Source organism: Pleurodeles waltl, chromosome 10 (assembly GCF_031143425.1).
Source record: "Pleurodeles waltl isolate 20211129_DDA chromosome 10, aPleWal1.hap1.20221129, whole genome shotgun sequence".
In the NCBI taxonomy this organism is placed as follows: Eukaryota; Metazoa; Chordata; class Amphibia; order Caudata; family Salamandridae; genus Pleurodeles; species Pleurodeles waltl.
Window position 1 is genome coordinate 684844930 of NC_090449.1, and position 144179 is coordinate 684989108.

Consider the following 144179-nt stretch of genomic DNA (forward strand, 5'->3'; position numbering starts at 1 on the left):
TGAATTGCACCATTCCATAAATATGGTGCCTGGCTGGTGCTCAGAAATGGTGCAAGGCGGTGCTAAAATGTTTGGTGCAAAACTGCCAGTTTTGCACCAAAAAGTATAAATAAGGGCCTTAATGTTCTTGAAAATGTACATTCTGTTTACTACCTTCCATGGACGCACACAGACTACAATACATTAATTACAAGGTTTGCTTAAATGTTAAAATAGTGAAGAGAATTGTTACTACATCGCATCAATTTCATTGTTTTTTGCGCTCAGCATTTAGCTTTTTTTTTTTCAAAACACGGCACGGTACAGTTATATCTTTATTTTCACATGCTTTGCCTTGAAGTTTATATATTTATTTAACTCCTTTCCATTAATGTCAAGAATTGCTTAGCAGGACGCTGCTGTGCCACTGGAGGAAAGTAATATTTATGACATTGGTGAATGAAAATAGCACTTCATTACGGAGCACCTCGCGGACTTCAGGTGATGTAAATGCTTAAATCCATTAATACATGGAATTTCTGGGCACGCAAACAGGGCCCAAACTAATAATGATTTCACGCTTTCCTTAGTCGGTCAACTAATTCCTTGTTGTATATTCACATACATGGTTATATGCTGGGTACATTGCAGTCAGATAAAAGGAATAATTAAGCGTGCAACAATTCATTACCACCTCACAGTATTTCTCATCACATATTTCAACCAATGAGGTTGAGTATTCCACCTGTTGACCATTTACTCCTGTAATTTATTTTCAGTTGTCCAGCTGAGTCCTAGTAGTGTCTGGGGCACCGCTTTAGGATCTCGGGTTTTGACTCTTAGATACAACTGATCAGGTTCAGTTCAGCTACGCCGGCTCTTGATCTGGAATAACCTGCCTGGAGCAGGCATATATTCTGCTCTTCTGCAGTATGGCTTTGTCTGATAGCAGTGGGTTTTGACACCACTGCTCTCAAACAGATCTGTAGCTCCCAATATACACACAGTGGGCTCTGCAACTATTATAATTTTTTGAATTAGCCTCTCTCAGCAACTAGCTTGACACTTTCTCCATCACCTCTTAGTTGACACCAGAGAAATATTTGTCACCACATTATTGGTTGACTGAGGATATCCTTACACCTCCAATAGAGTGCTTGCATTGAAAAGTACAGAGGACTGTTTTACATTGAAACGCCCACAGTACGTCACACGTTTGGTTCACATTTAATTATATGGCAAATGTGCATACTGTAGACAAAGCAATCCATTTTTGGGTCTGGTTTGACAGCACAGCGTTTGCAAGATGTATTGTTACCAATTATTTTAAAAATAATTAGAGTGGACTTCAACTCCAGTAAGGGCGTGTTTCCCCTCTCACTACATGCTACTAGCATTTTTGTCTATCATTCCACCTTCAATGGACCATGTGCTTTGAAATGCATGAGGGACTGTTTTACATCTGAAACGTCAGTCATCACCATTCAATTATTTATCTAATTTTTACATTGTACACATACAATTCCTTGTAAATATATTACCATTGTCTTTTATGCATTGTTTGCATCTTTTAATTTGGTGCTAACATCCAATGCGAAGCCAGGTCACACTATGACTCGGGTTTATATGATCTGCGTGAAATCCAAGGGCGTGTACTTTTTCACTCTAACTCTGACCTTCCTTGAATTATCAGGGGTTTCGTGATACATGGCACAATGCAGTTAAGAGCTGTGATGTGTTTCTGTGTCATGCAAGCATGTGCGACAATAGTAATCTTGGGCCAGAGATTCTGGGTGCAACTTAATGCTGATATTTTCGTCTGGATGTCAGCTGCTGAGGAAGATGGTGGCGCATGATGTGTCTGTTCCCTTCATTGTCAGTAAAGGATGTGGGTGGAGAATGTGATGATTAGCGCAGTAAATGCATTTGTGAAATGTATTACAAAATTCTTTGATAACTCAAAAACGTTTTATTCTCTGGCGCAAAACACATTTTGAAAATATTTACATATGACGTAGTGCCTGAGGAGTCTGGAACTGACTGATGGGATATCATGTGGGGAAATATCCCATGACATAAACAACAGAACCCACGATTCAAGTGGGCAAGGGAAGGTGACCTTAGAGTGGGAATAGATAAGACAGAGAGAGACATAAAATTGACTTATTGCTGGACAGAAGTACTAAGCCAAGATCAAGGCAAATTCTGTACAGTTTATATCAGAGGCAAAGTTGCATGTCAGTGACCTAGATGGAACAGTCACGAACAGATAACATAGGCAGTATGTGAGTAGAGTGTTTCATTAAATTTTGTCTGGATTAGTAAGAAGGTATGACTGGCAAAGTAGTACATACTTTTCTTAAGAGAGGAAGCTGTAAAACATAAAATGAAGAATAAACCAAAATATGCACAACTTAGTTGTCAGGATTTAATGTACTACCGTGTAAAAGGTGGGTATTTGTCATGGTGGCAACTAGGGGGATGATGCTGAGGCCCTAGAACCCATGCGTCAGAGACTAAACAGAGAAAACCTGAACACCCGCAACACAATAGTATATTTTGCGAGGAAGATATCCGTGCAGAAATTTATTGAGGAATTATTAAAGAATGTTGAAGTCACTGTAATACGGGTGAACTTAGGTCCTCGACAAAGAACAGTGAAAGCGAAGGATGGAATTTAGCAAAGAATGAGGTGAAGGTAAAGGATCATAAAACAACAGAGAGACACACCTAGCTACATACTACACTCAATACTAAATTAGAGAAAGAACAGAAGGGAGGATGAATGGAATTGGTGGGTGAAGGGACAATTTTTCGAATATGTGTTTAACACGTTTTCAAACTGAGGCTTTCAAGCAGCAGCAGAATTTATTTGGTAACTGGGGCACATCAAAGAAAACATACTCGCTATTATTGTAGAAAGAGCTTTATATGGGTAACCTGGTATGAAATGAAAAACAGAACCGCTATCAGGGCTATGTGCCAGGTATACTAGTCAGGTTCACCGTGCAGGCATCAGTGTAATCAGTACAAATGCACACAGTGTACCAATGCATGCAATATAAACATAAACTTTAATTGTATAAGTTCCTAACTTAACATTATACACATTGAGAGTTACCACCTGTTACAGTACATTTTCCACATGGAAAGTGCAGTGTACGTCTTTTTACCAGACTCACCAAAACTATTGAATTAGGATGGCAAGTACTAATCAAATATATCAATGGAGAAGGGTCAAATACTGAATTGATCCCAAAGTATGATTTCTATCAGACTTGAACCTTATTTTCTGAAGTGAAATAACCAGGATTGGCAGGCCCTGGTCAGTCAGACAAAATGAGATTTCTCAGATGTCTTCATTGCTGTTGATCCCCATCACCTTTATTCTGTCCCAATTACGTTTATAGAGATTCTCTTTCACCCACTTTAGTAGCCTGAGGGAAATTTCACTGAATTTTTAAGCACTCTCTTTTCTTTGGTTATGTTTTAGTTTAGGGACAGTTATTCAAAGGTGCATTTTGGGCCAAAGAATGAACATTAGAGCGTTAACTTTAATTTTGCAAGTATCTTGTTGGGACCCACTGAATGTAGAATACTCTTGGATGTTGAGAGTTTTCTTCTGATTCCATGAATTAAAATACATTTGCCTTCCCATGATACAGCCCATGTAGGACCAAACCTGGCTTTCAGTGTTGCAACACCCAGCTTTACAACTTCCACCTGGGCATGGGTAAAAAACCTGACAGCCTTAGTATGGTCCTCCTATCAAATTCTTGCCTTCCTCCTCTATTTTCCGACCTTGTTTTTGCTGTTTTAGGACTCTGTCCACTTTGCCACTGCTAACCAGTGCTAAAGTGCTTATGCTCTCACTCCTAAACATGGTAATAGTGGCCTATATCCAATTGGCACATTTAATGTACTTAAAGTCCCTAGTAAAGTGCACTACATGTGCCCATGACCTGTAAATAAATGCTACAAGTGTGCTTCCAGCACCAATTGTGCCACCCACTTAAGTGGCCCCTTAACCATGTCTCAGGCCTGCCATTGAAGAGCCTGTCTGTGCAGTTTACACTGCCACTTGAACCTGACAGGATAACCTTCTTGCCAGGCCTGAAACTTCAGTTTGTTATACACATATATGTAACCCCTATGGGTGGTTTCCAATGTGATCCACAGGGTAGGATACAACATATTTAAAAGGTAGGACTTGTACTTTTAGATTTTACATGCCCTGATAGTGAAAAAATACAAGATTATTTTTTCACTACTGCAAGGCTTCCCTGTCCCATAGGATAAAATTGTGATTACCTTATCATATTTTATAATTGTAATTCCCAATCTGGAAGATATATTTTGTCAAGTTTGGTGTCTCTGAAGTCACAATTTAAAATCACATCTCAGGGTGAAGTTGGATTTTAATTTGCAGTTCTAAAAATGCCACTTTTAGAATGTTGAAATTTTCTTACTTAAGCCATTTAGGGCCAGATGTATCAAACTTAAAAATTGCGACTCGCATTTTGCGTTCGTGCGACTCGCAAAATGCGAGTCGCAAAACGAGATGCAGGCAAAAAAACAGTGCCGAAATTGCGACTCGCACCCGGACTCGCAACGCAGTGTGCGAGTCCGCCGATTGCGAGGTCGCTTTTTGTGACTGTGCAAAAAACGAACTCGCAATTAGCGAGTGCTAGTCGCAAATTGCGATTAGCTTGTTAATTGATTACAGGTGCTGCAGAACACTCCAGAAACCACTCCAGAACACTCTGGAAACACTTCCTGGCACATGATGATGACATCACAGCCAGGAAGTTTACTAATACACCTGGGAGGAGGGAGGACCACACCCTTTTATAACTGCTGAACTGCACACGGGAGAAACAGCAGCTGCCATGGAAGGAACTCCAAGGAAGAGAAAGCTGAAGTTCTCTGAGAGGGAGCTGGAGGTGCTGACAGACGAATGCTGTCAGCACTATGACGATTTGTTTGGGAAATCAGCCCTAAATGTGCCTGAAGCCACCAAGAAACAGCTGTGGCAGGACATCCAGGACAAAATTAATTCCCTGGGGGTGAGCCACAGGAGCATTGATGACATAAAAAAAGGTGGTATGACCTCCGCTCCCGGACCAAGGAGAGGGTGGCAGAAAGGCTCCGGGAGATGAGAGGCACAGGAGGGGGACCATCGTCTGTGCCACCACCCACACCCCTGGAAGAAAGGGTGGAGGAAACCCTGGAGCAGGAGGCAGTCTCTGGATTTGCGGACCTGGACACCTCACAGCCCAGCACATCAACCGGTGAGTACCATGTGACATGCCTGTACCCCTATCAATGCCATACCCCCACCCACCATGTACACAGGGGCATGCTCAACCAAGATAGCTCCATTTCAGGGTAGCAAACGCCAGAATGATGCATTATGGGAAATGTAGTCAAGTAGGCAGTTCATAGTCAAATGTTTATTAGGAAGTGTGCAACAGATAGTAGACACTGACAGTCTGTTCCCCATGTCCCACAGGTCTCCAACAAGACACCACCACTACTCCAATCAGCCAGCCCCATGAGGACACCTCAGGACCCGCCAGCACTCCCACCTGCACGGCCAACAGCATCCCTGCAGTATCCACACCTGCTGCAACTGTATCCCAAGAGGCTGCGCCAGCAACAGGCAGGAGTGAGACAGTGGAACTCACAGGGCAGCCACCGCTGCGCAGGCGACGTAGGTCCAGGACATCAGGGCTGCAGTCCGGCCAACAACCTCCCAGCACCAGTGAGTCACAGATGCTGCATGGTCAGCGCCTACAAAATAGAATTTTAGGGAGGATTAGTGGTGTGCTGTACCGCTTCGTGCGCAATAACCAGGCCAGCATGCAGCAAATGAACTCCAGGATGGACATGATATGCAGGAACACTGGGGACCTTGCCCTAGCCATGAGGAAACTGGCGGGAGGACTACTGGCCCAGGCCGAGGGTGGGCGGCGCAGGGACCGTCAGCTCCTGCACAGACTAGACAGGATGGCCACATCCATCGGCAGGCTCGCCATGAACACCACAGGCCTGTCGAGGAGGACAGTTGGGCTGCAGGTGGAAATGGGCCATTTCGCTGGGGATGTGGTCAGGGGCCTGGGACGTCTCACCCACATCATTGACTTGATGGAGGCACGGCATCTGTCTAGGGGCACAGGGGAAACACCCCAGGACAGTGAGGAGGGCTCGACAGTGAGCAGTGTCTCTGCCACTGACAGTAGGGTGCTCAGGAGTACCAGGCAGAGCACAGCAGAAGCACCAGGGACCAGCCAGGCTGGCAGGAGGGGCAGAAGGTCATAGACATTTCCCTGGTCCTGTAGAAGTGGCACATGACGTCAATGTGCCACATGCCTGGTTTGCATTTTCATGCCCATGGACATTCTTTACTTGTATATAGTTCAATTTCTGCACTAATAAAATAGTTATTTTTGTTCCACTTAACGAATGGTGTTTTTGGTCAATAGGTGAGTATGGTTGGAGTTGACACGTACCTTCCAAAGTATTGGTTTGCGATGTGTTCCCGTCTCAGTCTGCTTTGATTAGCTATACTCCGATCTCCATGATGGCGATGTGGTTGTTCTTGCTCTTCATCATCAGGATCTGGGTCTGCAGGGGTGAGACGTAGCCCACGTCGGGTGGCTATGTTGTGGAGGATGGCGCATGCGACCACAATTTTGAATGCTGTAATGGGGGTATACTGGAGGGCACCTCCACGGCGGTGGAGGCATCTGAATCTTGCTTTCAGGAGTCCGAAGGTGCGCTCTATCATGTTCCTGGTCCTCTTATGTGCATTGTTGTATCGCCTCTCACATTCATTGCTGGGTGTTAAAAACGGAGTCAGAATCCATGGCCTTAGGGCATATGCACTGTCACCTGTTGGGCACAAAACGTACACTGTTAGGAAGTCCTGATTGTTGTGCACAGTTACCTGTGTGTATGTCTGCAAGGTGTATGTAGCTCTACCTAGGAGGTATCCGTCTCCAAACTCCCCACGTTCCAGGCGTTGAAGTATCCCACTATGCCTAAAAATGTATGAGTCATGGGTACTGCCTGGAAACTTAGCTACAATTTCAGTGATGACATAATGGGCGTCACAAACTACCTGAATATTCAGTGAGTGGGTACACTTTCTGTTGCGGAAAATATGTTCCAGGTTTCCAGGGGGGCATATTTGAATGTGTGTCCCATCTACACATCCTATACATGGGGAAAGTTGGCAATGCGGTAAAAGTCCAGCTTGGTGCTGTTAATTTCTGCCTCATTCCTTGGTAGGTATATGAAGTGAGACATGTGTGTGACTAAGGCATCTAGGAAGGCCCTGAGGAACCTTGACACTGCACTTTGGGATACCCCACCTGCCACAGCAATGACCCCCTGATAGCTCCCTGAGGCCAAGAGGTGCAGTGAGCAAAGCACTTGCACGTGCGTAGGGATGGCGCAGCCACGCAGAGTCTGGTGTTCTAGCTGTGGTTTCAGTAAATCAATTAATTCTAGTATGGCTGCGCTGCTAAGGCGGTATTTATCGTATATCTCCTCCTCAGTTTGCTGGAAAAGAGTCTGCCTTGTTCTATATATCTTCTCCTGTCTGTGGCCCCTCCTCCTCCTCTGCTGTGCGGCGTGGACTCTCCTCCTCACTGCTATCAGGTATATCTCCGCCATCTTGAGTAACCCAGATGCTTTCTGGGTCTCCTTTTATGCTTTGGTTATGGTTACCACCTGCTCTGAGTTAGTGGTAAATGGGACATGCAAACTGGGCTTTTTGCGACTAGTCGCAATTTGCGAGTTGCAATTGCATAAGCTTTGCGACTCGCAAATTGCGACTTGCTATTTGCGGGTCGCAAAATGGGGTCGCAACTGTTGCGACTCGCAAATGGCTCCCATCGCTTTTTGCAAGTCGGAAATGGGGTTTTTGAATCCCATTTCCGATTTTGCATTGTCGCAAATAGCGAATCGGCCCATTTGCGACTCGCAATTATTTGCTACATCTGGCCTTGTGCATTCCTTCTAGCCACACACAAAGGGAGCTTAGGTGTGACTGATGGGTCATCCTGTTCTTTGTACAACAGAACAACCAAATCTTTACTCAGGGAGCTGGGAAATACAATTAGAAAATAAATGTGTTCCTTGAGGAATTATTGATATTCTAAGCAAAGCAGTTTATTGGTAATTTCAATGATCCAACAGCAAACCATTAGAGAATATTTAAATAATTATGAAGTTATGGCACCCAATGATTTGTTTGGCATGTTGTTTTCACATTGGCTGTGGGCTACATTGTGGTGTTTCTGTGCTTATATACACTGATATATTGTGGTCAAGCGATGCACACATTAGTCTGGAGTATTGTTAGTACTCCCCAATTCTTATTAGTATTTTCTTGGTTTGTGCTAGTGTTTTCAGGTTTTGTTCCTTTCCATTCACTAAACTTTCAGGCCAATTGAGACCAAACATCGCAAATTTGTCTTTTATAACAGCATTGATTATGACATATGGCACTTCGGTCCTCTCTGAACATTTGAAAGCCAACTATGAAAATCATATAGGACTGTGGATTTGTAAACCTGTATAGTTAAGCAGATTTTTTGTTTCCTCAGATCCCCAGAGTTAATTTACACTACGAAATGTACATAGACTGTGGGGTGGCAGCAGTGTTGATATATCGATGTAGTGTTTTATATACTGCTGTGTCTATTCTTGTAATATATCATTGATTTACTTATATATAGAAAAATATTATATATTTTTTCTAATAAGAATACGCTGCTGAATGATTATTTGAATATTCTCTGATGGTTTGGAGCTGGATCATTATATTGACCAATATATTGTTTTGCTGATTAAAATATAAATAATTCATCCAGGAACACAATAATTTTCTGGGCCATCCTTGGCAGGATGGGAGGAAGGGGCTGATACTTACACCTGAAAGGGCAGTGTCTGGCCACACACAAAGAGCTGCATACACCCCTGTAGTGAGTTTGCAGCCAGGACAGGACGGGGGGCTCGGTGTGCTTCACTCCCCCACTTCAAAGGCACAATTGGGTACAAGTACTGGACCTCTGACACCACTAACTCAGTATACTTCTGAACCTAAGGATACTACGCAAGGAAGAATGACTGCTGTGCTGCTACTAGGACTGTCACTTTGCAGAGCTACTACTCTGTTGGACTCCTGCTTTGCTGAGCTCACGTGCTGCCCTCTTACCTGGGAGTGAGAAGGACTAGACCTGCATCTCCACATTCCTGAACCAAAGTGACTCCAAAGGCTTGCTGGCTTGGCTCCTGTTTTCTGAAGTCTCAGGGACACCAAAGACTTCCAACTCACCTCCTAAAGCTCCTAGGCCCACCTTCAACCTGATCCAGATCTCCAAGAGGTGCCATGCCGGTCCTGGACCCTTAAAAGTGATTCTGTGGCTCCTGAAATCCAGCTTTTGAACTCTGCGTGACAAATTAGTGCAAGCTGCCACAAGTTCTTCTCTTCACACAGCAAGCTCATGACCGTGAGGCTCCAGTCTGCCCACCTGAGATGCACAGTAATTTAATAAAACAGGCAAACCCAGTAACCCCACGACCTGGGTAACGTAGATATATAGCTTAAAATTGGTCCTCAAGAGGGATGTGTAATCCTTGACTCCCACGGAAATACTAAGTTAATTCAAGATGTTTCCCATTTTGATTATTATAAATTTATACATTTTATTCAACAAATTTGTAATAAAAAAAAAATCAATTTAAAATTTAAAACATTTAGGTGCTCCTCATGAAGTGATTGCACTTTGAAAGTGATTAGGGTGAAGATAAAGTGTACCAGTGTTATATACAATGTATACACAATGTGGGTAAAAGAACAAGTGGGCCTCAAAATGACCCTTTTTATTCAGGTGTCCAGAAGCCTCTAATCATTTATACAGTCAATTCCCATTTAATTAATGTCCACATTTCGACCCATCATATAGAAACCAATCAACAAAGGGTCATCGTTAGGACAAGATATTATTGTAGGTAGCACCTGAAAAAAGAGAGACAAATATCAGTCTCCTCAATAACCAGAATCAATTCTCATATTAGCTTAACAAACTGAAACTACCTAAACCATTTGTTAATATTTTACCTAATCACTCATATGGCGAGATTCACACTATCCATCAATATTCATGTGATCAAATCAAAATATTAAGCCTATCACCCCACCCAACTTCCTTGTACATACAAATGAGGTATAACTTATGGAAAACCCTTTTTAATAACATCTCATCATCAGTGGAAAGGCTCAGCATATTACATTAATCACCTCATTTGAAAGCCTTTTTAAATCCTCTGTAGAATAAGAATAGCCAACTCTACATGTAATTTGATCTCCCAAAAATAATTATTATAGTAATTGGAGGCACATTAGTAATTACTTACCAAAAAGCACAACTACCTCTGTTAAGTATCAATTTCCTGCTCGGGTTTGCTTAACAGATATTCCCCTTGCAAAAGTTTAATACACAGGGAAAACGCTGGAGTTTCCTCCTAATAAGAAAACAGAGGTATATATTATATTATATATCTATATATATCTCTCAGGAGAACATATTCCTCAATATCCGACATCCCTTAGTGAAGCCATATTTACAACCTTATGTGTCAGCTACAACTAGTCATCTCACAGTGAAAAAACACATTATATAATGCCTAATGCCTCCCCTAGGGATGCAACACATATTAATCCATATTGACCCTCATGCAGTGATAAAGTCTGCCCTCGCCAAAACCCCTTTACATGTTGTGGATAACACCCATATAAAAATCTCCATTGCACATCAACAGCACCATTTAAATGTATCAAATAACCTGGTCACTCACCAAAGGTTTAAGTTTTCTTAGCATCAAAATAAAATGTAAGGTACCACTTAGTCATGTAGTAAATTTCCGAACACTTCATCTATTGTGAAGGGTCATTCACTTAAATTTCAAAGAAAGAATTCCTATTTTGAAAAACATATGATTAAGTCACTGAGAAAATCTGTGTATATGCCAAGTGTTACTCTATCCATTACAACAGGCAAGCAACCAACTAGCTTAATCCAGCCACCCGAAGGATGCCAACTTGCTTCTCTCTGACCATGTTGAATCCACTCAACTAAATAGATTAAGGCTCACGTAACTTGCACGTGGTATGCATGCCACGCCCGCTAAGGTTTTAAATGAGTGAAAGTATTGTTTGAAAAGGTAATCTCAGCTGTATTTATCTTTTTCAAGGCGACTCCCCTGACCTTCTGGCCAGCGTCTGTTGCCCTGCCCAGCTCCTCCTGCTGCTGCTGCAGCTACCTCTGCCACAGGGAACGAACTGAGAGACTGCCTGACTCTCAGTTCGAGGCCCTCCTCCACCCGCAGGCTCCTGCCTGCACCTCATCCCTGGTGGCCTAGTGGCCATCTACAAGTATGTATCTTCCATCTCTCTCAGTGTCTTCTTACTCCTGCTTCTTACTTCTGCCTTTTACCTCTGTTTTTACTTTGTTTTTTTCTTTTTTCTGTCTCTTCTCATATTCTCCCCCACTTCCCTCCCCTTCCTAATGGCGTCCGCAGCGCAAGCACGCAGCGGGTGCGACGCTGGCGCACCAAAGTCGTGCCAAAGGCAAGCCCGTCTGCGCCCGTCCACGCCTGGACCACGCCCAGTGCCAGAAACCCTGTATCTCCAATGAACCATTCCCTGGCCACCCTCCATTATGACACCAAGACCCTCCACCACCTTAAAACTGGATGTCTTAGCGCTTGCTGCACCACATCTCCTAAGGACACCCATGGACCTTTGTCCTTTCAGAACTGCAACCTCAGTTTCAGCCACAACAAACATCCGGAACACCCCAAACCTGAAACCACTGATGCCCACCACAACCTCATCATCTGCCTCCTTCTGAATATACACTCCCTCCATGAGCACACCACCGAACTCTGGGACCTGATCGATTCCAACCATCCAGACACCGCCTTCTTAACCGAGACCAACCCTACCTCCAGACCGGACATCTCCATCGCAATCCCGGACAGCTACAACTTCCTAAGGAAGGACCGCCCCTCCCGTCCGGGTGGAGGACTGGCCATCGTACACAAGTCCTCGCTCTGTCTCACAGTCAGCATGGAGGAACACTGCAACACAATGGAACACCTACACTTCCTGATCCACGCCACTCACAACTCCTCCCTCCACAGCACCCTGGTCTACAGACCACCTGGCCCCCACCCAGCCTTCATTCATGCCATTGTAGACATGACCAGTCCCAATGCCCTGGTGTCCACTGAATACCCCCTCCTGGGGGACTTGAATTTCAACCTTGAGGACCGCAATGACCGAAACACCATGGCCCTATTCGACAATCTTGCCACCCTAGGCCTCACTCAACTGATCACAGCACCCACACACACTGCAGTGCACACACTAGACCCCATTATATCTCAAGCAACCGGATCACCTTCAAGAACACCTCCACTCCAGACTGGACTGACCATCACTGCATACATTTCACCATCACCGCTCCCAACAGCTGCCTCCACGTCCCCAGGGCCCCCCACAGGAAATGGAATGGAATGACAATCAAGCAACTCACCATGACCCTCACCAAATCACCCCGCTGCCCCACCAATGACACACGTGCCACAGCAAGCAACCTCATCTCCTGGATCACTGAATGCGCCAACTCTTTAGCCCCCCTCCAATCAACTTCAGTCAAGCGTGTCCCAAAAAAAGCCAGCTGGTTCACCACCAAACTCCAAGAATACAAACACACCTGCAGGAGCGTAGAGAAGAAATGGAGAAACAGCAAAACCAGCAAAGACCTCACCTCTTTCAGAGCCACCATTGCCACCCATCACCAACGCATCAAGAATGCAAAAAAAGCTGCACTCCGTGAAAGCATCAACACCTCCCCACACAACACAAGAGAACTCTTAACGGTAATCAACAAATTCACCAATCCTCCTTCCGAAGCCACCAAGATCCCCCCATCGCAAGACCGCTGCGACAAACTGGCCAATTTCTTCCACTGCAAGATTAAGGACATCTATGACAACTTCCTCCTACAGAATTCACCCAGCTTCAGAAGCTATGACTGATCCAGTCCCCCAGGACCCACCCAAACCCACCCAAACCAACCACAGCTGGTCACACTCACCACAATCATCATGAACAGCATTCACTCTGGAGGTCCAACAGACCCCTGTTCTCACCACATCCACAACAGAGCGAGTGCATCCATTGCCCCTGAACCCCGCAAGACACTGAACAGCTCCATCACAACAGCCACCTTCCCCAAAGAAACATGACAAAGTCCTTCTCCTCCTGAAGAAACCCACAGCCGACACATCAGAGCTCAAGAACTTCTGACCTATCTCGCTGCTACCCTAGCCAGCCAAAGCCATGGAAAAAGCCATAAATTCACAGCTGCGACAATTCCTTGAGGACAAAAACTCTCTGGAGATGCCTCAGTCTGGATTCTGCAGCAACCACAGCACAGAGACAGCTCTTCTTGCTGCCATGGTTGACCACAGAATCCTTGACTGCGGACACACTACAGCACTCATTCTCCTTGACCTCTCAGCAGCCTTCGACACGGTCTCCCACAGCACCTTATGCACCAGACTCCATGACACAGGAATCCACGGAAAAGCCTTCCAGTGGATCCACCTCTTCCTCACCGGAAGAACACAGAGAGTCAGGCTCCCACCCTTCATATCCAAATCAACAGAAGTCAGTTGTGGAGTTCCTCAGGGATCCTTCGTGAGCCCAACGCTCTTCAACATATATATGGCCCCGCTGGCAGCCATCGTCAGAGGCCATGAAATGAACATCGTGTCATACGCCAATGATACACAACTCACCATATCCCTCACTAAAGACCCAGACAAAGCTAAGAGGAACTTCCACACCGTGATGAACGCCGTCACTGCCCGGATGAGGGTGAGCTGCCTTAAGCTTAGCTCGGACGAGACTGAGCTCATCATCTTTGGAAACTCCACCTCAGCCTGGGACAACTCCTGGTGGCCCACATCGCTCAACGCACCAGCTACTCTGACTGACCATGCCCACAACCTAGAAATCATCCTCCTCTCCTCCCTATCAATGACCCAACAGGTAAACACAGTCACCTCTTCCTGCTGGCACACCCTCCGCCAACTTTGCAAAATCTTCAAATGGATCCCGGTCGACTGTTACAAAATATTCACCCACGCTCTAGTCACTAGCAAGCCCGACTACAGCAACGCACTCTATTCTGGCACTACAACAAAGAACATCAGGAAACTACAACTCATCCAAAACACCACCACAAGGCTCGTCCTGATCCTCCCCCACAAGAACACATCTCCCAAAACCTGAGGGCCCTCTATTGGCTCCCAGTAGAGAAGTGAATCAATTTCAAACTACTCACTGACAACTACAAGGCCCTGCACAGCATCGGACTGGCCTACCTGAACCATCATATCTCCTTCCATAACCCTGCATGACCCCTCCGCTCTACCCAGCAGGCGCTAGCTACCGTTCGACACATCTGGAAAACCACTGCTGGAGGAAGATCTTTCACATACTTCGCAGCTAAGAGCTGAAACAACCTGCCCATGCACCTCAGACAAAGCCCATCTCTCACCATCTGCAGGAAGAACCTCAAAACCTGGCTCTCCGAATGAGGCCCAGACCCACCACCAGAGCCTTGTAACCCTTACGGGTGAGTAGTTGTGCTTTACAAAATTTATTGATTGAGTCTAATGACACGGTAAGGCCAGTGCTTGTTTTATATTTAGTACCAGCTCACACACAATAGTTATTTCCAAAACGTATTTTTTATCACAAATCATCGTAAACGGCGGTTCCCTCTCAATTCACTATGGCTGGGTCCCCGAAAAAAGGGCATCTTGCAAATGACCATAGGATATATAAGATGCCACCTATCCAAACAACCCATTTACAGGTTTTTACGATGTCAACATGATTGAATATATATGTTTGCAATACCTCTAATCTACCTAGCATACAAAGAAAATCTGTATTATCAAACAAATATACATCTCATTATTCCTTTCAATATCATCAATGTCCTGTTCATCAGAAACAGTGCCATGCCACGTCACAACCATTGGATTCCTCTACGTGTTCAGCGGAATCAATGTAGTTGTCCTTTTTCATTTTTACAAAATGTGTCCAATTATTGCCATTCTTCCTCACATTATTGACATCCCATTATTACCATCACGCTATTTGTTCAAAACTGCAATACACAGTCAAGACCTTAAACTTCTTCTGGGAGTACATAGAAAAATTATGCAATTATCCTAGGTTTCTGCAACTTTTCATATTCACAAAATGTCCAGTTGTTGCCATTCTCCTTCATGTTGGTGACGCTGATCTCCAATCTTCTAGTGTATTAAGGCCTTTTGTGATTGTCTCACACTTCTCCTTCAAGTAGAGTTCTCTCTTTGACAGGAGACCATACTTATCTCTTCCCCTGGACCACAGCATAACTTGCTCTATGACTTGCCATCTCAAAATCTCTTTCTTATATTGCAGTTTCTAATAATGATCAACAAGTGGTCCCCTCACTGTCCTGCATTTGATTCTGCTCCTGTGTTGCAGAATCCTGCATTTCACTTTCTGTGTCTTGCCTATATAAATCAAATTGCAAGGGCACCAAATTACATAGATGACATCCTGTGTGTTGTAATTACTGAAAGAAATCAGGTTAAAAACATAATTGTTATAAATAAAGTTGCTTGTGTTAAAACTAAGGTCTGAATTCATCATTTTTTATACAAAACTGCATTTCTGCAGTTTTGTGTCAAAAAGTATAGCGCCTGCTTGCATCATTCCAAAGCACCAGCTGGGCACCAAATTTATTGAATCGAGCAAGCCGGCGCAAAGGGTGGGCCAACGTCTAGGAAAATTACATTAGCCGGGTGGGGGTGGTGGTATAGGGGAAGGGGGTTTTGCACCAAAAAATGACGTTAGGCTAGTTAGAGGCAAAGCAATGCCTCCAACCAGCCTAGTGTAATTTCTTGATGCAAAACCAAACATGCCACATGATTCCTGTCTCATGAAAGACAGGAGTCATGCCCACCACCCCAATGGCCAGCACAGGGGGCATGGCCATTGCACCCGGTGCCATGTAGAGGGACTCATTTCAGGGCCCCCAATGGCACAAAAAAATGATTAAAATACTTACCTCTACTCACCATACTTACATGGGATGGGGTCCTCCCATCCTCTGGTGTCCCTCTGGTGTGGGTGGGGGTGTACCTGGGGCTTGACGTGGGCACCTGTGGGCTCTTTTCATGGTGTTTCTTAGACTTGACAGCCTTAGGGTGGTCACCCCTAACTTTTTGCCTGCCTCCCTCCACTTTTTGGACACTGTTTTTGCTGGTTTTAGGAATCTGTGCATTTTATCACTGCTAACCACTGCTAAAGTGCATATGTTCTCTCCCTTAAAACTTGGTGACATTGGTTAATATCCAATTGGCTTATTTAATCTACTTGTAAGACCCCAGTAAAGTGCACTACTTGTGCCCAGGGCCTGTAGATTGAATGCTACTAGTGGGCCAGCAGCATTGATTGTGCCACCCACACAAGTAGCCTCTTAACCATGCCTCAGGCCTGCCATAGCAAGGCCTGTGTGTGCAGTTTCACTGCCACTTCGACTTGGCATTTAAAAGTACTTGCCAAGCCTTAAACTCCCCTTTTTCTACACGTAGGTCACCCCCAAGGTAGGCCCTAGGTAACATATAGGGCAGGGTGCCATGTAGATAAAAGGCAGGACAGGTACCCGTGCAGTTTATATGTCCTGGTAGTGTAAAACTCCTAAATTCATTTTTACACTACTGGAAGGCCTGCTCCTTTGATAGGCTAACATTAGGGCAACCCTCATATACTGTTTGAGTGGTAGATTCTGATCTGAAAGGAGTAACAAGGTCATATTTAGTATGGCTAAAATGGTAATACAAAATCCTGCTAACTGGTGAGGTTGGATTTAATATTACTATTTTAGAAAGTGAGAATTTCTCTGCACTTAAATTCTTCTGTGTCTTACAATCCACGTCTGGCTAGGTTTAGTTGACATCTTCCTTGTGCATTCACTCAGGCAACCCCAAACACAGGATGCTCAGTCAAACTTGCAAATGTCTGCATATGGAATCGGTCTTCCTGGGCTGAGAGGGAGGAGGGCCTGCCACTTACATGTCAAAGGACAGTAGCATGCCCTCATGCAAAGGACTTCCACACCCCTTACTGGGACGCTGGCAGACAGGATGGAACTGAAAGGGTACCTTGTGCACTTCTAATCCACTCTTTGAAGTCTCTCCCACTTCAAAGGTACATTTGGGTATCTAAGCAGGGTTTCTGACCCTACCAACTTAGACACTTCTGAGGTAGACACTTCTACTTCACAGCCACTTTTGGACAGGATACCACTGGTGAAGAATCCCTGATCCAGAACTTGCCCAGAAGATCTGCCTGGCTGCCCAAAGGACTCACCTGACTGCTTTTCTGCAAAGGACTGTTGCCCTGCTGTTGCCCTGCTAACTTGCTGTCTTCTGGCTCTGCTGAGAAGTGCTCTCCAAGGGCTTAGATAGAGCTTGTCTCCTGCTCCCTGAAGTCTCAGGACCAAAAAGACTTCCTCTCTGCAAAAGAATACCTTGTGTGACGAAAATGAATGCAGAGCCTATAAGAAACGATGCACAGCCTGCCTCGCGGTAGGAAAATCACCACACGCCGAACCGGAATGACGCAGCCCGACTTCCTGACGAGGAGATCGATGCAGCGCCAGCATTGCAACTTGAAATTCAACGCACGCCCACTGGATTGATGCAAAGCCAAGCCTGAATGATGCAGCCCTACTTCCTGAGAGGAATCGATGCAGCGCCTGCAGTGCAGCAGAAATTGCCATGCATCGCCCACCGGATCGACGCAGCCCCTGTGACTTTGTCCTGCACACCCAGGATTTCAACACATCGTCCCTGGGGTGTACGAAAATCCCGCAACCCGAAGTGGGTCCCAGTCTCTGCGCCGGAAATCGACGCAAAGCCTCCCCTGGGTGAAAACTCAACGACACATCGTCTGTGTGTACCAGAAAAATCGACGCACACCTCTCTGTTTTCCACACATCTCCTCCTCTGTGGTTCCTTGCAAGGAATTTGAATGCAGACCAGGTACTTTGTGCTTGAAAGAGACACTTGTTGCTTTTTAAAAGACTAAAGACACTTTCTTTCATTTTTACAGGGATATCTCAACGTATACTTATTGAATCTTGATCGGTTTGACCTGCATCTTACCAGATAAATATTATATATTTTTCTAAACACTGTGTGGTGTGTTTTTGTGGTGCTCTACTGTGGTATTTCATGATTTATTGCACACATACTTTACACATTGCCTTCTAAGTTAAGCCTGACTACTCAGTGCCAAGCTACCAGAGGGTGGGCATAGGATAATTTGGATTGTGTGTGACTTACCTTGACTAGAGTGAGGGTCCATGCTTGGACAGGGGGTGACCTGACTGCCAACCAAAGACTCAATTTCTAACAGTGCTTGACCATGAAAATGGGTCCACAGGTCCCCTAATGCCTGCCCTGACCCAGGCATTAAATAAAGGCGCTAAGCATGCTTAGTGGCATCGTTTAGGCCTACCTCTCTCCCGTGCACCATTTTTGCACAGGAGGATAAATAAGGCGCTAGGACCTTAGAGTCATTTTTTGGACGGGAATGTCAACTTTGCATCTCATTGATGCAAGGTGGTTTCACACATCCCAAAAATTACTTTAACTCCAATATTTTGGCACTAGATGGGTCTGGCGTCAAAGTATAAATATGGAGTTAAGTTTGTGCTGAATTAGTGTAAAAGATGACGCTATTTCAAAGCAAGTATAAATATGGGCCTAAATTTGCATGCTAGGTATTATCAACATTTGTAGTGGCCCATCACTGCTGGGAGTCCAGATAGTGTATTTATGGAAGTCTTAAGGGGTTGTGGTAGAACTACCTTCACTAATGCATCTTTTAAATTCCTCCCTTTTTTAAAGGAGAACAGTAGTGGCTCTTTGTTCATAAAATGCTCATGAATAAGTCTCCTTTTATCTCATTACTGGCTGGGCAAAAGATAGTAACACAAGCAAGTCAATTTATACTATCCTTATTTAGATTTGGTTAAAGAGGAATTATCTGTGGTTATACCATGCCATCTTCCTGGCTCACTTAACCAGTCTCTTCAGGTACCCTCTCTATATTAGTCTATTGATGAGTGTATCTGACTCCTTGAAATAATCAATTTTCTTAGTGCAATTCCTGTGTATCCTCAGAAATTGCCCAAAAGGCAAATTGTATCTCAGACTTCTTGGATGATTGCTACTATAGTGTAACAAAGAATTAATTTCTGTGGATTTTCTATATAGTGACATAAACAATGTATCTTCATCATTTCCTATTTTCAAGTCTAAAAACATGAGAGAAAACAGGGCTGATGGCAGAGGCCCCCTAAGTTTTTGCCCCCATTTTTCACTTTTTGCTGGAGCTTTTCTGACTCTGATGGTGCTCTGGGTAGTGCTAACCAGTCCCAGGGCCTGTGCTCTATGTAAAATGAGTCTGAAAAATAGGCTAATTATAATTGGCTATGTCAACCTACCTATAAGCCCCTGGTGTATGGTAGAGCATGTAGGTTAAGGGACCCCAACATAGGTGGTAAACCCACTGGTGCACTGCTGAGGTGCACAGGGTCATTTTAAAGGCAGGCCTGTCTTCCTGGCTGCTTTTAAATGAAAGTTATATACATATTCGACTTTGAAATTAAAAATACTTTCAAAGACTTACACTGCCTTATTTGTACATGTATGTCACCCCTAATGTGTGCCCAGAGTGCCCCTAGGATTGGGTGTCATGTAACTATAAGCAGGGACCTTATAGGAATTGTTGTATAAGCTTGGTGAGGTAAAATAACCACATTCATTTTCCCTCACTTTATTGAATGGCCTCCATAGGCTAAATGGGGAGACTTTATTTTAATGAACAAAGCCCCCATAAGAGCCAGGTATCTCGAGTTTGATATCAAATTAATTGTTCTAATAAATCCCACAACTTGCCATTATTGGATTTAATATAATTAGTTCATGGAAAGAATTTTAAAACTTCAACTCTACAGTGCCCTTCTCGGATTGGTTAGCGTCTGGCAGCCTGGCCAGGATGCCTTAATGAGGTCTGAAGTGGCCAGGGCTGAACACAAAGGAGGTCCCTTGGGGAGGAGATCTGCCTCAGCAAATGGTGAAATGGGATGGGTTGAGAGCAGCCAAACTAGTCTTCAGAGGAGGGAAGGACATTTTGAACAGCTCAGGACCTCCCCCATGTCCTGCAACCCCAGACAACCAGGTGCCCTCTTGATTAGATTAGGAGAGGGCAGGAGAGGAGTGTGTTTAGGGCTTATAGCCACACCAGTGGGTGGGCTCAGCCAGATCTAACCTCCAAAAAACAGTTTTAGCCATATTGGATTTTTGAAGAATGTTTCTCCCTGGGATTTGATTTTTTCCACACCTACCAGGAAGTGGTCATCCAAGGAGGAAGTGGCTTACTGTAATGGGACAGTTGAGCCCCCTGCTTTTCATGCCAGGAGCAAGGATAAATATGGCACAGCTGCACCCACATTTCAGAACCCTGCTGGAAGAAGATACTGTAGAAGAAGGAATGCCCTGGTGGACCCCTGGTCTGTACCTGGACACTGCACTCACAAGGACTGCACTAGCTGCACACTTTGGGCTTCAACAAGAAAATTACTTTGCCTTTGTTCTGCAACTCCAGGGGTGGACTCTCTGTAGGCTACAGGTACAAAGGAGCTGTCCAGAGTCCCCTGCATCAAGTCATTGAAAAAAAGCCCAGCAGACCAGCGTCCAGTGGCCATTTGAGGATTCTGATCAGGTGCCTTCTGGGAATTGTAGTCCCACCTCACAAGTAGCGACTCTGAGCTTCTGGGACCTTGGATCAAGTTTTGGACACTTCAAGGACCCAAAAGGGAGCCCTGGAAGAAGATCCAGAAGTTTGGAGACATTTGGAGCAACTGTTGTAAACTGCTCCAAAAGTTAAAGAGGTCTATTGTGGGAGTTGTAGTCCCTGACCCTAAGAGGCAAACCAGAGCCTCTGAACCCTTTTCTGATGCTGTGGACCACTTTCCTTATCAAGAAACACTTCCGAATTTAAGTGTAACAGGGTGGCCTGAACTGTGGACTTTGTCCCTGTGCAGTGTGACCCTTTGAGCGCTATTTGCTTCTAAGCTCCGGACTTACTTCTAATCTTTAAAAATTCATATCTCCGGTTCCCCTTATTCGATTTTAATCGTTTTGGTGTCATTTTAAAGATAAAATATAATCTATTTTTATAAATTCATGTTAGATTTTTATTTTGTTTTGTGTTTTACTTATTTACTGTTTTGTGATTTTTAAAAGCTTTCCACACTTGTTTCCTAAGATAAGCCTTCTCGCTCGTTGCTAAGCTACCAAGGGTGGGTGGGGGACTCCACCCTGAATGCAGAGATTCTGCCCGACTGCGGATGTAAAGATATTACTCGTAACTTACTTTTGTGAATACTGAAAAGTCATAAACTTAGACTTTTGTTCTAAACTTAGACCAAAAGTCTAAGTTTACCTTTGTGAATCTGGCCCAGGGACTCTTGGTTCAATTCTGAGAAGGTACAACTTCAGCAGGACTTACCTGAGACTGTATCCGACCTGCCACCATTGTGTTGGCTTGAAATGTTGTATTTACAATGGTCTAGCATGACTAGATTGCCCCTGTTGGCGCTTTCTGCTTCTAAGCACTATCTTTCTTTTTAATCTTTAGAGATTCGTATCTTGACTTCTACTTATTGAATATTTGTCATTTTGGTTTTCTTTTACTCATAAAATTAGGCTCCATATTTGTCACCAGTGGTGTCTTTTGGTGTAGTTATTCCACTGTTTCAGTGTTGGAAGTATTGCACAAATACTTTACACATTGTCTCTTAAGTTAAACCTTACTGCTCTGTGCCAAGCTACCAGAGAGTGAGCACAGGTTAATGTATGGTGTGTATCTGACTTTCCCTGACTAGGATAGTTGTTCCTGCTTTGACAGGGTGCAGATCTCTGCCAACCAGAAATCCAATTTCCAACAAAATCCAAGTCTGATGGAAGGATGTGTGACTCGGTAGTTGTGGGACTCAAAGAAAAAAGAGAAAAGAAAAGTCAGAGAATCCTATGAACTCCAAGGCCTGGTTTTGCCTTACACTGTACTTGGTCCTGTAGAGAAAAAGTGGCAAATACTTGTAGGCCACCTTTCAAATCTGTAGTGACTTGATCTCTTTGCACATAGGCTAACACCCTCCGCACTTTGCTGACTGCAGAAGCCTCATCTGGGCACAAAAGCCACAGTGATACACATGTAAAACTTTCTCTTCATGTAATGTCCAGAAAAATAAGCCCTGTTCACAAAATGCAGTTCTCTTGTTTTCTGCATAAAAATTGTGTGTGAAGGCATACCTCAAGTACAAAACGCGATGCAGGTGGAAACTGCTTTGAATAGGGAATATCTTAGGGCTGCTGCACACATCAGTTTCACAGTTCAATTTAAACCAGTCTCCTATGGGGGAAAAGTATTGAAAACCACATAACCAGAAGAACAAAAAATTATTCAAAATACATACAACTCAACAAATGAGAATTAGAAAAGATTTGACTGAAATAAAAGAAAGACACCAGTCTACATTAAGAGATTTTTTAAGGTATGGGCAAAGTGAGCAATTGCTTTTGGCCAACCTTTCAAGTGGCCCCTGGGACACCCTGCATCTAAACCTTACTCCTCATCTCTGCCTAACTCTACATCCAAATTTGTCTCTCTTTGCTCAGGACCATCTGAAGAATTTTTGGGTCCCATCCAAGGCATATTTCTTTTTTCTAGACACTTTTGTTTTGGTTTAGAGGAATTGGCCATACAAACAGTGAACATTTTCTTCCTTATAAGGGCAAGGCATATTTAAATTGTTTTTAATTGACCCTATTTCCGAAATTTTGTTTGGCATAATGCAGGCTTACATTATCAGAAACTGGGCAAGAAAATTCAAAGTCTTTTCGAACAAGGCCCATAAATATATCTTGTCCAGGGCCCCACAATGTCTTACGATGACACTGCCTAGATTAAAAATGTTTCTATTGAAAGTGATTAAATGATTATTTTTGCTCTAAATACCATTTCGCTTCAGCTCTCGTTCATCATTTACATTTTTGAAGTAGGGATTATCATCTAATATATTTGCCTGTTATAGAACGTGATTTGGAAACTGTGTTAATATTTGTGTACGTGTATTGTTGTTTCTCATTATTCCCTACCATGAATATCCAGTAAGCAGATTGTATGCACATTGGAAAGGCTACAGAGCAGTTTGTCCCATTTTTCCTACACCTTGTATTCTCAGGTCCTACAGAATCTCTTCTTTGCATCTCAGTCTGTAACGTTGCAATCTATGATATCACATCACTTAGAATTGCCTACCATTTTCATGTACCTCACTACAAAATCTAGGATTGATGGCTCTTAAGCATTTGAACATTCTTGGCTGCCATAACCACCTGCTTTGATGTACACTGTAATCAACAATAACATTAATTCCCTCAATCTTTTCCCCATCCATAACATTATTAAAATACATTTATATATTACCAGAATAAATGCAAAAAGAATAATACATCTGAAAGTCCTAATTTCTACTGCTTCAACAAGTACATTGTAGCGTCCTCACCAACCTGGGTACTAGTCAATGAATACGGCACACACTGAGCTACGTATTACACACCTTTATTCTTCAGTGTGTAACCGCACACTCAACATTGTAAACCTGCACTCACTTCTCTAAATTCTAACACCTACGTCATCATGCTATGGAGTCCTTCAGGATCCAAAAACGCTCCATCATACATACTCACAAGACACGACAGACAGCTACTCTTGTTTCTCTCCATGGGTGACAACATGTGTATCTTTCTAGTGTCTATCAATGTCCAGTCGTTAGGTTTTCTTGTCCTGTTCTGCACAGTAACCAGCATTTTCAGGGTTTCAATGGAAACATTTCTGGTGTACGTTCATGTAGGGCTGATCTATTACTTGCACTGAAAAGAGATCAAATGTATATTTTTTATATAGCAGCAAGAAATATTTAAAAGGAGATGTTATACATAGCAGTTATCCTGTACATTAGCATTTATCGATTTGCATGAGAACATATAGCAGAGGTTATGGACGGTGATGAATTTTTAACACAGATATACCGTTACATACAAATCTCATATATACATATTTACATTGTTAGATTTAGTGATGAAGTAATGTTAGGGTGAGGTTAATAGTTAGGAATCTTGAAACGGAGGTGTTCTTTTAGAGTAGTCTTGAAGGAGGTGAGCAAACAGATAGGGGGACAATTCAGCTGGGACTATGTTCCAGTGTGCGGCACACTGTAAGAAAAAGGACTGAAATCTGGTTTCCACAGAAGGGCCCAGATTTGCTCGTATCTCAAAACACAGTGCAGCAAGTGAAGCTGCTGCATTGCTTTGCTGCATGATGAAAGGGTACCTGCATGTGGTCAATATAGTTCTTGTGCCGGAAGGCATAACCCTTGTGGGGAGTAGGTACTGGTCCTAGGGACCACTGTATTCTCCCTCTGCTGTTTTTCTAAATGTAAAATGTTTTCTTAAAGCAATACTTATTCCTTTAAGGAATATGGGCTGCTGTAAAAAAGTCAATTTGTGAATGCAAACAAAGGGATCATGGCCTGATGTTCCTTGCAGGCCATCATCCCTATTTTTAATGTCACCATGCCTGTATTTGTAGCTAATCACATGGGCGTACACATTCTGATCTATCCAAATAATAGTCAATAAGAGGATGGTTCTGTGATGCCAGGCAAATATTGATTTTGCATTGTGACCTATTAGTAAATAGGTCAGTTCACAAAATCAGACTCCATTCACAAAAAGTTCATGTGCAGTTTGCTGTCACCTTTTCCAACACAGAGTCCTAGGGCCAGATTTAAGAAAAGTGGCACTGCACCCACCCACGCCACTTTTCTTGCTCCCTTAGTGCCCCCCTAACGCCACCATGTGTGCGGCGTATCCAAAATACGGCACACCATGGCGGTAGTTAGCAAACTACTGTAAAAGTTTTTGACAGAAGTTCGGAGCTTTGCAGGATTGGCGTCAAAAATTGATACTAACCCTGCAAAGCCTATTGTAAACTCTGAGTAGGCGTTAAATGTGCCGAACAAAATTATGCAAAGAAATCTTGTAGAATTATTTGTGCCATTTTTTCGGCCCCCCTAAAGAGGGAACGCCCCTTTGCATACATTATACCCGGCGCAGGCATAATGTAGCGAAAGTGTTACAAAGTGGTGCAATCCATTCATTGCGCCACTTTGGAAATTTGCCACCGCAATTTTGGCCTTGTTGGGTTACATTATCATAAAATATTACGCTAATGCGGTGCAAGCAGAGGTTAGGAGCTCATAAATCTGCTCCTTAGTACTTCTGATCCAAGGTCCAGGACAGTGTTCTCTGGATTTTTAAGACAGTTTATTTTTTATCTCTGACCAGCCCTAAAACTAGATGTCTTTTTTATGCTTAAGTACAGAGAATATAGGCTTTGGAGTACCATGATAATATGCAAGTGTGACCATAGCCTTTGGCATTTATATGAACTTTAACTACTTAGTGGTATTGGTGTGCTATTGATCCATCACAAATTGGTAATCTCAATAAAATATGGAATGCAATTAAGTGTTTGTTGTTACTTTTTCAATATCTTAGGTATTAGTTCTCTCTGTCCCTTTCCCATTGTTCAGTCTTGGCATAAGGTAATTGTGAGACTTGGCATCCTTGGTGCAGTCTCCCCTAACGTTTTGCCTCTATTTCCCAGGTTGTTGTTGTGTGGTGGACTCTGTTCTTGCTGTTTTTGATATTCTGGGCACTTTACCACTGCTAATCAGTGCTAAAGTGCAAGTGCTGATATGTAAAATATATATGTAATTGGCTTTCCATGATTGGCATATCTGATTTCATAGGAAGTCCCTGGTACAGTGCACTAGAGGTGCCCAGGGCCTGTAAGTCAAATGCTACCACATAAGTAGCTCTGTAAACATGGCTCAGACGTGCCACTGCAGTGTCTGTGTGTGCAGTTTTAAACGGCCAATTCGACTTGGCAAGTGTACCCACTTGCCAGGCCTAAACCTTTCCTTTTTCTACATGTAAGGCACACCTCAGGTAGGCCCTAGGTAGCCCCATGGGCACGGTGCAGTGTATGTTTAAGGTATGACATATATTGATGTGTTTTATATGTCCTAATAGTGAAATACTACCAAATTCAGGCCCCGGCCTGTGACTGTGCTTTGTTGGGTTATCCTGCAGTTGCTGCTTCTGCCTGTGGAAGAGGACAAAGACTGGACCTTGAGGTATATTCCTGCTTGAGAAGAATCTCCAAGGGTTTGGACTGAGCTTCCCCTTGTTATGAAGTCTCAGTGCCATCAAAGACTTCCTCTGCCAGCACCTGAACTCTGTTGAGACTCCTGCCCTGCCAAGTGGTGCCCTATCCAGTCCCTGGGACCCTGAAAGGAAAAGCTGGTGAAAAATGAGGGAAACTGACTTTGGTCAATTCTGGACCAACGCCGCTGCCAAATCCTGTGATGCTGCTTGCAACCGAAACCGTGGTCCTTGCTGGAGTGCGATGACCCAACAGGCCAGACACCACTGCAGCCCCGCCGAAGTCCGCAACTCCATAGAAGTCTCTGCACCATGTTGTAATCGTCGGATATCAACTCCGCCCGAGGTACGCGCTTCACACTGATGCCGCCTCATCTCCACTGCTCCGCAGCAATGACCAGGCGCCACTCTGAGATGCCTCCGCTCTGCAGTACCGGAACCAGCAATGCCGCAATCCCGAACTCCGTGCCCTGGCTTGTTTTCATATTTCACTAAGATACTGTACCTGGGGGTCTGTGTGACTCCGTGACCAGCGCCATTGGCATCGGATTGATGGGAACGACTCTATTACAATGCCGTGATATCACGTCATCGAAGCATTTGTGTTTCTAAGCGCTATTTTTTAGTTTAATCTTTAGAAATTCATAACTTGACCTGTGTATGTTGGATTTTTGTCATTTTGTTTTTGTTTTGTTTAGATAAATATTGGCTATTTTTCAAAACCTGTGTTGGGTCATTTTGTAGTGTTTTTCTTGTGTTACTGTGTGTGTTGGCACAAATACTTTACTCATTGACTCTGAAGTTAAGACTACCTGCGAGTGCCAAGCTACCAAGGGGGTGATGAGGGGTTAACTGAGTGTGATTCTCCTTTACCCTGACTAGAGTGAGGGTCCTTGCTGGCACAGGGGGTAACCTGCCTGCCAACTAAAGACCCCATATCTAACACTCATTTATAAAGTACATTTTATGGTCTGTTCTTTTTTCTCACTATGCATATTGCCTCTGAATAATTTGAGATAAAAAATGTCATAAAATGTTCTAGCTGCTCAATAGTATAGGCATCAAAATCCTTCCACTGCTCTTTTTATGGTCTCTTACAGTCTGACCCCAGCTCTCACATAATTGTACTTCTCTTAGGACTATCTTGCTGGAATAGCACTCTAGTGCCTGGTCTTACTGCCCCTCCAATGTTGTAATTGTGTCAGTGCTTGGTTTTAATATGTCAACCTCTGTTTTGATGAACTGCATTTGTTTTCCTTAATTTCACATACCTACCTCATTGAACTACTGTGTGACAATTAGGGCTTTTCACAAAAGTAACGTATACCTGTGAGTAAATTAAATGTGTAACTTACTCTTACAGTTTGAGTAATTTTACTACATTTGGCTATTCACAAAATCTAAGTGTAAAGTTATTCAAAAGCATGGACTTGCATGTCTCGACCTGCTGAAAAATGAGTTGGAACCAAATTTACAAGTCTAAGGGCCTGATTTATAGTTTGGTGGACAGGTTACTCAGTCACAAATGTGACAGGTATCCCTTCTGCCATATTATGATTTCCATAGCATATTATGGAATTGTAATACGGGGACAGGATATCCGTCAAGTTTGTGATAGTGTAACCCCATCTGCCAAACTTTAAATCAGGCCCTAAGCGTCTACTGCCAAAAAGAAATAGTACAGTAGGTTCAGCACCACACATGAACAACATGAACAACCATAATACGGTGGCACCTTCCCGTGGAAAATAATGGAGGCAGGGAAGTAAAGTAAAACCTACTAGAAATTATTGTTCAATTAAATTAATTTAGTTTAAGTATTTAAAAGTAAAAACAGATGTAGTTTAATATTATAAATACATGTTGAAGGACCAGTGTTTGTCCAAGTGCGATGCTGGACTTACTCCAGCTCTAAAATGGGCTGTTTTTCTAGTTCTGGGTCCCTTTTTGGCTGTTGTAACTTCAGAACTGCAGTTTGTGATGAGCAATGGGCTTCCTGTTTTGTGGTTTTGTACCTGTTCCTCACGAAACCCAAACATTACAACCGTCATGAAAACCAAAAAACGAACTATCTATCTATCTATCTATCTATCTATCTATCTATCTATCTATCTATCTATCTATCTATCTATCTATCTATCTATCTATCTCTCTCTCTCTCTCTCTCTCTCTATATATATATATTGACAGACATCACACTCAGGACTCTGTTTTACCTGTATAAGAAAATAAATTCATGAACTAAATACGAGCGCATTGGATTTAATCGATTTCGAGATTTGGGAGATACTTGATGGGATCGGTGCAGCCGTCAGATGGCTATCAGTCCATCTGTTGAAGAAATATATATATATATATATATATATATATATATATATATATACATATATATATTACCCAGTGGTGGTTTCTAGGTAGTTACAGTTAGGACCATTTGTTTCATAGATTGAGTGTTCTTTGTTTTGCCAATAACTTTGGTGCCAGTTGACAAATCTTCATGAAATTTTCAAAACCTATACTTTGGTTGGTTCAGCTGCTGTCTTGAAAGTTTCGGGATGATCTGTCAAGCGGGGGGCTAAGAAAAAAGGGGGGTCCTAATACACTTTTTCATATTCTATGTCAATTAGATTTTTCACATTTTTTTAACACGAATACAGCCCGAACTACTCAATGGAACTACACCAAATTTGGCAGAAAGCTAGCCCTTGGTCCAGAAAGCACAGTTGTTTCATGTGATGTAAATCCCTTCACTATTTTTGGAGATATTAGAGTTGAAAAAATATAGATATCTGGGCACACAAATACTTAATGGCAGAATGCTGATATTAATTGGCTGCGTACACTTCAACAAGGAATCTGCTGAAAATGTAAAACAAACAAGCATGGACTCCTGTGCTTGTTTATATGCAGCCCCGGGTGGGCCAGGTCCCAGGAGCATTGACATTTTGAATGTGGGGGGCCTCCTGCCCCCCAAGAGCCCTGGGGACCACAACCTCCTAGGGACTAAACTCTTTATGTGTGCTGGGGGCCACCCAGCTCCTCCTGTAGCCCTGCGGACTGCCACCTCCCTGGCCCAAAGACATTCTGTGTATGTGGTGGCTGCCTGGCCAAACTCAGGTGCACTGGGGGGCATCCCCTGCAGCCCCTGGAACAGACTGCCTCCCTAGGGCTAGACAATCCATGTGTGGGGGCCACCCAGCCCCCCTGCATCTCTGGGTACCACCCATTCTCCAGGGCTTTAATGAAATAGAGTGCAGGGGCCCCTTGCCCCCTCCATACCCCAGGGACCACCTCATCCCTGGGGCTATATAGGTTGGAGATGGGCCAAATTACCCCCTTTGTGGAGCCATACATGGTGCTGGGGACGACTACCCCCCCGGGCCAGCTTCTGCTATTTTCCGGGGTGTCCAACCTGGGAACATAGTTGTTTGTACTGGCTTGGCAGGAGTATTGACAGCTCCCGCCAAGTCAGAGAAAACACTCCGCTCGCATGCAGGCAGGGAAATAGAGGAAACTATTGCTCTCACAGAGAGGGAGCTGCATCTTTAACAGCTCCCTCTTTGTGACAGCAATTCCAGCTCCTGCAGGGGCTCGGAGCCAAATGGGACTGTGGCAGCCTTTAGACTCACCCTGCAGCCCCCAGCCATTTTGACTGGGTGCCTCACCCAGATGACATGGCTGGGCCCCAGGGGATGGGTCCCCCGGGCTGAGATTGGCCTGGGGATGGGGCAGCCTGGCCCTCCTGTCCCAAAAAACCCATTAGACTGGGCCCTGGGAGATGGGGTCGTTGGGGCCGTGATTGGCCCCTGGAGGGGGACCGTGAGGCACCCCTACCCAAAAAAATAAAATATATGAAGGCCGGAGCCTGAGAGATGGGGTCCCCGGGGCTTTAATAAGCTGGGGGAGGAGGGCCTCTTACCCCGCCAACCAAAAAAAATTAGAAGGGCAGACCCTAGGAGATGGGGTCCCCAGGGCTGAGATTGGCCTGGGATGGGGGCCAAGGGCTTTCCCAGGCTGAAATTGGCCAGCACAGACTGTGTATGGCCAAAGGCTGTGAGCAGTGTGGGGTTTGGTAGTTAAGGGTGTTGGCTGCAGGGGCTGGCCAGGCCCTACGGCTAATACCAGCATGCACGACCGAAGGCTGTGTGCAGCACAAAGTTAGGTGGTTATAGGGAGTTTGCCACTGGCCAGACTTTGCGACCAACTGCCACTACGAGCAGCTAAAGGTTGTTTGCGGAGATGGTTAGATAAACGCATAGCAATGAAAATTACTTGACCTTAAAAAAATAGAAATTCATTGCAGGGACATTATAGTTAGGAAGTAGAATTAAAGAAGATACAGAAATTCACTTTAAAAAGCAAAGGTTACCGGAACGCTAAAGTTAGGCTCACATTTTAAATGTACAAAACCATAGAAATTCATCTGCTATGTTAGCGTTATATCAAGTAACTATGATTTGTGCCCTAAGGTAACTATGACTCGCACCCTCGCTATTCACTGCTAATTACCCTACAAATTAGAACATCCATGCCATCTTTGACAACATCATTGATAATATCAATGCAATATTTGCAGTATAATTCTTGACGAAAAAACTCAGCATGATGGCGGGGGTGAGAGTTATAGTTACTTTAGCACACACGTGTATATATACATATATATATGTATATATATATATATATGTATATATACATATATATATATATATACATATACATCACTGAAAAAAACAAAGGTTACAGGGACATTATAGTTAGGTTCAGATTTTACTTGCACAAACCATAGGAATTCATCAGTTATAGTTATAGTGCCCCCGCCATGCACGGTTTTCTCCTCAATAATTATACTGCAAATGTTACATTGATATTATCAATAATGCTATCAAAGATGTTCTGAGTGATGCAATAAATGGGGTAGTTTGCAGTGCATGGCAAGGGCACAAGTTATAATTAACTTAGGACACAAGTTATACAACTATAACTGCTTAATTTCTATGGTTTTCAGCAAGTAAATTCTGAAGCTAGTAGGTAATATATATATATGATCCAGTTGAAGGCATATCACCACAACATGTCAACCATAATCTGCACTATGCATATTTTGCACAAATGGTGGATGACAATAAGAAATAAAACAGATTATTTGACTCACATTCTGTTGTTGTGCCCCCTGTTTCTAGAGCTTGAGGACTTTTGTCCTTCAGAGTGTTTTTTGATACAGGTGGTTGTTTATGCTCAGATTTTTAAAAGGATTACCCTTTTTTAGTGTTACTAGTTTGTTACCACTTCTGTTTTTAAGATGGTGGTTTGGTCACAACCAGTTCTAAGTGCAGTAAATTGCAGGCTGACTGCATATCAACATGTCACATTTCATGACCTCACTGAAGCCGGAGGTGATTTTATTTTCCTGGTTGAGGCACAAGTTGGTTACAGAATGGATTTTTTTTATCCATGGGTACGTTTTTTGGCTGTGGATGCTAATACTAATCATTTTCATGAATACAATAATATTGCACCACCTAATGCATACACAGAATATGCATTCTTAGAGATACCACTTACACATTGGGAACATACTAATTGGTTCTGAGGCACCCTAGAACATGTTCTTGCACCAGCATGCATGGGACCTCTTAGTAATGAAGGGGCCACTTGCTCAGCCTTTGCTGGTTTTACTCCTTATCCTGATTTACGTAACTTGGATGTTGTCAATCTTTAACAGTTATACACTAACCTTGTTCAACTCTACTGATGCCTAGCTCAGTTTGTTGCGCGCACTTTGATGACTGCTTCTGTGCTAGTAGCAGCGGCAGGTGTACCATAGTTGCCTGCTGCTCCGATAATTAGTCCTGTGATTATCAGTGCAATTATGGGTTCAGTACCCACATTACGCGAGGAAATTCCCTTTTGGAGTGCTTAAAAGTAGACCAGATTGAGGCTGTATTTCCCCTTACAGGACAAGCATAGAATATTAACTATGTGTTTACCACATGAGATGGCACTCCAGATCACAGACTGTTTCACATGGGGAACAGTCTTTGCAGCTGTTTATACCTTAACTCATGGCTTGCTGTCTTTGGTGGTGATACATCCTGAAGCAAGTGCAAGATGAATATGGGGCCAGCCCAGGCCTTGAATTGGGTATGAAATTGATGAGAAATGTTCCTGTTGTTTCTGAGATGATTCCATTGAACATCAAAGGTGAATCTGCAGCTCTGGCTATACGTTAGAGGCTCACTGTGGTTGCTGTTGCTCACCAGGAATGTGAGCTGCCGACCATTATAGCTGAAGTTTATACGTCACTTGTTCACAATAATTTGGGGACCAGACTACCTAAACCACAACTTGGCAAACCTAGTGCAAGCAAGGACACTGCCAAACAGAACCCCTGGTTTGTTAAAAAACAGTAGGACAAAAACAAAACTAAACGAAAGGCTAAAGCTCGAGGAGGTTCTCCTCCATTGGAGACCTGTGCGAAAAAATATAATTTGCATGATTGCACACAGATTAAAAACCCAGATAGATATCAGGATACTGATGTGAACAAAAAGGCCAGGGCACACCCAAAGTAAAACTCTGTGTGGTGGATCCAAGTGGTAATTCAAGAATTGAGTCGAAGTCCAACGAGCAGATGACACTGGACGTTTCTTACAGGTGAGAATAAGTGGTCAGTGTTCCAGTCAATGACCACATCAAACATAAGTCCAAACAGCAAACAGACGACACGTGTTTCGTATCCTAGACTTTGTCAAGGCTTCAGCTATGCAGATACATGCAAGTTGAAATAAGTGAAAGGAGTTCCAATATAGTGATTGATGTCGATCTCCAGGTGGATCAATAATATGGAAAACAAGTAGCAAAGAGGGCCATGATGAGCCTTGTCAAGCGCTGAGTAGCACCGTGCTGGTCGCGTCGGTAACAGGCAAGTATGATACTGATATCCATCCTTCTTGTTCCTTTCAGGACTCGTCTGACAGAAAGTACAAGTGAGGAGGAAGGTCTGATCGCAGACAGAAGGAGCACCTGAAACAAAGAAAGGTCTCACAATGCTCGTCTGAAGATAAAACAGGAGGGTAAACTTCATGACAAACCAACATTTAAAAGAAAAAGGTGGTGACTAAAACCACAAAACATACCCCAAATCCTCAGAACTTTTCTCCTGAACAGGACCTGGATGGTGACTCTCCTCAACAGCACAGCAGAGATCACCATAGACCGTCGGACACTTCAAGAGTGTCTAGCAGTGAAAGCAACTGATCAATATGTGACAGTTGAAACCACGGATAGGTGTGTTACCCCTCCCGATTAACAATATAACTTAGACAGTCAAACTGAGGATAACATTCTATACACTATTTTGAAAAAAAATTGGGGACAATTTAACAGTATACTATGACATTCTCTTAGCGGAGGTCACAGAGTTTGTCTGCTCTTTCCCACTGGGTGAAGTAATAATCCTTCCTTCTTTCTCTGCCCTTGTCTCTGAGGAAATCAAACTAGCCTGTGCCGCAAAATGGGCTCTTACACAAGACTAAGCATTATACCACAATGATTTAGGCTGCGATGAGGACCTTCCTTATCTTAAAGTACCCTTAAGGTCCAGCTTGCAAGCACAATCACAATATCTTATTAAACGGGATGGCAAAGCACCCGTTAGGGATATACTATATCAGTTAGAGTACCAGGGAGTGATTGAACCCTCTATCTATCAAATGAAAATTCCACTTTTTCCTTTTTGAAACTGGATCATTTATATAGAATTGTCAAAGACTATAGACACTTGGATACTCATACACGCATGTTTGCAATACAAAACAAAGACAGCACTGCTGTTATTAATAATATTGTCTGTTGAAAATACAAAACAAACTTGGATATTTCGGATAAGTTTTTTCAGTCAAAATCAAGTGCTAGATAGTGAGGGATAAACTGCCTTCTCCATGCTTGGCTTCCAGCGTCGCTTTGCACACCTGGCCATGGGGAACAAGAAAAGCTCAGAACCGTTTCTTGCCCGTAAAGTGTCAATTCTTCATGATATTGACCCAGACGCAATGTCTTCAGCATAGGATATCTAACTAACGGACGAGTGTGGAAACACACTTAGCCAGATTGTACCACATTTTTATTCTCTTTGCTGCCATTGGCTACAAACTTAGGGGCATATTTATACTCTGTTTGCGCCGATTGTGCGTCAAACATTTTGACGCACAATCAGCGCAAACAATGCCCCGTATTTAAACTTTGACGCCCGAGCCCGCGGACGACAGAATTCCGCTGTGTGCGTCATTTTTTGGATGCGGCAACCCGCCCTGCGTTAATTATATGCAAGGTAGGCGTTCCCGTCCATAAAATGGCTTAAACGCCCGTGCTTCATATTTATGCTTTCGGGCAAAAATGACGCACGGCCGGGAGGCGGAGCCAGAAAATGACGCACAACCTGATTTGCATCAAAAAATAACGCCTGGGTCAGGGCAGGCGTTAAAAATGGGCAAACACACCTGTATTTAATCAGAACACACAGAACAAACAGCAGAGCAGCAGAGCAGCAACAGGGAGCCATGGAGGTCATTCTAATCCAGCGTGCACGCAGACGCAGAGCCCAGCAGCAACAACAGCAACTACAACAACACCAGCAGGGACCCCAAAGGCAGTGCAGAAGGCAGGAGAGGATATTCCGCCCAAGAACCACCCTTCAGGGCCTCAGGGAACACAACATCATACAGAGGTACCGGTTGAACTGGCAGGCCATTCAGCAGCTGCTGCGAAATATCGAACAGCAGTTGGCCCCCACTTTGGTGACACCCCACACCATACCAACAGAAACAAAGCTGCTTGCCGTACTTCACATGCTGGCAAGTGGCTCATTTCAAACAACTGGTGCCCTGGTAGGCGGAATATCACAACCATCATTCTCCGCATTTCTGCCCAAAGTACTGGATGCCATCATTGGACTGACACCCCGCCACATCTGCTTCCCTAAAACACTGCAGAAGCAGCAGGAAACAAAACAGGGGTTCTACGCAATCAGTGGCTTCCCACACGTCCTTGGTGCAATCGACTGCACACATGTACGCCTTGTGCCACCTGCTGCAACTGAACACCTCTACCGCAACAGGAAGCACACACATTCCATCAACGTGCAGGCCATTGTCGATCACCAAGGAATGTTCACCAACATCGTGGCTAAATATCCTGGGAGTGTACATGACTCCTACATCTTCCGTCACTGCACCATCAACCAATACTTCCAGGATGGACGGTATGGCAATGGACTACTTGTTGGTAAGTACAAAAACCTACATATAAACACACTGCACAGCAACCCTCTAGGACACACAACACATACACCACAACAGCAACATGTCAACAGGAAAACACTGAGGTCCTGACATCACTAGCCATGTTTCTTAAGTCACCATTGAAGCTGTCACACATTGGAAATTACTGTACAGCCTAATGTTAAGACATTAATGAGTGTGGTTGCCGAAATGTCACCTTGCAAATTGTAAGTGTCCCAATGACCTTTACATTAATACATTGCAGAAGTCTAAAGGTATGGGATGTCCAGGGTACTTTGATATGAACGTGTTAACAACACTTTCAATTTTAACTGACACCTGTATCACAAGTCACAATGCTAGGGAGGGCACACTGTACTGGAAATCCCAAAACATACTGATGACAAACGGTTAGCAGACAAACACTTGCTCAGGCAAGGAAACAACACAATGCAGATGGTATAGCCTACAAGCATAGGATGTCACATCAGTACACAAAAGAGTCCCAGACAACACAAGACAACTACTGCCATGAAAGGTCTTTTCAATAGTGTCAGCTACATCAACATGATCCCATTCTTTTTCTCTTTCAGCTGATCAGGGGTGTGGCATCCAGCCATGGATAATGACACCATTTGGCAACCCGAGTACAGCTGCAGAGCGTGCATACAACAACGCCCATAAGAGGACACACAGCATTGTCGAGCAGACCTTTGGCATCCTCAAGTCAAGGTTCCGCTGCCTCGACATCACTGGTGGTAGCCTACTATATTCCCCCGAGATGGTCTGTAAGATCATACTAACATGTTCCATCCTGCACAACATTTGCATCAAAAGGAACATTCCCCTCCTGGAACCAGACCCATACATGCCTGAAGAGGAGGATGCTGCCCTGCAACATGAGGGGGAACAACCAAACACGGCTGCTGGAGTGCGTAGGCGCCAACACATTGTGAACATTTTTTAAAAAATATTATCACCATCACCACTTAATGAACTATTGTAAATAAACATTGATAAGAAACACCACATCATGGTCTGGCTAATCATTTCTGCACACCTTTAGCTCTAAATATCAGAAGAAGAGTGTCGCCTCATGGAGCATTGATGATATAACAATCAGGACACAGAAAATACCACTACAAATGTGATGCCTATCATACAACGGTCACATACACACACAATGTAAATGACTGACATCCTGGACAGTTCACCTTTGAAGGGCAATAGCTGAGGACCACACCTATTACACACATACATGTTGGAAACATGGTTCATCGCGGCAAATGGCACACAACTAAAACACCATCACTCAACTAGGGGAAAACAGGCCTCATACATCAGGCAGTTGACATGCTTTAGCATCAGGAACAGGAATGTATGACCAGAGCCTTGGCAGCAGTAATTCCAACTACATACAATCTTTGCAAAGACTATCTGTCACTAGAGTTACACATAAGCAGAACATACACAGCACAAGTGCCACACATATGACAAGCATCCAGCACATCACATCCCATCTACATGTCAGCCCTTTTCTAAAAACATGACACACCCATGCGCCTGGTCACACCCCACCTATTTGAAGAGGTCTATGGAATACAAATATGTGTACCCTGATATTCCCTCATGTACACACACACACTAACAAGAATCATCCAGTGTGCCACACCCTTTCCTATGGTATACCATTGTCATAGTACTATCTGACTGCATGGACGTCAGATCAAATAATACACTGGCTTGGAGTTTTTAAGGCCTGGTATCACCTGTAGATTGCTTCCCGTGTGAAAGGTACTGTAGGCCATTTGAAAGCAATTCTCATCCTACAGGACTTGTGAGACACTGATGGAGGCCACACCAGTGATCACCTCCATGCACACCACCCAAATTTACATGCACTGTCCCTGCTGATGCCTCCTACAGCATAGATGTAGTCATTTTGACAATTACACTGTTAAGCATTGCTACTAATGTTGCAGAGTAACACTGTATCTGGGTTCATGTGTCACCTTCAGAACAACACAGGACATACAAAGTTTGACATGTCAACTGTCTACTGCTCCCTCTGACCAGTCTTAGTCAGACCACTGATCATGTCAATTGTGAAAGAGCTGGAGCCTGATTGACCCTGCATCCTGTCAGCCTGACTGGCACCTGTCTGTGGGTCACCCTAAAGATACCCGTTGGCCACATATGGACCACACTTGCTGTTCAAAACCTCTCTTTCCTCAGAGGCTAATTTGTCATTTGCCTCATCAATGTATACTCAATTACATTGTGTTGCATCATCTGACTTTTATTTGTATCATATTTGTTACAGTGCCCTTGAATAGGTAAATCATGGCCCATCCGTTGTCTGGGCCTCATTAATGCCTAAACTACAAAGTGTGACAGTGTACCTGGGCCATAGCCTTTGATGGTGTACGTGGCCTCCAGCAGAGCCAGCAACCTCAGATAATGTCCATGAAAAGTCGAAACATTTGAGGACTCGTGTGTGGTGAATACTAGCCATATTGTTCTGCACAGAGGCTATGATGTTCCCAGATGCATTTCCATCCACAGAGGCCAACTTGAGTACAAATGATGCAATGACACATGCCGGATCCTGACACCTGAGACATTCTCTCACTCAGCACACCAAGGTTGCCCAGTTGAAAGTCTCATTACACGTCTTCAGTGACAGGGTGGGACCATCCACGTATAGGTTACCATGTCCTCAATAACTTTACTCACATTTATCTCCAAAGGATACTCATTAGATACATGATTAGCTGCCACTAACTCATGATGAGACCTGGACGTAACAGTGACAACATAAACCTTAACAGTTGATACAGGATCAACACTGGACCACACACATGTCCATGTACCATCTAATCAACAAAGTGGTTGCAAGCAGCTTATCACAGTAATGTCCCAATTGTAACCTAGCATGAAAATTGAAACATGCCACTAAACCAGGTAATGCATAAAGGGCCACATACATCAAAAACCTATAAGCAATTATGACATAAGGAACTTTGAGAATCAATGCTAAATGGAATGTCAGAATTCTATAAAGAAGTTGTAGGGCAAACTTCAAATGGGCAAATGGTATTACAGATTTGCAAAAAGAGAATCATACTCAATTTGCATCTGTGGGCCTGCTGCCAATGGTTTAGCATTACTGAAATTGGGAAAACCGTTGATTAATTTGCAAGTCAGGAACAGCAAATCCCAGGGTGCTGGGGGCCTAAGTCCCCCTCTGCCGCTCCCCAATTAAACACTTTTTACGGACACGTGAAGCAAACACATGCTTAAGGGGCATGTGTGCGCTACATGTCTATAGTGAAACATATTTTAGCTACATTAACTCGTAATTAGCACATGGTTAGCCCCAAAAATTGTTTAGGCGTCAATTGATTACCTAAATGGCCATTTTGCAATTTGGAATAGCTTGATACATGTGCTCACAAATTAGCTAATAAAGACATCCTGTTAGCTCTTTCATATTTGGAAAGTCGCAATCAGCAATTACCTACATGTGTGCGCATTTATGAGTAATCTCCATTTTGGCCAATCATTACTATTGCACTGTGAATACCTTCCATACATCCTGTAAGGCACATTTGCTTTCGCTAACCCCAGTATTTATCATTTAGCACCGTTTGGTAAAGGAAAATTTCATGACTCATTTGGACATATAAAATACATATTTGTCATTATGTGTCATATTTTTTGACGCACAGGAGTGCAAATAATGCTGAATCTAATATTTTAAATAATTGGAAAATAATATTTGGATGCAACTTAATTTTCACCTCGGGAAGTGTAAATTATGCCGCAAACAAATATTATTTACCAATTATAAAAAATATTTGGATTCAGCATTATTTGCACTCCTGTGCGTCAAAAAATATGACGCACAAGCTGTATGCGTGAAAATATGACGCATAATGGAAAAAAACGGCGGCCATGTTATGCAGGATGTGATGTTATAGGATATCCTGTTTACAGATTCTGTACAGTGGGTGTACTTTCACTTTCACTTTGCAGTCTCTGATTATTCTAGACTGTGTGGCTGTGTGCAAAGTGTTGTCCTTTGAATTTGTGCTTTTGTGTCCAGAGTGCCATCTTACTTGTTGTTTTGTCATTAATATATTGTTGTAGAATACTGTCTGAGTGTGTGTTGTTTACATTTGTCCAGTCCAGTGTTGTATTTATTGTCTGTGGGAGTCTGTTGTGGATATTGTTATATAGGGGATAGTTGGGCTCTTCTATTTGTTAATTTTACTTTGTATTTCCTTACTCCAACTTTCCCCATTTTCCCCTTTCTTCTTTTTTTACCACTACATTTTCCCCTTTTCTGTGCATAAATGTCTGGTAGGCCACGTCTTTCCAGGATGGGTGAGGAGGAATTGGGGGGGTTCATATGGCTGGTGTGCCATTTCCTCCCACTGATGCTGGAGGCTGGGGGTAGGGTGATACAGGGGTATCACACTGAGGCCCGAAAAGTCCGGTGGGGGAAGGTGCGCCATCACTTGGTGCGTCTGTATGGGAGCCAACGCAATGAGCATCAACTGAAGCACTGCTGGGCTGACCTGATCTCCAGGGAGCAAGATCTGCTGGACCACCTGGGAATCATGATTTGTGGCCATGTTGGTGAGTACAGATCATGTAAATGTGCACAATTAAAAGCTGTGTTGTGACATGAGATGATTGGTACCCAATCTGCCAGATAAGTAGCTGACTGTGTGTAATGCTGAGGAAACATACAGGGTAATTGATGCACTATGTGAAGGATGACAAATGCTAGCAGTCAGGCAGCTCATGTTTTGCACACTTACAGGTTGCTTGTTGCTAAATGTAATTTAGTGCCGCCTTTGTGTCAGACAAGCGAAACATTAATGAGGCAATCAGGACTCTACAGGTCACAATTGCCAGTGAAGTATGGATGTACTAACATCATACCTACATATGTTGACGCTATAGCTAGACTGACATTGGAAACCCTACATGATGCAGAAAATGAGTGCTGCCTTCACGTCAATTGATGATATCAATGTGGCCCAGACATATGTCTAATGTGTGTCTGGTGAGTGTGTAAGGAAAGTGTTCACGGAAGTGCTATGCCTCTTCGGGATTAATGTGCTCCTTCATATTTTATTGATACATGCCAGATCTGAACATGAACCATATTTGGAAAGGAATCAGGTGCCCTCAGCTAACATCTTAGACAGGTATTTTTTGTTTCTTGTGCCAAAATCCGATTAGGGATGGCAGTCCAAAGGTATGGACTAGGGTACAAACATCTATGTTTGGTGCCAATCACCATTGTTGGGACACATCAATTTATGAAACTTTTACAACATGAGGTATTGCCAAAGTCCCTGCCCCTCTGTACCATGTACCTATCTGTCATAAATGTGTCATGACCACATAGGCTGTTTGACAGGTCATGCAGTCCTCAAGTAACCAGCCTTTGGATGTCTCTCTTGGATGCACATGATGAGACGAATACACACCAATATTGTTGCTGCTCACTAATGGAGGTGCATGTTTGCCACCACATGACAGTCAGGGCCACTGCATGTGTGTAGAAGTGTGTGTAACTGTAGCAGGAGACCCATCCTATGTAAATGTTGGCCATGAAATATTCCATGCAGTATGAGCATGTCTGAAAGTGTTTCATTACCCATGTCAGCTTACACATTGTATTTTTATTTGAAATTGTTTGTCACTGCACTGATTCTGAGCATATTCTTCCTTCCATGCTTTACAGGTGGACCTGTACCGTACACAGTGGGAGAGGTGGCTCGTTTTGAGGACCCCGACACCTACAGTGAGTGTTGACATGTGTGTTATGTTTTGTGTTTGCTGGTGATGTGTGATGGACTCCTGTGTGTTTAACACATTGCAAGGTGTGATGCGCTGCCCAATCATTAGTCTTGTTCCATTAGTGGGATTTCAGTTATTAGAATATTTTGAGTTGACCAATGCTTATCATTTGTCTGATCTTGGGTTTGTAGGCCATTCCGTAGGGCCCGCTATGAGAACTGGGGTGAGTCATGTGGAATACACTAGTTACAATAAGAGTTGCACTGGGACTCGTCTCAGACTGAGTCTGCATGTCAGACTGACATTCTCCCAGATAGCTCCTGCAAATGGCTTTTCTGAAGACTGCTGCTTCCCTATTAACCGATGTACTGAGTACACTGTAGGTTGGACCTTCTGGGAGCATGTACTTCCACAAGTTGTACTACAAGTGTGTGGAACTAGAGTGCAAAGGCCTACGTGTGCATGCTATTCATGATCATGGGTGTTCTTGCTCCTCTGTGTCTGTTGAAAATTATGCCTCACTGGAAGTATGTGATGTTGACCTAGGTCAGTACATTCTGACATGTGTGGGCCTTGGATAGGACAAGGTTTAGCTGACTCCAATTTGTTGATAGCCCTTACTGGTGGTGTGTGTGTAGAGCCAAAAACATGTTGAGCTTTCTATACACTCCTAGGTGTGCATGTATTTTGGAATTGTTTGTTGTTCTTCCCCCCCCCCCCAAACACAGGCATGGGTTTGTGAATAGGGTACCTAGGACTGAAGCAACCAGTATGTTACATATACTTGTGACTATTTGAAAAATTGTTTTGAACCTAGTGTACACACTCAGGTATGGCACATGAGTACTATACTAGCAAATCCCATTACAAATCGCAGACCTTGAAGTTTGTGATTATCATCACATACACTGACATATGTAGTCCAGGCAATAGGCGGAGGAGGTGCAGCATGATTGTTAGCTGCAACTATCAGTACTTTGATGACAAGTTATTGCCAGTTGTTACCCATCATGTAGATTTTGTATGTGCTATGTGTGAGATGACCTTTGTAGGCAGGCTTTCCATGTACTTCCTCTGAGACTTTCAATGATCTGTATGGTGATATATGCTGTTACAAGTACAGTAGATGTATTGTCAGATTGACCACTTGTGCTATTCCACACAATGCAGTTCCTATGGTAAATAGTTGCCCTTTGTCTTCACAGCTGCAAACATGACACCCGCCCAGAAGCATGAATTTGAGAGGCGGGCCATGAGGTACAGACACAGCCTGCAGGTGCAGTCGGGCTTCCGAAGGATGGCCCGTACATACCAGTCTGATCGGGCCTCCGGAGCATGGTGGGCTTCACCACAGGGTGGCCCAAGGTTGCCCACTACAGCCACCACCACCACAACCACTGGTTCTCCCCAGGTGGCCCCAGCCACAGCGGGGACAGTTGTCCCTACATCTGCAGCACACCCAGGCCCCAGCACTGTGACAGCTGCAGGACAGTCCAGTGGGCTTGGCTCCACACGGCCACAGAGCACCTTGGCCGGGACACAAACGGCACCAGCACCAACAATCGACCCTGCGGCATTCCTGGCTTTGGAACGTAAGATGGACAGAGTTCTAAGGAAGGTGAACAATTTTAGCCAGGATGTCAGCTACATCAAGAAGCGGATCAAATCGATCAGGCGGACCCTCCGGAGGGCCAACCTCTAGGAATAACTTTTTTCTATGGACATAATTCCCTCCCCTCCCTCCTCTTTCCTTGTTATCATGATTAGTGGGCTTGGGGGATTAGTGTTAGGTTAGTATAGGTTGTTAGTTTAGTTAGTGTTAGGGAGGTGGGTGGGGGGTCCTGATTCTTTCTACTTTTCCTTATTAAGTGTGTGGGTGGGTGGGTGGGGTGTAATGTTGGGGTTCCTGTGTGTTTGAAAAAAAAATATAAAAAATATAAATAAAAATAACAAACAAATATATGATTGTTTAGGATAGTATAGGGTAGGTTAGTATGTGTTGTCCTCCATGTGTCCTGTCTCATAATGGTGGGTGGGGGGTTGATGTTTAGAACGATTTGTTATATGTGAAGAGTAAGTTTAGCTTAGGTTAGTTAGGGACAGTTGTGGGTAATGAGTGGTCAGGTTAGATTAGGGTAGGTATGACTTTTCCCTTAGTTGCCTCTGGTGTGATTAGTTTTGAATAGATATATAGATAACCCTTTACATTATGTGTTAACTGCTACTTGATCATGGCCTTGGCATCAGTGTAGATGATTGTTGTTCTATGACATTTGTGTCATATGCTACAAACAAATACAAACTGAGGTGTAAAATGGCAGCTACCCCAGTGCTACTTTGGTAAGAATCCACCATTTGTTAGAACCACCAATCGGAGTTGACATGGATCACAAAGGATTTTTGTCGATGAGTATGTTTTCTACGTCACAAAGTGTGCTTCCAGACTTGGTATTGTGGGGACAGTTTTAGGTCGGAGTGCAGTGTGATGTTCAGGGACACCTTTGAAGATGAGTTCTTGTTAACACTCTTGTCTTCTTGTATTCATAACTGACATGGATCATTTGTGTCAATATTCAGCATGATTACCTATTTGGATGTTAACTCAGAAAGATTGATTCATGCTGTGTTTTGTAGTGTTTGCTTAGATTAGACTGCACAGTTCAATGTGTTAGTATTGCATGGTGACAACATTTATCAGCCACTATTAGTTGACTTTGATATCTCTTGAGGAAGCATTATTCCGTCCAACACAGCATGATGGTGTGTGGTTTCTCACTTCATCAGTTATTCTCCTCAGGATGGGCAGGCTATGATGCAGTCCTGGCCACTGTGCAGATGGTTCTGACTACATGATGTCAGGACAGTTGTATTGACAACCTACATGATTGTCACACAGGCACATTTGTGTTATCTACTGCACAGTTGATGTGTCAAATTACACAGAGACATATTTGTTGTGCAAGTGCTATTTATTGATAGGTGCTGTAGTGCAATATGTACATTGTCCATGTTTGCTGAGTCCGTTCTAGTGAAATCTTACATGGTGATCCTACAGAAGGGTTGTAGGTAATGCTACTGACATGCTGGGGTGATGTTACAGACAGTGCAGTGGGACAGGATTTGCCGATTAGTAGGAGAGAGACATTAACTGGGCATGCTGACAAGTTATATAGTGGTTAGCAGAACAGTCATTGAGTATAGTTGTTATAAGACTGGCATTTGACAAAACGTTGGACCTTGGTCAAAGTAGGCCATGGTGCAGGAACTAGTGCTTCCGGGTACTCTTCCGTGTGAATGTGATCTGTTCCATGTCTTCTTCTTCTGATGTGTGTGTTGCCTGCTTCGTCCTTGTTGTTGTTGGTTGTGAAGGGGCAACAGTCACCTCAGTGTTAGAAGAAGTGGAGTCAGACATCCCGGTCGCTGCTCCCTATGAAGGTCTTAAGGGCAGTACTGCAGCAAGGAGGGTCTGCTGGTTTTTGAGAATAGCAGCCACATCACGATGGTAGGCAGCTAGGTCGGCCCCGAGGGAGTCATGATTGCATTTGTGCATGCAGTGGAATGTTTGGGGTGCGGGGTGTTGTGGCAACTCCCTTACTGCAGTGGTGAATTCCTTGACAGTTTCTTGTAGTCCTTGCAGTATGGATGTTAGGGCTTGCATAGCTGCTGCCTGATCTGCAGATGACATCATGCACGAACGCACCCCCTCAAGGCTGGCTGCCATAGTTTGCATCCCCACCCGCACCTCCTTGGCCAGCTCCCGCTGTACTCCAACTACAGTTCTCTCAAAGCTGGTGCCAGTGTCGTCTGAGTCCTCAGCTGTATTGGAGCTGGCAGGTCTTGCAATTGGGGTGGTGGGTGGATCCTCTGCGATGGCTGCTTGTTCTGTGCTCCTCCTTGTGACTGAAGGGGGGGTCTGGAGGCTTTCAAGGACCTTTTGGATGGTCTCCTGGGGAATGTTGATGGGCTTGTCATCCATGTCATCAGGGAAATCTGGGACAGGCATATCGGCAGGAGATCCATCTTCCTCTGCAATGAAACAGGGTACAATTAGTGTGTCTGTGTTGTGACATTTTTGACGTGACGTGCCTGCCTTTTGATGAATTCACTTTGTGATCTTGTTTTGTATTAATATCTGCAGTCCTTCAGATGGGCATTGTTTCAGGCCTATGGCCCACCTGTGTGTCACATGTATGTTCTTGAGTTATCCAACTTGTCAGCCTCATCGCCTCTAGGTGTTGATTTATGCCAAATAGTGAATTGCCACCTTCTTGCCCTACTCGACCCTCCGTGTATATCCATTCTCATGGTGAGACTTTTCACTGGCTGTAGGTGTTCTGATGGCCCTGGCAGCACACTTAACTATCAGGACCTGCCCCAATCCCTGATTGTTCACATCGACTTAATTTTACTTGACATGTAGCATATCCTATGCATGGCAATGTTATGATGTGATATGGATGTTGACATTGTTAATGTGTCCTGCTGATGTTGGGTAATGTGTGTTATATTGGATTGCCCTGATAGTCGTATCAGTGTCCTATTTCGTCCTCTGACTGTGCAGGTGTATTTCAGTGACCAGTTCCATGTGTCCCCTCCTCAATGCTGTTGTCTGAGCAGTATGACATTTGTGATGTTGCCTTGTTTGCCAGGCACGGGGTGGACCCTGACATATGCAGCATAGGTGTGTCCTTAGTGCTGTGTCCTATTGTTGTTTACATTGGCTGATGTTTGTGACACCTATGGGCATTGACATATGAGTGTACTGGGGCCTTTGTCCTGTTTCAGGAGATTGTTGCAGATGTCATCCTCACCCCCTAATTTAGGTATGTATGTTCCATGGGGAGGTTACTGCCATTGGCTACTTGAGCTGCACACAGATCAGAGGTGGTAGTGGCAACTGTTGTTACAGTTACATTGCAGTTGTCGGTTTGGCTAGAGGATTGCTAATAGGGCCCTAGTTAATGTAGGAGATATCTTGGCTGACGAGTGCCAGGGAGTAAGTTTGACGTAGTGGCCTTTCCTCCTGTCGAGGCTTTCCCTTTGCTCCATCGTTGGCATGACAGCATGCCCCCATGGGACTGTTGTTGGTGTAGTGTAATGTTGTGCCCCAGCTTATGTTTGTGCAGGCCATGCCCCCCTGCGGTGCCCATTTACCCATGCCACTCCATGTATATGATGACTTACATGCAATGTGTAGTAGGTATTTCCCCCCCTGCTTACAGTCAACATTATTGCATTATAATTCCCCATGCGACTTACCCTGCATGTGCGTTGTCTCGTGGTAGTCTGCGCTGTCCTGTCCTTGAATCCCTGTGACGATCTCCTCAGGGATGACGGCTGCGACCATCTCCTCCATGTGGTCCAGGGCCTCCTGGTGTGCTGGACTCCCCCCTCCAGTCTGCAGTGCTGCCTTCCTGTTCCTGGCCATCTTTTCCTTGGTCCTGCGTTTGCAGTCATGCCAGCGTTTCTTACACTCGGGGACTGTTCTGCGTACTTCAGCCACACTGTTAATCTTGTCAACAATTTGTTGCCATATGGCCTCTCTCCTACTGATTGGCAACTTTGAGGTGATAAACAGTTGGTGCTGGTGTTCTGTCACCTCTTTAACCAGGATTTCCTGCTCCTCTGCACTGAAGCAACACTTTCTTTTCTTTCTATAAGTGTCCTGGCTCTTGTATGGATCGTCCTGGCTGGTTCCTGGTCTGCTGTCATCTTCCTGGGGTCTGTAGTGGCATCTGGGATCCATTTTGGCTCTCCTCTGGTGCACTTGTAGTGTTCGCTGGTTTTTTTGACGCTGTTGCGTCAAAAAACTGCGCATATCCGGGTTGCGGTGTCGTAAATCGACCCACAGTCATTTCTGCCGCGTTAACGTCGTTTTCCTTTACGACTTGACGCCGCGGTGTGCGTCAAAAATAATGCCTCCCACCTGTTGATTGCGCCGCCGTGCGTCAAAGTATAAATATGACGCCCGCACGGCGCAACAAAATGGCGTTAGCCGGCGGTAAATTTTTTGACGCAAAACTGCACCGGCGCAGTTTTGCGTTAAAAAGTATAAATATGGGCCTTAATTTTAAGAAATCTCATATAATGCATTTTTCAGTGTCATATTCCTAGGATATGAGCTCACAAAGGCAACCGCCCTGCACCTCAGTTCTTAGAGAATTAGGTTCTCCTACAACCACATTAAATTACATTCAGTCGAGGGTTTCCTTAATTTTGGCAGGATATATGTTTCTTACTATGTTCAACGTATAAAACCTTTGTATGAATTAATACATCCATATTTTTCCAGTTCACATTGGACATCTGACCACACTGACATACTCAGATCACTACAATCTGACTTACATGCTACATGACATTTAAATACATGTGTTATCACTACAAACCTTGTCATCCATATAATTGCGGGTGCCATTGGGTTTACTTGTATTGTCTTCAACAAGGGTGAAACAGTGCTGACTGCATAGAAATCACTTTTCTATTCCAATGTGGAAATGTGTTTTGCTTCCAGTGAGAAAATTCTGACTGCCATGCAGATGGGCATTTTAAAAGAACAGCCTCTTGCACAGGGAAAACTCAGAATTGTTGTTACATCAATTCCAGCCATAGAGGCTGTCACAAAAGCTAGCTTTCCAAATGCTAAAGTCCTGCATGCTAGATGGATTCAGTGGGCAACATCCTTAACAGCCATGGATATAGATGTTGCCTTTGATCCCTCTTTGCAGAGAAAAGTATTTTTGCAATATGAGCATGTTTACCCCATGCCCACTGATATTTTGCCTCTTGAGCAATATAAATTTATAGTTTACACTCATGGTTCAGCTCAACCTGCTATGGGGACTAGGCACCAGTATTCGGCTGCATGCACCTGTGGTCATGGTGTTATGATGGACGGTAAATTCTAACCCCAGAAAACTCACACACAATCCCTAGGGGACTGTACTGGGCAGTTAGTTGACTTGAAAGCTCTGATTCTGGCACTAGAAAAAATTGATCCTGAATTCCCCACACTCCTAATGTGTGATTTGTATTATTGTGTTCAGTCCTTTAATGACAATTTGCATTACTGGCAGCAGAATTGATTCAAAGACGTCAAAGGTAACGCTATCAAGCACAAGATGCTTTGGGTGAAGGTGGTGGACCTCAAAGACAGGTTGCCATGTGAGAACACAAGAAGTAGGGAACTAGTTAGCAGATGAAGTGGCCAAATCTGCAGTTTTTGACTGCCACTGTAGCTGTGATTACATGCTCACAAACACGCATAGAAAGAGATATACTGACAGCTGTGAATGCAACAAGCAATGGCACTCCCTTACCTATGGCCTTTCCAGCTAAATATACATACCATTTAAGGGACCATAATATAGCTTATTCTACACTCCCTGGAGTTAGTGATCAGCTGATTCCCAACTTATACCTCAGGCTAGCTTTAGTAAAAGATGTGCATGGAGATGTTGCTTCTGCTCAAGCTGGTGTGGCAGCTACAATTTTGCTGCTACAGAAGAGTTATTGGTGGCATGGCTTACACACACAGGCCAGGAAATATGTCCTTTGTTGTGACATTTGTCAACAGATTAAGCGCTCCACAGTACCACACCCACCGCAGACACACCTGTTAATTTCAAACAACCATTTCGGTGCATTTATTTAGACCATGCTGGTCCTCCTAATTCTGATGGTGCGTTTAAATGTATCCTTCTTGCAGTCAATTATTGCTCTAGATTACTATGGGTGTGGCCACAATGTTCGGCTGAAGCTCGACCTGTCATCAACTATCTGCAAGTCTTTATCGGGACATATGCATGCAGTATTTTCCAATCAGACAATACGCTTTCACCCATTGGGACTCCATGGATTCGTTAGGGGTACAGGTGCATTATTCTTCGCCATACAGGTCTGAAGGTAACTCTGTTGTGGAAAGAATAAACTGTGACTTAAAGCAGTCTTTGACAGTTAGAGTCTTAAGCTCAGCATGTAGTTGGATCCACCACCTCTATGGGGTCCAATGCACGCTTAATAATCTCTCAAAACTATCTCTGGGAGGTGGACTCCATACCAAGTCCTCTTTGGCATAGACATGTATGTTCCAGACCTTGATCGTTATAGACAATGTGACGGCTGCCACCCCCTTTCATATAAATGATTGTTGGGCTGTCTTACAGAATTTGCAACACTTCCATGACTCGCATGCATGCAACCAGTTGAAGACATCTATCTCTGCTGGAATCAGAGAGAAACCAGAGCCTTCTGGGTGGATCCTACACATCAGGGACCTCATAAGAGAGAAGGTCGGGGTGAAGAAGGAGTTCAGCCCAGCATAACGTTCGCCTGTGCCAGTCCTTGGTATACAAGGTACAAGAATTACATTTTTGCCATTGCTTGCTGGTTCCAAAGACAATCACTTTGTCTCCATTGAACATATCAAATTGCATAATGTGGTCGATACTGAATAGTAGGCCACGAGGTGTCCCTGGTAGTTCCCTAACTCCTCTCACTACAAAACATGAAATTTCTCTACAAGATATGAGCACCACTGAAGGTGTTTCTCCCTAGATGAGTGGGAGGTCCCGGAATCTCATTTGTTACTTCCAATTTCCTCTGCAAATACCAGTCACAATACAGTCATGAGTTCTGTATTTCCCGCAACATCTTATGTTGATAATTTGATTACTACAGATCCACCTCTTCGTGACTCTACCAGTTCTCTAACACCGTTAATGGCTCCTAATTTTTGACAGACTAGTTCTGGTTATTTTGTGGGTGTGGATGACTTTTCACCACACTCTTTTGACTCCACCATCTCAGAGACTCCACCTACAAAAGTTTGCGTTTTCTTTTCATGGCTAAAATGTATTTATTTGGTTCCACAATGGATACACGTTTGAATTATCCTAGCCTTGATTTCTTTTTCTTTAGATTGGATTTGTGACTGTCTTCTTTTTGTTAATCAAGGGCCACTATCTTCCAGAACATTCAGCCACAGAACTGGTAGCGGAGGTGCTGAAGCCTCATTCTTCTTCCCATTGACTGACAAAAGACTTGTCCTGTGTGAACGTTTTCTACTGTGCCAGTAAAGGATGGAATTGTTTGGGATAAAGTCGCCTTCGATTTCTTCGGTCCCACCAAGATTCTGCAGATTCCATATGCACTGAAAATAGCCATGGTGGACATCATTGTACCTGGGTTACATTCTGATTATTGGGATGCTAATACTGAATGCAATGTTGCCTAAGTTGGCCACTCAATTGTGTGCAAATATGTTACCATTCATGGTTCCTGTAACTCATCTGTTCCAAGCTTCTGTTTTATAACAGGAATTTCAGTTCCAGCAATTTTACCCACTCTTATTGTTCTTTCCAATGGCAGTTATTTGATTTTAAATGATCTGGACTGTTGTGGAATGAAAGCTGGGATCCCCTATATCCTTTCGGTTTCCCAACTGGTTAAATGTTGTCATAGCGTCCTTTTCCCTCCCACTCGTGGGTTCCTTAATAGTTCAGTATGGCCTTCCATTGCAACTTTGAAGGCAGATTTCAATAAGCTAAGCATACTCAAAAGCCTTATTGTTTCAAAAAGAGGTAATATTATCTTCTGTTAAAGAAACCTTTGAACTTGAGCTGAAATATAGTCACTCTTATCTACAAACCTCCCATTACTTTTCAGTGAGTTAGTAAGACACATCTATGATGTGTCCAACATTGCCAGCATTGCACGTTTCTTTAAATCCATAGACACTGGCTTGGTCAGTACCTTCCAACATATTTTTGGAATTATATCAGCTTCATTTGTTTTATTTTCCAAGATTTTTGGAGGCAATACCTAGGTGTTGTACCTCATCTGCAGCATGTTGGTACTATTTTTGTTACTCCACAGTGGATGTGCCTGCCCAAAGCCCACTAATGTTGTACCTGCCAACAATTCAGCAGTGCCGTAGGAACATGATCCAGCAGGTTGGAGCCCTATTACTCCAGGAACTACACTTTGACTGGTCACTGTCTTTCTGAAAGGCCTGGTTTACCTGCATTCAACTCTTGTTCTGCTGCCTATGGTGTCCATTAGAATGGGCACCGTATATCTCCCTTGCTCTGAAACCTTCTGTTCCTATGCACATAAATTGGTTGATGAGTCCAGCAAAGACTCATTTCTAAAGTTGTCCAATGAATGTGTGCTTGCTTCAAGATGCTTGATATGGGTTTCTTTCCATTGGGAAATTAGGTGCATTGGCACCATGATTCCTCACCTCTGACTTAGATAACACAGAGGCACCACAACTGACCATTTCCTCAATATCAGTTGATGACGAGGATCATTTCTATTCTCTTAAGCTATTGAATAGGGGTGTTCATCAAATGCCGGGGGAGATGGAAGCTGTCCTGGATTCACTAACCATTAACTTGGTGCAAGAGATCTTGGGTGCCTCCAACCTCAACTGATATGACCCCTTTTTCAAAATTTTCAACCGGTCCTTTTGTAAAATGTTTGTATATGTTTTGTATATTAAGCCTTCTAGATTTGCATTGAGTATGCTTGGCTTATGTGGGAGGCTGGCCTGGTGTGTATTGGGTACCTATGGTACTTACACCTTATACCAGGTCCAGTTATCCCTTATTAGTAAAATGTAGGCAGTGTCTAGAAACCAGGCACTCTAGAGGTAGCTATGGATGAGCAGCCAGGGATCATCTAGGAGACATGAAAGCTCATGCAATACCACTGTAGACACATAGTACTCACACAAATGAAAGATAATACTCAGTACTACAAAAAATAAAGGTACTTTATTTTGGTGACACGAATGCCAAAAATACTACAGAGACTATACTTCCTTAGGAGGTAAGTAATACACAAATTATATACACTAGTATGAAGAAATAGGCATGGAAACAGTTAGAAAACAGTGCAATTAGTGAAAATCACAATAGTTAGAGATGGGCCTCGGGGAGCACAAACCATATACTAAGAAAGTGGAATGTGAGAGTCAGTCTCCCACCTAGGCAAGTGAGGTGTGTAGAGGGGAGCTGGGAGCAATAGAAAACCCCAAGTAAGTACTAGAACCCATCCCAGTGACCAGGAAAGCGGGAGTAAATCACAGTAACGTTCACAGAACACACTCAGAAACAAGAAGAATTATGCCAAACCCAGAAGAGACTGCAAGTCACCAACAGCGGATTCCTGGATAAGAAGACCTGTGGAAAAAGGGGACCAAGTCCAAGAAGCACAGAAGAGTCCAGGGAGAGCATGAGCCCCAGCTGACCTGGATGAAGGTGCAAAAGGAGAATCACCGGTGAAGAAGAAAAGTCAGCACTGCACCCAAGAAGACGAAGTCGGGTTCCTAGAAGGTGCAAGTGATGTCCCATGCTGGGTGAAGGATTGCAGTCGGGTTTGCGTTGTTGGAGTCCGCCAACAAACCTTGGCACACGCAAAGCTCCAGGTTAGCGGAAAATGGGTCTGCTAGGGACCAGGAAGGACAAAGTGGACTCTACCCAGGAGGGAGAGTCATAGGGGACCCTCAGCAACTCAGAGAACCCTCAGAAGACCAGGCAGTGCACACAAGAGTCCCACAGCACAGGGACAAGAAAGTTGCAGAAGAGGCCCACGCAGAACTATGACAAAGGCTCCCACGCCGCTGGAGAACCACTCAGGAGTGCTGGGGGCTGGATCAACAAGATGCAAGAAGGATTTGGAGGAAGGATGCCAACAAGCCTTGGCAGCTGCAAATCAAGAGTTGCACTGTGTACTGTCTTGCGTGGGAGGCAAGGTCTTACTTCCACCATGGTGGGACAGCTGGTAGAAAGGACTGTCGGGACCACTTCAGTCCACCACCCGTGATGCAGGATCCACACAGTTCTGCAGGAGAGGGATCCATGCAGTCGGTCGTCGTTGCAGTTGGTGCCTGCTGAAGCAGGGGAGTAACTCCTTCACCCCAAGGGAGATTCCTTCGCTCTTCTGGTACAGGCTGAGAATGGGCTGTCCTCAGAGGATACATGACCGGGAAACAGTTGCAGTCTCTGTCAGGAGCTGGAGATACAATGTTGCAGAAGGTGTCTTGCTTCTTTGTTGCCGCTTGTAGAGTTCCTGGAGGGTCCAGATGCAGTTTCTTCAGTGAGAGGTCGAAGTGGAGAATGCAGAGGATTGCTCATGGAGTCTTGCAATCTGAATCTGAGGAACCACCCAAAGGAGAGACCATAAATAGACCTGAAAGGGGGATTGGCCACCTAACCAGGTAAGCACCTATCAGGGTAGGCCTGTGATGTCACCTGCTGGCACTGGCCACTGAGATGATCCCAGAGTTCCGTCCAACCTTGAATCCAAGAGGGTAAAACCCAGGGGCCCTCTGGAGGAGCTCTGAGCACCACCCCTGGGGTGGTGATAGATGGGGAGTGGTCACTCCCCTTTCCTTTGTCCAGTTTCACGCCACAGCTGGGACAGGGCATCCATGAACTGGTGTAGGCTGGTTTATGCAAAGAGGGGACCAAATGTGCTTTTCAAAGCATTTCCAGTGGCTTGGGGAGGCTATCCCTTACAAGCATGTAACACCTATTTCCAAAGGGAGAGGTGTAACACCCCTCTCCCAAATGAAATCCTTTGTTCTGCCTTCCTGGGCTCGAGCTTTTCAAGCAACAGGAGGGCAGAAACATGTCTGTGAGGTGGCAGCAGCTTGGGCTGCCTGGAAAACCTCAGAAGGCTGAAATGGAAATACTGGGGGTCCTCTAAGGAGCCCCCAGAGTGCATGGAATCATACAACCAATGCTTTCAAAACCCTTGGAGTAGGATTCCAACATGTTTGATACCAAACATGCCTATGTTCAGAGTTACCATTATGTAGCTGGAGATAGGTAGTGACCTATGTCCAGTGCACGCATAAAATGGCATCCCCGCACTCTCGAAGTATGGGAAATTGGTCCTGGAGGTCATGGGGCACCTCTGTTAGTACAGGGGTGCCCTCACACACAGGTACTTTGCACCCTGCCCTCAGGGCTGGAGGGCCTGCTATAGGGGTGACTTTTAAGTGACCTGGAGAAGTGAAAATGGCAGTGAAAGGGTGCTTTCACCTTTTCACGCAGGCTGCAATGGCAGTCCTGCAGAAGCCTTTGCATGGGCTTCCTATGGGTGGCAAAATATATGCTGCAGCCCATAGGGATCTCCTCAAACCGCTTTTCCCTGGGTACCTAGGTACCATACACTAGGGACTTATAAGGGGGCACCAGTATGCCAATTGTGGGTGAAATACTGTGTTAACAGTAACTAGCAACTACATTTAAGGGAGAGAGAGCATAATCACTGGGGTCTTGGCTAGCAGGATCCCAATGAGCACAGTCAAGCACACTGACATCAGGCACAAAATGGGGGTAACCATGCCAAGAAAGAGGGTACTTCCCTACAGCTTCAATTTTTTTTTATATTTGTTTGCTATTTTGCTTTCCTATCCATCGGGGGATGTAATAAGGCCCATTCTTGGACTCACTATAGTTATGCCTCATTTCTTAGCACTCTAGAAATGATGATGTATTTGCTCCAAACTGTTGCACATTGCACATTTTTCTTTCGGGGCATTGTTTTGAAACACACTGTAATGTCACTTGTTGTGTGGCCACTGTCCTGGGATTCTGCTGTACATTCTCTGACTGCTCAGCAGGCACAAAAAGCGGCAGGTGTTTTTTTCTTTCCATCCAGCAGTCGTTCATAACACAGTAGCTTTTAACTTTATCAAGCTAATGTAAATTAGATCCTGTAAGATTTAGCTCTAGAAAGGAGTATTCTAGCAGAGCGGACCCATCTGTGGAACAGATGCCCTCCGGGGCTTGCAGCCTGTGTAAACCTGGGTTTACTCTTCCCTATGAGGACCACTTGACAATGCAAACAGATGTATAGGGGTTCCTGCGCATACCATAACAGGATAGGCTTAGGCCACCAGATTAGTATTATGGTGGACCTATCTGTGTTTTACAGTTTTACCGTTTTATAACTGCTATTCTGATTTATTTATTATTGCCAGTATTGTAATAGCATCTAATTTACTTCATAAAAGACTACATTAGTTGCAATAAATATATTGAGTACTTTCATCGTGTCTTTTTAGGGTCGAGCCTGCGTCGCATGCGCTTGCGCATGCGTTTCACTTGCAAGATGCTTTAGGAGTTAGAAAAGGGCTCGGAGTCCCGACCATGTCACAGCAGTTTCTTTCATTGGTTTGTGGGCTTGCCTGTTAAAATCGGCTTGCTTTCATTAGTGGAAGGCACGCATAGGTCATGCCTTTTTTCGGTGGTTAGCCCTCCTCGAGCGCAGTGACCAAGTACTGAAAACATGCGAGGCTCGCTGTTTCCCGTCAGGTTTATGGACCACTTTTTACTTTTGTTCGCAGCGTGATCTCGCTTGTTTTCTACAGTGAGAGCTCTCACTTTAGAGCGAGGCTCAGTCCTCTTCGTGATCAAACTTGCCATCTATATAGACTTGTTGCACTTCACTTTTGTGCCAAACCAAGCCCAAAACAACTCACTGTATCATGGGATCCTCCCACCCCCAAAGAGAGGCTGTGCGGCGACGGGGGCTCACAGCGCTGCCTCTTGTTCTGCACATGTGGTGGGCACTGACAGCCCATTGTCCAGGCACTATAGAGACAACGCACAAAACTATGCCTAGTCGCTGAAAAGCGAATGCCGACCACTGACCTCCCCACCGACAGCCCCAGCGTGACAGGTGGGTCTCTGTCTTTGATGTCCGTCACAGACACCCCCAACTCTGGTTCTTGACGAGTGGGGGGCGCTTTGTTTTCTGTGTTCCCACAGGAGGAGACGACCACCGCGTAGTACATGGCGAGAAGGCCCACCCTCGTTGTCACCCACCCAGTGCCTGTCTTATCCTCACAAACTCTCGCTTTATTCAGAATCCTGGGACATCCCACACACCCAGGGCACTGGGGCACTTGGAGAGTTCTTCCTACTCTCCAACTTCCAAGGAGAGTCCCCTTTCAGCATCACTTCCCGGGGTTCCCTCATCCGTATCCTGGGGTGCAGTGGGATCCAAGTACGCCTATGTGGCTCCTTGCCAGCTCCCTCCCTTCTTTTGCTCAGTGAGTTACATGAGTTGTTCTACTTTTGCTGCACCCACCACACCAATGCATCACCCCGCTGCTTGCGACCTGCTCTTCCCATCACCCCCTGCAGCACAGGTGGGGCCTAGCCACTAGCTTCAATTCTGGGGCTTTTCAGAGCTTTTTGTTCATTCTCATAGATTGCACTGGGTTGTACCGATCCTGAATGCTAAGAGTGGTTCTATCTAGTGGGACAAAACCAATGTCTCGGCTAACTTTTGACTGGACCTCCCCCAGTCTTCTCTTTGAAATGTCTTTCAGACTAGGGGAGGGCCAGTCACAGGTTAGCCTTGAGATAGGTTTTGAAAGGAAGGAAGGGCTGGGGCAGCCAGTAATAGTCCAAGACACCCCGTCCCAGCATCTCAGAGGACGCAGTCTACTGCTTGCGGTTCTCCGGCTGCCCCCTAGGCCAGCCGGCTGTGACTCAAGACCTGGAGCTCACACCACCAATACTTCTATTCATTAAACCCCTTGAATATTGAGCTAACTTGGAGGTTCTGCCATTTTCCTTCTTTCCTCTGAAGGCAGCAGCCCCTCTGTTTTGGACGTTGTGTTGTATAATTTTTATAGCGCTTCTTATCGCTGAAAGGGCCACACAAAGGCTCTGATTCATACCAGGTGCCTGGGCAGCCTTTTAGAAGTGAACGGTTGATAGGTCGTCGGTTGGAGTTAAAGCTTGTATGAGACATGTTGGTGAGGTGCATGAGGTGTGGAAAATACTCTAAAGTTGGTCTGGGAAAACCACTGCAGCCTTTTCTTAAGTAAAAGTTGTTGCAGAAAAGTTTGAAAATAGATGTGTCTGCTTATGTAGATAATGGCTCTCATTTCAACTTTGGTGGGCGGCAAGTGCCGCCCGCCAAGTTGAAAGCACTGGGTGGCCGCACTCCCGCGGGGTCTATTTTGAGATACCCGGTGGGCAGTAACCTGGTTTCCCGCCTGCCGGCCCAGCAGGGATCTCGGCCACAACACGGGAGCCAGCTCCAAATGGAGCCGGCGGTGTTGCGGCGGTGCGACGGGTGCAGTTGCACCCGTTGCGCTTTTCACTGTCTGCTATGCAGACGCTGCATGGGGCCGTGGCAGGGGGCCCCTGTACTGCCCATGTCAGTGGAATGGCAGTGCAGCGGCCCCCAAGGGCATTGCGACTCCCCTTTCCGCCAGCCTTTTCATGGCGGTTCACACCGCCATGAAAAGGCTGGCGGGAGTGGGGCTCGTAATCCCCTGAGCAGCACTGCCCTGGGGGATTACAACCACCGGGACAAAAGTGACGGGAAAATGCCGGTCCTGGCGGTGCGACTGCGGCACTTCTGCCATGGTCGTAATGCCCAAGTTTGTACCGCCAGCCTGTTGATGGTACAAACTCCAAAACACCCCTGGTGGTCTTTGACCGCCAGGGTTGTTATTAGGGCCATAATTTTTTGGGTCTGGTGGTTAAAGATGGCTTTAGCTGTTTTGTCGGTTTTCCGAGTTTAAAAAAAACATCACAGCATAATGTTTTGGTCAGCAGTCTTCTTCCATTGGTCTGTTACATTGTCTGTTACTCTTTGCTTCCGTCTACTACTTGATACACCATGGTGCAAAGAGTCAGTCCACTTTAGTTAGCATTCTCTCTGCGTGCAGTGTGGACCTTCATACAGAAGGTAGTCCAAAGGGCTCATGAAACACTGTTGTATTTTGCTTTTTTGGGTCGAGCATGCAAGCACCCTTGACCTGTTGTAAGTATTGTGGGCTTTTAACCACATCCATCTTGTGTCCATCACTTTCAAGCATTCATGAGCTTGCCTTTCAAAAATACTTTGATGTCATTGGTAATTGCTTTACGTTTGTCCCGCCTTGGGGCTGTTTTGTTACTGCCGTTCATACTGACCCTGTTACCTGGATAATTGCACGATTGATTATATACTTCAGCGTGGGAGAACTATATTTTTATTTTGTCTCTCCCTTTCGTGCTACGTGGAAGCCATGGCCCTCAACGCCAACAGCGCAAACTCCATTGGTGGCATTGGAGCGCTGGTCACATTGGTCACACTGTTTGCTGAGAGTAATTTCTTTTGGCTCTCCCCTTCACGCTGCATAGCTCACCCAAAAACACTTATAATTTGCAAATGCTTCATGTAAAGATCACAGATGACAATTTGAATAATCTCATATGTTTGGGTGACCCTTCTAGTTTATTTCTTCTCTGTGGCTGTCATGTGTCTTGTTTTGGGAATTGTGATAGCCAGCCAGCCAGCAACTCTGATGGTGGGGTGGTTGAAAGTGGTATTCTATTGGAATTAGCATGGCAGATTTAAATTAGGATGCTAAATGGCAACATTTTCTATTTTGCTACAGATAGAAGAAGGTAAATGGAAGTGCTTTAGTTGTTTGCAGAGCCACTGGAATTTTGCGGTAGGAAAAGACCAAATTATGCGTCAGGCTTGACCAATTTCTGTGGCAAGAAAAGCCCAGTTATGAATTTACAATGCCAATAGCTCTAACTCAAGCAAAAGCGAGACCCATTGCATCGCAAATGCTTGTTTACTGTTGCTATGGATATGTATGTCAAGCACTAACCTGTTCGTCTCACGGAGACACAATGTTGACCAAGCTGCTTGTTTCCAATTCCAGCAAACTTTGCATGCCTCCCACTTAAGTATACATGATCGGAACCGCAACATCCCAGGGGAAAGGGGATGGATGCCAGAAGGAGAGAGACACTGAGTCGCAGGGCTGGATCCAGACACCTAGTGATGGTTCTTGAAGAGCTGGTCTTCCTATGATAAATTACACATCAGTCAAATAACTAATATCTCATAAACCCATGCATACTCTATTGTTAAACTATGATGTACAGGCTAGATGCACCTGTTGGGAACCCCCTTCTCGCTTTTGATGGCTCTCCCTCTCTCTGGGAATTTTCAGAAACAAAGTGGATTACCTGCAATTAAATAAGAGCCTTGCACCTCCTATAATGTCAATAACTACTCCCAGTGTGATCCCAGACTAGTCCCTCATCACCTCAATTAAGCCTACCTAGATGTTTCTTGATGTTCAGTGGATATCTTGCATGTTTCACCTTGATGAGATTTGGCCTAGCATCCTTTTGACTGTGTGCTGGACTTCGTTTTTGCTGGTTTTGGTACTCTGGGTACTTTACCACTGCTGGCCAGTGCTAAAGTGCAAGTGTTCTCTGTGTAAACTGTATGTGTAATTGGCCTTTCCATGGTTGACATATCTGATTTACTAACACATCCCTAGTAAAGTGCACTAGAGGTGCCCAGGGCCTGTAAATAAATTGCTACTAGTGGACCTGCAGCACTGATTGCACCACACATGAAAAGCCCTGTAAACATGGCTCAGACCTGCCCCTGCAGTGTCTGTGTGTGCAATTTTAAACTGCCAATTTGACCTGGCAAGTGTACCCACTTGCCAGGCCCAAACCTTCCATTTTTGTACATGTAAGACACCCCTAGGGTAGGCCCTAGGTAGCCTCATGGGCAGGGGGCAGTGTATGTTAAAAGTTGGACATGTAATCATGTGTTTTACATGTCCTGATAGTGAAATACTGCAAAATGTGTTTTTCACTATTGCAAGATCTATCCCTCTTATAGGTTAACATGGGAAATGCCTTTAACTATCTTTTAAGTGCAGTTTCCCATTGGGAGCAGATAGAGATGTGGTGTTTGGGGTCTCTGAACTCACAATGTAAAAATACATCTTTTGGTAAAGTTGTTTTTTAGATTGCCAGTTTGAAAATGCTACTTCTAGAATGTGGGCATTTTCTTGCTTAACAATTCTGTGCCTCTGCCTCCTTGTGGAATCCACATCTGGGTCAGACTGACATTTGGACTGTTTGTCAATTCCCTCTAGACAGTGACACAAAGGGAGCTCGGGTGTAGCATGCATATCCTGATGAGTCTCCTGGGCTAGAGTGGGGAGGGAGGAGCTGACACTTCCATCTGAAAGGGCTGTGCCTGTCCTTACACAATGTTGTCTCCAACCCCCTGGTGTGTGTCTGGGGCCAGGCCTGGGCAAGGCAGGATCTTGTCAACCACAGAGACTTCCCTTTGAAGTTTGACTACTTCAAAGGCAGAGCTGGGTGTAAGTAGTGGACCCAAAACCTTAGACTTTTAGAACGCTTCTGGATCAAGAGGACCCTCTGCCAAGGAGAAGAGCTGAAGAGCTGGAGGAGGAGTACTGCCCCTTTCCTGTATGTGCTTTGCAGGGTTGGCCTGAGGTTGCTGCTTCTACCTTAGAGAGGGCAAAGACTGGACTTTGCTGTGTATTCTTCTTGTGACGTTTCTCCAAGGGCTTGGACTGAGCTTGCCTCCTGTTAAGAAGTCTCAGGGACAGCAAAGGCTTCACCTACCAGCCTCTGGCTTCACTTGCTGTGGACTCTAACTCACCAGGTGATGCCTATTCTAGTTTCTGGGCCCTTGGGAGTGAAAGCTGGTGAAAAACCAAGTGCACTGACCTCAAACAATGCCTGGACTGACACTGCTGCCTGACCCGCGACCCCTCCTGCAGCTGAAGCCGCTGGCCCCGCTGGAGTGCGGTGACCCTGACTGACATTGAGGCCTGACGCGGCAGCAGGTGCTGATGTCCCATGACTTTGTGAGTCCCAAGTGCCATTTCACCAACATCCGTGACACCCAACTCTGCTGCAACACCTGCAGCCCGAGGCGTGACCATGACCCTGTGACGTCATCCACCCCTTCTTGACCCGCCAGACATTGACCCCGCTGAAGTGTAAGGAACCGACGTTTCACATAGATGCCCCCTCATCTCCACTGCTCTGCAGCAAGGACCCAACACTTCAACCCAACGCCTCCGCTCTACTGTGCCACAACACCGTAACAGATGCCGCACTGGATCCAGCGCCGCCTTGCTTCCCCAACTTCTTGCACCGGCTTGTTTCCTCACTTTCACAAGGTACTGTACCTGGGTTTCCATGTGACTCTGTTACCGGCGCAATTGGCATCAGATTGTGGTTAACAGCTCTGTCACGACCCTATGATAACACCAAAATTGAAGCATTTGTATTTCTAACCGCTATATTGAAGTTTAATCTTCGGAAATTCATAACTTTGACTGTGTATGTTTGATTTTTGTTGTTTTGGTCTTGTTATAATCTGATAAATATTAGCTATGTTTCTAAATGGGTATGAAGTCTTTTTGTTGTGTTTTCACTGTGTTACTGTGTGTGATTATCCAAATACTTTACACATTGCCTCTATGATAAGCCTCACCACTTGTGCCAAGCTACCAAGGGGGTGAGCAGGGTTTTTCCTAGGTGTGTATCTCACTAACCTGACTAGAGGGAGGGCCCCTGCTTCAACAGAGTGCAAACTGACTGCAACCAGAGACCCAATTTCTAACACATAGGATTAGCACAGTGACATCCACGTTGAGCTGTGACTTGACAAAATCCTTTTGCAACTCTACACACAGTATTACAGCTTTGGATTGGTAAAATACCATCCCTGTCAACCTGGAATGAATGAAAGCAACCCCTGACAGATATTTCACTATCAATATAGCTCTTCAGAGAGGTTTAGCTTTGCCCAAACACAAGGAAGCACCCAGTAAAAGTCACTTATAATGGGTGTTCATACTTGTACCACCCAGTATACTAGGGGCTTATACTTATAGTGAGCTGAAAACTGTGTAACAAGGTCCACTATTTATAATAATTTGAAGGTGGTACAAACACTGCAAATGAATGTTAGAAGTATAACTTTAGAATTTGTAAAGAATGTGTAGTTTAAAAATTGGTTTGGATTAAGAAAATAACTTTTCCTAACTATAAATAAGCTTTAACCATTGCTTTTTTATCGACTTTCAATGTTTTAAAAGCTTTTTAACACACATTTATTTCAAATTCTAGCGTCTAGTGTTGCAAGAGGAAACTTGTGATGTGGAGAGTCATATAGTACAATGGAGGAGAGTGTTGTAAAGTCTATTTTGATAGACTGGAGAATTGTAGATTGGTATAAAGTGGAGTGGGGTAGAGTGAAGTGCATATCACATAATGTAGGAAAGTGTTATATAGTGTAGTGGCATGGAGTCTCATATAGTGGCGTAAAGTATCATAACCTGAAATAGCGAGTTGTACAGTGGACTGGTTTGTCAAACAATAGAGAAGGGAGTTGTAAACTGTCATAGAGTAGTGTAGAGTATTTTAGATCGGGGAATCATCAAGTGGAGGGTCCTAGAGTACGGTGGAAGAGAGTGGACTGCCATGTCATATGGTGAAGTGGCATATAATAGAGAGAAACTGAGTAGGATGTTGTTGAGAGTCATACATTGTAGTACAGTGGTGAAGAGTGGAGTACAGTGTCATATAGGGCCTCATTCTCACCCTGGCGGTAATTACCGCCAGGGCGGAGGTCGGCGGTAGCACCGCCAACAGGCTGGCGGTGCTCCGCCGGGCATTCTGACCGCGGCGGTACAGCCGCGGCCAGAAGCGGAAAGCCGGCGGGCTACCGCCGACTTTCCGCTGCCCGTCTGAATCCTCCATGGCGGCGGAGCGCGCTCCGCCGCCATGGGGATTCAGACACCCCCTACCGCCATCCTGTTCATGGCGGCTCTCCCGCCATGAACAGGATGGCGGTAGGGGGTGCCGCGGGGCCCCTGGGGGACCCTGCCGTGCCCATGCCAATGGCATGGGCACGGCAGGGGCCCCCGTAAGATGGCCCCAAAAAGTATTTCAGTGTCTGCCCAGCAGACACTGAAATACGCGACGGGTGCAACTGCACCCGTCGCACCTTCCCACTCCGCCGGCTCAATTCTGAGCCGGCATCCTAGTGGGAAGGTTGATTTGCCCTGGGCTGGCGGGCGGCCTTTTGGCGGCCGCCCGCCAGCCCAGGGCAAATGTCAGAATCACCGCTGCGGTCTTTCGACCGCGGTGCAGTGTTCTGACGGCGGTACCTTGGCGGACGGCCTCCGCCGTCCGCCAAGGTCAGAATGACCGCCATAGTGTCATAGAGTATAGTACAGTGTTGTAGACTGGAGTTGCATTCAGTGGAGTAGACTGTTGGGCAGCGGAGCAGTGTAGAGCAGAGTATAGTACAGTGACATAGCATGGGATAAAGGTGTAGTAGAGTGGAGTACATTGGAGTATTGTACCGTAGAGTGGAGTAAAGTGTCATAGAGTGGAGTGGAATATTATAGACTATAGTGGCGTGGAGTGCGGATGAGTGGAGTGGCATAGCATACAGGCAAGTAAAGTGTCATAAATTGGAGTACAGTGTTGTACAACAGTGTGGTGAGGTGTTGTACAGTACTGGAAAGTGGTGTAGACTATAGAAGAGTGGCATAAAGTCTAGTTGAATTTTTCAGAGGAGACTGTTCTATAGTACAGTGTGGTAGAGTCTGGTACAGTGATTTGGCATACACTGTTATAGAGTACAATGGCATTGAGTGGCATATATTGGAGTGGCATACAGTGGAGTAGTGGAGTAAATGGAGTATTGCGCCAGAGTGGAGTGGAGTAAAGTGGGGGTGTAGCGACACACAGAGTTGTGCAAAGTGTTGTATAGTGGACTATAGTATCACAGAGTAGAGTGGAGCAGGGAGTTGTACACTGCCACACAGTAAAAGTTCAGTGTTGTAGAGAGTACTGAAGGGGTAAAGACAGAAGTAAAGTGTCAGAGAGTGGCATACAGTGTATTAGAGTGATGTAGGGTAGAGTTGTGTAGAGTAGTAGTGTGTGAAACAGAGGAGCTGCATAGAGTGGATTGTTGTATAGTAACAAAGAGTGAGGTAAAGTCTCGCACAGTGGAGTAGAGTCACGCAGAGTGGTGTAACCTAGTGTGGAGTAAAGTACAGTAGAGTGCATTGGAATGTTGTAGAGTGTCATGGAGTGACTTGTACAGGCTGATCGTAGGTAGAAAAGTATTATAAATTGGAGCTGGGTCTCGTGCAGTAGAGTGGAGTGCTGTGTAGTGTAGAAAAGTGTTATATAGTAGAATAAAGTGTTGTACATTGGAGTGTGCTGGCATAGACTCAAGTATAGAGTAGGAGAGAGGAATGTATGGGGATGGAGAGGAGTAGAATGTCAAAGATTGCCATGAAGTATGGTAGACTTTTATAGAGTGGAGTTATATAGCGTGGAGGAGGGTGTAATACAATGGTGTAGTGTGGAGGTAAGTAGCGTACACAGTAGTGGCACAGAGTAGATTACCATAAAGTGGAGTAGCATACAGTGGAATACTGTACATTGGAGTGGAGAAGAGTAGAGTGGCTTAGAATGGAATAGCACAGAGTTGTGTGGTGCAGAGTGGAGTGGTGTAGAGTGGAGTAAGGTACAGTGGATTAGCATAGAGTGGGGTGGCATACATTGAAGTGGAATAGCGTAGAGTTGAAGAAATGTATGAATTGGAGTGGTGTCTCATACAGTAGAGTTAAGTGCTGTGTTGAACAGTGTTGGAAACTCATAAATTGGAGTATAGTGTTGTACAATACAGTGTATGGGCATAGAGTTGAGTGCAAATTTGAACAGTGGATTGTACGGGAAAGAGTGGAGTAGAGTTCAGCAGAGTGGCATAGAGTGTAATAGAATTTTGTGAAGTGGAGTTATATAGTGTGGAGTATAGTAAATTGGAGTGTTGCAGAGTAGAGTAGTACAGTGGGATGGCATAAAGTGGAAAAGTGTAGAGAGAAGTAGCATAGACTAGAGTGGCATATGTGGGAGTCACTTAGGGCCAGATGTAGGAAAGCTTTAGCGACTCGCAAACGGCGAAAAACACTGTTTGCGAGTCGCTAAAGCCCATCTGGTATGTAGAAATGCATTTTGCGAGTCGGAACCGACTCGCAAAATGCATTTCAGAGTCGCAAATAGGAAGGGGTGTTCCCTTCCTATTTGCGAGTCGCACTGGTATGCAATTCCATTTTCGACCACGAAAGCGGTCGCAAATGGACTCGCAGTTACCATCCACTTGAAGTGGATGGTAACCCAGTCGCAAACGGGAAGGGGTCCCCATGGGACCCCTTCTCCTTTGTGACTGGACCAAAAAATATTTTTTTAGAGCAGGCAGTGGTCCAATGGACCACTACCTGCCCTGAAAAATACTGAAACAAAACGTTTCGGTTTATTTTTCAAAGTGCAGCTCGTTTTCCTTTAAGGAAAACGGGTTGCACTTTGAAAAAAAAAAACTGCTTTATTTCAAAGCAGTCACGGACATGGAGGTCTGCTGACTACAGCAGGCCTCCATCCCCGTGAGTGCCCTAAATCGCTATGGGGTCGCAAATTGCGACCCACCTCATTAATATTAATGAGGTGGGTCTTTGCGACTCCATAGCGACTCGCAGAAGGTGTCTGAGACACCTTTCTGCATCCCAAATTGCGACTTGCAATTTGCGAGTCGCAGGGACTCGCAAATTGCAAGTCGCAATTTGGGAAGTTGCTACATCTGGCCCTTAGAGTGTAATACAGTATAGTGTAGCAGTATACAGTGGAGTAGCTTAAAGTGTAATAGCATATAGTGTAGTCGTGTACAGTAGAATGGCATACATTGAAGTGGTTTAGACTGGAGCGGTATATTGTGGAGTGTGACAAAGTCTAATAGCATACAGTGGAGTGGCGTACAGTTGAGTGGGGCCGAGTGGAATACCATACAGTAGAGAGGCAAGGATTGAAGTTGTGTACAGTTTAATAGCGTAGATTGGAGTGGCGTACAGACGAATAGCATACAGTGGAGTACACTGATGTGGCAAAGAGTAGAATAGCATAGAGTGGGTACAACAGGGTAGAGTAGAGTGGCATTCAGTGGAGTGAGGTAGACTGGAGTAGTGTACAGTGGAGTAGGGTACAGTTAAACAGTATATAGTGGAGTGGCATAGAATCGAGTGGTGTCCAATGGACTAGGATAGAATGGAGTGGCACAGAGTGGAATGGTGTACAATTGTGTGGCGCAGAGTGGAGTAGCATATAGTGGAGTGACATACGGTGGAATAGCATAGAATGAAGTGGTGTACAGTAGAAGGGCGTAGACTGGAATAGCGTATGGTAGAGTAGTGTACAGTGCAGTGGCATACAGTGAAGTGGTATAGACTGGAGTGGCATCCACTGGAATGGAGCAGAGTATGATAGCATACAGTGGGGTGGCCTACAGTGAGTGGAGTCCAATGGAATAGCATAGAATAGAGTGGGGTAGAAATGAGTGGCATACACTGGAATAGCATTGACTGGAATGGCATATAGTGGAATTACGTAGAGTGGAATAGCATATACTGGAATAGTATTTAGCAGAGTGGCACACAGTAAGGTGGCATATACTGAAGAGGTGTAGTGTTGAGTTGAAAACAGGGTAATAGCGTAGAGTGGAGTGGCATAGTGTGGAGTTGTGTACAGTGTAATATCTTAGAGTGGAGTGATGTATAGTGGAGTGTTGTACTGCCGAGTGGCATAGAGTGCAATAGTATACAATGGAGTATCATACAGTGTAGCTGCCTATTATGGATGGTGTAGAATGGAGTGGCACATCATGGAATGGGAAAGAGTATAATAGTATACAGTGGAGGGCCATCCATTGGTGTGGGGTCAGATCAAAGTGGCGTAGAGTGGAGTGCCATGTACTGGAGTGGTGTGGAGTGGAGTACATTACACTGGAAAGGTATACAATGGAATAGCTTACAGTGGAGTGACATATAGTAGAATGGCATTACGTTGAATAGCATATATTGAAGTGGAGTATAGGGGAGTGGTATACAGTAGAGTGGTGTACTCTGAGGAATCATTAAGTGGAGTTGCATACAGTGTAGTAGTATAGAGGGGAGTTGTTTACAGTGTAATAGCATAGCATGGAGTTAATTGAGTGGAGTGTTGTATAGTGGAGAAGCTTAGAGTATAATAGTGTATAGTGAGCAGCGTACACTGGAGTTTCATATAATGGAGTGGTGTAGACTAGAGTGATATACAGTGGGATGGGGTAGAGTTTAATAGCATAGAGTAGAGTTGTGTCATTTGGGGTGGGGTCCAATCGAATAGCATAGAATGTAGTGACATAGAGTGGGGTGCCATGCACTGGAATAGTGTGGAGTGGGGTAGCATATAATAGAAGGGCACACAGTAGAATAGCATAGAGTGGAGTGGCATACAGTGGAATGCGTAGAGTGGAGTAGCAAATACTGTAGTTGCGTAGAGAGGAGTGGAATACAAGGTAGTCTTGACAAGCTAATTCACAGTTCCTCAGCAGCAGTACCCTCAAAAGCCCACCTTCCAGCAGCACTGAATCCGTGACAGTGGAAGTATCAGTGGATTGGAGTGGTTAAATGAGGGGAAGGTACTGCAGGGAGGGAGATCTGCAAAAGATGATGTTGAAGATTAGCAGTGGTTTGAAACAGTACTCAAGACCTGTTTCTTATATACAATATACAAGATATGTTCACAGGGCTTCTCACCTGAAATAGATTTTGATGAAAACGTTTGTAGTGTGAATTGTAACTTTCATAAAAACCTCATAACTATCATTTGAAGGACTATAACATCCATAGGCCACTCAACAGGTTTCAAGTGCTTGAAACATTGTCTTTGGAGCTCAAGCACATGTCTTATAAATACCATAACAGGGAGTGCGCTAAAGACTTTTCTCAAAATTCATATGCACTCTGTGATTTCCTGTAGACGTAGTTTACTGTGATTTGTTATGCATACTTTCTTAAGTTAATTCCACCTATTGTTCCCAGTGCAACAGACTTCCTTATGTCAAACATTCTAGTCTCTGAAAAAAAATATAGTTCACTTAGACCTTTGCAGCGCTTCTCTTTAGATTATTTATCTAGCACCTGAGCAAGATTCCTGAGGACTCACAGGAACAAGTGCATGATCAATCAAATGTTATAATCTCTTCGCCCACTTTAAAATAACGAAAGAACAGAGAGCATGTGAAGCAGACACTCCTTACTAGGCTTGCAGTTTGTGACTCACGCTGCCACTGTCATTCATCCATTACTGCGCCGCTCAGCTGCTCGTGATGCCTCTCAGCTGCTTGCGGTGCTGCTCTGATCCAGAATTCTTCACTAAATTTGTCCGTGGTTGGGTGCAACGGGTTTTCATAGGAAGAGGGCATGGCGCTAGGCAACCATGATGTCAGTGGCAATGCAAGTGCTTATTATGTGATTCACACAATGAAGCCGCTAAAATAGAAACAGGACTAGGTAAACAAATCAGAAAGAAACATAAATGCAAAACTAAAGACATGTCCATGGACGGTTCCCATTTTGTGTGACATGGGTTACAGCTGCAGAGTCAATACTACTGAACAGGAGGTATAAACATGATGCATAATGCAATGAACAGCAACTTGTAAGTTAGTTTAAAGTCTGTACAACTAAACATGATCATGATAATCTTAAAGTCTGTACCCCTAAACATGATATAAGGATATAACTCAGTTAGTAAAGTCCTAGGGACAATGCAGGGCACTGCACCTATCATCAGTGTTATGTTGCACAACAAAGGTTATCAGTGTTGTACCCAGCCAGCAACTTTAGATGTGTAGATTCCGGAATGCTCAGAAGGCATGACAAGTGGTGCACACTTAAGATGCCTAGAGAGGAGTTGCATACAGTGTAACAGTGTAGAGTGGAGTTGTGTACAGTGTGATAGCATAGAATGAAGAGACGTAGAGTGGAGTGCCATACACTGGAATGGTATAGAGAGGAATAGTGTACAATGGAGTGGCAGACAGTGGAATTGTTTACAGTAACGTTTTGTAGAGTGGAGGGGAATACTGTGTGATAGAGTAGAGTTTAGTGGCATACAGTAGAATGGCAATAGAGTGGAATTGCCTATAGTGGAGTAGTTGCCTGTAGAGTGGCGTTCAGTGGAGTGATATAACTGGAGTGCCATACAGTGGTGTTGCATACAGTATAATAGAGTAGAGTGGAGTGGCGTAGAGTGGAGTCTCATACAGTGGAGAGGTGTAGAGTGGAGTGGCATACAGTGGAATAGCATATAGCGGCTACAGTAGTATAGCACATGGATGTATGTGAAATTTAGTGTAGATTATGGTGTGTAGAAAAATGCAAACCAGAGAATTGCATTGCCTTGCCTTTCTCTAGATTTACCAATCAACACAGGACCATGCATCGTTCCTTTGTATATCTGACTTAAGTACTGCATTGCCCATGCAACACCATGAGTGCTGCAATGGTACTGCAGTCCAATAATACAGCTTCGACTTAGCTATATCTTGGGCCATAGTATACCATGACAAGTTTGCAGTGTACCCTGAAACACCGTGATGAGAAGCCAGTATACAATTGGGTAAAGGCAGTATTTTGAGAATTAAAATTCAGCCATGTAGTGTTTTAGTGTAAGGGCCTTAGACATAGGTAAGTGGTAGGTCCACTTCATTAAAGTGATAATAAGTAGAACATTTATATTTTTATAGATTTTCAAATAGGGTTACAACAATGTGTACCGCAGTAGTTTTACATAATAATGTGAAATTCAGTGTACGTGCAACACTGACAGATGTTGCTAAGCTTAAATGCCTTATAACTTAAAAAATACTTACCCTACTACTTAAATGGAGTACCCACAAATCATCATCTCTGCACCATAATGTATAAACCTGCCAAGTTTCATGTACATCAATTTAGCTGTTTTCACGCTACATCAAATAAATAGTCTATGGAAAATGCGATGGTGGAAAAATTGTTTTGTTACCCCATTTTATCTTTGCACACCCTTAAGGATTTATGACAAATATTTACATCCTCTCAAAATGTAGAAAATGCTATAGTTCTGGAAAGTTTTGTGGTGATTCTTCAAATGGGTAGAAAATTATTATAGAGGTAATATCCAAGGAATTCCTGTCTTTGTGAATACTAATTATAACTACAGAGTGGCAATCAGGTTTACAGTGATCTCTTTCTTTTTATCTGTTGCTTTTGTTTATTGGTTTAAATTACCATGTGACCATAAATGTGTCTTTTAGTTGTTCATGCAGTAATTCTGAAACTCTACATATGCAGTCTACTTTACTTTTTGAGTGTATTTGCTACATTTAGTACATTGTGATACATGTGAAGACCAAAGTGAATTAAAGCCAATCACTGTTATTATAAAAATTGAGAATATTATTTTTTCCTAATGGCCAATTATTGTGTCCTCCATATAGTAGTTTCTGTAGCTCACTGCTGGGTCACTTTGTCATTTTGTTGCACAAGAGTTCATTGGGAATATGATTTTTGTTTGGCTTGCTGGGAACATTTTTATTTTGTGAGCAACAGAGAATGCAAAGAAAACCTAGGTAGATTAACTCCTGGGTCACCAAGGACGTAATGGTTACGCCCGGTGGCGCGGCGCTGAGGCGCCATAGATGTAACCATTAAGTCCTGGGACCGGCCCTCAGGGAAGAGGTAGGGTTCCCCCCGAAGGCCTCCTCCCCAACCACCCAGGGCAGGGCTGGAAGGGGAATCACTTCCCCTTCCACCCCTGACCCTCCCACCCGTGACATCTGATTACGTCAGCGTGTGATCGCACGCTGACCTCATCAAAGGTCACCTACCATCATGCATGCTCCCAGCGCGATCTGAGGAGAAACAGATTGGTTTCTCCTTGGTACGGGGGCAGGGTAAGTCAGAAAGGCATGGAAAGCAAAGGCTTTTCTTTTCCTTTTCTTGTCACTCTGAGCATTCCTGCAGCCTGATCACATAGCGATCGCGCTGCAGGAATGCCCACTAGACACCAGGGAGTTTTGTTTTGTTTTTGGCATATAAGGAGAGCGACCCCTTGGGCAAGGGTAGCTCCACCTGTGGAATTTTTTCTAAGGTTATTTCTGCCCCCCCCCCATATTAATTAGGCTGATCTGCCCTGGAGGGGGGGGGGTGATCAGAAGCCATTAGACACCAGGGATTTTTTGTTGTTGGTTATATTGATAAGGGGAGCAACCACCTAGGCAAGGGTCGCTCCCCAGGGGGCAATTGTTTTATTAGGCCTTTTCTGCCCCGAGGGCAGATCAGCCTATATCAATTAGGCCAATTTGCCCCCAAGGGGGGCAGAATCCACCAGGCACCAGGGATTTTTTTTTTTTTTACAAATGGGGAGCGACCCCTTAGGCAAGGGTTGCTCCCCTTAGGGGCAATTTTATTTTAGGGTATTTCTGCCCCCCTTGGGGACAGATCTGCCTATTTTTCTTAGGCTAATCTGCCACCAAAGGGGGCAGAAACCACTAGATCCCAGGGATTTTATTTTGTGCCAATTGCACGCAAGGGTCGCTCCCTTGGGGGGCAAATTTATTTTACCCCATTTCTTCCCCCCTTGGGGGCAGATCAGCCTTTTTTTTATAAGGTCAATCTGCCCCTAGGGGGGCAGAAAGCCCACCAGAGACTAGGGAAGATTTTTTCAAAAAAAGAGGGTGAGAGTATGGCCATACCCCAACTCCAAATAAATGGGGACAAAGTTTTTCTGCCCACTTATGGGAAAATGCCGCAATTACCCCTGATCCACTCCCTGGGGGGTAGAAAGCATATTAGATGTCAGGGAATTTAAAAAAACAAAAAATAGTGGGGTGGAGGCTACCAACCGGTATGGGCCTGTTTATGCCCCCACCCCAACTGAAGGGGGTAACAGTCTTTCAGCTCTCCTCCTGCACACTAAAACATCTTGGGGGGTCATTACAACCCTGGCGGACGGTGTTAAAACAGCGGTAAGACCGCAAACAGGCCAGCGAAAAAAAAAAGGGAATTATGACCGTGGCGGAAACCGCCAACAAAGACAGCCACTTTAACACTCCGACTGCCACGGCGGTCAGGACAAACAGCGCGGCGGTCACCACCAACAGACAGGTGGGAGAAAAAATACCGCCAACAGTATTACAACCTACCAATCCGCCACCTTTTCTGGGGCGGATTCACCGTGGATAAAAACACGGTGGAAACAGCCATTTCAATGGGAAAACGCTCACCTCTACACACTCCACGAGGAAGGAGGACACCATGGAGCCGGAACTCCAAATACTCCCTGCGATAGTCTTCCTGCTCCTGAACGAACATCATCAACGCCGGCACCGAAGACAACGGTGAGTACTGCACCTACGACATAGGGGAGGGGGGAGGCAAAAGTCAGGGACACACGCAACCCCCCCACCCCAACCCCGACCATCACCCACTACAACACACACACCAATGCATATCCAAACATTACAGCAACAACCATCAAACCCCCCGGAAGAATGCAAAGACAAAAGGAAATGAGTGCAACCATTGTAATATATAAAAATACAGTAACCAAATATATACAGATATATATACACATTCAACAAAATATACATCACGATTAGTAGTGCAGGTAATGCACCATTCAATGTCCGTGGACCACTGGACTCAAAATGCATGGGCAAGGCCCACACACGATACCTGAGCAAAATGGAGAGAACACTGCTGGGGCATCAGATAGAAATACAACATGCACCTCAGGGGGAAAGGAAGGGGGGGCACCTCAGCCGGATGACAGTACCACGCCAGATCCACAAAGGGGCTACATGCCCATTGATGTATCCTGGGGAGTGCAAAGCCACAGTCTCTCAAGTCTCTACAGTGGGTGGTTTACCCACTGTTCAATCCTGGGGAGTGCAAAGCCACAGTCTCTCAAGTCTCTACAGTGGGTGGTTTGCCCACTGTTCAATCCTGGGGAGTGCAAAGCCACAGTCTCTCAAGTCTCTACAGTGGGTGGCTTGCCCACTGTTCAATCCTGGGGAGTGCAAAGCCACAGTCTCTCAAGTCTCTACAGTGGGTGGCTTGCCCACTGTTCAATCCTGGGGAGTGCAAAGCCACAGTCTCTCAAGTCTCTAAAGTGGGTGGTTTGCCCACTGTTCAATCCTGGGGAGTGCAAAGCCACAGTCTCTCAAGTCTCTACAGTGGGTGGTTTACCCACTGTTCAATCCTGGGGAGTGCAAAGCCACAGTCTCTCAAGCCTCTACAGTGGGTGGCTTGCCCAATGTTCAATCCTGGGGAGTGCAAAGCCACAGTCTCTCAAGTCGATAACAGTCTCCACTGGTTCTGGAGGGGGACTGGTGCCCAGAGTACTTCATCCTGTTAAGGACAGACGGAGTGGATGCTGTTCTCCACTGGTTCTGGAGGGGGACTGGTGCCCAGAGTGCTTCTTCCTGTTAAGGACAGACGGAGTGGATGCTGTTCTCCACTGGTTCTGGAGGGGGACTGGTGCCCAGAGTGTTTCATCCTGCTAAGGACAGACGGAGTGGATGCATGTCTCCACTGGTTCTGGAGGGGGACTGGTGCCCAGAGTGCATCACTCTCCCCGTGACGGTCCCAGTTCCGTCACTGCCCCTGCCGCTCATGGGCTAGTGGTGCTTGAGTTGGCGGCGCTTGCCCTGTTCAGCGGTGCTTGCCCTGTTCAGCGGTGCTTGACTTTGCTGTCTCTGACCTGTTCAGCGGTGCATGCCATGGCGGTCTTTGCCCTGTTCAGCGGTGCTGCTCTGTTCAGCGGTGCTTGACTTTGCTGTCTCTGACCTGTTCAGCGGTGCTTGCCATGGCGGTCTTTGCCCTGTTCAGCGGTGCTTGCCCTGTTCAACGGTGCTTGACTTTGCTGTCTCTGACCTGTTCAGAGGTGCTTGCCATGGCGGTCTTTGCCCTGTTCCGTGGTGCTTGCCATGGCGGTCTTTGCCCTGTTCAGCGGTGCTTGCCCTGTTCAGCGGTGCTTGACTTTGCTGTCTCTGACCTGTTCAGCGGTGCTTGACTTTGCTGTCTCTGACCTGTGCAGCGGTGTTTGCCATGGCGGTCCCTCATTGCCCAGCGGGGCTGTGGCTGCCGGGGCCCTCCTGGGCAATGACTCTGGCGGTGGCTTCCTGGCCACTGACGATGGGACTGCCCTCCTGGGCACTGACTCTGGCGATGGCCTCCTGGCCACTGACGATGGGGCTGGTGGTGGCCTCCTGGGCAGCGGGGATGATGGTGGGCTTCTCCGCCGTGCTGCTCTTCCCAGACTTTGGCGCTTTCTTCTGCCCCTTCCCCACCTTGGGAGGAGTCACAGCTGAGTGGACAGTCCCCCCGGGACCATTGTGAGCGGCTTTGCCGGCTGGAGTCTTCCCCCTATCCCGTCGGGCACTGTCCAACTTCTGGTGCTTCACAGGGGGGGACTGGCTGTGCTGTGGCTCCGTGTCACACTGGCTGCCCTGGTGCCCGGTGCACTCCACATACCTCTAACAGGTACCACTGGTACCAGAAATTTTTTGGCTGACGTGCTAGAACGGGACCTATGAATTGGAGGGGGGGGTGGTGGGAAAGAGGTCAAGGTTGCTCAGGAAAAGTTTCTGACGAACACTGGGACGGGTAGCTGAAGGGGGTCTGGGAGTGGAGGAAGAGGAGGTGGTTGTAGGAGGTGTAACTTTTGTTGATTTGGGTGTGTGCCCACGTTTGTGTACTTTGGGAGGGGGCGTCACAGACACACTGGGAGAGGACACAGGGGACGTGTAAATGGTAGTGGGGGTGGTGAGTGCAGGTGAGCGGGGTGTGGTGGTGGGTGTGCTGGTGCGGGACGTAGTGGCTGTAGTGGTAGTGCATGCAGGTGAGAGTGTAGACGACACTGGGAGGGAGGAGGGAGACAAGGAGGAGGGGGACACAGTGGAGGTAGTGGATGTTGCTGTGTCTGTATGTGTGTGATGCTTGCGTGAGTGCCTGTGGGATGTGTGGTGCTTATGTTTGCCTGAGCTTCCCTTGTGTGTTGACATGTGTGCAGGCTGATGGTGTGCTTGGGATAGGCTGGGGTACAGGGGATTGGGTCTGGGTGGAGGAAGTTGGAGGGGGGAGGCTAGAGACAGGGACAATGGCTGCCATCAGTGCTGAGGCCAGAGATTGCAGGGTTCGATGAAGGGCAGCCTGACCAGAATGAATGCCCTCCAGGAATGCATTATTGTGTTGCAACTCCCTTTCTACACCCTGGATGGCATTCACAATGGTAGACTGCCCAACAGTGAGTGACCTGAGGAGGTCAATGGCCTCCTCACTGAGGGCAGCAGAGGTGGCAGGGGCTGAGGTGCCTGGGGCGAAGGTGATGCCCACCCTCCTGGGTGAGCGTGCACAGGGCGAAGGCTGAGGGGCTGCTGGGAGGGCGGTGCTGGTAGGGGGGGTGGCGGCTGAACCTGTAGAAGTGGGGGGCCACAGATTTTACCGCCACCACAAGGGAGCTCCCATCGGAGGACGAGTCCGTGTTGCTGGTTGCTGATCCTGTCCCCGCCATGAAGCTCCCCTCGCCCTCCGTCCCACTGGTGTATTCAGAGTCCGTGGTGTGGCCCTCCATGGCCATGTGGGATGCAGCTCCCTCGTGCTCCGGGGCCACTGTACCTCCGCCTGATGATGCTGATGCACAAATGAACAGGGAGAGCACAAAAAGGGGGGGGCAACAGAAGAAAGACAGGTTGAGTGCATGGCTTACCGCTACCATTGGCGGACAATGCAGACACAGCAGCCCCCTGCACTACGCCGCGCTGTTGGGCTCTACTGATGCAGTTCCTGGGATATGGCCTACATGGCTATGGTCGACATCAGCACACATAGATGACACAGGGGCATGTATACCTGTACTTGCCACTCTACAGAGGTGGGGTGGAGTGCCACATGGTCTGCATTACGGAGGGGCATAGCCTACGGAACTCGCCCTGGCCTAGGGAAACCCACAGCCCTCCTCCCCCACCCAGACACCTTCACTGCGCGCAAAGTCCGCTGAATGAGAGTGTACTCACCCCCTTGTGTCTGCTGTGATGCCCTCAAGCGCCCATCCAACTCAGGGTAGGCCAATGCCAGGATCCGGGACATCAAGGGGGTCATGGTGCGACGGGCACCCCTCCCACGTTGGGAGGCCATCCCCAGCTGAGCCTCCACCGTCTTCTTGCTCCAGCGGCGAATGTCCTCCCATCTTTTACAGCAGTGGGTGCTCCGTCTCTGGTGGACCCCCAGGGTCCGGACGTCCTTGGCGATGGCACGCCAAATATCCTACTTCTGGTGGGCACTGACCTACATGACATGTACAGGGGAAGAAGTAAAGTCATTACCAACTGCACCATCGAAGTGAGTGGCCCACATCCCTACCCTTGCCATGTGGCACATGCATTCACAGTCCTTCATGCTCGCAGAACTCTGCCCCCTTCCTTCTTACAACCAGCCCTCTCCACCCAGGCATAGCCCATACAACTTGCTCCCTGTGTACTTACCTGTTGGTCTGGAGGACCGTAGAGTAGCGTATACTGGGGGAGGACCCTGTCCACGAGCTTCTCCAATTCCTGTGCAGTGAAGGCAGGGGCCCTTTCCCCAGATGCATGAGCCATTGTCTCTTCCAGACCAAGGTCACAGCAGCACTTGCAGTATAGGACTCAACACACATACAGACAACTTTTTGGATTATGTTTCGTGTTTTGTGTAGCTGTGGGTACATACCTCTGAGTTGCTTGACTCTGTGGTCGCTGTTGTCCTTCCTAGGCACCGTCAGCTGGGACATGTGAGGAGATGGCGTAATCCTCTGGTGTACCGACCGCTGGTGGACCTGTTGACAATGGAGGAGCGACATTTAATCATCACCTACAGGTTTGACCGTGCCACAATACAGGAACTGTGTACCCAGTTGGAGCCTGACCTGATGTCAGCTATCCGCCATCCCACAGGGATCCCCCCTCAAGAGCAGGTGCTATCAGTGCTCCATTTCCTTGCAAGTGGGTCTTTTCAAACAACAGTGGCCATGGCATCAGGGATGTCCCAGCCTATGTTTTCCAACGTTGTTGTCCAGAGTGTTGTCTGCCCTGCTGAAACACATGAGGAGCTACATCGTTTTCCCTCAGGTGGAGGACTTGGCTACTGTTAAAGGTGACTTTTATGCCGTTGGACATATCCCCAACGTCATAGGTGCCATTGATGGGACCCATGTGGCTTTGGTCCCCCCCCACAGGAGTGAACAGGTGTACAGGAACCGGAAGAGTTATCATTCCATGAATGTACAGATGGTATGTTTGGCAGACCAGTACATCTCCCAGGTAAATGCTATGTTCCCCGGCTCAGTGCATGACGCCTACATCCTGCAGAATAGCAGCATCCCTTATGTGATGGGTCAACTCCACAGGCACCGTGTGTGGCTATTAGGGGACTCTGGTTACCCCAACCTGTCATGGCTCTTGACCCCAGTGAGGAATCCCAGGACAAGGGCAGAGGAACGCTACAATGAGGCCCATGGGCGGACTAGGAGGGTGACCGAACGCACCTTCGGCCTCCTGAAGGACAGGTTCAGGTGCCTCCATATGACAGGTAGTTCCCTATTCTACTCACCAAGGAAGGTGTGCTAGATCATCATCGCCTGCTGTATGCTTCACAATCTTGCTTTGCGATGCCAGGTGCCTTTTCTGCAGGAGGATGGTCCAGATGACGGTGTTGTGGCAGCTGTGGAGCCTGTGGACAGTGATGAGGAGGAAGCAGAAGAAGAAGACATTGACAACAGGGACTCAGTCATCCAGCAATATTTCCAGTGACACACAGGTGAGAACACTTTCTTGCCTACCACAAGCACTTTCACACTTCTACCTCTATCCTGTCTGTCAATTTCAAGCAGTATTTGGTATCATTTCCATTACAGTTTCACAGGTGTGGTTACCAACGTGTGTCATCTGCTTGCATTCTTCATGGACTTGTGATGTGTGACATAGGTATGTTGACATTACATTTGAGAACGGATTTTGTCACTGTCATAGCTAATACACATTTTCAAAATCACAGACTGTCTCCAGATTGTTTTGTGCTTCAAGGGTGTTTATTGAATTGCTCAATATTGGAGGGGGTGGTAAAATGGTGAGGGGTGATGGTGGAGGAATGTCCATGGCAGAGTCCATAAATGAAAAAGTGTACACTGTTCCAAAAGAAACTGTCTAGACAGACAACAAGTGTCAGTGTTAAGATAGGAGTGCCCTCAAGCGTCAAAAAGGACGCTAGGCGTCATCATTGGGCTAACTCCTCGTCAGACCGGCACTGCAATATCTGACGGGTCACCACCCAGGTGGTGGGAAGTTCATTGTCCATGCTAGTGTCAGGGTCCCCTTGGAGTGCCACGGTATCCCTCATGGTGTTCAGTATGTCCTTCAGCACCCCAACGATGGTGCCCATGGCGGAGCTGATGGTTCTGAGTTCCTCCCTGAACCCCAAATACTGGTCCTCCTGCATGCGCTGGGTCTCCTGAAACTTGGCCAGGACCGTAGCCATCGTCTCCTGGGAGTGGTGGTATGCTCCCATGATGGAGGAGAGGGCCTCGTGGAGAGTGGGTTCCCTTGGCCTGTCCGCCCCCTGTCGCACAGCAGCCCTCCCACTTCCCCTGTGTTCCTGTGCCTCCGTCCCCTGGACTGTGTGCCCACTACAACTGCCCCCAGGTCCCTGTTGTTGTTGGGGTGGTGGGTTATCCTGAGTTCCCTGTAGTGGTGGACACACAGCTGATTGACGTGTCCCGGGGACGGAGGTATGGGCCCGCTGGGTGGGTGCTGTGCTGGTGTTTCCAGAGGGTGGAAGGTCTGTGTTCGGCTGTGCCTGTGCGAGGGGAACCGACTGTCCCGAGGCCCACGATGGTCCGGGCTGGTCATCTGGATCCAGTTGGCCAGAGCTGCTGTCATCACTGTGGGCCTCTTTTGTGGGTGGGGTTGAGATGTCTGGACCCTCCTGTCTGGTGACGTTGGGTAGTGGTCCTGCAGGGGTGTAAAAGCATGATTATTGCATCTGTGTGTGTCATGGCGTGCAATGGGTGGGTGACCGTGTACCCCAGTGCTAGCATTCCTGTGTGGGGGTTTGTGTGATGATGGTTGAGGGGGGTGTTATGGGTATGTGCAGTGGGCATGCTTTAGTGAGGGGTGTCAATGCTTTGTTGTGTCGGGATGGGTGGTTTGTGTTATTAGTACATTAGTGAGGAGTTGGAGTGATAGGGGAGGGGGTGAGGGTGGGGGTCTGTGATAGCATGCAGGTAGGGTGGGGGATATGATAGTTAAGATTTGACTTACCAGAGTCCATTCCTCCACCGACTCCTCTGAGGCCCTCAGGATGCATAATGGTCAAGACCTGCTCCTCCCATGTTGTTAGTTGTGGGGGAGGAGGTGGGGGTCCGCCGCCAGTCCACTGTACCGCGATGTTGTGTCTTGAGACCACGGAACGCACCTTTCCCCGTAGGTCGTTCCACCTCTTCCTGAGGTCGTCCCGATTTCTTGGGTGCTGTCCAACTGCGTTGACCCTGTCGACTATTCTTCGCCATAGCTCCATCTTCCTAGCTATGGAGGTGTGCTGCACCTGTGATCCAAATAGCTGTGGCTCTACCCGTACGATTTCCTCCACCATGACCCTGAGCTCCTATTGGGAGAACCTGGGGTGTCTTTGCCGTGCCATGGGGTGGTGTAGGTGATGTGTGGGGTGGTGTATGTGGTGATGAGTGTGGTGATGTGTAGTGGTGTGTGGTGTTTTGTGCGTGGATGTTGTGTGGGTGATGGTGTTGTGTGCCTCTGTGTGGTGGGGTTGTTTATGCTGTGCAGTCTCTGTGGCCTTCGTCAATAATTTTTGGTCGTAGGGGTTTGTGGGTGATGTAGGTGTGTGTTTTCTATTGTGTTGGGTGTGTGGGAGTAGTGTTTGTATGTGTATCAGGTGTGTGTATTTGGAATTGTCCAATGTGGCGGTGTTTTGGAGATGTGTGTGTATTTTGAGCGCAGCGGTGTGTAACGCCAATGGAATACCGCGGTTGAAAGACCGCCGCGTGGATTCGTGGGTCGTGATAGCATGGGCGTGTTTCTGTTGGCGTTACGGTGGATGATTTGTTTTCGCCAGTTTATCACTAACCTTTGGTGTGGCGGACTTGTGTGGGTGTCTGAATTTCGGTGGATTCCGAGATGTGGGTCATAAAAGCTGTGGTGGATTTCCGCAGCCGCAGCGGTGTATTGGCGGTCTTCTGCACGGCGGTAAGCGGCTTTTACCGCAATGTTGTAATGACCACCCTTATCCCATGGCAAGCAAGAGGACATTTGATTATTTTGGGTTTTGTTTTTACATTTGGGCCATGAGAGCATGTCTAACCCTCAAAATAGTCCACTTGGAATGGTGATGGCTGCACTTTTGGACTTTGCAACACTGCCATGTAGGAAAATGTACGAGACCTAGAAACATCTCAAAACTAAACATCTGGATGAGTCCAGGGTGGTGTGCTTTACATGCACCCGCACCATTTTCTTATCCACAATGCCCTGCAAACCTCAAACTTTGCTGGAAATCACACATTTTTCCCACATTTCTGTGATGGAACCTTCCGGAATCTGCAGGAATCCAAAAAATTCCTAGCACCCAGCATTGTCACACCTATTCCAATAACAATTCTGCCCCACTTGTTAGCCTAAAAATGTTTTTTTCTCAAATTGCCCTTTTGGACCCGCTTTTGTTCCCCCTCCTTTTTTACCTGTTTTTGGCACTTCCCTGTCACAGGCACTTGGCCCACCTACGCAAGTGAGGTAACATTTTTATCGGGTGACTGAGGGGAATGTTGGGTGGTAGGAAATCTGTGCCGGTGCAGTGATCCCACTCAGAAATGTGGGAAATATGATTTTTGAGGTTTGCTGAGGATTCTGGTTAAGAAAACACTGGGGGATACACGCGTGTCACACCACCCTTGACTCCCTCGTGTTTCTAGTTTTTACAAATGTCTGGGTTTGGTAGGTTTCCCTAGCTGGCTGCTGAGCCCAGGACCAAAAACCCAGGTGCCTCCCCCGCAAAAAACAGGTAGTTTTGCATTTGATAATTTTGATGTCTCCACGCAGTGTTTTGGGGCATTTTCTGTCACGGGTCCTAGGCCTACCCACACAAGTGAGGTACCATTTTTATCATGACACCTGGGGGAATGCTGGGTGGAATTAAATTTGTGGCTCCTCTCAGATTCCAGAACTTTCTTTCACCGAAATGTAAGGAAAAAGTGTTTTTTGGGGCCAAATTTTGAGGTTTGCAAAGTATTCTGGGTAACAGAACCTGGTGAGAGTGCTACAGCTTACCCCATCCAAGGTTCCCCTATATGTTTAGTTTTTATAAATGTTTAGGTTTGCTAGGTTTCCCTAGGTGCTGCCTGAGCTAGAGGCCAAAATCTACAGCTATGCACTTTGCAAAAAACAGGTTAGTTTTCTTTGGGAAAATGTGATGTGTCCACGTTTAGTTTTGGGGCATTTCCGGTCACGGACACTACACCTACCTGTACAACTGAATTACCATTTTTATCGGGAGACTTAAGGGAATGCTGGGTGGAAGTTAATTTGTGGCTCCTCTCAGAATCCAGTACGTTCCATCACCGAAATGTGAGGAAAAGGTATTTTTTGCCAAATTTTGAGGTTTGCAAAGGATTCTGGGTAACAGAATCTGGGGAGAGCCCCACAAGTCACCCCATCTTGGATTCCCCTAGGTATCTACTTTTTATAAATGCACAGGTTTGGTAGGTTTCCCTAGGTCCCGGCTGAGCTAGAGGCCCAAATCCACAGCCAGGCACTTTGCAAAAAACAGGTCTGTTTTCTTTGGGAAAAAGTGATATGTCCATGTTGTGTTTTAGGGCATTTCATGTTGTGGCACTAGGCCTACCAACACAAGTGAGGTACCATTTTTATTGGGAGACTTGAGGAATGCTGGGTGGAATGACATTTGTGGCTCCTCTCAGATTTCAGAACTTTCCATCACCGAAATGTGAAGAAAAGGTGTTTTTTTGCCAAAGTTTGAGGTTTACGAAGGATTCTCGGTAACAGAACCTGGTGAGAGCCCCACAAGTCACCCAATCTTAGATTCCCATAGATGTCTAATTTTCAAAAATGTATAGGTATGCTTGGTTTTCTGAAGGATTGTGTCCACAAATAAGGGAGAGCCGTATTAAGTTCACAAAGGTAGCTTTATTTCATTACAGAGGCCCCATCCAGCTCCACCAACTGCCAGCTTCTCAACGCTCTTCTCCCTCTGTCCATCCCCGCTGGATTCCACTCTTACTCTTCTCAGTTCTAAATTCTACAAGCCATGACATACCACAAGTTCTACAAGCTATGACATACCACACACCTCCCCCCTTTACAAACCAAGAGAAATGAGTAAACAGAGAAAAAAAAAACACAAGGAAGGGAGGGAAGAGAAAAACAAAAACAACAGTATATATATATACAAGTTAATTCCACACATTTTTACATTTTAGTACCACCACACGATTTAGATTCCACATCTTGGAATCCTCCTTTCTTACTGCATTGTTGAACAGCTTCACTGCCCTTATAGGTTTGACTTTATCCACGTTCCTTCCTTTACCCACAGGCTTACGAATCAACACCCAATCTCCAACTTTAACTTTGGTTGCGCGAGATGACTTCCTGCGATCAAAACATTCCTTACGAGCTTTTATTTTTTCCTCTTCATCTCGTTTCCAAGACTCATCTGATACCACCACCCCAGTTCTTGCTTCCATGTCATTGACCCACCTAGGTGATACCAAAGTATTGGGATGTCTGGCTCTGAGTAATTCAAAAGGTGTTTTACCAGTAATGGCGTGAGGTGAGACTCTGTATACTTCAACCCTCTTAATCACTTCTTTCTTCCAGTTCAATCCACTAACCTTAGCCAAAGCTATGGTCTCCTTCAACACCCTATTAAATCATTCCATCATGCCGTCGGTTTTGGGGTGGTATAACGCACACTTTTTATGAATTTTAGCACAGTCTGCCAAATATTGCTCCATTTCCCTCGATACCAATTGTACCCCATTGTCAGTAAGAATGCTCTTAGGCAGCCCTTCTCTCCCAAACACTTCCTTAAGAAAACCAATTACCTGTTTAGTCTCAATGTTCCTGGTAAATCTAATCTCCGGCCATCTGGCTAACAGATCAACTAGTACCAATAGATACAATTCACAACCTTCCCCACGGACAGGCCCCAGAATGTCCAAGGCAACCTCCTCCCACGGCTGAGTGGGGCGTTCCCTTATTTCCATAGGCTGAATCCTAGGTTTCACAGTCTTCTCGCTCATAATACATTGCATACATTTTCTGATTGACCTTTCTACCTGGCAGTCCATACCTGGCCACCAATAAGTCAAACACAATCTCCCTTTGGTCTTGGACAATCCTTGATGACCCGAGTCAGCAAGAGAAATAAGTTCCTGCCTCAATGTGATGGGGGAAACTAACTTTGTACCTCTGAATAGAAACCCATCATTACTAGACAACTCACCTCTCACATGCCAGAATTTTTGTGTCTCACTACTCCCTTCATTCCTGTATTTCCAACCTTCCTTTATTAAAGACAACACTTTCACTATCGTGCTATCAGACTCACATTCTCTCCGCCATCTCTCCTTTGTCACAACACTTTAATCAAATCCATTCTCCTCAATCTCACACACCATTTCGGCATCCCAATCGGTTTCTCTCTCTCCTTCCAATTCACCTACTAACACTAATCTTGATAGCGTGTCCGCTACCTTATTTTGTGCACCTGTAATATACTTTTTATCGAAATCAAAATCTTGTAGAGACACCACCCATTTAGTGATTTTGCTAGACACCGCATCCACCCCTTTCCTTTTATAAATTTCACAAAGGGGCTTATGATCAGTCCTTACCTCGAATTTGTTTCCCCACAACAAATTCTTAAGTTTCCTTACTGCCAAATGAACAGCAAGCGCCTCTCTCTCAATAACACTATAGTTCAATTCTGCATCCCTTAAAGCTCGTGACAAAAATAGTACTACTTGTTCATTCTTTTGGCCACCCTGTTGTAATACCGCCCCTAAGCCTTTTGCACTTGCATTGGCTATTAAGACCGAGGGCAGATTGGGGTTAAAATTTCTCAATTTGGGAGCTTTAACAATTTCCTTTTTTATTTCTCCAAATTAATTTTCACACTCTTCATTCCACACAAATTCCACTCCTTTCCGTAACAACTTTCTCATATTCACACACCTTTCTGCAAAACCCCTCACAAATTTACTGTAATATTCAGCCATACTTAAAAATGTCATAAGTTCTTCCTTATTCAATGGTGATTGTAACCTGTCAATCGCATCTACTAGCTCCTTTTTTGGGGATATGCCTTCACCTGTTATGGTATGACCCAAATATTCTATAGATTTGCTACAAAACCTACACTTCTCCATCTTGACAGTCAACCCAAATTCTCCCAACTTTTCCAATACACTAACAACCCTCTTTTCATGCTGAACCTGATCTTTCCCAAATACTAAAACATCGTCTTGATACACTCCCACACCAACAAGATCTTTCAATACCTTTTCCATAACCCGTTGGAATACAGAGGCTGCAGACATTAATCCAAACGGTAGTCTGGTATACCTAAAAGTGCCAAATGGTGTGATGAATGCAGTAAGATCCTTGGATTCTTTAGTCAACCTAATCTGATGATATGCTGATGTTAAGTCTATGGTAGAAAACACCTTTGCACCTTGTAGAAGTAACAACATATCAGAAATATTGGGTATGAGATACCTATCCACAATCACATTCTTATTCAGTTCTCTTAGGTCAACACATAAGCGTATGCTCCCATTCAGCTTCCTGGCTACGACTACTGGCGCCAACCATTCAGTTCCTTCAACTTCCTATATGATTCCTTCCTTCTGCAGCCTCTCTAGTTCCAATTTCATGTCTTCACGTAAAGCCACAGGTACTCCACGAACTTTGCTGCATACAGGTTTCACACCTTCCTTCAGACGAATATGATGAACATAGTGTTGAAGACATCCTAATTTCTCTTGAAATACCAAATTAGTTTTTGCCTTTAATCTCATAACAAAGTAATTGTTGTCCATGAGTTTTTGACCAATAGAGTTTCCTTGATCCACAATTGTGTTGATGATGATTCGATCCCTTACCTTCACAGGTGCATCACTATTGGGATCAAGAATAACCCCCAAGTCTTTCTGGTGGAACCAACTGAGCACACTGTCTCCTTTTTTAGAAACGTAAATCTTTGCATTAGTGAATTTTCGTTTAAACTCAAGCAAACCCCAAAAGTATCTGTGGAGCTTAATTGGTTCACCACCATAGGCAATGGGTGTGATATCCGGTTTGAACAACCTAACTCTGTTTCTTAGTTTTCCCATATAGAACTCCATTGAAACAATTGTGATCTTGGCTCCGGAATCAAATAATACTCTGGTTCTTTCCCCATCTATCATGACTTCATCAATTGGACCTTTCCTTCCTTTTTGACCTTCTCCTTCGACTTGTAGGATTATTTGACCACATTCAAAGTCATCGCTTTCCCCAACATCCAATTCGTTCTTAACTTCAAAAACATTGCCTTTTCCACTTCTTGTTCTGCACACACTGGAGTAATGGCCTTTTTTCTTACACAACTTGCATGTCACCTTTATAGCCGGACAGTTTTTGTCGTTGGCCATGTGACCTTGTCAGCCACAGCGAAAACAATTCCCTTGAAAAGTATTTTTTCTGTCTTTTTTATAATTCTGTCCTTCTGGTCTTTCTTTTTTTCCCGTGAGATTCTGAATTATATGTACAGTATGATTTTTGCATTCCTCCTTTTTGATGGTCTCTACACATCTGAGAGAATGTTCAATTTTCTTTGCCAAAACCAAAGCTTCCTCTAGTGATGGATCATCTTTTTGCCAAATTTCATCTTTTACTCTTTCTATGTTACAGCCTAACATAAATTGATCTCTGATTCTTTCCTCTGTCAAAGTTCCAAATTTACAAGATGAAGCTAGTTTCCTTAGCGCCGTAACATATCCCTCAACGGATTCATTTTCCTCTTGGTTTTGCCTTCCAAAGTGATATCTCTCAAGTATTGTGCTAATTTTGGGAATATAATGTCTGTCCAATTTCTCTATACAACTTTCATATTCATTTAGATCTTCATTAGTTATGTCTGGAAGATTATCGAAAACCTCCTGTCCTTGAGAACCTAGGCAATGTAACAGTAGAGCAGTTTTCATTTCTACACTAAGAGATGCACCACAGACCTTGGAATATCTTTCAAAGACTTTTTTCCACTTTTGCCACTTTATAGGTGGCTCTCCTGGTAAAGCGAGGAAAAAGGGGGGCGCAGTGACATTCTGCATTGTAATCACACTAATGGTCCATCCACAAAAACAAGGAAAGAAAAATTATTAAAGTTGTCACTTCCTTATGCAAACATGTTTTGAAAGACTTCTTTTACTGTAAAGGTGCTTCCAATTAGGCCAGTGGTTTAGTGGCCCCGAAGATCGAATACCTGTAACTTAATGTTAGCTTGTATTGTGTAATTCAGTGCTATGAAGTTTTCCAGAGACAGTTTGATTGTGTCAGTGGCCAATACTTTAAATACTTTAAAAATGCATAGCTGACTGAAAGCATTTATTTTAGGGTGATATTCATGTGGCATATACAACGGACCATGGATTTATGATATGAGTGGCTCTGATAGCTGTTACTGAAACTGTAAAACTCGGCAGCGGTTGGTTTCCTTCCTTTCTGAATTCCAAAACTCGCTAAGGCGTCAGTCTGAGAGGTGGTCTCCGCTCTGGTGGGGTTACCAAAATATATGAATACTGACAGCGTTAATATGGTACTTGAGGAAATGCTGCACAAGTCCTAGCGTATTCCGCTGTTTGAATTGTTCGCGTTGTCAGGAGGACGCTGTAAGCGTTGATATGGTAACTCGCACACGTGCGAGAATGCGAGTCATGCGTGTGTTTAGAGTAAACACAGCTGAGCGGGTGAGCTCTAGTCAGTTTCCATGGAAACGCTTGTCGAGAGAAAACATTATTACGGAGATATTAAATGTCTCTTTTAAAATAACAGAGTTGAATAGAACAGTTTTTGTTTGTTGTTCACGAAGGTCGCTCACCTCTCCGTTGTTCTTGGAACCTCTCCGTTGCTCTTCTGCGACAGTAATTCTGTTGAGGCCTCTGTGTTCAGTAAAGAAGACGGGGAAGAAAAAAAATCATCCCATCCTCGTCGCCAGTGAAGGATTGTGTCCACAAATAAGGGAGAGCCGTATTAAGTTCACAAAGGTAGCTTTATTTCATTACAGAGGCCCCATCCAGCTCCACCAACTGCCAGCTTATCAACGCTCTTCTCCCTCTGTCCGTCTCCGCTGGATTCCACTCTTACTCTTCTCAGTTCTAAATTCTACAAGCCATGACATACCACAAGTTCTACAAGCTATGACATACCACATTTCACTAGCTGCCAGCTGAGCTAAATGACAAAATCAAAGCTAGGTACTTTCCTAAAAACACGTCAGATTTCAATGTAAAAATGTGATGTGTCCATGTTGCGTTTCCTGTCGCGGGCATTAGGCCTACCCATGCAAGTGAGGTACCATTTTTATTGGGAGACTTGGGGGAACACAGAATAGAAGAACAAGTGTTATTGCCCCTTGTCTTTCTCTACATTTTTTCCTTCCAAATGTAAGTCAGTGTGTAAAAAACACAACTATTTGAGAAATGCCCTGTAATTCACATGCTACTATGGGGACCCTGGAATTCAGAGATGTGCAAATAACCACTGCTTCTTAATACCGTATCTTGTGACCATTTTGGAAATACAAAGGTTTCCTTGATACCTATTTTTCACTCCTTATATTTCACCAAATGGTTTGCTGGATACCCACTATACAAAGAAAACCCATTGCAAGGTGCAGCTACTTTATTGGCTCTGGGTACGTAGGGTTCTTAATGAACCTACAAGCCCTATATATCCCCGCAACCGTAAGAGTCCAGCAAATGTAACGGTATACCACTGTTGAAAATCTGACATCGCAGGAAAAAGTTACAGAGTAAAACATGGAGAGAAATGGCTCTTTTGTTTCACATTAATTTCAATATTTTTTTATTTCAGCTGTTATTTTCTGTAGGAAAACTTTGTAGGATCCACACAAATGATACCTTACTGAATTCAGAATTTTGTCTACATTTCACAAATGTTTAGCTGTCCGGGATCCAGCATTTGTTTCACACCCATTTCTGTCACTAACTGGAAGGAGGCTAAAAGCACACAAAATGGTAAAAATGGGGTATGTCCCAGTAAAATGCCAAAATTCTGTTGAAATATGTGGTTGTCTGATTCAAGTCTGCCTGTTCCTGAAAGCTGGGAAGATTGTGATTTTAGTACCTCAAACCCTTTGTTCATGCCATTTTCAGGGAACAAAACCCCACAAGCCTTCCTCTGAAGCCCTTTTTTCCCATTTTTTAAAAAACAACACATTTTTTGCAGTATTTTGGCTAATTTCTTGGTCTCCTCCAGGGGAACCCACAAACTCTGGGTACCTCTAGTATCTCTAGGATGTTGGAAAAAAGAACGCAAATTTGTCTTTGTAGCTTTTGTGAACAAACATTTATGAGGGCCTAAGCGCGAACTGCCCCAAATAGCCAAAAAAAGGCCTGGCACCTGAAGGGGAAAAGGCCTAGCAGCAAAGGGGTTATGATGTTTTCTATTTATTATGTATTTGTTCATAGGTTTTCATTAGAATGTGACTCTAAATAGGTCATTCAGTTGTTCATCTAGTAATTCTGAAACTTTTCATATGCAGTGTATTTTGTTTCTTTGGGCTTCCTTGCTAATGTTAGTAGGATTGTGCTCCATATGAAGGCCAAAGTGAATAAAAGACAATCATTGTTATTTTTACAAAACAATCCCTAGTAGCCAATCAAAATGCCCTAAAAATAGTAATTTATGTGGCACACTATTAGGACATTTTTTCATGTAGTTACACAGGGTTGCATAGGAAATAATTTGTTTGTTTGACTTGCTGGGACACTTTTATTTTGTGAGCCATAGAGCATACAAAGAAAACCTATGTTGACAAAGATGTATTTTGTTTATCATGTACTTGTTTTTAGGTTTCCATTAGCATGGGACTATTAATGGCTCTTTCACTTGCTAGTTTACTAAATATGAAACTTTACAGATTCACACTTGAGCAAGGCCAGCAAGCTGAAATGCATTGCAGGGGCTGGGAGTACTGTAAAAAAATACTTTCGTTTGGCAAATCGTCATCCTGAGTGCGTGTCTTCATGTCTTCATATATATTTACAAAGTGATAGTTTGTTTTATTTAGAATTATGGCAGTTTTCCACTGTTTTGGGGTTTTCTTTCAAGATCTCCCATTTCCCAGTTTGAATATGTTGGCATGTCTGCAAAATGTGTAGGAAAAGATTTGAAAGCAATCAGTTTCTAGTAATCTTTTGAAAAGGTCTGTTTTACTTTCTGTCTCGATAATCCCCCATCTTGCCCTGCATTCCTGTCTGTACTTTGGGCTCCCGAGAATATCTTTATGACACCCCTTGTGCTAACACATGTAAAAAACAAACAACTATAATTCACAAAAATACTTTGAGAAGGCAATGATTTCAACCATACTAACAATCTACCAAGACACTACAATTCAGGGGTGCGATTATCATTTTAATTTGCACATATAATGAGGCACCTACATATACTGTATACACCACGAGTACAGAATATGTAACTGATCTAGAATTGCATTATATCATAACAACAATAACATCTTTAGCATGTGTCCCTGTAGCAGACGTTTCTAAGCATTATAGTATGCCAATAAAGTCCCCCATTTACCAACCCAATGTGAAATAGTACACTTGGAAAAAACCTGTCTACGCTCTGACAATTCCTTGAAATGTTTAAAAAGAAAAACACTATCTGGAGCAAAGAATGGAACAATCCATTACCCAACTCTAACCACAAATCTCCAAACAAACTAAACAAAGGCATGAACTCCTAACCTTCAAAGTAAAATGATCTGCTAACAACCCAGGATTACCTCATCTAGATTTTATAGTAGCACTAACTGACCAACAACACCCTTTACCTCCCTAAGATATATGCACTAAAACTTTACACTAAAACTTTAGGAATATATTTCTCTACACATTATTAAAGCAAATTTGAAATACCAATCTGAATAAAACATAATTAAAAAGACATACACTCAGAAAGATAATTAAAATGTAGTATAAAAACATCTATAAATAACTAATTATAGAATGTAAAATAACCAATATTTTTGAAATACACTGACCCTTCTATTACCTGTAAAAATATGGTAATGCTTTGAAATTAACATATATAATCAATAAATAAACTTAACGAAACATCAAAAAACTAACATGGGGGGGCTTGGCCGACCAACATGGCCGACCGGACATAATCTCTGGAGGCTTCGCTCAACCACGCAGAGACTCGGTTCGCAGTCTCAATATGCAAGCCAGATCCCTGCAGGGAGTATGAGGCACCGCAGTAACATGCCCAAAGAAGAGGGCACCACCAAAATTGGAGCTCCCAGGCCTGGACAGCGAAGAAGCAACATGGCAGCAGTGCAAAGTGCTGAGCCCGATCCTGCCGTGACAGGAGTGACTTGATGTGATTGTGCAGGTACGGCGCTGGGGGAGGCTGCATAAATCTACAAGCAGACGCGGGCCCTGACTGTGGAGCAAAAGCACCTAGAGGGAAGCAGCAACAGAGCGGTCGACTGAGGCGGACCGGGACTGGCCTAGTGCTTGTTGCGGGCAAAAAGTGTGGACGGAGAGCTGTTGCCAGAAGAATACCATGAGAGCACTGTGGGAAAGTAAGGTGGCCTGCCCAACCTGAGCGGTAGAAGATGCTGCCCAACGTTAAGTGGCAACCCTGGGAGAGTGGACGGAGGCCTAATACCTGGGACACCTGACCCTAACATGGTGCTCCCACCAGGCCGAAAAAAGATGAAACAAGAGGACGCTTTGGTGGCTGGCTGAAGCCCAGTGCTGCACAGCATAACCTCTCACTATACCAGACAAGCGATATAAGCCACACGGCAGGGGCACATAGATGCAAGACATCTGACTGGGGTGCTCCCACTGCTGCCCCTGGGGACTGGCCAGCTCCTACAGGAAACAGCGACCGAGGCCCAACCAGGGGTGTCTGATACAAAGGAGGCAAACAGGTGGGAACAGCTTAATTGGGGAATGCCACTGCCAACTGTAACTGGAGGAAGAGGGTGATTGTATCACACTCACAGGAGAGCACATAATCACCACACTGAACTGGGAGTAGCACTTATGTGACGAAGGAAGCCGCAGTCCAATAGGGTCTCTAACTACGTTGGACCTGCTGAGCCCAGGTCGGATGGATCCACGCGATCACTTGCGGAAGACATGGCACTGACGAAAGAAGATCTGACATTGCTCATGATTTTAAAATGGAAATTCGCAAAGAACTAACAGCAGATACCAAGGCCAGGCTCGAATCATTCAAACTGGAAATTAACACCCGTCTGACCTCTCTCCAGTCTGATGTGGACTCAGTGGGAAGCCGCTCTTTAGACACTGAGGCAAAGGTCCGCGAAATAGAACAAAAAATAGCACCTATAGAAGTTGGTATCACCCAGCTAAAGACACAACTTCACCTATCTCTGCTCAAGTGTGAAGATTTGGAAAACTGTTCACGTAGGGACAACATCCAAGTAAGGGGTCTGGAAGAAGAAAGTGAAGGCCCAGATCTTGAAGCATTTGTGGTTGGCCTCTTCTCCAATATTCTAGGCACCAAACACTCAGAGGTCCAAATGGAGCCAGTGCATAGGGTGAGTGTCCACATCGCGGGTGAAGGAGGAGACCCAGAGACATCCTGGCGAGGTGGGCTCCTTTAAGGTGAAGAAGCTGATCCTCCAGAGGACGAGAAAGCAAGACACCATCTCTTTCAAGGGCATAGAATACTCATTATACCAAGATGTAGCCTCAGCAACATTGGTCCACAGACTGTAATTCTGACTAGTCATAGATGCCTTGAGGACTAGAAATGTCAGGTACAGATGGAACTACCCCTTTGCATAGCCTTTGAGCTCAACAACAAACAGCACCACTTCACAGACCTCGAGGAGACATTGGCCCTACTGGATTTGCAGGAGAGGATCACCAAAATGTCTGCGGAAAACTCAGATGTGCTACAAAAAAGGAGGGAGGCATCAGCCTCCACAGATTCATGGAAGCAACAGAAGAAGGGGAAAAGGAGCCACAGGAACCAGGGTCCTGAAGCCAGTGTAATGAATCGGAGAGGGATGCAGGAGACATATCCAGTCCAGTGACTGTTCACCTGAGAGCCGCCGATCTACCCCGAATCGGGGTTTGGAGACCTAGGGAAGAACATCCAACGAAGGCAGACAGAGGCCTAGGAGACCCCACTGGCTTCTGTTATAGTCAGACTCCAAGAGCAACAAGATGTTAATAAGATGACACATGACACTCATAATGTTTTAATATGCAGTCTCCGTGTGGTACTAGGGTGGATGTGTATCCACTCCCCACCATGATGACCTCAAGATGGTTTGATATGAAGCAACAACGTGTTTGTTTTTTAACAGTTATTATGTTGTTTTTTTGGTCATTTTTTCTTCATATCTAGCATAAGTAGGCATAGATAAGACTGTGACACAATAGGAGGAGAATGGAGGAGGAGGCAGGGGGAGAGGTGGTTTATCAAATAGCTACTGGGAGGGGCAAAGCTAACATCAGCACAAGCTGTTAGAGAAGCAAGATGCTTAAAGTTTTATCATGGAGTGTTAAGGGATTGAACTCCCCCAACAAAAGGGCACAACTTTGGAAATACTTTAGGTACTACCATTTTGATATAATAGCCCTGCAGGAAACTCATCTTAGGAGGGGAGATGGACACTTGTTGCACCACAAACACTATTCACATGTATACACAGCCTCATCGACCACAAAACACTGCAGGGTAGCCTTGCTGTTCCACAATTCCACCCACTTCCTACTGCAGGGCATGAAACAGGATAAGGAGGGTAGATAGCCAACGGTAGTATCAGAGGGAAAGTGTGCACAATAGCTACTTTGTATGCACCCAACAGTGGACAAACTCAATTCCTCCTGGCCTTTCTATCTAGGTTGGAGGGGTACGCAGAGGGAGACATTCTTCCGCTAGGCGATTTCAATTTGATATGGGACAGCACCCAGGACACAACTCACCCCCAAAGAGCCCAAATGAGCACCTTTGCAAATTCCATCAGTGCAGTCCTGAACAGGCTGGGCCTTTTTTGACGCATGGAGAACACTTAATCCCACTCCAAAGGACTACACTTTCTTCACACACTCACATATATCGTATTTGAGGATCGATTATGAATTCACGAGCCAACCCCTACAACAGTCATTCAGAACACCGACAATGCTTCAAATTATCATCTCTGATCATGTCCTGCTGGGGATTGGATTTGATTGGCCCACGACACGCATTAAATTCAGTAGATGGAATTTCCCTAATATCCTATCCCGAGACCGCTTATTTTGAGATGACCTACAGGAAGCAATCAGGGACTACTTTCAGCATAACTGCCCCACAGAAACTTCACACCTCATAGCTTGGGATGCATTTAAGGTGGTCATACAGGGTACATGCATTTCTTTAGCAACTTCTCTATACCAATTAAAGGCCAAGGAAAGACAAGAATCGGAAAATGAATTGACGGTAGCAGAACAGGCTCATAAAGTCTCCCTTACCTGGCTCTTGCAGAAGAAGGTGACTTTGTTAAGAGGTAAACTGCAATCCATATACACTAACACAGCAGAAATCTCCCTGCTACGCCTCAAGAAAACCTCCTATGAAAAGGGGAACAAAATAGGCCCGATGCTTGCACAACAGTTACGCACCAAATAGGCATGGGAATAAATAGCCCAAATAGGGGATGAGTCAGGCAAATACCAAGCAGAGGAGGAAAGGGCCGAGTATTTCAGAACTTTTACACCCGACTATACTTGTTGGAACTACCCAATGCACTTGCACCAGAGGCCTATGTAAAGCAATCAAACCTCCCACATATTCCCCAGGAAGCCAATGACACCTTAACCGCCCCATTTACAAGGGAGGAGGTACAGGCAGCCATTGACTCTCTCATACTAAACAAATCACTGGGTCTTGATGGGTTTAACACCCAATTCTACTGAACCTTTGGCGCTCCCCTGACGCGCGCCTCACTGAGCTTTTCAACCAGATTAGAACAGGACGTGCCATGTTCCCCACCATGGGTGAAGCTATAACTACACTTATTCCTAAAACTGGAAAGGACCCTCAATCTTGTGCATCCTATCGACCTATTGACCTCCTAAATCTAGACACAAGGCTGTACTCTAAAATTATGGCCAAAGAAATAGAAAAGATGATGCCTGATCTGATCCACCCCGATCAATCAGGATTCATTAAAGGTAGCCAAACACACAACAATCTGCAACGAGTAGTCCACGTGATGGAAAAGGTAACTAAGAAAAAGGTCCCTGCTATATTGCTGGCACCTGATGCCGAAAAGGCTTTTGATCACATAGAGTGGTCTTTCCTGGCGGGTACCTTAGGGTGATATGGATTTATTGACCAATTTATAGCCATGATAATGAGGAACTATACTTGCCCTCACTCACAAATTATGGTAAATGAGGTAGCATTAGCATTTTTTGACCTGACAAGGGGGACAAGGCAGCGCGGTCCCCTCTCCCCCCTACTCTTTGCGATCAGTGTTGAACCCTTGGTGGCCAGAATCCAGGCACAGCTGAGAATACAGGGTATTCAGTTCAGTCCTGACCAGCACAAAATTTCACTCTTCGGGGATTACATTGTACTCTTTGTCACCGACCCCCGGGTGACTCTGCCTGCGATTCAGAAGGAGCTCGCCGTGTACAAGCGAGTAGTGGGATTCAAAGTTAATATGGGGAAATCATACATGCACAATTTGACAGTACCCCCAACTGAGATAGGAGAGATAGCTTACGAAACACCCTTTCTGTGAGGTAAGAAGGAAATCACCTACCTAGGCATTAAAATTACTCCGAAAGTTACAGATCTATTTAAAGCAAACTTCCCCTCTTCTTAGAAGCCTGTGAATGGCCTTTAAGCAATAGTAATCCTTTTTTTCACCTGGATGGGATGTATCAATGTCATCAAGATGACGGTGTTTCCCCATATATTATATATGTTCCAAGTCTTACCCATTGATGTTCACAAAGACTTCTTTACAGAAGCTCGCACAATAACTACACAATTCATATGGCAGGGAAGCAGGGCCAGACTAGCTAACAAATTACTCACAAGGCCGAAGGATTCGGGAGGCTTAGCACTCCCAGACCTTCAGCTCTACTACAAAGTGACCCAACTTTGCTTCATTGCCAAATAGTCCCTTCGGCCATCTGATAAACGATGGCTCCATAGCAGTGGCAGGACGGACCATATAAGACTTACTCTGGAAACCTAGTAACGATCCGGCAAGAAATGCCTATCTGAGCATTCCCACGGCTACCATACTCAAAGTTTGGGAAACAGTAATGAAAGCCTTGTGGGGAGATGACATTCCCCTCTCCATACACCCTCATTCATTAAAATGTGTCCTTCTCCCCTGTGTTGATACCAGTGGCATTTGATAGGTGGCAGGAGTCTGCGGATCTCAGACTTGTATCACGGGGACAACATTCTTACATTTGAAAACTGCTTTCAATTGCCCCCATCAGAACACTTCCATTACACTCAATTAAAGCACTGTGTCACACAACCTCATATACACTCGGCGGCCACCAGGGAACTGCTCCCAATTGAACAGTTTGTACGACATGGAGGGGAGACGTGGGGAAGTGTCTCCACTCTGTATAAGCTTCTGATATCTGGGCATTGCATTTACATTCCACATTATATCACATTCTGGGAGCAGGTCCTGGACTCAACAATAGAGGAAAAACAGTGAAAGGTACATTTCCGACATATCACCAAATATAACCGCTCCATGGGGGTAAGAGAAGCACATTATAAATTACTTTATAACTAGTACCTGTACCCAGAAACACTTTAAAATCTTCCCTCATATTTCTGATGGGTGCTGGAGAGGCTGTGGCTTGTTGGGGAACTTTGTGCATATCTGGTGGGACTGCCCAACTATCCATCCCTACTGGGAGGAAATCTTGTCACAAATCAAGGAGATCCTGGATTACCCTATCCCCAATACTCTAGCACACATACTACTAGGTATAATTGAACCAGCCCTGAAGCACCAAACAGTGGGAGACCGCTCCATCTGGTGACTAGCACTGGGAGCAGCCAACATGACCTTGGCAAAGTTTTGAAAGCAATAAGAACCCCCCCCCTCCATAGCACTGTGGCACACCAGGATGTGGCAGTTCCTCTCCATGGAGCAGTTGGCAGACAAATTGACAGACTCAAGAAGGGACTTTGAGTATATATGGGACCCCTGGTGCAGTTTCCATCCAGGGTTCTTCCACTTATGTCCTGCCGCCCACGCCTTAGGGCATTACATCTATCCCATGTATAGAGGGGGTCCTCCTCGAGGAGGGAGAGTGCCATACGACTGTCATTATTCCTGAAGTGACTCAGTAAGACTCAGCTTTCTCTGCCTCCATTGTATCACTTGTTATTCTGGCCTAGTTTGGTTATACTTTGTTGATGTTATGTTCTCACAATCATTGATGTGGTACCTATGTCAGCACTACACAGTATGGGCTGGGTAGGGGAAGACTTCCTACCAACTTTGTTTTGACTTCAGTGTAAGCCATGTATTGATGATGATGAATCCAGTTGTAGCTTACAGTTGGACGTGGCAATTCACAAGCTTTCAAATGTCGTTTTATCTGTACCACCAAAACTATAATAAAGAAAGTTTAACAAAAAAAAAATAACATTAACCAGCCAATACCATAAATATAAAAAAAGTTAAGACTTGTGACCTCAGTGCTGAAGTCCTGGCCAGTGAAATGATGAAACAAAACATAGAATCCCACCAATAATATTGTTACAAAAAGGAGCTAAAAAATGCTAAATTAAATCAGAAAAAATAGAACATGCAATATAAAGCAATGTGTAAAATCCATCGAAAAATTGTAAAGAAATGAATAAAAACTCCAGGAAGCTAAAAAATCAAGGAAAACGTAAAAAATAATTTTAGTTACAAATTAACAACTCTTTTTCTCTGAAAGAGACATAGAACACATGCAAGTTAAAATAATGTATTATGTCTGATAATTAAAATGTGTAAAGGAAGAAAACATATAAACCCAAGCAAATGACAGTTACAACCCTAGATTAAATCAAATCACAGTAAAAAACATTTAAATCATTGTTAAACAAATCTAACATACATATAAAATTTAAATAAACAATCCATTTCACAATAAGAACTATACACACCAAAAACTAAAAGGAAAAGAACATGAAAACAACATCCAATTACAAAGATTATCCTATGTCTAACCACCTCCTCTACCACTAAAGCCTTAGACAACAAGGGGCATATTTACAAACAGCTGGCAGGCAGCAGTGCCACAAGTCTTTTTGCTGTGCTGCTCTATGCCAATTTGAAAGGGCAGGAATACACATATTTATGAGATATAGTGCATTCCTGTCCTTTCACCCAGCGCTAGTGCACAGTTTGGTGCCTAGCACCAACACAGGCAACCTTGCACCATGGTGCCAGGGTGTACGCATTGTTTGCAGGATTGTTTTTGTGCAGAAAAGGGCACCTTCCTGCACAAAAACAGTCCATGGATGTTTTTTCTTATTTCTATGTGTGAATGCAGCACACATAGAAAGGGGGAAAAGGAGGAGAAATTAGGATATTTCCCACTGTTATGCCTCCCCTGAGGAGGAGTATGGCATTGATGCGTTCCCAGGTTTACATGTCCTGGTAAATATGGGAATGCATCAAAATCCATGGGCGTTGCATTTGAAAACCCACCACAACGGCCATGGAATGCCAGCTGACTCAGTGCAAGGCAACCCAGCTACTTGTGCTTCGTTGCCTTACACCATATCTATGGGGCCATGAGAAGCCATGCAAATTGGCTTTACATGGCCTTGTAGATATGGATCTGCACTCTGCGCCACCAGAGCGTGTAAAAAAGTGACGCACGGGCAGTGCAAAGGGGCTTGTAAATATGCTCCAAAGTTTACAATATCCCCAACTAAAGCAGGGACAAGCAATTGGAAACAACCGCACCTCCATGAATAGCCCAAACTGACAAGGAAAGATTATAAAATCAAAGACACTGTGATAAAAAAGCATAAAAATAAGTATTACAAAAAAGGCTTGCATCCCATAGAAATCATTGTTAAAAGGGAATCTCCTTTACTCTTTATACAATAATAAAATACATTTTAATATTATAAAATAGTAATCTTGTTAAAAATGTTTCAAACTTTTTCTCAATTTAACTGAATATACAGCAATGTTTCCTGTAGAAATATATATTAAAATTACTGACCCGCTCGGGTGAGCTGTTGGTGGGGTGGGTCAAATTTACAATTCCAACTCTTAACTTAACCACATTTGGGAAATATGTTGGAATTTGAGGGATTCAAATGTACTATTCCAGCTCAAACGTAAAGATATTAGGGAAAGTGGGTAACTTTTAAATTACAAACTTAATGATTCACACAAAATTATATTAGACACTAAGGGGGTCATTCTGACCCCGGCGGTCTAAGACCGCCGGGGCCAGGGTCGGCGGGAGCACCGCCGACAGGCCGGCGGTGCCCCGCAGGGCATTCTGACCGCGGCGGTTCGGCCGCGGTCAGAAGAGGCAAACCGGCGGTCTCCCGCCGGTTTACCGCTGCCCTTAGAATCCCCCATGGCGGCGCAGCTTGCTGCGCCGCCATGGGGGATTCTGACACCCCCTACCGCCATCCTGTTCCTGGCGGTCCTGGCATGGGCATGGCAGGGGCCCCCGTAAGAGGGCCCCGAAAAGTATTTCAGTGTCTGCTAAGCAGACACTGAAATACGCGACGGGTGCAACTGCACCCGTCGCACCCCTGCAACTACGCCGGCTCAATTCTGAGCCGGTGTCCTCGTTGCAGTGGCATTTCCTCTGGGCCGGCGGGCGCTCTTTTGGAGAGCGCCCGCCGGCCCAGAGGAAATGTCTGAATGGCCGCCGTCCGCCAGGGTCAGAATGAGGCCCTAAGGGGGTTATTCTAACTTTGGAGGAGTGTTAATCCATCCCAAAAGTGACGGTAAAGTGACGGATATACCACCAGCCGTATTACGAGTTCCATAGGATATAATGGACTCGTAATACGGCTGGTGGTAAATCCGTCACTTTTCCGTCACTTTTGGGACAGATTAACACCTCCTCCAAAGTTAGAATAACCCCCTAAAAATAATACATTATGCAAAACAACTAAAATTATCCCAAAAATCAAATCAAGCCACAGAACATAAATAAGGTAAAATGAGAGTACTACCAAAAATGGTCAAAACGTATTCACTGTAACTTACACATTGATAAAATATAATTAGTTTGAAAAAAGTAGGTGCAAAATAAAAAAATTAACTCGATTTTAATTTAAATGTTACATTTAAATTTTATACATGTTTAACTCCCAATCAGAACAAGAAATACCCAAAGTATAAAAACACTATTATTAAAGTCAAACAAATAGTAAAATTAATTGAAATACTTTAATTAAAAATAATTTAGAAAACAAAATTACATTCCAAAAAGCCAAATAACTTTTTGTTAGATTACATACTGATAAATATAGGTATTAAGATTTTAAAAAATATAAAAATATTTCAAAGACATGTTCATACATATAAAAGCTTACTTTTTATATAATGTATTAAAAAACATAAAAATGATTACTTTTAGGTACTTCATGATAGGAAGTGTGAAAAAAAAGTGAATTGACACAAATACAATTGTGAACATAAAAAAATGTATAAAATTAAAACTATTACATTTTTCCATATACTATTCTCCACTAAACCCACATTTACTCCTAAAATCATTATTTATATACTTGCACAACAATATAAATTACAATGATCTAACATACAACAATATTTTTAACCAAATGTTTAAAAAATATTCTAAAAAGTGATAATCCCACCTGTGACATTCTGATGCACAATATTTTTGATGTTACAATCTTTCAGACATGATATTTGCATCTCACTGTATTCTTTCCGCAATATTTTCCATAACTTCACCTAAACAGGTGAATTACCATGGGTTTCTGGAGAGCCTTCCTTCAGAAGGCTTAATCATATATCCATGTCAGATGCACTTAGTGAGGCACAGAGTAGGCAGGGGCTATCGTGTCACAACCGTGTATTTGAGGTATTTACCTCTGCTGTCCTGAGGACATCCTACTTTGGAGCCCCAAACTAGGTCAAGTGCATCGTTAATGCACTTGACTCTTGAGGTAGCAAGGGAGGCAGACCAAAGCATCACAGGGAGATTGAGTGGAGGGTAGAGACGCAATACTCAAGTTCTCCAATAATTGACAAGTGAATTTCCATCCTGTGCTTGTCTTTTAAGAATAAGGGAAATACTTTGATCACACCTCAATTTAATACTGTACTTAAGGAATGGGCAACAGTACAGAAAAGGTATTATACAGATGCTGCAGGGGTCACTTCTCTAACAAACAGAATCTTTACATTTAAGCACAGATGCAGGCTCACTATGGTGAAATGAATCAGTTTTCTTGATTTCTTTGACCTTTAGGTAAGTCATAGGCTTTGACTAGGCAGTTATCGTAAGTGAGCTGCAATACTCGCAACAAAATCCCACCATACTCTATTAGTTAAGTTATTCATAAATATTTGGTTCAGGCATTAGTGTAACCTCAGTTGAAACATCTCCTCTGTGGCGGTGCCTAGAGTGGACACACTGGCAAGTCACAATTTCACCTTAGTTATTCTCGGCGTCAGACAGGGAGATCAAGTGGCCCTCTAGCAGATTCAAGTCAGCTCCAGGAACGGTCTCAAAGCTGTCTACTTCTCCTATGCTGCTCCTCTCTTTGGACTCTGTGGCTTGGCGTCCCTGTCTCTGGCACACAGTTTCTGCAGTACAAGTCACTCATTCTCCCCTCTAGGCAGAAGGCAGCCTTCCAAGTCTCAGGAAGACCCACAGCTCTTCAATACAATATGCAGACTTGAACTGATTTCCTGCCACCTTCAAAAGACTTGAAATCGGTGATACTAGCCTTTGATCACAGCAACTCTTTGAGTCCTCTGTGTGGCAACACTTCCTCAGTCAGTCAAGATGTTTGGACCTGGAATGAACCTCAACTCCGTCTCCTAATCAGCAATCATCTGCTAAAAATAGTTATCACAGCATTTCTATTGTATCCCGGTTTCTACTTTCCACATGCCAGCATACAGGGCTATCCTCTCCATCTCAGGAATGCAGGCAAAACACTTCTACTGTCTGGGAAAACCTCCATTTTGTGTCATGTGAAACCATTGACTTCATCATTCACGAATTCACAAACAAAATGGAATCCTGCTACCATTTACCAAACATAAACACACACTATACATATATGCTGGGATGTTAGCACAGGTTCTGGGCATAACATGTAAGCAAAACTTTACACTAGTCGGACTTAAGCATTGTGCTCTCAATTTGGACAGGTCAAAAGACCTGTCAATACTATGGATTTGAAAATGATGTGCTGCCACCATGTTCACAGTACTTACCCCTTATGACACAGATGGTAGGCTCTTATTTGGTAGAAAGTATGCTTTTGGTGCCCATCCTGACCTCAGATTTAGGGCCTACACATCAGCACACACACAGCATTTTGTATGTGATGGGGACCAAAAGAAAATCAGAATACCAGTTTCATATACTGTCAGGTTTTCTGGGGCAAGGGCTCATGTGGATTCCCAATGCAGCGACATTCTGTCCCAAGAATCTACTACACATACATTGTTCTTTGCGGATTCTGCTTTCCAATGAATCCATTTCAATATGCTCAACTCCCTCAATTTTTACATTCTTAATTAACAATGTATTAAGGCCTTACTCTGGGAATACTTGTAGTGTCATTCTTACCAGTTTGGAATTATTAGGGTGCTTAATCTCCCAGGGCAAAAAAATTACATTTTGTTTTTTCTCAGGTAGTTTTTCACCCAAGTACTTCATGTTTTGCATGTCATAATGAAGACTACCACATGTTTCAACTTTACAACCTGTAATGCAGATACAATTCACTCCAGGTAAGACCTAAAGAGGTTTGCTCTGGAATATACTCTTGGCTGTTATGAAAAATGAGTTGGTGCTTGAGCCAATTTACCAGATTTACGTGGTCATTCAAAATGAGGGGCTCAATAGTTAGAGATCCCCTGGCAGAGTGTTATTTAGTTGTATCGTAGTTAAAGTCATTGGTACACATCTGACTTAAAACACTTGAACAATGCTCTTTCAATCACAGTACAATATGTTACAACATAATCTTAAATTATCTGACATTTTCATTGATCTTCAGTAGGCTGCATATCTTTACCATGATTTGCAACAAGAATCAATCTGCTTGGGAGGATGTACCACTGTTTTACCAAAGTTCAAAGTGGTGGACTAGCAAAATCCACTCATCGGTTACTTCAAAATATTCTGTTTATGTTGTCCACATTATTCAATTTTCCAACTTGTGTGTATGATTACTGATTTGAAATTACACACTACTCCTTTTGATCAGTATTGTCTCCAAGGTACCCTGGTGACATTTATATGGCCTAATAAATGTGTGTTTCTCATTAAATATTTGTCAAGCGCCTGAAACCACCTCAGCCTACCTTCACTGCTGGTGGCTATACTCTAAATTCAACATCTCTCATCCAGTTCATCTTACAACCAGTATTGTCCACATGGCCCAATTTCCTTGATACCAGGAGAGGTGCTGTTTACTGGTGAAATATGCTCGGTGTCCCTCAAGTAAGTGAAGAAGCTTAGCTTCATGGGTATGCAATATAGAGAGTAAGTTGGGAATTAGAAAAGGCACATTGGGTGTGAGACCAAAACAGCAGAGGAGGTAATCTCTCTTCCAGCAGACATATTCCCCAGCTATCAATGTAAGCTTCTCTTCTAAACACATATTACAGAATGGTGCGCAGAGCAGACTGTTGGCCCTAGCACATCCTGTTTGATTTTACAAATGGATACAGATTTACTTCAAATTATGGAACGTAGCACAGCGACCAAAGTTGGTATGCTGCATTGTTCGGAAGGCAGAGAGAGCAATATCCACTAGGATATGGCACTAATGCCCTCATCCCCTGCTCTGGTGCGTTTTAGGCTGCCTTGCACAGTTCATACATCCTTGCATTGAAGTGCAAAGGTGTGTGGGATGTCTAGCATAAATTTTGTACTGATGGGGTAACTATCGGGAACAAATGACTATGCTTAGACATTGTTTAAAACTTTTATAAACCTGTATGTGGACGATATGATACAGCACACATGCAAAATCTGAAACGTTTTGAGAAAAGAAAACATTACTCAAACATTAAGACTTCCTCAACGGAGCCTACATTTTTGGCCAAGGGCCCTATTTACTCTCTTTTGTAGATGTGAACTTGTGTCAAAATCAGAGGTGATCGTATCGGAATATCCGTGTACTACCACCCATGGGAGACTCCTTGACGCAAAGTAGTGCAATGTAGTTCAAATCTTGTTTGGCACTGGAACGTAAATCTCATTTTTTAGACTTTGTACCGATTTGTGTCGTGTTTGTGACACTGCAGAAGCGCATAACCTTGATAAATATGGCCCACGGCCCGTAAGGTCGACCTAGAGTGCTTTGCTTAATCGTGACTAACGTTTCTTAAATCCTGTGGTATACCATTAATTTGAGGACCTGCCAATTCTAACTTCAGGAAAGCAAAAGCAAGAAAACAATTGCAAATCATGTTTCTGTTTGAAATACACTATTATTTATAAACGCGATTTTCATTTCGTCAAAACAGCCTGCGTTATGCCTTAACAGTCTATATAAAGCTAAAATATTAAGTAATGCAACCCATAATATATCGTTTGGAATTCAATTTTATTTCACATAATTAGCAATATATTATCCTGTGCCTCCTGTCTATATGTGAGTTTATGTGCGAGTTTAGCTCAGAGGACACGTATTTTTACCAGTTTACATATCGTACTTCAAGTAAAGTTTCCCTTCTCGCTATTTGCCTTGTACTTCTCAGAATTTCTAACAAACCTTTCTAATTGCATTCTCTTGTCTCACCTTGTTTAGTTTCTGCACCTTTCGTCTGACTCGTGTCTCTATGGAGAGTCCAGAGTTCTGGCCTCATCAGTAGCCTGCCAAGACCTTTATCAGTTGCAGGCAACGAGGTCCCTGATTGGATTAGACATTGATTATATGCTAATCACACCAGCTAGACAGGCGGCTTGTGGTCAATGGGATCTTGTAATCAGCTCTGAAGTAATGAGTTGCATGCAGCCAGGCTTGTTAAACAGCAGGTTCCAACAGAGTACCATGGTTCTAGTCTGAAAAATTCAGTTTAAATCATTGATATTGTCCACAAGAAAAAGTAAGTCGTTTTAACAACAAAAACACAGGTACCAGTATATGCGCAAGCATTTTACTCTAAGCTTTAATTTATAAAGAAGAAATTCCTTAATTTGAAAGAGGTCACATAAATGTGCCACATATCAAGTAAAACCTAGGTGCTACAATCATCATAATACAACAAAAAGACATTTTAGTGAATGTATTTAAAGAATCACGTTGAACCAGGTAACAATTCAAACGTTTAATGCTCTAACACTGTAGTGTCGTGGACACATTCTAGTGTTTCCACCAGCCACTCTGGTAAGGGCACACTCACACTCACCCCACACCCATCCATCACAAGCATCACCAGTCAGGTGACCCTGCCAATAAAAGGGCTAGAGTGCATGTGCCCTGGGCCAGTTACTAGTACTGTAGCCATGTGCCTGTGTCCATCATTTATTTAGTATATGGACCCAGGGCCTATGACATTATAATGGTGATGAGCGAGTCTGACCCAGAGTGTGCTCCCACCACCATTTTGCTGTTCCTCATGGGGAGGGAAGTGTACCGTAGTGTAAGGCACCCCACAGCTACTGCCAGCATGACAGCAAAAGGGGCAGAACAGGGCACAAAGAAGACCACCTAGTGAATACACTGGGCCATGAGAAGAGGCGGAACGCTGCAAGAGTGACCAGATGCACTCAATGTTTGTGGCACACCACGCTGACACACAGAATGAGACTCACCACACCTGAATGGTCTCCTACCTGCAGAGAAACTCAGCTGCTGTCCGCCTGCCGCCATCTGGTCTCAGTGAGAAAATAAGGGAGAAGTGCTCTGCCACAAAGAAACTGCACAATCACTACAGAGGCTGAAGTGCCCTGAAGGAGAAAGGAGCGTGGAGCTGCCAACGCCCACGTCCCAAGTGAGTGCCCCCCATTATCTACATTTTCACCACTGCCTTCGCTGAATTGAGCTTGAACCCTGCTGACGAGCTCTGCATGCTGACATGACTCTGTGAGCTTTTAGAACTGCCAGCCAGCTGCCCTATCTTTTCTCAGAGCACTAGAGCAAAGAAGATAGCCTGGCCAGCAGATACAGTTGAAAGCGGCACCTGCCAGCAGGAGTGAAGACCCAAGCTGCACATGTAAGAGAGACCAGGCTCAAGAAAACAGAGTGACTGTGCAGGTGTGCACTCCATATTAGAAAAAAAATCCTGAAAAAGCATCCCCCACATGTCCCTTCCTGCTGACCGGCGAGTCCATCCCCCTCCCATGCTTCCAGCACTGAGGCCATCAATACTCACAACTCATGCTGTGTGCCTCCAGGCCGCATCCAGGACCCTTTTCATATGGCCGCCCTGTGGCTGCACCGGCTCAAGTGGCCACCCATCCAGCACCAGCTTCGGCAGTGTCTCTTTCCGGGGAGCAGATGCTGGGGCAAAAAAGGCATCTCACCTACAACACAGACAAAGCCCTGCTGTACTTACAGCACATAATCCACACTGTACCTCACCTGCCTCGCAAGCCAGCACCAAAATCTCCAGCTCCATGTGGCCTGCAATCCAGGGAAGACTGCTGCGGCTGGTAAATAGAAGCACTGCAGTACCACCTAGCGCTGGCTCAGTGAACCACACTAGAACAAACAAGTCACTCGGAGGAGGCCCCAATAAAACAGACTGTCAGCAAACAGGAGAGGCCATATTTGGCCAGCAGAGCGCTGCTGGAGGGGATAAACAGTAATACCCTCACATAGTGCCTCAAAGAGCCTAAAGCTGCTGAGAGTCCTGCAAAACCAGCATCACAAGTGACAAGTGACTTTAGAAAAATAAGGCGCTAGCAACAGATACTCACCGCCACTGCACAGCACAACAGTGAAAAGATGCAACATAACAGTAGACTTTGTAAATAAACTCCAGCACCGTGAGACCAGACAGAACAGGACCTACAGTGCCCGGTGGACTGTAACCTCATGTACAGGCGATTAAGAGGTCTAGACTTCATTAACACTGCTATTCGTGCCCAGAGCAGTCTGGTTAAACTACAGAGGCGTGCTGTGATGCCGGGTCCCCCCAGCAGCACCTGTCCATGCATTCTGTCCTGCAAACAACCTGAAGAGACTCAGTAGTGTTTTCTTGGGTTATTTTGTTCTCTCCCCAGGTTGGACTAGTTTGCCCATTTTTAAGAAAGTTTGGGAGGGATGTAGGGGCATATTTAAGAGCCCCCTGCACCACTATAGCTTTGCCTTAGTGTCATTATTTTTATGCTAAGGTGGTGCTAAGGTGGCCTTTTTCCCACACCATATTTACAAAGTGGTACAATGCATGTATTGTGCAACTTTGTAACCCCTTGAGCCACGTTATGCCTGCACCACGCATAATGTATGCAAGTGGGTGCTCCTCTATGAGGAGGCCCGAAAAAATGGGGCAGTGAAATGTAAAAGATTTCAGTGCACCTTTTCTTTCTGTCATTTTTAATGCCTGCTTAAAGCAGGCATTAAAATGATCACCCATTTAAATCAATGGGCCTCCTTGCACTTTGCTACATTAGCGTCAACATTTTTGATGCTAGTGTATCAAAGCGCCACAATAGCGTCCAAAATTTGGAAGCTATTGTTCTAACTACCGCCATGGTGCACCATATCTTAAATATGGTGCACACATGATGGTGTTAGGGGGGTGCAGGGGGCACAAGAAAAGTGGTGCTCCATTGGATGCAGCACCACTTTTCCTAAATTCAGCCAATGGTGTCCTGCTGGACACATTCTAGTGTTTCCACCAGACACTCGGTCGAGGGCTGGCTTTCAAACTCACCCCACACCCATCCATCTCAGGCATCACCAGTCAGGTTACCCTGCCCATTAAAGGGGCTAGGGCCACATGATCCAGGCCAGTTAATAGTACTGTAACCATGTGTCTATGTCCATCATTTATTTAGTATGTTGGCCCAGTGCCCACAACATTACAAACACCTCAATAGAAACCCTATTTTAATTGAATCACATTTTCAAAATGGCCATCAAATGAGTGTCCCCCTGGAATTATCAGATATGTTGGCGCTCCCACTAACCTCTTTACTTTCACCCAGAGATTTTGACCACTGAGAAAAGCTAACATTTCCATTGGAAAGTCTCAGGCAAAAAGAGGACATACCACTGATTTCTTGGTGAATTCTAAGGATGTAAGCAATAAAGCTTTCATCACCTCTGAAGTTATTGGTAGCCCAAACCTTAGGAGTTGGGGAATACCAACTAATTTTCTGGACTGCACACAATGAGGGCCATAGTTTGACACTGTTTCTGTGGTAGTTTGAGTTCTTCCATCTCACTAGGGACAAGATAGATTGTTGAGATGACAAGCATCTTACAAATGATGGAAATGGTTGACAAATGTATACTTCACAATGGTGAAGGATCAGGGTAAAAGTTGGAAAGCAAAGAGAACACGGTGCACACTTTTACCATGATCACTAGAAAGTCAATTGGAAAATCAGAGGAACTGAACATGTGTCAGTTTTTTTCACATAAAGTAGTTTTTGCAAACTATCAAGACGGAAAGACTCATCCATTTATGAAAAGCAGGAAAAAACATCTAGAATATTCAGATGAAGTATCTTAGTTGTTACCTTTGTCAGTATCTAAGGTCAGTACTACCTACAAAAGTGTGTGTCATGTCTAGCATAGGTTTTGTACTGACTGGGTAACTATCTGGAACAAAGCACTATGCTTAGACATTGTTTAGCACCTTTATAAACATGTATGTAGACTATGGGGGTCATTCTGACCCCGGCCGGCGGCGGTAGCCGGCGGCCTGGCTGGGACCGCCAGAAGACCGTACCGCGGTCAAAAGACCGCGGCGGTCATTCTGGGTTTCCTACTGGGCTGGCGGGCGACCGCCAAAAGGCCGCCCGCCAGCCCAGTGGGAAACACCCTTCCACGATGAAGCCGGCTCCGAATGGAGCCGGCGGAGTGGAAGGTGTGCGACGGGTGCAGTAGCACCCGTCGCGAATTTCAGTGTCTGCTGAGCAGACACTGAAATTCAAAGTGGGGCCCTCTTACGGGGGCCCCTGCAGTGCCCATGCCATTGGCATGGGCACTACAGGGGCCCCCAGGGGCCCCACGACACCCCTCACCGCCATCCTGTTCCTGGCGGTCGAAACCGCCAGGAACAGGATGGCGGTGAGGGGGTCGGAATCCCCATGGCAAGCTGCGCCGCCATGGAGGATTCCCATGGGCAGCGGAAAGTCGGCGGTACACCGCCGACTTTCCGTTTCTGGCCGCGGCTGTACCGCCGCGGTCAGAATGCCCAAAGGAGCACCGCCAGCCTGTTGGCGGTGCTCCCGCGGACCCCGGCCCGGCGGTTTTTACCGCCAGGGTCGGAATGACCCCCTATATGTTACAGCACACATGCAAAATCTGAAATGTTTTGAGAAAAGAAAACGTTTCTCAAACGTTATGTTGTCCTCAATGTAACCTTTACTTTTGGCCAAAATCCCTGTCTACTCATTTTAGTAGATGGAAACTTGTGTCAAACGCAGGGGGTGATTGTATGGGAATATCAATGTATCACCATGTTATAAGATATAAAATAATAGAACCCCATTAGAAAAGGTCTAAAAATGAGTATAAAATTAATTACAAAGTGTGAGCACTTGAAAGAATTCCTGTTGAGTGTAAAAGAGAGTCCATATGGAACATTGTGTATACTTTTGTTGACATAATTGCAACTCATCTGAGGTCCATACATCTTATTTGTACGTGTAAGAAAGGGCATTATTTTGCAGTAGTTTCTCCCACTTTTTCCAGTTTAGTTTTGGTGGGTTTAGCACTCTATGCACTTTAACATTGGTAGGCAAATCAAATCAAATCAAATCATTAACATTTATAAAGCGCGCTACTCACCCGTGCGGGTCTCAAGGCGCTAGGGGAAAAAGGGGGGTTATCGCTGCTCGAACAGCCAGGTCTTTAGGAGTCTCCGGAAAGCGGAGTGGTCCTGGGTGGTCCTGAGGCTGGTGGGGAGGGAGTTCCAGGTCTTGGCCGCCAGGAAGGAGAAAGATCTCCCACCCGCCGTGGAGCGGCGGATGCGAGGGACAGCAGCGAGTGCGAGGCCAGAGGAGCGGAAGAGGCGGGTGGGGACGTAGAAGCTGAGGCGTCTGTTGAGGTATTCCGGTCCCTTGTCGTGGAGGGCTTTGTGTGCGTGGGTGAGAAGTCGGAAGGTGATCCTTTTGCTGACTGGGAGCCAATGCAGGTGTCTCAGGTGTGTGGAGATGTGGCTGCTGCGGGGTATGTCGAGGATGAGGCGGGCCGAGGCGTTTTGAATGCGTTGCAGTCGATTTTGGAGTTTGGCTGAGGTCCCGGCGTAGAGGGTGTTGCCGTAGTCCAGGCGGCTCGTGACGAGGGCGTGGGTCACGGTTTTTCTGGTGTCGGCGGGGATCCAGCGGAAGATCTTGCGGAGCATGCGGAGGGTGAGGAAGCAGGCGGAGGACACGGCGTTGACTTGCTTGGTCATGGTGAGAAGAGGGTCCAAGATGAAGCCGAGGTTGCGGGCGTGGTCTGTGGGGGTCGGTGCGGTGCCGAGGGCCGTGGGCCACCAGGAGTCGTCCCAGGCAGACGGGGTGTTGCCGAGGATGAGGACTTCCGTTTTTTCAGAGTTCAGCTTTAGGCGGCTGAGCCTCATCCAATCTGCGACGTCCTTCATACCCTCTTGTAGGTTGGTCTTGGCGCTGGCGGGGTCCTTGGTGAGGGAGAGTATAAGTTGGGTGTCGTCGGCGTAGGAGGTGATGATGATGTCGTGCTTGCGTATGATGTTGGCGAGGGGGCTCATGTAGACATTGAAGAGTGTCGGGCTGAGTGATGAGCCTTGGGGTACGCCGCAGATGATCTCGGTGGGTTCTGAGCGAAACGGAGGGAGGTAAACTCTTTGGGAACGGTTTGAGAGGAAGGAGGCGATCCAGTCCAGGGCCTGGCCTTGGATTCCGGTGGAGCGAAGGCGGGTGATTAGGGTGCGGTGACAGACGGTGTCAAAGGCAGCCGAGAGGTCGAGCAGAATGAGGGCGACAGTTTCACCGTTGTCCATCAGGGTTCTGATGTCGTCAGTGACTGAGATGAGGGCGGTTTCAGTGCTGTGGTTGGTTCGGAATCCGGTTTGAGAGGGGTCGAGCAGGTTGTTGTCTTCCAGGAAGGTGGTCAGCTGTTTGTTGACGGTCTCCTTGATTACTTTGCCTGGGAAAGGCAGAAGAGAGATGGGGCGGAAGTTTTTCAGGTCGCTCGGGTCAGCCGTAGGTTTCTTTAGTAGGGCGTTGACTTCGGCGTGTTTCCAGCATTCGGGGAAGGTAGCAGAAGAAAAAGAAGAGTTGATGACGGTCTGCAGGTGCGGGGCGATGATGTCGTTGGCTTTGTTAAAGATGAAGGGGCATATTTATATTCCGTTTGCGCCGAATGTGCGTCAAAAATTTTGACGCACTTTCAGCGCAAACGTTGCCCCATATTTAAACTCTGACACCCGATCCGGCGCACCAGGAAAATGGCGCTATGTGCGTCAGTTTTTGGAAGCGGCACCCCGCCCTGCGTTAATGACATGCAGGGTAGGTGTTCCCGTCCAAAAACAGACGCACATAGCGGTGCGTGGTATTTATGCTTCAGGGCAAAAATCACTCCCGCGCGGCAGGCGGTGCAAAAAAATGGCGCAAAGTACGAATATCGTGAAATTTTAACGCCTGGGTCAGGGCAGGTGTTAAAATGGGGCAAACACACCTGTACTTAATCAGAACACACAGAACAAACAACAGAGCAGCAGAGCAGCAGAGCAGCAACAGGGAGACATGGAGGTGATTTTTCTTCAACGTGCACGTAGACGCAGAGCCCTGCAGCAACAACAGCAGCCACAACAACAACAGCAGGGACCCCAAAGACAGCGCAGAAGGCAGGAGAGGATATTCCGCCCAAGAACAACCCTGCATGGCCTCAGGGAACGAGACATCATCCAGAGGTACCGGTTGAACTGGCAGGCCATTCAGCAGCTGCTGACAAATATTGGACAGCAATTGGCCCCCACTTTAGTGACTCCACGCACTATCCCAACAGAAACAAAGCTGCTTGCCGTACTTCACATGCTGGCAAGTGGCTCCTTTCAGACAACTGGTGCCCTTGTTGGTGGAATCTCACAACCATCTTTCTCTGCATTCCTGCCTAAAGTACTGGATGCCATCATTGGACTGACACCCCGCCACATCTGCTTCCCTAACACAGTGCAGAAGCAGCAGGAAACTAAACAGGGGTTCTACGCCATCAGTGGCTTTCCGCACGTCCTTGGTGCAATCGACTGCACACACGTACGCCTTGTGCCACCTGCTGCGAGTGAACACCTCTACCGCAACAGGAAGCACACACATTCCATCAACGTGCAGGCCATAGTCGATCACCAAGGACTGATCAGCAACATTGTGGCTAAATATCCTGGGAGTGTACATGACGCATTCATCTTCCGTCACTGCACCATCAACCAACACTTCCAGGATGGACGGTATGGCAATGGACTACTTGTTGGTAAGGACAAAAATCTACTTATATAGTCACTGCACAGAAACCCTCTAGGATAAACAACCCATACACCACAATAGCAACACCTAGACAGGAACACACTGAGGTACTCACATCACTAGCCATGTTTCACAAGTCACCATTGAACCTCTCACACATTGGAATTTACTCCACAGCTTAGTGTGAAGACATTCATGACTGTGGTTGCCTAAATGTCACCTTGCAAATTGGAAGTCTCACAATAACCTGTACACTAATACAATGCATAACTTTTAAGGGATGGGATGGCCTGGGTATGTTCAATTGAACGTTTCTAATACCCTTTCATGTTTCAACTCTGCATGGAACTATCATCACACCCCCAGTGAGGACACACGGACACCTGTGTCACAAGTCACAATGCAAGTGAGGGCACACTGTACTTGAGAAACCGATACATCCTGCTGACAAACAGTTAGCCAACAAACACTTGCTCAGCCAAGGAAAAAAAACAATGCCAAAGTTTCCACCAACAACCATAGGTTGTCACATTAGTACACAAAATAGTCACAGACAACACAACACAACTACTTCCATCAAAGAAACGTACAACAGTGCCTCCTACATCTAATTGATACCATTCTGTGTTTCTCTTTCAGCTGATCAGGGGTATGGCATCCAGCCTTGGCTAATGACACCATATGGGAACCCAAATACTGCTGCTGAGCGGGCATACAATGACGCCCACAAGAGGACACGCAGCATTGTGGAGCGGACCTTTGGGATCCTAAAGTCAAGGTTCCGCTGCCTTGACATCACTGGCGGAAGCCTACTATACTCCCCAGAGATGGTCTGCAAGATCATACTCACTTGTGCCATATTACACAATATTTGTGTAAAAAGGAACATTCCCCTCCTTGAACCGGACCCAGACATGCCTGAGGATGATGATGAGGAGGATGCTGGCCTGCAACAGGAGGGGGAACAGCCTAACACGGCAGCAGGATTGTGTAGGCGCCAACAGCTTGTGAACAATTTTTTTACTTAAGTTATTATAATCACTTGTATTCCACACTTGTAAATAAACACAGATAACAAACACCACATCATGCTTTGGCCTATTCATTTCTGACCACCTTTAGTTTGAAATAGCTGAAGATGAATGTCGTCTCATTGATCAAGAATGCCATTAAAATTCATCACACCAAAAATAAACATCACAACTGTATGCACAGAGGGTAGGATGTGACATGATACATTACCATACACAGAGCCCAACAAGAGTACAAATGTGACAATTACACATGCCGGATCCAAACAACTGAAACAGTCTCTCATCCAGCCCAAAATTGGAGATCATTTGAAAGTCACATTACACGTGTTCAGAGACTGGGTGGGACCATCCATGTGTACGTGACCATGTCATCAATGGCTACTCTCAAGTGTGTGATATGAGCAATACACAATAGCTACAACATCAGCTGCCACTAACTCAGGAGGAGACCTTGAAGTTACAGTGACATCATACACCCAGACAGGTGATAGTGGATCCACATTCCAACACACATGTACACATATGTCATACAATCAATCTAATATTTGAAAGTAGACCATCACAGTTGTGTCCCAGTCTGAACCTAGCAGGAAGATTGTAACATGACACTAAACCAGTTTATGCAGAAAGGGACACAGACAACCAAAATATTCTTCTCATTATCACATCGGGAACGCTGAGAGTCTTGCAAACATAGTCATAGTAAAATGGTATGCAAGTTTGCTCCAATTCATCATTACTGCAAATGTCAAATGGGCTAATGAGATGAATGAATGGTCAACAGTCATTCATACCATATGGCCTTACATTAGCCCGCTGCTGCAGGTTTGCCATGATATAATAAATATACTCCATGGATACAGTAGCTATTCTGGATGGTCAAATCCTAGGGTGCTGGTGGCCTAAGTCCACCTCTACCGCCCCCAAAACATACAAGAATCATGTACTTGTGAACCACACACATGCATAAGGCACATGTGTGGCCTCCATGTCACAAGTCCAACACAAATCTGAAACACAAAATCATAATGGGACATGCTCAGCCCCATAAAAACTGAAAGTGACTCTCCCACTCCCTGTTAGGACTACAGATAAAAGCATCACCATCATAAATGTGGACACATTTTGGAGACGGAATACATAATGGTATCCCATCCATCATTTCAAAATAGCCATCAGCAATTACACCAAATATGTCGTCAAATATGGTCAATACATTAGTTAACGTATCCCAAACATTACAGTGTGAATGCCTTCTATACATAAAACAACGGACATGTGTCATATACAAACACATATGTGTATCACATCGCACCGTTTGACCATGACAAATCCCCTTTCCAAAGCTAAAAACATGAAGACATAAGGAAAAATGTGCTCCATATTCGACGCATACAGCATGGCCGTCATAATTTGTTCACGTACATGTGTGCACACAATGCAGAGTCAAATACAAATGTATCCAAAAGTGTCTTAATATTTTGCCTTCAAAGTATAATTTACATCCACAATATTTTTGACTCTGCATCATGTGCACTACTGTACGTGTAAAAAAAATGACGCCCATGCTGTATGCGTGGTAAAATGGACGCTACATGGACAATATGTTGGTCATCTCATGTACATTATAAAATATTAATATTCATATCATATTTTTGACTCTGCATCATGTGCACTACTGTACGTGTAAAAAAAATGACGCCCATGCTGTATGCGTGGTAAAATTGACGCTACATGGACAATATGTTGGTCATCTCGTACATTATAAAATATTAATATTCATATCATATTTTTTCACTCCGCATCATGTGCACTACTGTACGTGTAAAAAAAATGACGCCCATGCTGTATGCGTGGTAAAATTGACGCTACATGGACAATATGTTGGTCATCTCATGTACATTATAAAATATTAATATTCATATCATATTTTTTCACTCCGCATCATGTGTCATAATGGCCAGTGAGTACGTCATGTAGAAACAACATACCTACATATGCAGACGCCATAGCTAGACAGAAAATTGGAAACACATGATGATGCTATACATGTGTGTTGCCTTCACGTCACATGAAGTTAGTCATGTTGTTCACACATATGTCACATGTGTGTCTGGTTGCTGTGTGTTGAACCTGTCCACATAGCCTGTTTGATTGTGAGTGGTCATGCAGTCCTCATGGAACCAGTTTTGGAATGTCTCTCTGGGATGCACATGCTGAGATGTATGGTTAACATTATTGTTGGGGCATACTAATGGAGGATTAACTTGGACGACACATGACTGTCCTGGCCACTGCATGAGTGTAGTAGGGTGTGACACTGGAGCAGGAGACTCATCCAATGATAATGTTGAATACAAAGTTATCCATGCAGGATGAGCATGTGTGAAAGTCTATCATTACCATGTCATATTCACACAGTGTCATTGTAACAGAAATCATTTGTCCGTTCACCCAGTCTGAGTATAATCTTTGTTTCATGCTTTACAGGTGGACCAGCCCCGGACACCGTGGGAGAGGTGGCCCATTTTGACGACCCCGATACCTACAGTGAGTGTCGCCTGAGTGCTATTTACATTGTTTGGTAATGACGCATGATGGATTACTGTGTGTTAAAGAGAATTCATGATTTGATGTGCTGCCCGTCCATTGGCTTTGTTCTTTTAGTGTGGTATCAAATTTGAATTATGTTTCTGCAAAGCAATACGTAGTCATCTCTCAGATTGAGGGGCTGTAGCCCATTCAATTAGGCCGGCAATTGGGAATGGTATGACTCATTTTTAATACACTGGTCAATGTTAGACTTGGTCAGGGACTTACCATCAACTGAGTCTGCATATCAGACTGACAGTCTCCCAGATAGCTTAGGCACATGGCTTTGATGACAAATGCTTCTTCCTAGTTGAGGATGGACTGTGTACACTGTAGGTTGGATCTTACGGGGGCATGTACTTCCACAAGGTGAACTCGAAGTGTGTGTGACTTGAGTGCAATGCCCAAGGTGTTCAGTTGAATCATGTGAATTGGTGTACTACCTCCTCTGTGTGTGTTGTTAAACATGCCTCACTAATAGTATGTTATGTTGGGCTAAGTCATACCAGTTTGACATGTGTGGACCTGGGATGTGACAAGGTTGGGCTGACTACAACGTGTTGCTAGCCCTTCATAGGTGTTGTGTGTGAAGGCACATACTTGTTGAACTTTCTGTACACTCCTGGGTGTGCATTGAACATGGGATTGTTGGTTGTTCTTCCCACACCACCCACAAAGACTGGGATCTTACTGTGAAACAGGGTACCTAGGACTGTAGCAACCAGTATGTTACACGTCCTTAACACCTTTTGTGACTTGAGTTAGTACCTTGGGCCAGAGTGAGAAAAATGTCTACACGTTGCAAATGGCATAAATATATGTGTGGGATTTGCAAACGTCTGTTTCCTATTCCAAAATGTATTTGGTGGTCATGTACATATTAGCAAAATGCTTTTCAAAATTGAAATATTAAAGGGTTTTACCAGACCTACTTGCAAATCACAGTGGTAGGCAATCCCATTTGCAACCGAGTACGTGGTTGCAAAGTGAGTAGCTGTTATCATCCACTTGAAGTGGATGGTAACCAACTTGCTGACTGGAAGGGGTCCTCATTGTAAAGCTTCACCTTTGTGAGTGGACTAAAATAATCCTGCGCAAAACAGCCAGTGGTCTAAGGGACCAATAATTACCGTGAAAATTTCCAAGTTGAATTGTTGTGATTTAAAACTAATTGCAGGTCATTTTCCTTTCCGGTAAACGGCCATACACTTGGGGAAAAATAACTTGCTTAATTTAAAAGCAGTCACGTCTATGGAGTTCTGCTGGTCCCAGCAGGCCTCCATCCCCGTGAGTGCCCATGTTGCTAAGGTGGGGCAACTTGGAACCCACATCATTGATGTTCATGAGGTGGGTTTTAGGGACCCCATAGCGACTCGCAGACGGTGTCAGAGACACCGTTCTGCTTTGCAAATTGCTAGTTGATTTTTCTAAATTCCTACATCTGACCCCTAGTGTGGACATATGATTCTGGGCCAGGGGTTCAATCTTAGCACACAACTAATTCCAAATGCCATTGAGTGGAGAGTGTGAGTGTTATCACATAGAATGACATATGTACTGAAGTCAGTATGCGGAAGAGCTGGTGCCATAATGTCAAATGCCTTAGGTATGATTTGGATGAGTAGTTTAGGGTGATGTCATCCATCATGTAGAGACATGGATATGCTATGTGTGATATGACCTTAGGTATGCATGATTCACATGTACTTCCTCTGAGCCTTTCCGTGAACTATGTTGTAACAATTGCTGCAAACAATACATTTCTAGTAATGGACAAATGACCCATTGTGGTATTCAACCCACTGTAAATTCAATGCTCAATATTTCCCTTTTCTCTTCACAGCTGCAAACCTGAGTGCCGCAGAGCGCAACAATTTTGAGTGCCGTGCAATGAGGTACAGGCACATCCTGCAGGTGCAGTGTGGGTATCGGAGGATGGCCCGCAGATATAATTCGGATCGGGCCTCCGGGGCGTGGTATGCCACACCACAGGCTCCCCCAACGGTGCCACCTACAACCACCGCCACTACAACCACCAGGTCTGCCCAAGGGGACCCAGCGACGGACCAGGCATCTTCATCAAGACCTGGACCCAGCCGTGTGTTGGGAGCAGGGCTGTCCCGTGGCCACTCCACTCCAGCACCAACATCCACCTCCACCGGCACGCAGACCAGCACTGACCCTCCTATTGACCCTGCAGCCTTCCAGGCATTGTCTAGAAAATTGGACAGGTTAATTTGCAAGGTGGACAACCTGACGGAGGACATGGCTGAGGTGAAGAAGAAGGTGCGCTCCATCCGGCGCACACTTCGGAGGGCAAATCTTTAGTCATTTTGTCCTCCTGAACTTTTACCCCTCCCCTCTCACCTCTTTCCTTTTTCATACTGTTAGTTGGGTTTGGGGGGTTAGTTATAGGATAAGTATAGGAAATTAGCTTAGTTAGTGTTAGGTAAGAGGGTGGGGGGTCCTTATTCTTTCTATCTAATATTTTTGTGTGGGTGGGTGGGTGGGGGGCAATGTTGGGATTCCTGTTTAATAAAAAAATAAAAAAGAAAAAAGAAAAAGAAAAAAAAAAATACAAACAAATATATGTTTGTTTAGGATAGTATAGTATGTGTGTAGGTTAGTAAGTGTTGTCCTGCATGTGTCTTGTCTCTTAATGGTGGGTGGGGGGTTGATGTTTAGATCGTTTCGTTACATGTGTAGAGTAAGTTTAGCTTAGGTTAGTTAGGGACAGTTGTGGGTTAGTAGTAGTCAGGTTAGATTAGTGTAGGTTTACCTTTCCCTTAGTTGCCTCTTTTATTACTACTTTTAAATAAAAAATTTGTTAACCCTTTACCTGATGCGTTAGGTGCTACCTTTTCACAGCCTTGACATCAGTGTAGCAGAAAGTTTAAGTATGACATTTGTGTTCCATGCTCGCTATCCCCAGGCTTATGAGGTTTAACATGCCAGCTACCCGTGTGCTAACTTGGTAAGTATCCACCATGTTGGAGAGCCACCATTGGTAGTGTGCATTGATCATCAAGGTTTGGGGTTGGTATGTATCCTACTTCACAAAGAGTGCTTCCAGACTTGTTATTGTAGGTAAATAGATAGGTCGGACAGCATTGTGAAGTTCAGGGAGAGCTTTATAGATGATGATTTGTTCACACTCTTGTCTTGTTGCTGTCATTGCTGACCTACATCATGTGTGTACTGATTCAGCATTAATTTCCTTCATGGAAGTATACGCCGTAAGGGTGATTGATGCTGTGTAATTTGTTTATCATTCCTTTCATTCTACAGCATAATTTCAAATTTTAGTATTGCATGGTGCCTACATTTCTCAGCCACCATTAGTTGTGTAGGATGGCTATAGATGGTGCATCATTCTGTCCAACACAGCATTATTGTGTGTGCTTAGTCCCTTCATCAGTTATTTTCCTCAGTATAGTAAAGCTATGATGCAATCCTGGCCACTGCACAGATGTTTCAGTATACATGAAATCAGGACAGTAGTATAGAGAATCGACATGGTTGCCACACAGCCACTTTGGAGTTATCTACTGCACAGTTGAATTTTGAAATGACACAGAGACACAATAGGTGTGCAAGTGATATTTATTTATAGGTGGTGTAGTGCAAAATGTCCATTCACCATGTTTGCTGACTCCTTTCTGGTGCATTATTACATGGTGATCCTACAGAAGGGGTGTGGATGATGATCCTGACATGCTGGGGTGATGTCACAGACAGTGCAGAGGAACACGAAATGCCAAATGGTAGGAGAGAAACATTCACTGGCAAGGTGGACAAGTCATACAGTAGATTGCCGAACAGTCATTGAGGTTAGTTGTAGTGAGACTGGCATGTGTCAAAACGTAGGACCTTGGTCAGAGTAGGGCATGGTGCAGGGACTAGGGCTTCCGGGTACTCTTGCGTGTGAATGTTATCTGTTCCATGTCTTCTTCTTCTGATGTGTGTGTTGCCTGGTGTGTCCTTGTTGTTGTTGGTTGTGAAGGGGCAACACACACCTCAGTGTTAGAAGACATGGAGGCAGACATCCCGGGGGCTGATCCCTGTTGAGTAAGGAAGGGCAGTACTGCAGCAAGGAGGGCCTGCTGGTTTTTCAGAATGGCAGCCACATCCCGATGGTAGGCAGCCAGGTCGGCCCTGAGAGGTTCTATGTTGCATTCGTGCACACGTTGAGTGGCTTGCAGTTGGAGTTGTTGTGTCAACTGGATGACAGCTGTGCCAATTTCCTTCAGTGTTTTTGAAATGTCCTCCAAGAGCAAAGTTATGGCTTGCATTGCAGCTGCCTGATCAGCAGTTGACAACATGCACGAACGCACCCCCTCAAGGCTGGCTGCCATATTTTGCATCCCCACCCGCACCTCCTTTGCCAGCTCCCGCTGGACCCCAACTACAGTTCTTTCGAAGCTGGTGCCAGTGTCGTCAGAGTCCTCAGCTGTGTTGGAGCTGGCAGGTCTTACAATTGGGGTGGCGGGTGGTTCTACTGTGGTGGCTGCTTCTTCTGTGCTCCTCCTTGTGACTGAAGGTGGGGTTTGGAGGCTTTCAAGGACCATGTCAATGGTCTCTTGTGGGAGGTTGATGGTCTCGTCATCCATGTCATCAGGGAACTCATGGACAGGCAGATCAGCAGGAGATCCGTGTTCCTCTGCAATGAAACAGGGTACAATTAGTGTGTCTGTGTTGTGACAATTTTGCAGTAAGATACAAGCCTTTGGATGCCTTAACATTGTACTCTGTGTTTGTCTAGGTATCTGCTGTCCGTCATAGGGCATTGTTGTAGGCCTATGGCCCACCTGTGTGTCACATGTTTGATACAGAGCTATCAGACATGTCTGCCTGATCGCCTCTAGTTGTTGCTTTGTAATTATTTAGGAATAGGCGTTTTTTTCTCCTACTCCTCACTCGGTGTTTCACTATTGTTATGGAGGGACATTTTGTAGGGTGGGCTCTCATTATCCAACATATGATTCTTGGCTTTCTAGGCAGCAGGATAGCTAATGGTGTGGGGGACTAAGTTTGACCCACTTGTAAATAACTCTGTCATCCAGATATTCTATTTAGCTAAGACTAACTAGCAGTGCCTCTGGTCTCCCACATCAAAGGAATGTTTACACATCCGAGCGCATGACATCTTTGGAACTTCTCAGGGAAGTGGTGGTCACTCAGGTCCTACACATTTCTATCTTTTCCGGTATGTTCCCATACACAAATGACAAAGACAGTATTAGTTTGATATGAAGTTTCATTGTACAACTGACTTGTAGGAATTTAGGTGTGAGCCCCAATTACACAAACAATACACACTGTTAGAATTGAAATAGTCCGCAGGAGAGTAATACATTAGTACACAGCTTTCATGGTGCCTAACAGTTTCTACTCTCCCTCTGCATGTTCTATGTATAGCACAGCATGTTAAGTCAGAATCACAGGGGAGACATCATCCCTCATATCAGAGGAATGGGCTGGGATCTGGTTGTGCATCAGCAGCAAGGCAGGCAGCATCTAGTTGTGATTTTCTGTTTGGAAACTCCCCCATGCGTGTCTTGGGACAAGGAAGTGAATGTAAAAGACATATGTCATGGTGATGACAAAGTTTCCCTACGCAGGAATGCCAAACCTTAACCCCTACCACATCTATCAGCAACGTACCAGACGGTATCCTTGACTGGGGCACAGAGTGAATATGTTCTGGCAAATTCCAGTGCAGAAGTAGGCAAAACAGTGTGATTTGACTAATTAAAAACACCCTAGGACTGACTATTTGCTACATTAACTGATAGGAAGGGCAATGAGAATCATTTAGTGCAAATTGCTCTGAGGCACTTAGATGTGAGCAAATGAGTATGAGTACAATCAGGGTAAGATGCACAAAGGCCTAAAGCCTGAAGCTAATGCGCAAAGTATACGTTACACTTACAACACTACACTTTGACTGACTGTGGGTGTTGTGACTGCCCTGGCAGCACACTTGCCTCTCAGGCCCTGCCCCATACACTTTTTATTCACATTGCATGATCTGTACATGTCACGTGGCATTACCTATGCATGTCAATGTTAGGATGTGGTATGGATGTAAACATTCTTGATGTTTTGAGATGATGTTGGGTGATGTGTATTTAATTGGATTGGCCTGTTTATCGTATGAATGTCCTATTTGTTTGTCCGACTTTGCAGGTGTGTTTCAGTGACCAGTTGCCTGTGTCCCCTCCTCAATGTTGTTGTCTGAGCAGTATGACATTAGTGATGTAGCCTTGTTAGCCAGGCACGTGAGGGACCCTGACGTATGCAGCATGTGTGTATCGTTAGTGCTGTGTGGCTCCTATTGCTGTTTACTTAGGCTTATGTATGTGTCAGTTATGGACATTCGGCATTTGAGTGTACTGGTACCTTTGTCTTATTTCTAGGAGTAATTGCAGATGTCATCCTCACACCCTAATTTAGGTATGTATGTTCCAGGGTGGGGTTCCTGCCATTTGGTACTATAGCTGCACAGAGATGAGAGGTGTTATTGTCAACTGTGGTTGCAGTTAAATTACAGTTGTTGTATTTGCTACTGCATTACAGGTAGGGACCTAGTTGATGGGGAATAGATTTTGCAATACAAGTGCCTGTATGTGGATAGGGGGTAGTGTCCTTCCCACCTGTCACTGCTTTCCCTTGGCTCTCTTGTTGTAATTACAGGATGTCCCCGTGGGACTGTTGTTGTTGCTGTATTTTGTCGTGCCCCAGCTTCGGTCAGTACTGGGCATGCCCCCCTGCCGTGCCCCTTTCCCCATGCCACTTCATATATGTGCTGACTTACATGCATTGTGTAGTAGGTATCCCCCCCCTGCTTACAGTCCCCATTATTGTATTATGATTCCCCATGCGACTTACCCTGCATGTGCGTAGTGTCGTGGTAGTCTGCGCTGTCCAGTCCTTGAATCCCTGTGACGATCTCCTCCGGGATGACGGCTGCGACCATCTCCTCCATGTGGTCCAGGGCCTCCTGTTGTGCTGGACTCCCCCCTCCAGTCTGCATTGCTGCCTTCCTGTTCCTGGCCATTTTCTCTTTGGTCCTACGTTTGCAGTCATGCCAGCGTTTCTTACACTCGGTGACTGTCCGGCGTTCTTCAGCCACACTGTTAATCTTGTCCACAATTTGTTTCCAGATAGCCTCTCTCCTACTGAGTGGCAATTTAGAGGTGATGATAAGTTGGTGCTGGTGTTCCGTCACCTCTTTCACCAGGATTTCCTGCTCCTCTGCACTGAAGCGACACTTTTTTTTTTGTTTTTAAATGTCCTGGTTCCTGTATGCTTCCTCCTGGCTGGTTCCTGGTCTGCTCTCATCCTCCTGGGGTCTGTTGGGGCATCTAGGATCCATTTTGGGTCTCCTCTCCTGAAAGGGCAGTTTTCGCGCAAAAATGTGACGCAATAGCGTGAAAAAAAACAGCGTTTTCACGATTGCGCTGTCGTAAATCGACCCACAGTGATGTGCGTCGCATTTACGTTGGTTTCCTTTACGACAGACCGACGCTGTCTGCGTCACGAAATAATGACTCCCACCTGTTGGTTGCGCCGCCGTACGTCAAAGTATAAATTTGACACCCGCATGGCGCATCCAAATGGCGTTAGACGGCGCAATTTTTTTTGACGCAAAACTGCGTTAGCGCAATTTTGCATCAAAAAGTATGGCCCGAAGTGCGGGCAGGGGTCCGAAGGGGCGCCGGAGTGGATAGAGTTCATGATGGATTTGGTTTCTGCCGTGTTGATGTGGGACCAGTTGTTGAGGGTGATGGCCGTGGATGCCGGTTCGGTGGTGTTTGGTTGGGTCTGGTGTCCGAAGCTGTTGTGGAGGTCGCTAATCTTGCGATGGAAGAAAGTGGCGAGGGATTCGCACAGATCCTGTGAGGGCGTGACGGCGTTGGCGTTGGCGCTGGGGTTGGAGAACTCCTTGACGATGCTGAAGAGTTCTCTGCTGTTGTGTCTGTTTTTGTCCAGTCTGTCAGTGAAAAAGTTCCTTTTGGCAGCGCGGATCAGGTGGTGGTGTTCGCGGGTAGCGTTCTTGAGGGCGGTCATGTTGTCAGCGGTGCGGTCCTTGCGCCAGGCTTTCTCAAGGGCGCGACAAGTTTTCTTTGATTCTTTGAGGGTGTCAGAGAACCAGAGAGGTTTTTTGGTGTTGGTCTGTCAATGCGTGCGTTTGAGGGGAGCAAGGATGTCTGCGCAGTTGGAGATCCAGTTTGTGAGGTTGAGGGCTGCATCGTTGGGGTCGGTGGTGAGGGTGGGTTGGTTGGCGGCGAGTGCGGAGAAGAGTTGCTCTTCGGGGATCTTGCTCCACTGTCGACGAGGGATGGGTTGGGTGCGGAGGTGGCGGGTCTCGCGTCGGAATGTGAAGTGGACGCAGCTGTGGTCGGTCCAGTGTAGGGCGGAGGCATGGCTGAAGAAGACGTGTTTGCTGGCGGAGAAGATGGGGTCAAGCGTGTGTCCGGCGATGTGGGTGGCGGTGTTCACCAGTTGTTTGAGGCCGAGGTTGGCGAGGTTGTCGAGCAGGGTGGTGGTGTTGGGGTCGTTGTTTTGTTCCAGATGGAAGTTGAGGTCACCTAGGAGGATGTAGTCCGGCGAGGCGAGGGCGTGCGGGGAGATGAAGTCGGCGATGGCGTCGCTGAAAGGGGCGCGTGGCCCGGGAGGACGGTAGATGAGGGATCCTCTGAGGGTGGTCCTTGGATCGGTGCGAATCTGAAAATGCAGGTGTTCAGCGGCGAGAGGGGTGTCTTCGGTGGAGGTGGTGACGCTGATGGAGTCTTTGAAGACGATGGCGATACCTCCTCCTACCTGGTTGGTGCGGTCTTTTCTGGAGATCTTGTAGCCTTCGGGGATAGCAGTGGCGATGTCAGGGGCCGAGGAGGCGTTGATCCAGGTCTCCGTGATGAAGGCGACGTCCGGTGCTATGGAGTCCAGGAGGTCCCAGAGTTCAACGGCGTGTTTGTGGACGGAGCGAGCGTTGACTAGGATGCACTTGAGGTGGTTGATGGTGCGTGGGCTTGTGGTCGTGGTTGTTGCGTGGTGGAAGGTGCGTTTGCAGGAGTTGCAGGCGAAGGGTCCATGGGTGCGTTTGGGGTGAGCTTGGAAGCAAGTGTTGGAGCGTCCTGGGTTGAGGGCGTGGAGGGTGGTGGGGTCGTAGCGGGTCAGCGGGGCTTGGGAGAGCTGGGGACCAGGGGCCGTGGCACTGGGCGTGGGACAGGCGCGGACGGGCGCAGACGGGCTTGCCTCTGGCGCGCCTCCGGTGCGCCAGCGGCGCGATCGCGCTGCGGCCGCCATATGTGGTAGGAGGGGGGGGGAGGGGTCAGGTGGGGGCGAATGGGAGCTGGGGGGCGGGGGCGTGCAGGAGGTCGCGGCGGGAAAGCTCGAGGGAGGGGGGGACAGGTAGAGTGAGAAGAGCTGGGGGAGGGGGGTTTAAGGGTGGAGGGGGGTGAGTGTTAGGAGGTTTAGGAGATAAGGGAGAAAGATAGGAGTAGGGTTGAGAAGATAGGGGAGGGGGGTTGTAGAGGTGGGTGAGGGTGAGAGGTAGAGTGAGAGGATAGGAAGATAGGTAATAGAGGGGGTGAGGGAGGGGGGGAGAGATAGAGAAATAGATAGAGAAAATGGATAGATAGGGAAATAGATAGAGAGATAGGAATATAGGAGGAGGTGGAGAGTGAGGGAGTTAGATAGTGGGATAGAGAGATAGAGAGATAGGTAGATAGGAGGAGTGAGGGAGGTAGATAGTGAACGGGTTAGATAGGGGAGATAGAGAGGGGGATGCGAGTGGGGGAGGGGGATGAGGCAGGAGCAGGAGGGCAGGCGCGGGGAGAAGAGGACGGAGGAGGCAGAAGAGCCGAAGGCAGAAGACAAGAAGAACAGAAGACAAGAAGAACAGAAGAACAGAAGAACAGAAGACCGGAAGGAGAGAAGAAAGGAAGATCAGAAGACCGGAAGGAGAGAAGAAAGGAAGACCGGAAGAACACAGAAGAACACAGAAGAACACAGAAGAAGATACAGAAAACGAAGAACAGAGGGCAGAAGACCACAGAAGAAGATGAGGAAGAAGAGAAGAAGAGTGAAGACGGGGAAAGAAGAGTACAGAAGAAGATTACAGACGAGGAGCGAGGAGGAAGAACAGAAGAACAGAGAAGAAGAAAAGAAGAAAAGAAGCAGGAGAGAGGGTGAGTAGCGCGGGGCAGAGCGAGGGGCTGGGAGGGGGGGGTACTTACTGTGAGGTGGGTCTCAGGAACTCAGGAACCTGGAGGAGCTGCAGCGGCAGGGGGAGCGACCTACCCTTGGGTCAAGGGTCGCTACCACTGTCGCGCAGCGGCCGCCATATGAGGTAGGAGGGGGGAGGGGTAGGTGGGGGCGAATTGGAGCTGGGGGGCGGGGGCGTGCAGGAGGTCGCGGCGGGAAAGCGCGAGGGAGGGGGGGACAGGTAGAGTGAGAAGAGCTGGGGGAGGGGGGTTTAAGGGTGGAGGGGGGGTGAGTGTTAGGAGGTTTAGGAGATAAGGGAGAAAGATAGGAGTAGGGTTGAGAAGATAGGGGAGGGGGGGTTGTAGAGGTGGGTGAGGGTGAGAGGTAGAGTGAGAGGATAGGAAGATAGGTAATAGAGGGGGTGAGGGAGGGGGGAGAGATAGAGAAATAGATAGAGAAAATGGATAGATAGGGAAATCGATAGATAGGGAAATAGATAGAGAGATAGGAAGATAGGAGGAGGTGGAGAGTGAGGGAGTTAGATAGTGGGATAGAGAGATAGAGAGATAGGTAGATAGGAGGAGTGAGGGAGGTAGATAGTGAATGGGTTAGATAGGGGAGATAGAGAGGGGGATGCGAGTGGGGGAGGGGGATGAGGCAGGAGCAGGAGGGCAGGCGCGGGGAGAAGAGGACGGAGGAGGCAGAAGAGCCTAAGGCAGAAGACAAGAAGAACAGAAGACAAGAAGAACAGAAGAACAGAAGAACGGAAGGAGAGAAGAAAGGAAGATCAGAAGACCGGAAGGAGAGAAGAAAGGAAGACCGGAAGAACACAGAAGAACACAGAAGAAGATACAGAAAACGAAGAACAGAGGGCAGAAGACCACAGAAGAAGATGAGGAAGAAGAGAAGAAGAGTGAAGACGGGGGAAAGAAGAGTACAGAAGAAGATTACAGACGAGGAGCGAGGGGGAAGAACAGAAGAACAGAGAAGAAGAAAAGAAGAAAAGAAGCAGGAGCAGGACAGAGGGTGAGTAGCGCGGGGCAGAGCGAGGGGCTGGGGGGGGTATTTACTGTGAGGTGGGTCTCAGGAACTCAGGAACCTGGAGGAGCTGCAGCGGCAGGGGGAGCGACCTACCCTTGGGTCAAGGGTCGCTACCACTGTCGCGCAGCGGCTGCCATATAAGGTAGGAGGGGGGGGAGGGGTCAGGTGGGGGCGAATGGGAGCTGGGTGGCGGGGCGTGCAGGAGGTCGCGGCGGGAAAGCGCGGGGGAGGGGGGGACATGTAGAGTGAGAAGAGCTGGGGAGGGGGGTTTAAGGGTGGAGGGGGGTCAGTGTTAGGAGGTTTAGGAGATAAGGGAGAAAGATAGGAGTAGGGTTGAGAAGATGGGGAGGGGGGGTTGTAGAGGTGGGTGAGAGGTAGAGTGAGAGGATAGGAAGATAGGTAATAGAGGGGGTGAGGGAGGGGGGGAGAGATAGAGAAATAGATAGAGAAAATGGATAGATAGGGAAATCGATAGATAGGGAAATAGATAGAGAGATAGGAAGATAGGAGGAGGTGGAGAGTGAGGGAGTTAGATAGTGGGATAGAGAGATAGAGAGATAGGTAGATAGGAGGAGTGAGGGAGGTAGATAGTGAACGGGTTAGATAGGGGAGATAGAGAGGGGGATGCGAGTGGGAGAGGGGGATGAGGCAGGAGCAGGAGGGCAGGCGCGGGGAGAAGAGGACGGAGGAGGCAGAAGAGCCGAAGGCAGAAGACAAGAAGAACAGAAGACAAGAAGAACAGAAGAACAGAAGAACAGAAGACCGGAAGGAGAGAAGAAAGGAAGATCAGAAGACCGGAAGGAGAGAAGAAAGGAAGACCGGAAGAACACAGAAGAACACAGAAGAACACAGAAGAAGATACAGAAAACGAAGAACAGAGGGCAGAAGACCACAGAAGAAGGTGAGGAAGAAGAGAAGAAGAGTGAAGACGGGGGAAAGAAGAGTACAGAAGAAGTTTACAGACGAGGAGCGAGGAGGAAGAACAGAAGAACAGAGAAGAAGAAAAGAAGAAAAGAAGCAGGAGCAGGAGAGAGGGTGAGTAGCGCGGGGCAGAGCGAGGGGCTGGGAGGGGGGTGGGTACTTACTGTGAGGTGGGTCTCAGGAACCTGGAGGAGCTGCAGCGGCAGGGGGAGCGACCTACCCTTGGGTCAAGGCAGCATGAAAGCACACAAGTAACACAGCAAAAGTGCATTTCCCAAAACACATTGTAGTGGATCCTGTTTTGTTTTAATGGGTCTCAGGAGTTTAGCTTAGCCTTCTGGCTTGCAGGCCTGTGCCCCGTCAGCTAGTGACTTTTAACCTATTAAGACTGCTCTGTCTTAGCCTACTTATTTCATTATTTCTTTTAAGATGGCTACCTCTGTTTAGAGTTAGAGCAACGTTTTAATTTATATTATCAGTGCCACTCTGGAAAGGCATCACTATCAGAATTTAAATTAAATGATGTACGGAGATATTCACATTATGTCCTTTTCCCACTTTCGTGTGATGGGAACATAATGTACTTGTGGTGAGAATTGTTTACATAATTGCAGCCACAAGCCACCCCCTTATCTATTGTTTGGGAACATACCTGTGTCAGGGGTCCTACAGAATCTGAATAAATACATCTCACAGAGACAAGGTTATCAGAGGGATTTGTACTTGATGCTATCAGCACCATCTATGCTGCATGTCGCTTGATGCAGATCTAACCTTCGTGTCCCCAGGGAGTCTGACCTAGACCTCATTCCATGGTAGCAAGGGTGCTTCTCATGGACATGGTACTGGCAGATACGGTTTATCACATCTAGCTCTCCTTAGTTTAGGGATTAGGTTCTCCCTGCTAGGGATTTTACATTTTATATTTATTGCAATATGGTGGTGATCTTTGTATTCACGACTCCCATCTCTGCAATCATGCTACTTTTATTTTGCATTATCCTAATCATTGTGGCTCATGCATTTTATCGTAGATTGCAGCCTTTTCAATAAATATATTAAAACTCTGCTGCATCTCTTTTATTGCCTCTGTGTGACTGAGACTTATTGCTAATGTGAGAAAAGGGTAACTTCCATTCCTCCACGACTCTCCTGAGATGTCACACTCTAGACTCCATGCGTAAGGCTGCCAGAAATCACCTTTTACTGTTTGGGTTTTTGGTGAGGTACTGTTTGTGAGCTGGGAGGGTTGGGCTGACAGTTTCAACTTGTTATAGGAATGGCCTAGTCGCCTACAAGCAAAAGTGCTGTCATCCCTAAACCAGCAGTCTCGCCTAGGAGCGAGAGTCCAACTACAACATGGCGCCACCAACGATGGTGTTCTGGTACTAATTTATAGATATCCTGAGTATCTCTGTCTCACACACAACAGGTACCCTAAGTACCATTATACAGAGATGCCCGTGGTCTTGGGGATGATCCTCCTCAGCTGAACAGGGAGTATCTAACTAGGCTGCAGGTTGTTCAATCTTGAACTCTTAAAAGGACTTCTCCTCATTTGGTGTTCCTTCTCTTTACCCATTATCCAACATGGTTAACGCCATTGATATTCCAGAAAATGCTAGACATGTATAAACACTACATCTAATTACACATGGCATTGTCGCGTGGGCTCTCATTATCCTAATGAGGCTGCTGGATTTGGGCGGCTGCATCACCTGAACTGTGGGGAACTGAGTTCAATCCCACACCACGTGACAACTGCTGGCCTAATCCATTTCTGGCCATCTAGCAGCACTTCATCTCTGCCCATGAGCAGTAATGATCTGTAGCAACCAGAAGCATGACAAGAATGATTTCTCAGGGAAATCGTGGTGTATCAAATCTCATCCCTTTATCTCAGTTACATTAGTCTCACACATGCAAAGAGAAACAGGCAGAAAGTGGTTCAATAAGGAAAAATGTCTTCATGTAAAGATGTGTGTTTCTGTGAATGTTGGAGACGCAGTGTATCCCTTTGCCGACAACCCTATCATGCTGCAGCCTTGAGAACAGCACAAAGTGAAAAGAATGTATTGCTAAAAAAAGTTATGATTTCGTAAGTGAAAGAACAACTAGATGAAGAAAATAAAACAGCACCACAAATGTGGCTGATTCTGAAATAATAAAATGAAGCCAAATAAAATATAACTAGGATAAAGAGCACAAGCAGCAGGCCTAAATGCTAAAATAACATGCCCACAGACAGCATTAAAATGGCTATACAACAGCATGAAAGATGAGGGTGGGTATGTTACATTCATAGTGGAAGCCAATGAAGGTTACCAAACTGAAACATTCCATACCTGGGTTACCTTTCTTGCGGAAGGCCCTGCAACATTTACATTTCACACATTTCACACGTATGAAATAGCGAAGTTTACCTGTATCCTGAAATCCTGAGTACCTATCAGAATTGGGTTAATGGTTCCCTACCACATGTAATACAACCCATGAGTTTAGGTCCCTTAAGTAATGACGGACCAACACAGCCATGTATACACCACAGCCAAGTGTGCAAAACATACAGGCAGCTGTTCTAGTAACATTATATAGACAACTTGTTCAGTTCGTATTGCAAACTTTGAACACGACAACAGCTAACCCAGCACCACCAGCCCCAGATGGATACCAATTGTCCTGGTTACTGGGATTAACCCACAAACAGTACATTTTATCATGGACAAGGTGCCAGCTGAACACAATAAAATCCCTTTCTGGATAGCACAAAAAACTAAACAGCTGTAAGCTGTGTTTCCCCATACAGGACCACAGGAAAAACACAGAATTATCACAATAATTCCTTTTGGAATGGTTCCTTTATTGGACGACTGCACCACATGAGGTGCAGTCTTTGCTGCAATGGTACCACACATGGTACCACAACACTTGCATATTTTCCAGAAGTGTTCAAACAAATTCAAAATGAGCAGCCCTGGATTTGGGGGTGAAACTGATGCATAACTTTGACACAGTCTACTCAACCATACTCAGTAACATTAAAGGGGAAGAAGTAGCGCTGGCTGCTCATCAGCGGCTCCCGGGGATTCCACAGTTGGAACAGGAGTGTCACCTACTGAAAATTATTTCCAACACCTATACTAGGATAGGATGGGATAGTTTGGGAGTGAAGCCGAAAAGACCTGACATTCAGAGTGCCACCCCTAAGGACGGAACTAAACAAGCCCAAGAGGGTTCTAAAAAATGCTAGGATACACAAAGACAAACTAAAGACAGACAAAGTCAGAAAGGAGATTCTCCACATCCGGAGAACTCTGAAAGGAGATATAATCTAAGAAATAGAGAAAATATAAAAGATCCTGACAAATATACTGATTCATGTCCCACTCGTTCCTTTCAGGACACAACAGATAGATGTAGTGAGAGAGTGGGCTGGTCAGAGCAGCGTCCTGACTATGTGAAACAGAAGAAAGACTTACAACGATTTTCAGACAAGAAAGAAGACAAGTCCCCACTACAAAAGCCACAATTTAAAAAGAAAAAGGTGGCCATAATTTCAATTAAACATGCCAGCAGAATTGAGAACATTGCTGAAGAACAAGAATTAGGCAGTGACCCTGCTCGACAGGGGGGCAGAGTCACAATATGCCACCAGAGTCTGAAAGATCATCTGGATGCTACAGCAAATAATAACTTTCTTGCAGACAAGACTGTGGATGGGTGCATTCTCCCACCCGACAGGACTTATGATTTAAATATCCAGATTGAGGGAGACATAGAGCACACCACTAGTGTACTTTTCTGGGATGTACTTAATTGTAATGTCCTTTTGGCAGAAAGAGACTAACCACCCAAACAAGTCTGTAAGCTTTCACGGTGGGAAGACATCATTTTGTCTTCTTTCTCAGATCTTGTTCCGGAAGCTGCAAAATAAGCCTACACTGTTGACTGGGCTTTGACATAGGCACCCGCCCTGTGCCACAACCACGTAGGGTGGGATAGAGATTCCCCCTACCATGTAATACCGATTAGGTCTACACCCCAGCCTCAGCCACAATACCCTGTTAAATACAAGGATAAAGCTCCAGTGAGAGAGATTTTCACTCACCTTGAGTACCAGGGAGTAATAGAGCCCTGCCTCCCTGCAATGAATAACCCGTTATTCCCCTTAGCGAAACCAGACCATTCATATAGATTAGTCTTATACTACAGACACTCAGTCACACATGCACATTTGCAATACAAAATTGACACAGCACTGCACTAATTAACAACATGGTGCGTAAAAAATACAAAACAACCTTGGATATTTCCAACAGTTTTCTTGACAGAACTTACCACATGAAAGTCGGTACCTGAGTGCATTCTCATTTGGCTCACAAAAACGGTTCTGTCATTTGACCCCGGGCCAAAAGAACAGCCCAAGGCTGTTCTCAGCCCGTGTAAGATCAATATTGCATGATATTGATCCAGAGGCATTGTCCTATGTAGATGACATCTATCTCACAAATGATGACCTCAACATTCATCTTGCCAGGGTCGATCAGATCATTCTAGAATTTGCAGCCCTTTGCAACAAGAAAAATGTGCTCGACTCCAACCACCAAACACTATCAAGAAATTGCAGTCTTTACTTGGTTTCTTTAACTTTGGCAGAACTTACATTCCTGATTATGCACATCACATCCATGATTTAATTCGCCCAGATTTCTCAAGCAGACACTGGACAATTGAACAAGTGCATCCTTAGAGGAATGCATCAAGACATGCTAGAAGCAAAACACTTACCAACACATGTCAACAAAACAAATTTGGTCATCAGAATAATTGCTAGTGCCATTGGGTTCACCTACGTCACCTTTAATGAGGCTGACACGGTGCACATAGCATGTAAATCACATTTATACTCTAATGTAGAACAACTCTTTGCACTCACAGAAAAAAATTCTAACTCCTGCATAGATGGCTGTCATTAAGGAGAGGCCTCTTGCTCAAGGGAAACACAGTATTGTTGTTACCCTGGTACCTGCTTTAGAGGCCGTCACCAAAGCCAGCGTTCCTAACCCTAAAGCATTGCTTACACATTGGATTCAATGGGCAACCTCCCTGACTGCCATAGATGTTGATTGCCCCAAAACTTCAAACACAAGAATTTCTCGAATACAAGCAGGAGCACCCTGCGCCTCTTAACATCTTGCCACTTGACAGATATCATACTGTCATTTCCACTGATGGTTCAGCAAAACAAGCTGTAGGTGCAAAACACCAGTATTCAGCCGCTTTCGCAGCCGTGAGCAGAGTGATGAAAGATGGTGTATTCCACCATCACAATACCTACACGCAGACCCTGGGGGACAGCACAGCACAATTGGCTGAACTTAAAGCTCTTTTCCTAGCGCTAGAACACACAGATCCAGGACAGCTCACATTGATTGTGATTCGTACTATTGTGTCCAGTCGTACAATGATTATCTTAATCATTGGCAGCTGAACGGATTCAGAGATTCTAAGAGGAACACCATAAACACAGAACTATGTAGGGGAGGGTGGCTGATCTTAAGGATAAGCTACCCGAGGCTCATGTAGTCCATTTACTGGACCACCACTGTGTAGGAGTACAACTTTATTGGAAACACCTTGACTGATGAAGAGGCAAAATCCACAGTAGTTACAGCTTCTGTTGCTGCAGTCACTCATTCTCACACGAGAGTGGATAATAAAATCTTGGGTGTGTGAAAGCATCGGCTGAAGGCAAGCCCCTTCCAAAAGCATACCCTACTAAATATTCTTACCATATCAGTGCACAGAATGTTGGCTTTACAACAAATCCTGGGGTGAAAGATCGAGTGATCTCCAACAAAGACCAGAGATTGGATCTCATCAAAGCAGTGCATGAGGGTGTTGCAGCTGCTCATGCTGGAGTAGTGGCCACAATAATACTCTTACAGAAAGGCTTCTGGTGGCCTGGTCTATATAAACAGACCAAGCAATATTTTCTTTGCTGTGACATTTGTCAGCAAATAAAGGGCTCAAACATCGGCAGACGTCCCTCTTAGTGTCCAACAGGCCACTACAATGTGTGAACCTTGATCATTGTGGTCCCTTACAATCTGATGGTGCATACAAATACATCTTAGTCGCTGTTGATTCTTGTTCTAGATTTCTGTTGGTACAGCCACAGCAGTCAGCTGATGCTCTAACTGTTATAAAAGACTTAGGGCCTTATTTATACTTTTTGGTGCAAAACTGCACTAAGGCAGTTTTGCCCCAAAAAGTTTTGCACCGGCTTGCACCATTTTTTAGCACCAGCTGGGCACCATATTTATGGAATGGTGCAAGCCGGTGCAAAGGGTAGGCTAGCTTAAAAAAAAATTACGTTAGGCAGTTTTGAGTCAAAATAAATGATTCTGACCAGATTAGCATCATTTTTTTAAGCTAAGGGGCGTATTTATACTCTGTTTGCAATGAATTAGCATCATTTTTTTTTTACTCTAATTCAGTGCAAAACTAACTCCATATTTATACTTTGGTGCTAGACCCGTCTAGCACCAAATTTATGGAGTTAAAGTCATTTTTGGGAAGAGGAAACCTACCTTGCCTTAATGAGATGCAAGGTAGGCGTTCCCGTGCAAAAAAATGACTCTATGGTCTTAACACCATATTTATACTCCCATGTAAAAATGGTGCAAGGGAGGGAGGAAGGGTCAAAAAATGGGGCAAAGCTTGCTTTGCCCCATTTTTTAAGACCTGGGTCAGGGCAGGTCTTAGGGGACCTGTGGCCCTATTTCCATGGTGGAACACCATGGAATAAGCCCAGAGGTGCCCTCCCTAGGCCCTAGGGGCACCCCCACCCACACTAGAGGGACTGCGAGGATGGGGGACCCCATCCCAGGTAAGTACAGGTAAGTGCATTTTATTTTTGAAAGTGCCATAGGGGGCCCTGAAATGGGCCCCCATATATGGCACCGGGTGCAATGGCCATGCCCAGGGGACCCCTGTCCTATGTGCTGGCCACTGGGGTGGTGGGCATGACTCCTGCCTTTCCTAAGGCAGGAGTCATGTGGCATGGTAGGTTTAGCACCATAAAATGACGCTAATCTGGTTAGAGTCATTTCTTTTTACTCTAACCTGCCTAAAGCCATTTTTTGGTGCTAAACCCTCTTCTTCTATACTGCCAGCCCCACCCGACTAAAGTCATTTTTTTAAACTCTAGCCTACCCTTTGCACCGGCTTGCACCATTCCATAAATATGGTGCTCGGCTGGTGCACAGAAATGGTGCAAGCCGGTGCTCAACTTTTTTGTGCAAAACTGAGTTAGTGCAGTTTTGCAGCAAAAAGTATAAATAAGGGCCAATATTTTGTAAGTTTGCGCCTCTTTTGTGTCATAAAATGACGTTAATGCGGTGCAAAAAAAGTTTAAATCAGAGCCTTGGTGCTAGATGGGTCTAGCACCAAAGTATAAATATGGAGTTAGTTTTGCACCGAATTGGAGTAAAAAAAAATGACACTAATTCGGTGCAAACAGAGTATAAATACGCCGCAGAGTATAAATATGCCCCTAAATATGGTGTTAAGGCCATAGAGTCATTTTTTGCACGGGAACGCCTACCTTGCATCTCATTAAGGCAAAGTAGGACTCCACTTTCAAAAAATGACTTTAACTCCATAAATTTGGTGCTAGAGGGGTCTAGCACCAAAGTATAAATATGGAGTTAGTTTTGCACCGAAATAGAGTTAAAAAAAATGACACTAATTTGGTGCAAACAGAGTATAAATATGCCCCTTACTGATCTTTATCGGTACATATGCGCTTGCAGCATTCCATTCGGACCAGGGCCCAGCCTTTGCCTCTAAGGCATTCAGGGACACCATGAGGGCGATGGGTATTGAACTCCATTAGTCCTCACACTACCATCCCAAGGGTAAGTCGGTCACAGAGAGGAGGAATCGAGATCTAAAGCAGTCATTAACAGCTCGATTATTAGGTTCTGGCAGCAGTTGACTCCATCGGCTATATAGGGTCCAGAGAGCACTGTATAATCTGCCAAACAGGTCCTTGGGCAGACACACTCCTTACAAGGTCCTCTTTGGGATACCTATGTATGTCCCAGATCTAGATGGCCCTGGTAGGGTGGCAGCAGACACACCTTGTTTTTACTGTAATTTTGTGACAATGAGTCATCCGCCAGTGGTGCCACTTTAGGAATAAGGGATTTGCCAACAACTTCTACAGGCTGGTTTCCTAAAGTTAGGGATCTGGTTTGTGAGAATATTGCTGTGAAGAAGGGATTTGGCCCATCCTACAGGGCTCCGGTTCCAGTTCTGGGATTACAAGACACCTGAACTATCATCCTACCACTGCTGCCAGTTTCTAAAGGAAACAGATTTGTCTCTATCGACAACATCAAATTGCATCATGTGGCCGAATCTGTACAGTAGACCCAGAGGTGCCTTCGGTAGTTCCCGTTCCCTTCTCACGACCCAACAGGATATACCTCTTCAAAGAAGAAACAAAAATACTTCTGAATGTACACCAATGCTGTGAATGCCTCTTTGAGCATGGGACAGGAGGAAAATAACCTTTGGCTGGTTCCTGCTAACACTTCACCGACAAGACCTGTCTAAGATGTCGCTGTCTTCTACTCCAACTCAACACAAACAGAGTACACCATCTACTATGAGCCTTAACGAGAAGTAGATCCATCCACCAGTAATGGACCTGCTCCTGTGTTGCAAAGACTGCTTCCCGTTACTTCATCGACATTGATGACTTTTCTTTAACTTCATCTGCACCTGCAACTGTTTCAAAGACACATAAGCTGTACACATGGCTTAAAAAAACTATTTGGTTTATCCATGATATCATCTGTAGATATATCTGACACTGCTTGCATTTCTATTAAGGATTGTTTTTGTGACTGTTTTCTTTCTCCTGATAAATGGTCATTATCTTCCTCTTCTGTCCAGCCAGTGGATGAAGTTTTAACACCCTATCTTTTCTCACATAAGGTCCAAAGAGACTTTTCCCTCGTGAGCATTCCAGTGATGCCAATTCCAGATGGAATTGTTTGAGAAAAAGTTGCCTTTGATATATACGGGCCTACTGAGGTTATACAAATTTCATATGTCTTCAAAATTTCAATGGCTGATGTAATTACACCTGGTGTTGTTTCTAATGACTGGGATGTTAAAACAGTTGATTCAATGCTTGCTGAGCCACAGGATTACCCTGTATTTAAAAGTTATGATGTATACATGAACACAGCAAATTATGGGGTAATGTTCTGGTATAATAATTTGGGCCATTATTGTCTGCACCGAGCAACTAAACATAGATCAGTATTTAATTACACACAGTGGGAACACTGTACACGTCCACCTGTGGGTAGCCCCAAAACATATGTAAACAAATGTGCATACTTTTCTGGGCATGACACTACAAATACAGAGTAATATTACTTCAAATTACCACTTTCCAAAATGAGGAAAATTTTGCAGACCAACACCAAATTAATCTATTCAGATTCCTTTGTTTCCCAACTTGCAGTTGAAGGATATGAATACTGGAATAACACTATTGATGTGAAAAGTGTATGGAAAACCTAATATTGGCAAATGCAGGGGAGGGAAGCTTTGTTTAGAGCATGCCTTTTTCCTGTCCAAATGATCTTTCTAAATGACACAGTTCAACAAACATTCTGCTTAGGGTTAGCAAAAATAAAAGACATTAAAACTTTCAGTATCCCCACACCAGACAAGTTCACCAATTGACAATCATTCCTAAATGTCACTGAGGAAGACTTAAATGTTTGGCTTCAGGATGGCACCTATAATTCCACAATTTCAAGTCTCTGCAAATGGTATTGTGGCCAATAGACACAAATGAGTGTCAAGCGTGTTTTGTTAATTTCTCAGGGGGTTTTAAGATTATCCGGCCGAAACCTCGCTTTGCCTCGGGTCAGCACTCGGGTAGAGTGTTGGTAAAAAGTGCCAACAATAGTTACGCACTAACACCTTAGAAACAGTTAAAGAGCACCTTAGTCTCCTATCAGAGGATGTAGACTTGCAAGATTTCTTGCTAGATTAGAGAAAGTAACCCTCTAAATGATTCCTGTATGCCATACACAATGAAATATGGAATTTTTCTCAAATCAAAGCAGCTTCACGTTTGAGGCAGATAGATAAGGAAAATATGGAAAAGGCTTTAGCTGTAGTCGACGATGGCATGAATACTCTGTCCAACAAGTTAGTAAAGCTGCCTTTCATAGTAGCAGAAAATCCTACAACAGTGTGGCCTATACATGGCATTACAAATCTACCAATTTCCACTTTTCATTTCATGAAATGTTTGAAACATTTTCCTGTAGGCATACATGAGTGGCTAGGAGATAGCTTTTTTAAAGAAGAGTGGGAGTTGCCTTTCAAATACAAATGTCTTAACAGTGAAACAGAGGTCTTTTAGAGCAGAAGCAAATGTTTCACTACTGTTAGTCATTCAATGATCTACAATGCAAGGGGCGTAAACTTGGCATGCTTAATGAAGGGTACTCCTGTCCCTTTGATTCGGCCAGCATTCCATATACTTTCAAATTAAAGTTAAGTGATCCTGGGCAATCAGACCTGCAGATCAGCAGGATGAGACCAGGAATTGTCTATGCGATTTCAGTTGTCTCAAATTGTAACTTGTTGTGGACATGTTCGATTCCCCCCTGCACAAGAGAAAAGAGTAACAGAAATGTGGCCTCACATTTATACTACTAATGTAAATTATGATAAGCTGAGCAGACTAAAGACGCTACTGTTCCACAAATAAGTGCTGTTGACATTGGCCAGAGAGACGTATGCTCTCCAGATAGCGAGATCATCGGCCGAGATACAATCCCAATCAAATATCAACTTTCCCAAGCACTTTGGAGAGTTAGTTTCCAGAATATTCAACACTTCGAGCACTGCTGAGATTGTACATTTCTTTAAGGCTGTTGGGTCTGGATTAATTTCCATCTTCCCGACTGTCTTTGGTGTCATCCCATTGGCTATCCATTCACTCTTTTCAAGTGTGTTTAGTGGCTGTTCGGTGACTTTGGCATTGATTGGAGGGATACTGCTGCTGCTGATCCTATTGGGCAGTGGTTGTGCTTTCTCAGCAAAGCAGAGTGATGGAGCTAGTACCACCAGCCCAGCTGTGCCATGATCGCATGGAACAGTTCTTTGGTGCTCAGTTGTTGGAGGAATTGGAACATGATTGGTCATTGTCATTCTGACCAGTCCTGTAGTGTATACAACATGTCTTTTATTGCACCTAGTGCCTCTTCGAGTGTCTACCATCAGTGTGTCTTTCGGTTCAGCCAGTGCCTCCTGTGGACAAAAAACTGCTGATGTTCCTTATGAGGGTTAATTTACAGTCATGCCCCATGAGACTGAGGCTGATTCACGAGGTCACTTATGAGCCACCTCTTGTGAACTACTTGGCTCCATCAGACACTTTGGATGGTGCTGCCTTCGCAGGTGATCCTGTGCTTGAGGCTTCTGCTCTGTGGATCTGTCTGTCAATCCTGTCATCGATCTGACATCTGAGGATGTGGAGTCATTCCTGGATATGCTCCCATTCGATTAATTTGGAGACATTCTTCAAGATCATGATTATTGTTAACTAATTTGACCATTGGCTTTATTTTAAAGTTTAAAAGTTATACCAAATTGCCTCTTCAATTAGATTAACTATGGCCTGCTGTGCATGTCACGGTGAACATGTTATCTCTTTGTGTGTTTTTAGCTAGTTTTTAATAACATTTTAACTTGTTTTTAGATGTTTTAAGCTCAGAGCATTTTTAGCTGTAGTGAATCCTGTTTTGTTTTAATGGGTCTCAGTAGCCTTCAGGTTTGCAGGCCTGTGCCCCCGTCACCTAGTGATTTGTAACCTACTTAGACTGCTCTGTCTTAGCCTATTTATTTCATTATTTCTTTTAAGTTGGCTGCCTCTGTTTAGAGTTAGAGAAATACTTTAATTTACGTTACCAGTGCCACTCTGTGAAGGCGTCACTATCAGCGTTAAAATTCGGTGATGTACGTAGGTATTCACATCCTTTCCCTTTCCCACTTACATGTGACAGGAACATAATGTACTCTTGGTGGGAATTGTTCACATATTTGCTGCCACAGGCCTGCCCTCCTATCTATTGTTTGGGAACATACCTAGGTCAGGGGTCTTTCAAGATTTGTATAAATACATCTCACACGGACAAGGTTATCAGAGGGATTCCTAATCAGCTGCTATCAACTCCATCTATGCCACACGTCGCCTTAATGCAGACCTAGCCTTCGTGTCTCCACGGAGTCTGACCTAGACCTCATTCCAAGGTAACAAGGGTTAGGAGTGCTTCTCATGGACATGGTACTGGCAGATTAGGTTTATCACACTTAGGGGGTCATTCTAACATTGGCGGGGTAGCCGCCCGCCAGACGGGAACCGCCAAGCGGCCGCCATGCGGCCGCAATAACACGGCCCCCATTCCAACATTCCCGCTGGGCCGGCGGGCGCTAACCATGTTAGCGCCCGCCGGCCCAGCGGGAATGAGGCCGCAACACAGGCGGTGTTGCGGCGGTGCGACGGGTGCAGTTACACCCGTCGCAAAGCAGGCCGGGGCCCTGTTAGGGGGCCCATGCACTGCCCATGCCAGTGGAATGGGCAGTGCATGGGCCCCCAGGGGCCCCAGGACACCCCTTACCGCCAGCCTCTTCCTGGCGGTGTAAACCGCCAGAAACAGGCTGGCGGTAAGGGGGTCATAATCCCGAGGGCAGCGCTGCTTGCAGCGTTGCCCTGGCGGATTATCACCGCCGTGGGAAAATCGGCGGGACACCGCCGTCCCCGGCGGTGTGACCGCGGATTTACCGCTGCGGTCAGAATGGGAAATGAAGCACCGCCAGCCTGTTGGCTGTGCTTCCGTCATTCTTGCCCTGGTAGTCCAAGACCAACAGGGTCAGAATGACCCCCTTAGCTCTTTTTTGGTTAAGGATTAGGTTCTCCCTGCTAGGGATTTTACATTTTATATTCATTGCAATATGGTGGAGGTCTTTGTATTCACGACTCTCATCTCTACAATCACGCTTCTTTTATTATGCATTATCATAATCATTGTAACTCAAGCATTTTACCATAGATTGCAGCCTTTTCAATAAATATATTGACAACTCTCCTGCATCTACTTTTTTGCCTGTGTGTGACTGAGACTTACTGCTAACATGAGAAAAGGGTAACTTCTGTTCCACCACGTCTTCACTGAGATGTCACACTATAGAGGCCATGTGAACGGCTGCCAGAAATCACCTTTTACTGTTTGGGTTTTCTGTGAGGTACTGCTTGTGTGCTGGAAGGGTTGAGCCAAAAGTTGTGACTTGTTGTAGGAATGGCCTAGTCACCTGCAAACAAAAGTGCTGTCATCCCTAAACCAGCAGTCTTGTCTAGGAGCGAGAGGCCAACTCTGAGAACATTTACTTTAGATTTATTTCACCTGATTGGTATATTTAACTTTCCAGTAACATTATTGTGAAGTAACACAGAAAATGCATCAGTTGCATGCATGTTAAAGGGCAAGTGGGGTACAAATTGTATTTAGATGACCCACATATATGACCAAAGTGTATGACTCCAGAGAGCACCACTGTGTTCAGCCTTAGGTACAGTATTAAAATGACAGAAGTCACACATGGCAAGGAAAAGTGCCATCCTTTTTAGAACACCCAAGTGTGTGTAATAGAGGCATGGGGCTATGTGCTTAATATATTAAATTAGGAAATGCCAAATAGTGTGACAAATTCTGAATGTGTAATGAACGGTTGCAAAACTCTTTTTGTCACTGTGCAGTTAACGCTACATTCTCCATGAGCAGATCTAATTATACTATAAATAAAAGCCTAGCCCTAGTACCACTGCCTGGCAAAATGCTAGAGATTACATTCATTAACTTGTTGTTACAAATCTAGTTGAATGGTAAAAATAGATTTTCAATATGTTGGATGGAAAAGCAAGTTTTAAAAACTATAAAACTGTAGTTTGTGCTCCTTGCATGCACACTAGCGTAGAACCAATTTGTCCAATAGCCCTGCTCTGGAGACTGAATTACAAGTCCAAGACCGTTGTTAGTGGCTAGCCTCCAGGAATTCAATGAAATTGCATCTTGGAAGGGGGAGAGCTACAGTGAGCCATGTATTTCAACCACTGGCAAAAATGGTTATCATAGCCTTTACATAGTCTTAAACATAGCCTATACATAGAAGAATATACGAGAAAGGACTTTAAAAAGATACATGTCAGAAACTACGTTAATTTAGACAATGTTGAACCACAACCCTTTTTAAAAAATTAAATGTAACTTCAAATTTAAAAAAATAAATTGATTCAAATGAATGTATATGTCTCTCTCTCTCTATGAATATATATATATATATATGTATGTAGCTATATATATTTATATATCTATGTTATCTATATCTAAATACATACACACATATATAAAGACACATATATATATATAAATATATATATATATATATATATATATATATATATATATATATATATATATATATATATATACATATATCACTGAAAAAGAAAAGGTTACAGGGATGCTATAGTGTCAATATTGGGAAAGTTGATGCACACAATGATATATTCATATAAATAAGAACAAAATGGCATCACTATTTTGAAGAGAATTCACCCATCATGAACTCTCTATCAACCCCAACACTGAAATACGTGGTCAGGCAGGCTCTGAGACCCTAGCCTGAGGTTACTAACTGGCAGGTCACAGGTAGGGTGACACGCAGCAGGCAGACAAACGTGCAAACTGGAAACTCAGATCAATCCCACAGATAGGTGCACCACAGTTGTCCTCGGAGACTGACCCCAATAAAGTACCCATGGCCGTAGAGGTGGTTGCATTCCCACAATACCATAAAGTCAGATGCCACATGAAGTTAGCAACACTTAGCCAATCATAACACAGCACCTATAGTCACACACAGCTATCACACACCCCTCAGGCCGGACATCTGGAAATGTTACCTGCAGGCCCACATTGTGTCCACGCAAGGTCGAGGCCCATCAGCGTTTGTTATCAGGACCTTATTTACAGCTCCAAGATAATGGCCCACATTCCTTACCTAAAAAAAAACTTTAAAAAAATGCTGAAATTGTTTTATGATGCACACAAAAATGTATAAATCTCCACTCAGATCGATTGTACTTTGAAACAGTCCTCAGACCCCAGTTCTGTAACTGTTCTCCTGCCCGTTTTGTTTAATTAAACCAACTGTTCCTGTTTTGCCAAATGCCTTGTGTCTTTTGTTTTTTAAAGGTAAATTCACATTCCAGCACATTTTGGTGAGCCCGCCAAGAGTCAGACCTCGGATCTGACTACAGCCAAAGGAAGGGGATCCCACCTGGATGGATTCACATTTGCACAATAAGAAAGGTGAGCAGACACCACAATTGGTTGGAAGTTCTGCTGAATATGCAGGGCAGAGGTCCACCCTGAAACCGCATTCAGAAGGGTAAGAGACCACATCAGAGCCCTAGTCCCATTTGCCGTATGTCAAACTCAGAAGAAGTGCATAATTTAACCTGAGTGCCCTGCCACTGACAGAAATCTGACATGCTACCTATTTTTTGTGTCCGAACTGGGTAGTTGCAAGGCAGCCTCGGAGGTGTTCCTGTGGAAGTCACCATTTTTCAATAGTCAGCACGCTAGGAAAGGTGAAAATGTTTTTGTTGCTGGGACCACAAGGCGTGACACTGATGATATGCTTGTCCCCTGGGTGTTATACAGGGCTGAGGCTTTGTTGCATGGACTGCTGGGCATGACACAGATACAGGGTTGAGGTTTGTTGCTTGGACCGCT

At 45.1% G+C, this 144179-nt stretch overlaps 1 long non-coding RNA gene across 1 annotated transcript; it reads right to left on the reverse strand.

Annotated features, from left to right (window-relative positions):
- Window positions 1–9973: 9973 nt before the first annotated feature.
- Window positions 9974–104723, reverse strand: LOC138260805 (uncharacterized). The gene is made up of 5 exons (XR_011199000.1): window positions 104673–104723; window positions 68568–68799; window positions 23953–24135; window positions 10408–10515; window positions 9974–10009 (listed from the first exon to the last, which is right to left on the reverse strand). It is a non-coding gene; the product is annotated as an uncharacterized lncRNA (long non-coding RNA).
- Window positions 104724–144179: the final 39456 nt, after the last annotated feature.